The sequence below is a fragment of the Eubalaena glacialis genome, chromosome 17, assembly GCF_028564815.1.
Source record: "Eubalaena glacialis isolate mEubGla1 chromosome 17, mEubGla1.1.hap2.+ XY, whole genome shotgun sequence".
Lineage (NCBI taxonomy): Eukaryota > Metazoa > Chordata > Mammalia > Artiodactyla > Balaenidae > Eubalaena > Eubalaena glacialis.
Window position 1 is genome coordinate 47,159,226 of NC_083732.1, and position 106,099 is coordinate 47,265,324.

A 106,099-nucleotide genomic window follows, 5' to 3' on the forward strand; every position below is an offset into this window, starting at 1 on the left:
ACATTTTCTTAAAAGACTTACAACAAAGCATTTCACATCAATCCCTAAAAATATCTACTGCATACTAAAGGGGTCCTCAAACTTCTAGAGGAGGCAGAAAATCATCTTGTTCTTTGAGAGTGGACTGTAAATAAAAGACCATTTGAGAAAATTTGAGGTGTTTAGGATTGGTCAAGATGAGGCAAAGGATAATGAAATGACCCTTCAAATTCTGGATGGGAAACTAGCAGCCCATGTTTTGCAGTCGTAAAATGGTCAATCAAGTTCTAATCGGAAGTTATCTTAGGACCATGTGTCCACTAGCTATGTGCATTACTATCTGGAAGCAGCTGGTCTTATTGAGTTATGGAATGACTTACTGAACGCTCAGCTATACGGCCAGCTGCAAGGCAACATCTTGAGCAGTTAGGGGTACATCTTTTTGGATAAGTTGATATTTTGAACAAAAAATGTCTTATTTTTCTCATAGCAAAATTACACTGGTTCAGGGGTAAAATGACCCATTCTCATTACTCTTATGTGGAGGTTTAGGGTTCAAGGGAAGAATGTTTCTACTAGGGAACACAATCACGATTCCACTGATTAGTATCTAAAGACTGAATAATTATCTCTCTTCTTTCATGTTTCCATTTGATTTTGAGAAGCTATTTTTTTCTCTGTCTCCACTACTGTATAGAGCATGCAGTATAATTTAAATTATACTTAAATTTACAATTAAGTCCTTGAGGTGATCATGAAGGAACTATAGGAGGAATGGTCATCACCTCAAGACCCTAGACTTGGAAAACAGTGGCCACTGTATTGTTCTCGCATGAGGTGGAGCTCTGCCTGCTTATCATCTGATAAGCTGGGCACTAAAATCTGCTGCTGTGTACGTGGGCTCTTGTGGTTTTCAAAGACCAACAGTTTTGTTCTCTCTGCTTTGACCCAGGCCTTTTCTGGGCAACTGGTATCTTCCACCCGTGTTTCTAACTCCTGGTCCAGTGCTGTTTGACAGGCAAGACATATTTACAAGCAACCAAAGGCATAAAAAGAGTTCCTGGAACTGTTTTTGCACAGCACTGGAAACTGGTAGCTTCTCCCCAAATACCCTGACTTGATAAAGGAAGGAGACTCTTGCTGCCTGCTAGGAATGGGACAACCTTAATAACCCCATGACTTCAGTGAGTTCTTGTGCCTTTTTCCTCTCGTTCTATAATCGGCATTTTGTCAGTTCCTAAATTACTTCTTAGTACTGTTGAGGGAGATAGATCCTGGTATATTTGGAGAATGCCAGATATAATAAAAGTGAAGACAAACAGTATAACAAGCTAAAACTATGTTCCATTGTTGTGGAATATCTAAACGCACCCCCTCCCCCGCACTGACCACAGTATTACTGTTTTCAAAATAATATCATGCAAATACATTTGTTTAACCAGTTTGGGTGGTTAAAAACACTAAGTTCCAAGTACAAGCTTCTTTCCTGTAGATGTCTAGCGGCTTACTAAACCAACGCGTCAACCCAGAGGGTTTTGCCTCGCTCTGAAAGCACCCGGAGGACGCAGGAGTCCTGGGTTCCAGTTCTGGCTCCGACTAGCTTTGTGACTTACACTCGCTGCACCTCAGTTTCCTCTCTGTAAAATGGGGCGGGTATGCGGGCTGGATCTGGATATTCTCTGACTACCTGAGTCCAACCACAGAAGCCCCAGAAAGCCCGCTCGGGCGCCCACCTTTACGGTGAGGATGGACGAGGGGAGGGGCTGCAGCGGGACCCCCGCACTCGCCTCTGGTGAGGGGCGGGGGAGGCGGGGGAGGCGGGGGAGGCGGGGGAGGCGGGGGAGGCGGGGGAGGCGGGGGAGGCGGGGGAGCGGGTCCGGAGCACCAGCGGTGGGCGGCGCCACTTCGCGTAGAGCCGCCTTCCTGCCCGCGCAGGACCAGGCGCGCCCGCCAAACGCTCCGGCCGCCCTCCGCTCCCGGCACTCTGGTTCCAGGGCCGCCCGGGGGGACGCGGTTAGCCGCGACACCGGAGGGGGGCGGGTCAGGAAGTGGGGGCGCGGCGGCCGGCAGCGGGCCTGGGGAGGCCGAGGGGTTCCGCAACACGGAGGGCGGGAGACTCTGGGCCGCGCGGGAGCCGGAGGGGCGCCCCGGCCTCCGTGGGGACGATGGCGGAGGAAGAAGGTGACCTCCTTGGGGTACAGCGTCTCGGGAAAGAGGAGCGGGGGCCCGAGGGCCCTGGAGGCCGGGGCTGCGGGCGGCCGCGGCGGTCCGGCGGGAAAGAGCGGGGCGGCGGGGGGAGGTGTGTGGAGAAATTCAGAAGGAGCGGAGTAAATAGCCCGGAGTTGTGTCGGCTCTAGTGGGAAGCAGAAGTGGAGCTTGAAGTTGGGAATAGTGTAGGAAGAGAGAAACCCGTGGGGGGAGTGGTGGAGAGGGAGGGCTGTGAGCAGATGATTAATGGGGTGGGGGACATACTTTGGTTTAGAAGATGTAGGTTTAGGTACTGAGTGCATTTTCGAGAGTGATAGTTGTTTAACCAAATGCCCCTCAGTCTGAGTGGCTCTTTAGAGGTCTGTGGATTCTGACAAATACAAAGTCACCACCGGTGAGAGGAGCCGCAGGCCAAGGGGACAAAAAGAGGCAAGGGTTTGGGGTAGACGTGGTAAGGTGGATTGGGAGGGGATGAGCAAGCAGAAACTGAAGAAGGTCAAGTTCAGTTACAGGTTAGGGCGAGATGGCAAAGGGAGAAGGGATGTAAGTGGTTTTGGGGGGATCCGGAAGCCAGGAGTGCTTTCAGGTGAAAGTGGGTGGGCTGGAGAAAGCTTTTCATGCCCCTTCAGGGCCAATGCCAAGAAAATTAATTCATAGAAATCGATAGGTATGAGGGAAAAATGGGGAGTTGGGAGGAACTTAGTGAGAGATGTTACAGGAAACATTCGTGTCATGATATCTTCATGATGGGCATGCTACTTTCAGGCATAGGTATAATGGTGTCTCTTGACTGAGCAGTTAGATTTTTCATCCTTTTGGAAAACATGACTTTTTACCTTACTGGGGGGGGGGTTGTGAATGTGATCTATTTAGATTGAAGCCTTACTGAACCAAGAGTGCAAGAAGGGAGTTTCAAGAATTCAGTGGAAAGCAATTTAAAAAAAATTAATTGTAAGAATTGTTTGCTGCCCTGTGACTGTGCTCCCTCTTGCTTCATATTTGCCTCCTCTTCCTTAAGTTTCCTGTGTTAAAACTGATCTAAATTTAAGACACTCTACCTAAAAACAGCTTCAAAACCAAAACTCTTTGTAGTTGGTAAGGAAGAATGTAATTCTGTTTGTTGCCTTGGTTTTATCTTTGGTTGCAGTATATGTAATACATTTTTTGATATTTTTTCCTTTTCTGACTAACTGCAAATCTCTAGGGGTAGGTTGATGAGCTAGCTTGTATGTTTCCATGAGCACTTAAGTTAAAGCATAAAAAAATTAATGCTGCAGTACTAAAAGTCTTTAATATTATATATCATGCAAATGAGAAATTGTTTTAAGAGGTTATAGTTACACCTAACCAAATAGGTATGATGTAGAACCAGTTATGGTTTCACAAACCATACAAGTTTGTGAAATTTAATTCTGTGATATAAAATGAAAAATGATTTTTGTTTGTAGAATTACAGATAATCCAAAGCAATGAAATACATCTTGGAACAATTAATGGATTGCAATTTTGTTAAAGTTTATTCAACAAATTTTTTAATTCCATAAATATTCGGCTGTCTAATGTGTTAGGTACTGGGATATAATAGTCAACAATGAGTGAGTAATTCTCATTTATTGTAATCTAGTAATGATATTTATAGTAAACATGTCTATGTCCTAGGCATTATTCTGAGTACTTTCCATTTATTAGGCACTCTATACTTTTTTTCAAAATGCATGTTATTTGTATTCACTGCATTAAAATTAGACTAAATAGTCTATTTTACTTGTATCCAGATGTTCTCTGTATCGCTTTTTACTTATTCACATTCACTTGGATCCTCTTCATTGTCCCACTTTTCTCTAAGTAAATACTCCTTGGGAAATCTCATCTTCTCTTGATGCTGTAGAGGGTCATGGTATTTATATTTATGTTTCCTGGAAGATATGTTAGAGCAAAGGAAGAAGTGATAGCCTTGAGCAGAGCAGTGTTCACAATTCACTTGGAAGTTGCTGCGTATAGTCTAGGTGGGCATTTGCAAGCCTGTTTGTAGCCCTGTTAACTATCTTATGTGAAGATCACTGGGCCAGAGACTGAAATAGCAGGTTATTTTTGTGGCTATGTTATCATTTTTATTTATTTGACTTCTTCTTTTATTCCTTATTTTTGATATGGACAGGTTCTTTTTTTTTTCCTTCCTTTATTTTGGCTGTTGGGTCTTAATTGCGGCACGTGGGGTCTTCGTTGAGGCATGCGGGATTTTTCTTTGTAGTGTGCGGGCTTCTCTCTAGTTGTGGCGTGTGGGTTTTCTCTCTCTAGTTGTCGCACGGGCTCCAGGGTGCATGGGCTCAGTAGTTGTGGCGCACGGGTTTAGTTGCCCCGTGGCATGTGGGATCCTAGTTTCCCGATCAGGGATGGAACCCGCTTCCCCTGCGTTGGAAGGTAGATTCTTTACCACTGTACCACCAGGAAAGTCCCTCTTTTTTTTTTTTTTTAATTGAAATATAGTTGATTTACTACTTTGACTTTTTCTTTACAATGCTAAAAGTATAAGATAGTGAAAAGGAAACCTGGATTCTATCCCAGAGCTTTCCTATCAGGATTAATAATCTAGTTTGTCCACTGCTTTGGCCTTTGTTACTTATCCACCTAAAGATTCTGGGCTTTGTTTATCAATTATGAAGTTAAAAGATCAATATAAAGGAAATGAGGTAAAGTTTACATCCAGTCAGTTTTGATTTATGGTCACAGGCAAAAAATTTAGGGACAAGATTGAAGAGATTGGTTGAAAAGGTTACTGTATTTCCCAAGTAGTACTTTTTGCTCCCACAATTTAATGCCACTGAAATTGCCATGTCTTAAAATCAATGAACATATTTAACATGGTAGTGCCAATTATCCCCTTGAAAAACTTATCAAATAGTATCTTAAAATATATGGCTTCTTAGAATCAAGAAAATATAGTATTGGAATTCCCTGGCAGTCCAGTGGTTAGGACTCTGCGCTTTCACTTTGGAGGGCCCGGGTTCAGTCCCTGGTCAGGGAACTAAGATCCCACAAGCAGTGCGGCACAGCCAAAAAAATAATAATAAAGAAAGTACAGTATTATAGATCCTTTACAGATTATTTATTTGTATGATAAACATTGCTAATATAGATTCCTGAGAGATGACTAAGATTTATATACTTCATAAATAACTTGGGGTTCTGTGCAAAATTTTTGTTAAATTCCCTGGGGGTCCAATGGTTAAGGCTCCATGCTTCCCCTGTAGGGGGCACAGGTTCCATCCCTGGTCAGGGGACTAAGATCCTGCATGCTGCGCGCTGTGGCCAAAAACAAAAACAAAACAAAACAAAAAAACCATTTATGTGCACAGAGAACACTTTGTTAAAATCCTTTTAAAGTGATTAGTTTTATAGAGAAATTTTTTAAAAAAGAAAAATGATAGCTTTTTGTAAAGAACACTTTTTTATGTGAATATCCCCTTCCTTCCCAAATTATCTTTATCTTAAATGTGTGCTTTTAGACTGTCTAATAAAAAAAGCCCTATCTAACCCATTGGTCACATAATTTGTTAACTTCCTCAATAGATTTGTTAACTTGATTTCTGAAATTACCCAGTTAAATTTTTTTTTAATCCAGTACTGTTAATGTGTTTAATCATGCAAGTGTATCTACTAAGTATATTTCTTGTGGTTATATTTTTTCCATGTATTCGTTTTTAGTAAAATTTAAAATAATAACTTGTATTTGAAGACTTCATTTGGCTTTACATAAATTTTCATTCTTGTTGAATGCTTCTAACTTTTGCTTTAACCCATAGCGGAGGAAAATTAAAAGGAAATCATGAAGAAGGAATATAATAATATTTATTAGTTGTCCCAGATTTGTATGCAAAAATACTCAATATCCATGGTATGGCTTTTCTAATAATGTCATTTTCTAATGTATTCACTGACTTTACTACTTAACATGATTATAAAATAAATGATAAATAGTATAGAAATGGTTAAAAATTAACTAGTCAGACAGAATCCACTAAATATACAGTATTATTTCCCTCAGTGTGTCAGTGTTTAAAGATATTTTAGCAAACATGTGAATTTGCTTTGAAGCTACTTTAAAATCCATTTTACTCATTTTCCACAGTAAAGTTAGAGAATCAGCCATCTGATCATCAGCAGCAGTAGCTGATTCATTTCTCCTTTTTTAACTCCTCTTTTTAGGCTCATTTTTCCTAGCCTTAAGCCATTACTGAGAGAAAAGAAAAAACTCTTCTCTGCTTCTCTTAGAAGGAGATAAGTTCTTGTACCACCTGAAACCTTGACAGCCCATCATAGTATCTTACATCTACATGACATAGTCTACCTCATAATTAACTCTAGGGAGGAAAAGTAGCTAAGTTGAATATCGTAAATCCCTGTTTAATTTGGAATTTAGTTTACTGATTTGGAGGTACTTTCTGCATTACATTTTTTTAATCGGGTATAGAAAGAGTAGATACTCTAATTTTGGGAAAATTTCTGAGAGTTTCCCAAATATAGGGATTTTTATCGGTTCAGCCTATTTTCCAATACCTAAATCTCTAAGACTGTTGAATGATAATGATACCACAGCACTGAAATTCTCTAGAACCTTCAGGATTATTTTTAAAAATGAAGTATAGGACTTCCCTGGTGGCGCAGTCGTTAAGAATCCGCCTGCCAATGCAGGGGACACGGGTTCGAGCCCTGGTCCGGGAAGATCCCACATGCTGCGGAGCAACTAAGCCTGTGAGCCACAACTGCTGAGCCTGCGCTCTAGAGCCCGCGAGCCACAACTACTGAGCCCATGTGCTACAACTACTGAAGCCCTCGTGCCTAGAGCCTGTGCTCTGCAACAAAAGAAGCCATCGCAATGAGAGTAGCCCCCACTCACCGCAAGTAGAGAAAACCCACGTGCAGCAGCGAAGACCCAATGCAGACAAAAATAAATAAGTAAATAAAATTTATTTTTAAAAAATGAAGTATAGTTTTATGATCAATGTATTTTATTTTATTTTTATTTAAAAAAAATTGTTAACTCATGAATGATGCATGTTATACTCTCAGGTAACTAGAATAATAAGCTAATTTATTAAATAACACTTTGTTCTCCAGTCATTCTGGAAAAGAGTTTACTTATTTTGGGATATTTTAAAAATAGCATCATTTCAGGAGAAGAGCTCAGTTTATCAGTAGGACTCTGAAAGCACGATTTGGAGGCAGAACTTATATTGTCTTTTTGTTTGTAGTAAAGGAAAGTTTTGCGGGGAGTGCTAAAATAATTATGAAGAAAGTTATCTTTGGTACAAATAGTTCTTCATGGGACTTTTGCCTAAGTATAATAAAAGTAAATCAGTTCGAGATATAGACAGAATAATGTGATACATACATTGCAATAACTTCTCAAATATTTTAAGGACCAACTATAGAACTGCGCCAAAGAAAAAAGCCAAAGTCTTCAGAAAATAAAGAATCTGCCAAAGAAGAGAAAATCAACAATACTGCAATTCCTGAAAGAGTTCCAAAACGTAAGTTAGAGAGATTTGGAGTTTTTGTGCTATTACAAAAATAGTTATGTTAGGTAATATATTTTACATTAATATTTCAAATGTATAAACATATTTTGTCTTAAGTATGTGGTGATATTGGTCAACTTTCATTAGGTTTTGCTGTAGAACAATTCCTAAGTCTCACTGGCTTACGAAAAACATTTATTTCTGATCAACATTACATGTTGCGGCTATAGGTTGGCTGATGTAGCTTCATGTCATGAAGGCATAATCCCTATTTGGGATGTGTTTTTCTTGTGGCAGAGAAAAAGAGCAGGAAAACAGGCAGAGTCATGCAGTACCTCTTAAAGTTTCTGCTGAACTGGCACACTGTCACTTGTACTCACATTCTGTTGGCCCAACCAAGTCATATAATCAATCTAGACAGTGGGATGGAGAAGTTTAGTCTGACTACAGGGAAGCATGGCAAGTCACACGGTAATAGGCAGGGATGAAAAATCTTTTTATAGGAAAGGACAAAACAGTTGGGAATAATAATAACAGTCTACCACATTCTGGCCTTTTGGTCATAAATATTTACTTGTCTCCCTCAGACAAAATATACTTGGTACCTCCCCGACCCCAAGGAGGACACTCAGTCTTATCCAGTCAGGGCATCAGTCTTGAAGCCCAAGGTCTTGTTATCTTCATCAGGGTCAGCTATGACTCATTCAATCCAGAGACCTATGAATTAAAAAGACAAGTTATCTGCTCTGTGTCAGGGGTCCCCAAGAACACCCCCATGTTCAGAGCTTAGAAGGAGTCACAGGTCTCAGAATTTAGTCATATTCACAGCTATAATTTATTACGGTGAACAATACAAAACAAAGTCAGCAAAGGGAAAGGGCCTATGGGCTGAAGACTGCAGGAAACTAGGCAGAAGCGTCCAAGTCACATAGGAAGACTAATGCATAATTCCTTCAGGATCAAATTGTGACATTTGTAGGTTTGTCTACCTGGGAAGCTTATTAGCAACTCTGCTCAGGGTTTTTACTGGTGGCTAGCCATGTAGCCTCTGCTTAATGTGTAGGAAAATTCTAGATTCCCAGAAGGAAAGCAGTATGTATGAACCACACTGTTTGCACAAATAAGTTAGGCACAGTAAACCACTCAGTAGAAAATGGTGGGAACCCTTTTGAAATCCAGGTTCCCAGATGCCTGCCAAGAGCCTACCTTGTAAGCAGGCTTTTCTTAGCAAAGCACATGCTCCGTCTCCCATTATACACTTTTGGATGGGGATAGGATATCAAAATAAATGCTTCCATTCAGAAAGAGGAAGAGCGAGAGACTCATTAACCACTGGTCCATAGCAATTTTGAAATCCTACTAGGTAAATATGAGGTCTTCCTCCTCTGGGGTAGGGAATGTTTCTTGATTAGGCCCTAGTTGTTTTCCTTGGAAGTAGTTTCCCAGTTCATTGTTCTTTGTCGTCCTTGGCTTTATCCTCTGGAGGTCCTTCCGTTTCTGTTATCCTTCTGAAGCATATCTGAAAGTGGCTTTGGAGAATATGCCTTCCTTAGGAGCTGAACAGCTTTCGTAAATAGATTCTTTCCCATAGGGAGTTCAGGGGCCATTTATATAAATTTGCTCACATAAGATAAAGGCAGTGAGTCACCTACAGATCTAGTTGAAAGGTTAGCAGCAAGAAAACTTTTTGGGAGCTGGAAAATAATAATCCATCTGTGCGTGACAAAACATTTTATAAAACTGTTTCCTGTGAATAGCTGCAATTTTAATACTAATTTTTAAATTATTTTAGGTAACAAGATCACAAACAGAATACTACTAGAGTACCTTGATTATCAGCGGCTTTTTTTTTTTTTGACATTTTTATTTTAGACTGCAAAAAACAAAAACGAGCAAACAAACAAATAGCAAAAAACTTGAAATAGGCTTGTCAAATGATGTAAATTCATCCTTTCCAGGGAAGCAGAAGGTAGACCAGTGCAGGTTATCCTCAAGGCCACATACATCCTGCTTCACTGCTGCTTGCACTCTGCTGGGTTTTGATCCTTCTTTGGGTCATAGTCTGGATTATTTTCCTCATCTCCTTCTTCACCTTCTTCATCATAATCATCATCATCATCTTCAATAGCTTCTCCAATAAAGTATGACACTGATCTTGGGATTATACGCTCACATAAAAAGTGACCAATTTCAAAGTCCACAGCAAGGATAGCTTCAGCAGCATCATCCAGATCTCCACTCTCAGGAACTTCAGGAGGGGCAAAAAAATTAAAGAAAGAGTCATTAGAAACTTTTTTGGTCACAGTACGAACTGTCCCACATTCCTTGTGTTTCTGTTTCTTCTTAATGGTTTTCAAAGTGACATTCTTCCCTTTTTTCCAATCTATCTGGCACACTGTACAACCCATAATTTCTGGTCCATCAAAAGAAAAAGGATCAGAATCATTTGGTTCTGACCTCATCCTATATGTCTTTGTCAACCCTTCATTTGTCAAATATTCATTGGGTTCAAAGTGAAGTTCTAAGACAAAACTCATAGGCTGACCAGCATCTGAGAACTTCACTTTAATATCTTTCAAGTGCTTCAGAATAGGTTCATCACGTTCCTGAACCATATCACTGAGCAAGTCAACATTCTTAAACATGGTCAGCCAAAATTCAGGAATTCCCTTGGGGTCTTCTTTTTCTTCATCCATTTTCTCATCTACAATCTTGGCCTTTTATTTTAGCTCCTCCGAAATAAATAAAAAGAAAATGCTGCTTAAAAATGCACAGGATCATAGGTATTTTAATTAAATGAGTTTTGGTACTTGACTACAACTAAGATACATAACATTTCCCTTATCCCAGAAAGTTGTTTTCTGTCCCTTTCCAGTATATTTTCCCTGTACCCCCCAAAACAACCACTCTTCTGATATTTTTCACTATTGATTAACTTTGCATGTTCTAGAATTCCTTATAAATGGAGTCATACAGCATATATGTCCTTGTGCCTGGATTCTTTCACTTAGCTCAATATGTTATCCTTTAAAAATATAATCATTTTGAGATTCATTCGTCTTGCTGTAAGTGTTCCTGCTTTTCTTGTTGGACATTTGAGTAATTTCCAGTATTCTGCTATTATTAATAAGGCTGCTGTGAATACTTGTACGAATCTTTTTGTGGACATCTATTTTTATTTCTCTTAGGTAAAAACCTAGGAGAACTGCTGGCTAAGCTTTGAGAGAGACATACTATCAAAAGAACTGCCAGCCTAGATTAAGAAGGACACAACTATTCATGTCTTAAAATGATGTATGAGTCCCTAACTTTCTACATGCAGAAAGCAGGCTGAGTAAGCTGCTCTAAGGGTATCTTTCTTTCTTTTTTTTTTTTTTAATAAATTTATTTATTTATTTGTTTATTTATGGCTGCGTTGGGTCTTCGTTGCTGCGCGCGGGCTTTCTCTAGTTGCGGCGAGCGGGGGCTACTCTTCATTGCGGTGCGCGGGCTTCTCATTGCGGTGGCTTCTCTTGTTGTGGGGCACGGGCTCTAGGCATGCGAGCTTCAGTAGTTGTGGCTCGCGGGCTCTAGAGTGCAGGCTCAGTAGTTGTGGCACACGAGCTTAGTTGCTCCGCGGCATGTGGGATCTTCCCGGACCAGGGCTCTAACCCGTGTCTCCTGCATTGGCAGGCGGATTCTTAACCACTGCGCCACCAGGGAAGTCCCAGGTATCTTTCTTGAGAAGGAGTGAGTGTGTTTTGCCTTTGGGAGGGAAGTAGACATTTGTGACTAATGGGGCAAATGCTGGTGGATCCTTCTATTGTTCCCAAATGTTTTCTCCCTGCCCTGAAAGTGGATTATACATTCCTTCCCATTACCATGTGATTTGGATTGCCTCTCTGAAGTGGAGTATACTTCCCTACCCCATTGTCAGGTTTATCCATGTGACTTTCCTGGGCCATTGGAATGTGAGTGGAAGTAGCAGTGTACTAGTTCTGACCGGAAATTGTAAGAGGCATTGTATGTTTTTGCCTGTTCTCCTGCTCTTTTCCTCTGTAATGAGAACAGCATGTCCCAAATAGGGACTGATTCCATTCTGGAATTCTGAAGATACAAGAAGAGCCACAGCTAATCTGAAGTCTGGAATTGAGTGGAGAGTGACTGCTGACCCCAAACCCACAGTAACATGAATGAGAATTAAATATTTGTTCTGTAAGCCACTGGTAATATAGGGGTCACTTTTTTTTTAAAATAAATTTATTTATTTATTTATTTATTTATGGCTGTGTTGGGTCTTCGTTTCTGTGCGAGGGCTTTCTCTAGTTGCGGCAAGCGGGGGCCACTCTTCATCGCGGTGCGCGGGCCTCTCACTATTGCGGCCTCTCTTGTTGCGGAGCACAGGCTCCAGACGCGCAGGCTCAGTAGTTGTGGCTCACGGGCCCAGTTGCTCCGCGGCATGTGGGATCTTCCCAGACCAGGGCTCGAACCCGTGTCCCCTGCATTGGCAGGCAGATTCTCAACCACTGCGCCACCAGGGAAGCCCCAGGGTCACTTTTTTACTACAGCAAAGCTGACTAATAGAGTGATCATTTAAAACGTTTTGGAAAATACAGTATAAGAAAGGTATTTAAACAATTTAGAGATAGCTCCTATAAAATAGTATTTTCCCCTGGTTACAAAAATATATTTTTAGGGTAGAAAATGTGAAAATAGAGATAAGTATAATGAAAATATATGCATAATTCCAGTAGATAATAACTATTCTTAAAATTTTGGCAAGTACTGCTTATATTTTTTTCAATGTATTTATACTTTTTTCTTTTCTTTTTTTCACTTTTTGTGAAATTGAATCCTACAATTTTTTTTTTTCTTTTGGCCGCGTGGCTTGCCAGATCTCAGTTCCCTGACCAGGGATTGAACCCTGGTTGGGCCACGGCAGTGAAAACCTGGAATCCTAACCACTAGGCCACCAGGGAATGCCCATGATAATTTTTTTTTTATAAATTTATTTATTTATTTATTTATTTTTTGGCTGCATTGGATCTTCGTTGCTACACGCAGGATTTCTCTAGTTGCGGTGAGCAGGGGCTACTCTTCGTTGTGGTGCATGGGCTTCTCATTGTGGTGGCTTCTCTTGTTGAGGAGCACGGGCTCTAGGTGCGCGGGCTTTAGTAGTTGCGGCACACGGGCTCAGTAGTCGTGGCATGCGGGCTTAGTTGCTCCGCGGCATGTGGGATCTTCCGAGACCAGGGATCGAACCTGTGTCCCCTGCATTGGCAGACGGGTTCTTAAGCACTGTGCCACCAGGGAAGTCCCCCGTGATAATTTTTTAATAAATAATTTTTAGGGCCCAGAGCTCTGTATTTTCTCTAAAATATATACACTTATACCAAACACTGATAGCTTGATTCCAGCTTTGACTCTTTACAAAATCTTTCAAAAACAAAATAGCACTAAGGTAAGGCATTTATATATAAGATTTGGTTGAATATATTTTTTGTAATAGCCCTTGATAATTAGGATTAATTTGTCATTGTCCAAGACTTAATTAAAAAAAAAACAGGAAAAGATACATATTTAGGAACTTTGTAGCACTTTTACCAAATTGCCATGGTAGGTAAGTTTTTTTATTAGTCTGTTTATAGTTTACATTGTGTCAACATTGCTTTAATTAACTGTCATATATTTTTGCAAGTATGCTTCTGTAGCCCAATTATAATACCTATTGATAGTATTTACTGATCTCTTACTATGTGCCAGGCCAAATGCTTTACACATACTATTGGAAGCAGTGATTTTATTTTATTTATTTATTTATTTAACATCTTTATTGGAGTATAATTACTTTACAATGTTGTGTTAGTTTCTGCTGTATAACAAAGTGGATCAGCTATATGTACACATATATCCCCATATCCCCTCCCTCTTCTGTCTCCCTCCCACTCTCCCTATCCCACCCTTCTAGGTGGTCACAAAGCACCGAGCTGATCTCCCTGTGCTATGCAGCTGCTTCCCACTAGCTATCTATTTTACATTTGGTAGTGTATATATGTCCATGCCACACTCTCACTTCGTCCCAGCTTACCCTTCCCCCTCCCCATGTCCTCAAGTCCATTCTCTATGTCTGCATCTTTATTCCTGTCCTGCCCCTGGGTTCTTCAGAACCATTTTTTTTTTTAGATTCCATATATATGTGTTAGCATACAGTATTTGTTTTTCTCTTTCTGACTTACTTTACTCTGTATGACAGACTCTAGGCCCATCCACCGCACTACAAATAACTCAATTTCATTTCTTTTTATGGCTGAGTAATATTCCACTGTATATATGTGCCACATCTTCTTTATCCATTCATCCGTCAATGGACACTTAGGTTGCTTCCATGTCCTGGCTATTGTAAATGGAGCTGCAATGAACATTGTGGTACATGTCTCTTTTGAATTATGGTTTTCTCAGGGTATATGCCCAGTAGTGGGATTGCTGGGTCATATGGTAGTTCTATTTTTAGTTTTTTAAGGAACCTCCATACTGTTTTCCATAGTGAGTGTATCAATTTACATTCCCACCAGCAGTGCAGGAGGGTTCCCTTTTCTCCACATCCTCTCCAGTGTTTACTGTTTGTAGATTTTTTGATGATGGCCATTCTGACCCGTGTGAGGTGATACCTCATTGTAGTTTTGATTTTCATTTCTCTAATGATTAGTGATGTTGAGCATCCTTTAATGTGTTTGTTGGCAATCTGTATATCTTCTTTGGAGAAATGTCTGTTTAGGTCTTCTGCCCATTTTTGGATTAGGTTGTTTGTTTTTTTGATATTGAGCTGCATGAGCTGCTTGTATATTTTGGAGATTAATCCTTTGTCAGTTGGAAAGCAGTAATTTTAAAGCAATTGTGTCATGCTGATTTTTTTAATTTTTATTTTGTTTATTTATTTATTTTTATTTTTTGGCTGCACCGCAAGCCTTGTGGGATCTTAGTTCCCTGACCAGGGATTGAATCCTTGCCCTTGGCAGTGAAAGCGCAGAGTCCTAACCACTGGACCTCCAGGGAATTCCCTGATTCTAATGTTTGATTTATTGGGTAGTGTCTTTCAAACACTTTGAATATAATTCTTATTAATTTAGTGATATCTAGCTAGTTATTCTATTTAATGTCTCTAGTATGCTATACAAATTAATATTTATTAAATAATGTTTTGAAAATAGCTAAGATTTTAGTTTAGCTAAGTTAATAAGTCAACAAGTTTGTTTTTACAAACCTCTCAGTCATTTAATAATGTAACACTGGGCTTTGGGCCTTTAGGCCTGGGCTTAATTTACTGAATCTTTTTTTCCCCCTATAGTTTTATTGAGATATAATTGACATACAGCACTGTATAAGCATAATGATTTGACTTGCATACATCATGAAATGATTATCACAAAAGTTTAGTGAACACCTCGTATAGATACAAAATTAAAGAAATAGAAAAAAAATTTTTTTCCTTGTGATGAGAACTCTTAAGATTTTACTTTCTTAACAATTTTCATATGTAACATACAGCAGTATTAATTATATTTATCATGTTGTACATTACATCCCTAGTACTTATTTATCTTACAGCTGGAAGTTTGTAATTTTGACTGCCTTCATTCAGTTCCCTCTCCCCCACCTCTCACCTCTGGTAACCACAAGTCTGATCTTTTTCTCTATGAGTTTGTTTGTTTTTGAAGTATAATTGACCTACAATACTATGTTAGTTCCTGTTACACAACATAGTGATTTGCTATTTCTGTAGATTTCAAAGTGATCACCACCGTAAGTCAGGTTGTCATCTGTCACTATAATTACTGACTATATTCCCCACAGTGTACATTTCATACCTGTTACTCATTTATTTTGCAACTGGAAGTTTGTACCTCTTAATCTCCCTCACCTATTTCTCTCCTCCCCCACCTCTCTGCTCTTTGGCAACCACCTGTTTGTTCTCTGTATCTATGACACTGTTTCTGTTTTGTTATGTTTGTTCATTTGTTTTGTTTTTTAGATTCCACATATAAGTGAAATCATAGTATTTGCTATTATTATACTGAATTATAGTTAATAGCTATAGCAGGACTAAATCATCCTGTGTGTAGAAAATTCAAATGTGTTTTATGTTTTCGTCAAAAAGTATTTACATAGGGGCTTCCCTGGGGGCGCAGTGGTTGGGAATCCGCCTGCCAGTGCAGGGGACACGGGTTCAAGCCCTGGTCCGGGAAGATCCCACATGCCGCAGAGCAAGTAAGCCCGTGCGCCACAACTACTGAGCCTGCGCTCTAGTAGAGCCCATGTGCCACAACTACTGAAGCCCACGCGCCTAGAGCCCATGCTCCGCAGCAAGAGAAGCCACTGCAATGAGAAGCCCGCGCACTGCAATGAAGAGTAGCCCCCGCTTGCGGCAACTAGAGAAAGCCTGCGTGCTGCAACGAAGACCCAACACAGCCAATAAATAAATAAATAAATAAATAAATAAATAAATAAATAAATAAATAAATAAAATATTTACATATATATAATGTGAATACTTTGTATATGATGTTGTATATGATGTTTTAAATACGTAATCATCAAAAGTCATTGAATTGTACAATTTAAAGAGCTGTATGTAATTTATAGTATGTAAATTATTCCTCAATAAAAAATTTCTTGATAAGGAAAGAAATAACAATAGTAATTCTGAATGAACCTTTTTTTTCCTCTAGATATTTGGTAGTACGTTCCTTTTATTCCTTTTTTAAATTAGTAGACTTTAATTTTAAATTTATAGAAGAATTGAGCAGACGGTATAGTACAGAGTTCCCATTTTACATGCCCCCCCCCCCGAATTTTCCCTATTATTAACATTTTATATTAGTATGGTACATTTGTTACAATTAATGAACTTATATTGATACATTGTTTTTAACTAAAGTCCATACTTTATTCATATTTCCTTAGTGTTTATCTAATGTCCTTTTCTGTTCCAGGATCACATCCAGGATACCACATTACATATAGTTATCATGTCTCCTTAGACTTCTCTTGGCTGTGACAGTTTCTCAGACTTTCCTTGTTTTTGATGACCTTGACAGTTTTGAGGAGTACTGGTCGAGTATATTGTAGGATGGCCCTCCCTTGGAATTTGTCTGCTGTTTTTCTAATGATTAGACTGGGATTATGGGTTTTGGGGAAGAAGACCACAGAGTTAGAATGCAATTTTTGTCACATCATATCAAGGATACATACAACCTTTGATTACTTTTTCTTTTTAATAGAAGTCCATAAATATAAATATCATCTACAACTGATTACTTTTAATATGCTTTTTCAGATATATTATTTCAGCGCTTTGCAAAGATATTCATTGGCTGTCTTGCAGCAGTTACTAGTGGTATGATGTATGCTCTCTATTTATCAGCATACCATGAACGGAAATTCTGGTTTTCCAACAGGCAGGTAAGAAGAAAGAACTTTGAGCATATGAACGTTTGTTTTAATATTTAATGTTAATTTAAATGTGTTTTCCAGGGAGCCTAAACATATGCATGATAAGTGTGACAAGTGCTTTCTTAATGTTATGGCTGTAAGCCAGTAGGAACAAAATGGTATAGAAGCTGTTTTGAGTCACAGTATCAACCTTGAAAAATTTAATAGAATGTATTTCAAGGTGGTAGAACAGAAATTATGAGGGGGCTTTCCTTCATGCAATTGATTTATCAGGACTTTTGATGACAGTGAAATGTTATGAAGTTTAGTCAGCTTTTTAGTAGTTTTGGTAGTTTACATTTAAGAAACAGTCTGTGGAAGTTTCAGCATCAAAATATTTTAATTTTTAGATTAGAATGTTTTGAGGTGCTGAAAATGATTAGCAGACATAACAGTATTTATTAAAATGTTGCCTCATATTAGTATGTTTAATGTTTGGTTTTAAATCACGTGTTAATCACGGACTCTTTACTCACTATAGTTATATTCATAATTCATTTGGCCTTTGAATAAGTTTGTTTTCAGACTTACTTTCACAATCAGGTATACCTGTAATATGCATTGGCAAAGTTCGTGGTGTTACCACTTGACTCTAAAGTTTTTTTGTTTTTGTTTTAGCCCAAACTCTTTTTTGTTGTTGTTCTTATTTTTGAGTGAGTAGTCAAGCTGACTAAATGTTTTTAAGCCATTGATTTATCTAACACCACCAAAACATTTAACTGAATAATTACTTACCTGTATTGATTTGACCAAGGCTTCTGTATATCCTGTTTCCTTGAAAATGTTATGAAGATTAAGTATTAGTTGTTCTCAACACTGGATGTACAATAGAAAAATCTGGGATGATTTAAAAAATAACTTCCCTCACAGATTCTTAGGTGGGGTGGGGGGAGTGTCTGGGGTCAATATTGCACAAAATCTTTCCATGTGATTCTGTTATGTAGGCAGAATTGAGAACAATAAGGTTTGAAAATCTAGAAGACATCCATGAAGAGCATTGTGATGAGCCAGGAGCATTGGCATCATCTGGGAGCTTTTTCAGAATTGCAGATTCTCAGGCCACACTTTAGAATCAGGATCTATGTTTGAATAAGATCTCTAGAAGTTTTATATGCACATTAACTGAGAAGCACTGATTAAGAGTTTACATCTTTGAAATTTTAGAAAGAAAAATCAGTACCCATTCATAAAAAATAATTTTGAGGAAATTTATTTAGACTAATAATATCTAAATGAGAAAAAAAAAGGGTTCACTGGTCAAATAGATCTAGGAAAGACTTTATAGAGATTCTCAGTGCATAATGAATACTGAAACTCTGAAAAGTCTTGCAATGAAAAAACTCATTTAACTTTCTCTAATCCAGCCTTGACATAGCTTATTTAACTCTTTTTAGGTAACACCCATTAATACCTTAGGAAGTTCTGTTGATCAAACTTTGGGGAAACTGCTCTGATATCTTTTGTATTAATTGATAAAATTATGCATGAAAATAAACATGTTTCATTTTAAAAGATTGTAGATTTATGAAAGCTTGATTCAGCATGAAAAGCACAGATTTCAATGTTTTTGACTACCTATATTCTTGGTTCTGTACAGCCTAATTTTAGGAATTTTAAGATTTACTTACATTTCTGGGAGTTCATTTGAAAAGAACTGGTTAGTTATCTGCTGCTCTTGAAAAGCCCTAATTAAGGGCTTGCTGTTCTGGATACCTAGGGAAGTGGAATAGCAATAGAAAAATAATACTTTCTTTTTAAACTTATATTTTTATTATAGACTTCTAACACCTCAACCATCATTTTTTATTTCCTGCTATACTATTCTTGTTCTCCTTATGGTACTACTTTGGGTTTTCCTTTCAGATTTTTCTTATATATAATAGGCAAATAACTTACGAGTTACAATCTAGTTTAAACCTTAGGTATTTCGTTAAAGTGATTGCCAGATTATTGAAAAGTTTAATCTTATTAATATGGCCACTAGTGATTAAAGGAAAATCCAAACATGTCTTTGAATAAAAGGATAAATAAATAAAATTAATTTGGAATATGAGGAGAGAAAAAGATTGCAGTTGAAATTTAAGACATTGGTATTTAAATAATCATTTCATTTTCTTTTAGGAGCTTGAACGGGAAATCACATTTCAGGGTGATAGTGCCATTTATTATTCTTATTATAAGGATATGTTAAAGGCACCTTCATTTGAAAGAGGTATGATAACTACATTTGTATATTTAGTAACAATATTTTCCTAAAATAAAACATTGTTCTTATATGTGGGAGCCCTTGAATGTGGAGATTTGTCTCAGAATGTAGGTATTGGTCTTTCTTGTAGTTAATTTAAAAATTGGAAAAATGAGGCACAGAGTATTATATTTTGAGATCCTTCTTGATAATAGTTTAAAGTATTTAATGACCTCTGAATAACATGTTCAATTCTTGTAAAAGCAGAATAAATAATCTGGAGAAAAATTTTTCTGGCTTTAGGTGTATACGAACTGACACACAATAACAAAACTGTATCTCTGAAGACTATAAATGCAGTGCAGCAAATGTCTCTATATCCAGAACTTATTGCCAGCGTTTTATATCAAGCAACTGGTAGCAATGTATGTGTCTCTTTTGACTTTAATATTTATTTTCTCACATATTTATGAATCCTCAAAATTATACATTGTCATCCTATTATCTCCTTCTCTCTCTCTTTTTTTTTTCCCCCAATTAGGAGATTATTGAGCCAGTATATTTCTATATTGGCATTGTTTTTGGATTGCAAGGAATATATGTCACTGCTTTATTTGTTACAAGTTGGCTTATGAGTGGAACTTGGCTAGCAGGAATGCTAACTGTTGCATGGTTCATTATTAACAGGTAAGAAAGGTGTTTTTAATTAAGTTTTACAATTTTTTGTGACTGTGGTAGAGTTCTAAAAATGGCTCCCCCCTCCAAACCTTCCATGCCCTGATTCCTGCCTATGAATATGATGAGATTTCATTCCTGTGATTATGTTGTGTTGTACGGCAGCGGTCCCCAACCTTTTTGGCACCAGGGACAGTTTCCTTTGAAGACAGTTTTTCCACGAAGTGGGGTGGATGAGTCAGGCAGTAATGCGAGCGGCAGGTGAAGCATCGCTCGCTCGCCCGCTGCTCACCTCTTGCTGTGCAGCCCAGTTCCTAACAGGCCGTGGACCAGTACTGGTCTGTGGCCCGGGGTTGGGGACCCCGGTTATACGGCATAGTTGACCTTAAGGTAGGAAGGTTAGCTGGTGGGCCTGATCTAATCGTATGAGCCCTTAAAAGTGAGCAGCTTTCTGCAGCTGGTACAGAAGGGAAGTCAGAGATATTTGAAGCATGAGAAGGATTTGGTGCCTTGTTGCTGGATTGAAGTGAGGAGGAAATGAATTCTGCCAACAACCAGTGAGCTTGTAAAAACTCTACAAGCCCTGGATAAGAACTACAGCCCCAGTTGATGCTTTGATTTTAGCTTAAGGGGACCCTGAACAGAGAACCCAGCCATACTGTGCTGGGTTTGTGAGCTAATGAATCTGTGTTATTTTAAGCTGCTACATTTGTGGTCATTTGTCATGCAACAGTTGAAAAATAATACACCCACCTCTATCTCTCTTTTTTCAACCATAGCAACATTGGCATACATGTCTTTCCTCATTTATTTAAAATTGATGACATAGCTTCATGAAAAGAAGGAAGAGGCATCAGATGTATCAGTTTTAAGTTAACCACTATATTAATCTATGGCAGTGTGCTTTGAATAATAAATTCATTCCTTTTGGTGATTAAAGGAGCCTCAGTTCTTTAATAGTGGGTACAAAGAGAGTAGGGGATGGGACTTCTTTGAACTGGAGAGCTAAAATTTTCTTGGCATTGGTCAGTGTCAAAAATTTATTTTTTGAATGATCCTTTTTTGGCTTTTGAAAGTGCTTCCTCTCCATAGCACTTTCCCCTCGTAACACTTAACGTGATTAAATTTTAGAAAATGAGACCCTTCTTCTGTTATACATTTTCTTTTGGCAACTGCCAAATGAAAAATATGGTACTTCAAAGACACTGAGTTTCAGATTTAGGGCTATATCTCTTACTGGGCTTTGTTTAGGGTCACATGCTGGCAACAGTTTGAAGTAAGCAATTTAAAAAATCTTCCTTAGAAGTTTTCAAGTATAGCTGTCCAGCTTTATGAGTTATCAGTATGTTTCTTCTTAACTCATAAAGGGAGTACAGGGATGAACCAAACTTTATTATTATAAAAGCAACATATGTACATCATAAAAAAATTGAAACCAGCAAAAATAAAATAATAACTTCACATTCCCACCACCTGGAAATCACTCAGCATTGTTTATATCTTGGTGCATATTCTTTTGGACCTTTTTCTATTGTGAATATGCGTGTGTATACGTGTATGTATTTGTGGTATATGTATGTATATATATGTATATATATTTTTAACCAAGATGAGATATATTGCACATACTGTTTTATATGCTGCTTTCCTTATTTAGAAGCCTCTGCCTTTCTATTTCAATAACTTTTTTTTTTTAGACACAAAGAGCTTTTTAATTATTATTTATTTATTTTTGGCTGTGTTGGGTCTTCGTTTCTGTGCGAGGGCTTTCTCCAGTTGCGGCAAGCGGGGGCCACTCTTCATTGCGGTGCGCGGGCCTCTCACTATCGCGGCCTCTCTTGTTGCGGAGCACAGGCTCCAGACGCGCAGGCTCAGTAGTTGTGGCTCACGGGCCTAGTTGCTCCGTGGCATGTGAGATCTTCCCAGACCAGGGCTCGAACCCGTGTCCCCTGCATCGGCAGGCAGATTCTCAACCACTGCGCCACCAGGGAAGCCCTCAATAACTTTTTTATCTTTTCTAATACCCAGCCCATATTAGAATTTCCTGTGTTGACCCCCAAAATACCCTCTATAGCTGGTTTATCCAAACCAGTATTTAATCCAGGACTACGTATTGCATCTGGTTGTTACGTTCCTTAACTCCCTTTAAATCTAACATAGTCCCTTTTTTTAATGACAGTTGGCTTGTTGAAGGGACCAAGTCAGTCGTCCTACAGAATGTCCCAACTTCTGGATTTCTCCTATTGCTTCCTTGTGGTGTTATTTAAGTTTTCTCTGTCTTCTGTGTTTATGTAATCTGGAAGATACCTCTAAAGGCTTGATGGATTCAAGATAAACAATTTTGGTTAGAATATATTGTCGATGATGTAGTTTTCATGTTCTGTGACTTTACAAGTTACAGGGTATTTAGTTGGCCTAACCCTAGTGAAGCTGAAATTGACTGCTGGTTTGAAGGATGACAGTCTGATCTCTCCATTGAATAATTATGTTTTCCTCTTATGACTATAACACAATCTGTGTGGTGTTCTGGGGCATCAAATGAGCGTCCTTTTCACCATTAACAATATACCCAAGGGTTATAACTCTAGTTGACAGTCTTTGCCTAATTTAGGGTTTATAAAATTAGGTTTTTCTATTTTCATTAGCTTCATTCTTCAAAAGTAGAATCTTTCTTTATTAACCAGGTTCTTTGGTTACCTTTAAATTCAGTTACTATTAGAAAGTTAGGACAAATGCTTAATTTCACTTTAATTACCAATTTCTTTGTAAGAGATTGTTTTAATAGCTGTCTCATACAGTGATAAAAAGCATTTTCTGGTGTTCTCCTTTTTAAGCATCTTTCTGTACTTAGAGATTTTCATTGATTCAATAGGGCTAAAATACATTACCATCATTGTTCTTTTTCTTGCTTAAATTTTTACAGCATTGGTCGATGGGAGTGCTTTCAGACTGGCTCCCGAGTTCTTTTGACACATCTTCAATAATCTTTGAAAGTGTCCTTTTTTTCTGGCTCAACAGGAAGAGCAGGCTCACCTTGTATATTCCAATGAAAGATTTGCAATTAGCCTTTTCTCTCTGGAGCTTTGATTCCTTTTAGTATAAAATAGTATTAGAGAATCTGGTGTGGATGCTAGGGGTATAGATGACTTCTTGTTAAGTCAGAAAGTGCCCGTTAGAGAATATTTTAAGTTGCCATGTACTCTTCTAAAATTTCATTAGGATTCATTGTTAGAAATTTAATAGCACACTCACAGAATTTATTTCAGTGCTAATAGACTAGGTCTAGAAATTTCTTGCTTTTTAGAGTGAAAGTGTGTTTCGTATACAGCATTATTTAAAATAGAGACCTTCTAAAAGGATTGCTTTCTTGACTATGTGATGCATTAGTTATTGCTGTATAACAGATCAACCCAAAACTTAACAGCTTAAAACAACAAACATTATCTCTCACAATTTCTGAGGGTCAGGAATCCAGAGTGGCTTATCTGGGTGGTTCTAGCTAAGGGTTTCTTGTGAGGTTGAGTCAGTAGTTGGTTGGGGCTACAGTCATCTGAAGGCTTGACTGGCCTGGATCATTTTTACTTAGTTCACTTCCTGTGGCTTTTGCAAGAAGCCTCAGTTCCTCGCTGGCTGTTGGCCTAGAAGGCCTTAGTTTCTCATCACATGGACCTCTGCAGAGGGCTGCTCACAGCTTGGTTGCTGGCTTCCTTTAGAGTGAATGATCCAAGAGAGACTGGAGTGAATGTGTCATAGTGGAAGCCACCTATCTTTGATAACCTAATATCAGAAATGATAGAACATCACTCTGCCATATTCTGTTGGTCATGCAGACTAATTGTGGCACAACATGGGAAGTGGCTACACAGGGTGTTAATACCAGGAGGCAGGGACTGTTATGAACCATCTTGGAGGCTGGCTGTCACCTACAATGAACTTTAATATTCATTTCATTTAATCCCTAGATCTTTCTTCATCAGAAGTTCAAAGAGAAAGACTAGGCAACTTTATCATGTAAAAATAACAGCAATTAAAGAATAATAAGACTCCCTGTCAAATAAATTATTTTAAAGAGCTTAGTGAGAATTGTAAGGAAATTGCCTTATTTAATTATAATTCAATTGCCTTATTAAATTGCCTTGTTTAATGACACAATATATCCTGGGTAGCTGGAGCAGGAGTTAGGTAGAAATATTAATCTGATATATTCTGTTAAAGTGTATCTTTTAGCAATTGAAACATCTTAGCAAGTAGCTTTTTCTTTATGTGTTTGTTATTTTTTATTGGTATATATTTTCCTTTTTTTTTTTTTTTGGTCGTGTGTTGTGCGGCATGTGGGATCTTAGTTCCCCACCAGGGATTGAACCTGTGCCCCCTGCAGTGGAAGCACTGAGTCTTAACCACTGGACCGTCAGGGAAGTCCCATATTGGTGTATATTTTATACTGCAAAATATATTTGAATGCCATGAAAGAGTATGCTGTCTTTTTTATTTATCAGCTTTGGTTTATATATGATTACCTAGAAAAGTGCAAAAAGATATTAGTCATTCCATTATATTATGATTATTAATTGTGTTCTTAATGACATTTTGTGATACTCGTTCCTTAATATTAGAAGTAGAAAGCAGGATTATAAAATAGCTCCTGTTTGTTCAAACTAAAGGATGTAGGTATACTAGAAAATTCAAGAAAATTTCAGGAAATAGCACTGTGCATATAGTAGTGGGGGGAAATCAGAGGCAGATGACTCCCTTTGATCAGACTTATCACCAAAATGGGCTAACCTGAGTCCAGTCTTCATGTATAAACAATATAGAAATTGCTCTTGGTCCCCACTGATCTTCTCATCTACAAATATATCGTTGAGAATCACTTTCAGTGGACACATGTTTATATTTGAAAAGCAAAGAAAATATATCTGATTAAAAGTCTATACTGAGTTTAATCTTTGGCCAAAAAAGGGTAACTGTGCACATCGGTGATTCATAAAAGGGTAAGCTGCAAGGAATGCACATGTCCCAGAGTTAACAAAAATAATGGTAACACATGGTGCTGGGTCTGTAATAATGATATTGGTATACTCTGGATGCTTGTGGAAGTATAAAGTTTTTCAATTTTGGATGCCAGTTTTTCCCAGGAATTTCATTGTATTCCAAGGAATAATTCAAAAAATAATTTTGAATTATTTAATTATTATTAATCATTAAATAATTCAAATAATTCAAAAAAGAAGGAAAGAGTTCACTGCTTCAACTTATTTATTATAGTATTATTTGTAATAATATGAAAAATTAGAAAACAGCCTAAATATAAGGGAATGGTTAGGTAAATTGTAATATGTCAATGCAAGGGAACATATAGCCATTAGAAGTTATACTGATATTGCATAGGTGTTTTTCAGCTTTCACACATTATACATTGGATTGACATGCCAAGCTGTTTTTCATGTCTAATCTAAATCAACGTTTCTCAAACTTCAGTTATATATATTTAAAACTTAATAATTATGGATTCCGTGTGTTGATTTAAATAATTTGAATGGTAATGCTACTTAAATATAAAGCATTAAACTATGTTTTTAAGCTCCTTATGTATTGAAACCAATTTACTAATAAAGTAACAAACCAGTAAAATATTAACTAAAAACTTTAATGTGAAAAATTATATTTTGCTAATGCCAAATTTCTACTCTCTGTGTATGACAAACCTACACAGTTAGGTACCGTGAGATGACTCATTTCTCATCATGTTGCTCTGTTCAGTCCATTATGAAATCTCTTTTTTTTTCTTTTACCACAGTGATCAGTACATCATTCTGTTTTTACTTGGCAATACATCATTTAGTATTAAGACCATCTCATTTTTTTTCTGATTAGCCCAAGCTAATTGAAGTAGTACTGTGTTACCAACTGGATTGTTAACACAAACATGGAAGTGAGTCCTGAAATCTTTTTGGCAGTAGTGAGTTACAAAGTGGTCATCCAAGTGATTCAGGTTATGTTTATACTATGATGTGTTTAAAATGAAAACACAAAAACTCAGAGTTAGCTGATCTCTGGGAATGTATCCATAGATGCAATTGATAAAAGTTATTATTTGAATTGCTGGTTTGTGCTGCTGTCTGCTAGACTCTGCCGCTGGGGAGAAAAAGTGAGTCTCGTTGGATGTTGTCACATCCCACTGTTAGCCTTCTGGTTCTCACTACCACCAGGCATGGATGGTGTGGGGAAGAGCAAGAGTAGCACAGGTGTTCAGGACTGTCCTCCGTGAGGACTGAGGCTTGTTCACGTGTAGAGAATAACTGGCAGAGACCCTACTCAGTTTTTGCTGCAATGACTAGAGAAGGTTTCCTTCATCCCTTCTCCAGACGGTGCTTCTGGTGCAGAGTTTTATAGGTTTCACTGCACTACGCTGTGCGTTGGGTAGGGGTAGTGAGTGAGTCTTTGGAATGAGGATTGCCAGGTTCACCTTCCCAATCCTAGGCTGATAGAGTGGTTGGCAGAGTCCTGACTTGAGAATAGACATCTTCTCCTTCGTACTTCCTGACTTATGACATGTGAATATCTTGTTTTGTCTTTTAAAATTATTTATTTATTTATGTATGGCTGTGCTGGGTCTTCGTTTCTGTGCGAGGGCTTTCTCTAGTTGCGGGCAAGTGGGGGCCTCTCACTATCGCGGCCTCTCTTGTTGCGGAGCACAGGCTCCAGACGCACAGGCTCAGTAATTGTGGCTCACAGGCTTAGTTGCTCCGTGGCATGTGGGATCCTCCCAGACCAGAGCTCGAACCCGTGTCCCCTGCATTGGCAGGCAGATTCTCAACCACTGCGCCACCAGGGAAGCCCTCGTTTTGTCTTTTAGAAAGTTAACTTTCACAACAATTTTTCATAAATAATATTGTATGAAAGTAGGTGGCCTTTAGAATACATGATGTTCGCTAAATGGTATGGCAGCAATCATATCTGGAAAAGAAATACTTATTGCACACATAGTAAAATAAATTCCAATTGGATTAAAGAATTAAAAGTTAACAATGAAACCAGTGATCACTATACAAAAACATTGGTTCCTGTTTTTAAAAACCGTTTTTAATAGGTAAAGTCAGAAATAATGTAAGTGTATAACAATAGGAACTGGTTAGATTATGATAAATCTGTACAGTTATGTGCCATGACTATTCAATATTCTTGAAGTATATTGACATATATACTATGGAAAGATGCTCATAATATATTGTTAAGTAAAAATAGTTCATTACAGAGTTATAAAAGAGATAAGACCTAATACTGTTTACTAGGTTCTGGACACTGTACTAAGTTTTTTCCAGCTTTTATTTCACTTGATCTTCAAGTTTTTAATTTATGTATATATATTCAATTACATATACATTCATAGAACACAGGTTATTTTCTAATACTTTTTAGAAGTTTTATTGAGATGTAATTGGCATAGAATAAACTTGTACATATTTAAAATGTAGAAGTTGATAATTTTAGACATTTAGACACACTTGTGAAACCATCAACAAAATCAGTATAATACACATTATCACACCCAAAAGTTTTGTTGTGTTTCTTGGTAATCTCTCCCTCTTTCCTCTTCTTACCCCACCTCTACTGCTGTTCCACTGTCTTCAGGAAACCAGTGATCTGCTTTCGGTCACTGTAAATTAGTTTGCATTTTCTAGAATTTTGTATAAATGGAGTCATATAGCATATACTTTTTTGGTTTTTTTTTTCTCCACTCAGCATAATTATTTTGAGATTCATGTATGTTGGGTGTATCAATAGTTCATTTCTTTTTATTGCTGAGTAGTATCCTATTGTATGGCTATACCACATTAAAAAAATTTTTTTTTAATTTATTTTATTTATTTTTTTGGCCATGCCGCGTGGCTTGTGGGATCCTAGTTCCCCAGCCAGGGATTGAACCCGCGCCCTCGGCAATGAAAGCATGGAGTCACAAACCACTGGACCACCAGGGAATTCCCTATACCACAATTTGACTGAACTAAATTACACGCAAGAATGTTTGTCTCCATTAGAAGGATTATGCAGCAATTTTCATGAAGCTTTTTAAGCAATAGCACCTTGGTTTTTTGTGTGGGAAATAGCCATTGGGTTTATGAGATCCAGATTTAATTATTGTTGGGAAGGGAGTCCACCGTGGTGTGGGGTATGCATAGGAGACAACAGGCTCTCAATGAAAACTGATAGAGGAGAAACTTAGGAGGAGCCTGCAAAGACATTGTGTTTGATTCTGGAGATTTTCAAAGCTCTCTGGATCTGTCACATAAAGGACTACTGTAATGTTAATTCTGGGTAACCTGCTGATTGAAAAAAGTATTAAACTAGATATCAGAAGATATGCATTGTAATCCTAGTTGTGTCACCTACTAGCTATATGACTTCATTAAGTCATCACCTTTCTGAACTTCATATTCCTTTTATATAAGGGTTAGTATAAGAACTGTGGCTCTGCCAAACCTGCTAGTTATGTAGTGCACATTGTGCTCTAGAGAGGGATAGCCATCTTGTTAAGGGAAAGGAGGGTGGGGGGCTGAACTCCAGTGTACTCTGCAGCAAGCTGTGTGTTGTAGCATGAGGCTGTATCTGCCCAGAGCAGGGATGCCTTTTTCAGCTTCTCACAGAGGCCCATCTATTCATCAAGCAGACACAGCAGCACTAAGTCTTCCTGGGTAGGAGGTAAGGTAAGGGTGAAACACTATTAATTTGTTCAAAGATGCTGTATAGGTAATGGTGGCTTTGTCCATGCCTACCTCACAGGATATGGAGAACAGTGTGTGAAAGTGCCTTGAAAAGTATAGTGTTACACAAATATAATGTCTTGCTATTTTGCTGTTCATCTGTGGTTCATTTTAGGGTAGATACGACAAGAATTGAATACTCCATTCCTTTAAGAGAAAACTGGGCACTACCATATTTTGCATGCCAAGTTGCTGCACTTACAGGCTATTTAAAAAGCAACTTAAATTCTTATGGAGAGGTAAGATACAAATTTATTTGTCACAATTCTGATGTATTGCAAATGTGGTACATAATTTTAAAACTATTCATATTAATAGTTAAATTATATTCAGTGAAACCTGGTTACTACACAGTAAAGGATATAGTTAGGTAGTCTTATTATAACAGTTATTCTGTAATCTGATTGACAGTAAATTATATTTATGAGAAAGGAGATGTTATATTGTTTTAGTACAGTTATTTGACAAATTTATGAAGAATATCTTATTTTGAAAATTAATGTCTTGTTATTTTACCATTTCTCTCACTTCTGGAACATTGATGGCCTTTAATCATCACAAGTTGAAGAATATTAATGAAGATATAAAGAGTGACTACAAGGGACAACAATGGTAGCACTGCATATTTTGTTTGCCCATATGTTTTCTGTGACTGAGGTGTAGGTAAGCTAGTGAGCTTCAGGAGACTGCCCTGGATAGTTTAGATTCTTACTGTTGTTGTGCCTTTGTTGTTGCCATAAGCCCTTTCAGCAGTCAAGTGAAGCTTAGAGACTCTGTCTCAGAAGAATGATTTTAAATGCATAAAATAAAATAAATGTGATTATAAAAGGCAACCAGTTACACTGAAATTGACTTAAATGTAGCAATCCTTTGACAGTCTGTCTGCCTGTCTTAGGTTAAGAATTCCTGGCTAGAAAAAGGGACTGTAGGGACCTGGTTGGCCAGGAAATTGTATTAACTTATGGTTCCTTTTTGAAATCTCTGAAAAATGTTCTTTCCTCCTTTCAGTGATGTCAGATGTCCTGAGCATAGCAAACTTTATTTCATTTTTTATAACACTAGTATTTCCTTTTTTATCTAAAATAATAAGAACACGTTTCAGATTTGTAGTTTTCCCTTTGTTGGTTTTGTATAAACAGCTTTCTGAGAAAGAGTATTTTCTATAATAGGGAGTCTTTGAGTGTTTTCCTGTTAGATTGTGCAGCCTTCTCTTAGGGAAGAATAGTTCTTCAATTTTTGAATAAAAGTGTATAATATAGCAAAATGAACTGCCTAAGCTTCTCTGTATTTACCATTATTTTGAATTAATATGAAAGTTTTGTTGCCAAAAAAAAGGTTTATCAAATATTTATTTTATTTTACTTTTGGCCCTACCGCCCAGCACGTGGGATCTTAGTTCCCCGACCAGGGATCGAACCCGTGCCTCCTGCAGTGGAAGCGTGGAGTCCTAACCACTAGACCGCCAGGGAATTCCCTTTCAAATATCTTTTTAATAAAACCATTATTCTTATTTATTTTAAAAGAAGGAGTTTTGGAAAAGGTAGAATGAAATGTAAACTTATTTTTTCCCTTCTATACTATATTTTATATTTTTCTGAATAACTTTTTTTTATTGCCATGTTATGTATTTATTCTTTCTAGTATTTTTTTAAATTCTAACTTTTTTAAATTAAAAAAGTAATACAGGGGCTTCCCTGGTGGTGCAGTGGTTAAGAATCCGCCTGCCAATGCAGGAGACATGGATTTGATCCCTGGTCTGGGAGTATCCCACATGCTGCAGAGCAACTAAGCCCATGCACCACAACTACTGAGCCCATGCACTGCAACTACTGGAGCCTGCGCACCTAGAGCCCATGCTCCACAACAAGAGAAGCCACCACAATGAGAAGCCTGCACAGCACAACAGAGAGTAGCCCCCGCTCGCTGCAACTAGACAAAAAGCCTGTGTGCAGCAACGAAGACCCAACGTAGCCAAAAATAAAATATATAAATAAATAAATTTTTTTAAAAAGTAATACATCTACATTGTACAGATGGTAAAAAAAAAATTCAGTCCGTGCAAATGGACAGATATACAGTGAAAAGTATATTTCCGTTCAGTTTACTGTTGTTTACCAAGGACCTGGTGCTTTTTGATGGGATCCAAGAATAGCTTATACTCCTATTTTAGTTTACATTTTGTTTCTCCTTTTTTATTTAACCACAATTACTTTTCTCTATTTTGAAAGTATTCCATAATATTCTCCCTTCTTCCCTCCCTTCCTCTTTCTCTTTTTTCCTCTCTTCGTATTAAGGTAAAGGAGGAAAATTGTCCTTATCAGTTATTTGATTATTTATAACTAACCACTCATCTGGTACTCAAGAGTACACAGCAAGAGCAAAATATCTATGCAAATATTAAAGGGGTAACAATATTAAGGATTCTATAAAAACATGGTAGTAAAAAGAAGCAAGTTTACTGTATTCTTAATCCTTCAGCTTAAAACTCAATTTTTTAAAAAGCAAAACTGCTCTTTCTGCCTCTGCTGCTGCCATGGTGCCCGTGAAGAAGCTTGTGGCACAGGGTGGGCAAAAAAAAGAAGTAGGTCCTAAAGTTTACTCTTGACTATACCCATTCTGTAGAAGATGAAGTCATGGATGCTGCCAATTTTGAGCAGTTTCTTCAGGGGAGAAAGTGAATGGAAAAGCTAGGAATCTTGGTGGAGGTGTTGTAACAATTGAAAGAAGCAAAAGCAAGATTACTGTAACTTCTGAGTTGCCTTTTTCCAAAAGGTATTTGAAATATCTCACCAAAAAATATTTGAAGAAGAATAATCTGTGATTGGTTATGCGTAGTTGCTAACAGCAAAGAAAGTTATGAATTGCGTTACTTCCAGATTAATCAAGATGAAGAAGAGGAGGGAGGCGAGGAATAAAGCTCAATTATCTGGTATATTTTGTATGAGTTCTTGAATAAAACTTAGGAACCAAAAAATATATCTATATAAAAAGCAAGACTGTCCAATCCTTCAATTATGTTTGCTTCCCCTTGAACTTACCCTATACACACATGCCTTTGTGTGTGTGGGGGTGTGTGTGTGTGTGTGTGTGTTAAAATCTAAAGAAGGTTTGTACCTGAATTAATAGTATTGTATCAGTGTCAATTTCCTGGTTTTGACAGTGTATAATGGTTGTGTAAGATATTGTCATTAAGGGAAGCTGGGTGAGGCAGTCCATGGGAATTCTTTTTTTTTTTTTCTTTTGTGGCTGTGTTGGGTCTTTGTTGCTGTGCACGGGCTTTCTCTAGTTGAGGCGAGAGGGGGCTACTCTTGATTGCGGTGTGCCGGCTTCTCATTGCGGTGGCTACTCTTGTTATGAAGCGCGGGCTCAAGGCGTGCGGGCTTCAGTAGTTGTGGCTTGCGGGCTCTAGAGCGCAGGCTCAGTAGTTGTGGCGCATGGGCTTAGTTGCTCCATGGCATGTGGGATCTTCCTAGACCAGGGATCGAACCTGTGTCTCCTGCACTGGCAGGCAGATTCTCAACTACCGCACCACCGGGGAAGTCCCATGGGAATTCTTTGTACTGTTTTTGCAACTTCACGTGAACTAATTCAAACTAAATATATATATGTATTTTTTATTATAACTTTTTTGCATGCAATCCTTTTCTGGGGGAAGGGTGTATAATTGTATGAATTTTTATCGTGTAGTTTCAAGTAACCATTATCATAATCAAGATGTGTATGTATATATACACACACACTATACGTCATTTATGTTACCCCTTAATAGTCATATCTTTCCCTCAACCCTAACCTCTGGCAACCATAGATTTGTTCTCTATCACTGTAATTTTGTCACTTTGAAAGGTTATGTAAATGGAATTCTGTAGTATGTTATCCTTCAAGATTGACTTTTTTCATAAAGCCTAATGCCATAAACATCTATCCAAGTTGATGCTGCATGTACCAGTAGTTTGCTCCTTTTCATTACTGAGTAGTATTATAGCAACATGGATATTTTAATCATATATTTTGTACTTTGCTTTCTACTCTTGAGACTAGATCTCATGGTCCCAGTTGCATCAGGATATCCAAACTCAGATCTTTTGTGCAGTTACCTGGAGCCATCCAGAGATATCTGTGGTTGATTACTGAAACCCATTTAATGTTACTTAAGTAATGTATATAAAAAAGCTGACAATAAAGGCATAGTTGAAAATGAAGTGAGAAAGGTAAGGGGTAGACAAGAGTGCATAGAGTTTTGAAAATGTCCAGAGAGAGGAGAAACTTAGGTCATTTTCCCGATTGTGTTTGACATGTGTTTCTATTATTATTATTATTATTTTTAATTTGGCGGCACTGCACGGCATGCGGGATCTTAGTTCCCTGACCAGGGATCCAACCTGGGCCCTGCCAGTGCAAGCGCCGAGTCCTAACCACTGGACCGCCAGGGAATTCCCTCTATCATATTTTCACTGCATGTTCTTAGAGTAGTTTGAGAATAAACCTTTGGAATTGGCAATTTGTTTCATTATACTGTAGCTTTTCCCTAGCATCCCCAAAGTAATCTCTAAGTGGCCAGTAGGTTACTTAAGCTGGATCTAGATCTGACCCTTCATTGATTTCTGGAGCTGGTTTTTCTGAGGATAATGGTTTTAGGCCTGGTTATTACAGTTCTGTTGTTCCACATTAGAAGATTTCCAGAACACTTTCCCTTACAGCTATGGTGATAGATAGAACAGAAGCTTATGTATTCTATTATTGCTGAGCCCTTCTGGGCCTTGCCCTTGATATTTGATCAACTGGTAGAATTTTTCCATCTCTTACATTTTGTTATCTTGTCTTAATCTTATTCAGGATGCTGAAAAATTCTTACATCTGCTGATGGTCTGAGGTATCTCTGACTCTGGAATTTATCATTGAGTATAGTCAGCTGAGTCTGGAAGATTTAGTTTTAGAGAACACAGTTCTTATCTTAGGTTTCTTGACTTGACTCTTACTGTCCTTTCATTGTTCTTATCAGAACCAATTCTTTTGACACTATGGCTGATGGAAGAATTAGGAATAAAAATGTAGGTCCCTAGAAGAAGTTGAGACTGTTGCTAGAAATATGCTAAGACTTGGTTTCTCACTAAGGGATCACTGGGGAGATGACATTTGGAAGGACAGAATAGATTTTAGCCAGGCATATTTCAGGCAAGGGCAGTGAAATCTTTGTGTTTAGTACTTTAGCAGATGAAAACAGCTGAGAGTTTCATATGGTTGACAGTACAAACTTTGGGAAAAGGTAAGGCCACACTGTGCTGAAAGGAAATGAAAAAAGAAATGGACTTTTTTCCTTGGGGTGTGGAATGGGCTGAGACATAAATAGACTGATCAAATGGAAACTCTTAGGAAAATATGAAGCACCAGGGAAGTGAAAATATTATAGAGTGAAAGGAGTTACTTCCACTGTAACTAAAGCCCAGCAGTCAAGTCTAGTAAAAGCCACCATTTAAAAATATTTATTCCTTAATCTCTTTTGGGGTGAAAGAAGATTGTACTGAATTTTCTTTTTTTCTTTGTCTTCCTGAAGTTCTCAGTATAATGTTGAACATTGAAGGGCAAGTGGTTGATTTCTCTCTAGAGTGCTTGATTTAAGATCTTATTGTTCATGTAAGGATTTAATAATTATGTGATTTAAAATCAAAGTTTCAAAAATTGTATAGCCTTAAAGTGGAACCAGTAACAGAGCTGCAAAATTTGAGGTAACAACCTCATAGATTTTTATAGTAATGAAGCTGTTGATATTTAGTTTCTTTCTTTGTTTTCCCTAGAGGTTTTGTTACTTGTTGATGAGTGCTTCAACTTACACATTTATGATGATGTGGGAGTACAGCCACTACCTCTTGTTTCTTCAAGCAATCTCTCTCTTCTTGCTAGATAGTTTTTCACTGGAGCAAAGTGACAAGGTATTATGGCATTTCAAAATTATGATTTTTAAATCTAGAGAATAAATGTCTTTATAGGGTTGTATAAAACCATTTAGCTTTTAAGCTTAATTTGAAATGTTTTAATAGGCTCTGATTTATACTTCTGCTCAAAAGGTTGCTAAACTCATTCTCCCCTAGTCCTTTTAGAAGCACTTTGAAATTCCCTTAAACATGGTCTGCTTAACCAAAGTCACCCCTGTGCTTCCTCTCTATTTCTAGCCATTTCTCCATCTTCCCTTTCTGTTTCTTTAAAAAACGAAAAAGGTGAAATATAGGAATGTACAAAAGAGTATATGTATGCTGTATATACGGTGTATAGAAAAAATATGAGTATTTGAACACCCAGGCCAAGATATGGAACATATGAATACTAGAAGCCCCTTTTTCTCAGTCACATCCTGCTCCCTCCCCATCAGAGGCTAACTGTCCTGAATTTTGTTAATCCTTTGCTTCTTTTTCTTTATGTTTTTCTTACCACCTATCTATGTATTCCTAAAACTATGTTGTCAAATAATGTATTGTTTACTTTTGCCTGATTTGCTTCTGAGATTCATCCCTGGTGATGTACAGAGCTATATTTCATTCATTTTTATTTATTGATGTGTTCTATTGCTGATGAACATTTCAGGTTTTTTCCAGTTTATTGTTCATATGACCAATGCTGCTATAACCATCTTTATACATGTCACCTGGCACAGAAGTGCAAGATTTTTCTAGAATATATAGTGGAATTACAAGTCAAATTCGTAGTGGAATTACAAGTCAAAGGATGTGTACATATTCAATCTAACTAAAGATATCAAGCCTTTCCCCAGAATGGTTATATCAATTTATACTTCAGTCAGCAGTAAAGGTTCCCATAAACATTTTGTTCCCTTGTTTCTTTATCTTTTTCTCTTTTGCCCTCTCATCTTTTTTTTCTTTCTTTATTAACATTTATTAAGTATTTAATATGTTGTCTAAGCCAGAAATTTGGGTACCTTCTCGCTCTTCTCTTCCTTTTCTTCAGATGGTCCAGAATTCTGATGAGTACCAACATTTAGGTTATTTCAATAGAGAGAATTTAATATAAACAATCATTAACCAAGTATAAAGTTGTTAACTTGTTAAATGAAAAGGTAATAAGTACCTGAAAGTATTATAGATTATAGAGGTAGCAACTTCAGGAAGCAGCTACCACCCCTAGAGGTGAGGGCTGAAAGGAAGAATTTGGAATTATTAAAATGTAGAAGCTTAGAGGAGGGAACCCTGTGGAGCTGAAACAGACTTCTGAGGAAGGGCCACTACTCAGCTTTGCTGGTACCTCTGAACTGGGAAGAAGGGCTCTGTGGAAATGGGACCCAGACTTCTGAGAATGGTACTCTGGCCAGCTGATTCTGCCATCTCTGGGGTAAGAAGATGTGATAAAGCTCGTTCTTCAAGTGTTAGGAAAACTGCTGCTGCATCCAGCTGCCTTAACAGGAAGGAATTACTCTGTTGGAGTGAAGAAGCATTGCTGAGGTGATCCTCCCAGGAACTGCAGGCTGCAGTAAGGAACACACCCCTGCTCTCTCCTCCAACCTTATTATCTCTCGCTAGCATGGATTGGCAGAGATTAATAGGGAGCCAAATGAAAAAGCAGAAATGTAGATTGGAGAAGCCGGCCCCAGCATTTCGAGGCCAGGATAGAGGGATGGGTTTGGAGCTAAGAGAACCAGCAGCCAAAATGAAAAAATAGAACATTACCAGCACCCAGAAGATCCCAGAATGCCCTCTCTTGTCATTGCTTCAGCCTCCCGACAGTGAGGTATCTTTTTAAAAAATGGCTCTGGCCTTTTAGGGATTTTTTTTCTTTTGGTTTTTTGGGTTTTTTTTTAACTTTTAACACTCTGCCTTTTGATTCCTCCCCCTCCCCCCAACTAGTGTCTATATTTTGTCTTAGTTCTCCCCTTTCTAAAAGGAATTTATTTTATGGTAGATTAAATTATTATACTATTGAATTTTAGAAAGAAATATAGTAAGACATAACTTTCCTGGGAGATCTTCTATTAGGAAATTGAATTTAACTTTCTTATTGTCACTGTTAAATGGACCACATGCAAAATACTTTTCTCTGGTGCTACATTTCATGGGAGTATATTTTCACTGGGTAGATTTTGGGAACTGCTGCTAACGGTTATGATTTTTGATTTATGCAGCTTGATGTTGCATAGATGGACAAGACAAACCAAGTGAAATTAAGTCAGAGCCTGGGATTAAAGAGGGTTCTTCCAGTCTGATTTAGACATCCATGGTTTCAAAGCTTTTTACTTTGTTTGCGGAGAGTTCTTTCTAAAAAGAAAGTGATAAATTAGTTACATCCCATGGCATTAAAACTACGAATTGAATGGTTGTAAATATAATACTGCCCAAAATTATAGTAGAGCATTTACTTTATAATTGTAGTCAAATCTTATCTAATGAAAAGATGTACAATAAAATTCATTTTATTCTCATTCATTTTATTTTTGTCCCAACAGGTTCATGAAGTTTATAAAATCTATATATTTTCTCTCTTTCTGGGATATTTACTGCAGTTTGAGAATTCAGCTTTATTGGTATCTCCTTTATTAAGTTTTGTAGTAGCCTTAATGCTTGCTAAGTGCCTTCAGGTAATTAGAATTGCCTTTTTATCATTCTTGGGGTGAAGTTTTAAATTGTTAATTTTTTTAAACCTCACTTCTTTGTTCATATAATTTTCCCCCCTGCATAGCTGAATGTGAAGAAAGGAACTTTCGTGGCTAAAATAATGAAAGTGATTAATTTTTACTTGGTGTGTACTCTGACAGTGATATTGAATATTATAACGAAGGTAAGTAACTCTGTGTTTGAGATTCATGTGGTAGAGCAAATTGAATAATGAAATATACTGGGCTAAATTTTAACAAGAATAATGGGATAGCAAAGTAATAGAGTTTGTACAGTAACGTTTTTAGTTGAACAATAATCATACCTAGTATATTAGGTGAGAAAATAGGATTCTGAGTCTTTCCTATAGAAATACTTTTTTAAAATTACACTTTATTTTTCATTTAATTTAAAATGTCATCATTACCCAATTAACACTAAGTAATATATGGAATAAATTCAGATGAGTAAAAGACGTTCAAAAGAGTGGGTAAGTTATTTAAGCCAGGTGGGATAAGGTTAAAATCTTCTTACTACCCCATTATAGTTCTATGCTTAACTATAAGGTAATGTGATTGACTATGCCAGTAAATCTCCTTGCTTCATAGTTACATCATGTATTTTTAATTCATATTTTTTGTTTTGTAGTCTTGCTGTGTTTTCTAGTTCTAGTATTGGACTAAAGCATATTGCTATAAACTTAGCTAATAGTTCTTTGTTGTAACTAGTGTTTTTCTCCTTCAGATGTTTGTCCCACACAAAGAAAATGGACATATGCTGAAATTCCTTGAAGTAAAATTTGGACTAAATATGACTAAGTAAGTTTTAGATTATGTAAGTTTACCTAACTCTATACCACTTAGAAGATAAAGAGCAAAAATAATCAAAGGAGGGAGTATACACCTAATCACATACCACTTAGAAAATAATTTGGGATATTACAATATCTAGAAGAAATAAGATATTAATACTTTTCTCATTTTAAAAAAAATCTCATTTAGGTCTTTTAAAATTAGATATACTTAAACCTCAATAGCATCACAGTATGTTGAGGCTACTTTCCTTGATGAGGAATGATGATACAATCTAAGGTCAGAATAAATTAAAGATTTAAAATGAATAAAGAACCAAGGAAATTTTAACCACTAACCAGCAAAATGTTATATTACAAAGAGTATGGGTGTAAATCAACTATAGTTCAATTAAAAAAAAAAAAAGTTCATGATATACTCCAAATCTATACTTTAAGAAAAACAAGGGCATAGGCATTAAAAATGGGGTGGTCAGTAAGATATTTATTTCATAGCAAAGAATCTTATCTTTGGTCATAATAGTGGATTGGACCAGAAGCTGACTTTTTAAATTCAAAAATAGTGTTGCACCTTTTGTTTGTTGGTTAAATGCATTTTTTAAATCTAAAATGAAATAAATGATTTTATGTACTGATGGAGTCCATTTGCATAACAGAAAATATATATTTACCTATACATATCTCTAGTTCATATAGTAGACCGTAGAATCTTATAATCATTTGCTGGGATTACATGGGATTTTAGATACTGTGAATGAAATTTTATGTTGTGATATATCAGTTAACCAAGTGTTTGACATGGCTTAAACACTGGAGAAGTCTTCTGAAGTGTAAATCGTATATGGCTATCTACTAAGATAAAAGAATCCTTTAAGAGGCCATGTGCTTCATAAAGGTAGGGACCATGTCTTTTTCAGGTGTATTTGTAGGCCTGACACTCAGCAGGCAACTAGTAAAAGTTGGTTGCAGACCTCCATAATTGACTGGCCTTTTCACTGACTTTCTCTTTAACCTTGGAAGACTCTAGAATGAGCCTAGCATTAAGGTCTGCTTTTGTCCAGTGTTTCTTAGTTGATGTTATATAGTGCACCTTTGTTCCTCACGTCAGGTACTAGGCTTCACAAGGTAATATACTGGGTATTTTAAGATTAAGACTTACTAATCTTGTCCTTAAGAATATTGCCGGCTCATTAGATAGTTTTTATACAATTAATGGCATGGGTGGTATAAATAATAAGTGCCTTATGCGCAAATGTGCCAATTGGATATCAGGATTTGTAATTCACCAGAATTTCAGGAAACATTTCTGTTGAGATGGACTTTTAAGAATCAGTAAAGAAGTGTTAATAAATATTTATTTAATGTGCAAGATACTGGGCCAGGTACTCTGGGGGATACAAAAATGACTAGTCTAACGCATAGCAGGTTGCATTAAGCACTATAATAAAGGGATAATTAAAATGCAATGGGAATATGGGGAAGGAAGGAATTGAGGCTGGGGTTATGGAAAGAATATCATTAAATTGGAATTTGAATTAGACCTTATAGAATTAGTTACTTTAGTAGGCAGATTTTTTTAAAAAGTGCTTTTGTCCTGGGTACAAAATATTTTGATGGCAGCCTCTTTGATACAGTTGTATAGCTGTTTGGCACATTGTGAAACTTTAACCTTTTAGTTTAAACCCAGTGATTTATGAAGCATTCTCAATCTATCCGTGAGCACTCCTGAACATCATTCCATCGCTTACCTCCTCCCCCAGGGCTAGGAATTTGAGGATTAAATGGAGGTTGAAGATGGATTGGGAGTGAGAATGCAGATAAATCTATGTATAACTAGGAGGCTTGTTGATTATATTTAGTGTGGGTTAAAAAAAAAAGTTTATCCTGACTCTTATAGCTCAAAAAACTTACATTTCAAATTTTATGATTTCTGTTTTAATAATTAGATACCTCTTTTTATTTTATTTTTTATTTTTTATTTTTTTGTTTTGTTTTCAAGCAAAGTTTATTCAGTTCATGTTATAAACCTAGTACATGAAATTGTTTTTGTTTTTTTTTTTAAACATCTTTATTGAAGTATAATTGCTTTACAATGGTGTGTTAGTTTCTGCTTTATAACAAAGTGAATCAGTTATACATATACATATGTTCCCATATCTCTTCCCTCTTGCATCTCCCTCCCTCCCACCCTCCCCATCCCACCCCTCTAGGTGGTCACAAAGCACCGAGCTGATCTCCCTGTGCTATGCGGCTGCTTCCCACTAGCTATCTATTGTACATTTGGTAGTGTATATATGTCCATGACACTCTCTCACCCTGTCACATCTCACCCCTCCCCCTCCCCATATCCTCAAGTCCATTCTCTAGTAGGTCTGTGTCTTTATTCGCGTCTTGCCACTAGGTTCTTCATGGCCTTTTTTTTTTTTTCCTTAGAGTCCATATATATGTGTTAGCATACTGTATTTCTTTTTCTCTTTCTGACTTACTTCACTCTGTATGACAGACTCTAACTCCATCCACCTCATTACAAATACCTCCATTTCATTTCTTTTTATGGCTGAGTAATAAATATTCCATTGTATATATGTGCCACATCTTCTTTATCCATTCATCCGATGATGGACACTTAGGTTGCTTCCATGTCCTGGCTATTGTAAATAGAGCTGCAATGAACATTTTGGTACATGACTCTTTTTGAACTATGGTTTTCTCAGGGTATATGCCCAGTAGTGGGATTGCTGGGTCGTATGGTAGTTCTATTTTTAGTTTTTTAAGGAACCTCCATACTGTTCTCCATGGTGGCTGTATCAATTTACATTCCCACCAACAGTGCAAGAGTGTTCCCTTTCCTCCACACCCTCTCCAGCATTTATTGTTTCTAGATTTTTTGATGATGGCCAATCTGACCGGTGTGAGATGATATCTCATTGTAGTTTCGGTTTGCATTTCTCTAATGATTAATGATGTTGAGCATTCTTTCATGTGTCTGTTGGCAATCTGTATATCTTCTTTGGAGAAATGTCTATTTAGGTCTTCTGCCCATTTTTGGATTGGGTTGTTCATTTTTTTGTTATTGAGCTGCATGAGCTGCTTGTAAATCTTGGAGATTAATCCTTTGTCAGTTGCTTCATTTGCAAATATTTTCTCCCATTCTGAGGGTTGTCTTTTGGTCTTGTTTATGGTTTCCTTTGCTGTGCAAAAGCTTTTAAGTTTCATTAGGTCCCATTTGTTTATTTGTGTTTTTATTTCCATTTCTCTAGGAGCTGGTAGATACCTCTTTTTAAAATGGGTCCTAGTCGAGTTACATTTATCAATGTAAAACAGGGCTGTCCAATAACAATATGACATTAGTTGCATACATAATTTTCTAGTAGTTGCATGAAAAAAAGTAAAAGAAACAAGTGAATTTAATTTCAATAACGTACTTTATTTAATCCAATATATTAAAAATATTATTTTAATGTGTAAACAATATAAAATTATTGAGATGTATTTTGTATTTTTTAAATTCCTTTTTTCATGCTTTTTTTATCTTTGAAGTCCAGGGTATATTTTGTGCTTAAAGACTATCTCCATTTGCACTGGCCACATTTCATGTGCTATTAGCTACATGTAGCTAGTGGCTATCATACTGGACAGTGCTGTTAGAGGTTAGACAGTTGAATTTTTTTGTTATCTTCCAGGTAAAAATAGAAAGTAAAACTCCCCTAAAACTGTATTGGGTTCTAGAGATGGTCACATTGCTGGATCATAAAAAAGTAGTAGTTTTAAATTTATTAGGGCAGTTTGTTGAGGAGGGTTACTAATGTTATTAATTTCATTTATAAAGGGTATCACCTTGCTGTTTTAAGTTAACGGATTTAGGAAATGCATTTAGTTTTGTCTTAGTTTTTACTGAGATGAAAAAAATAATTTTAAGTTCAGTACTTTAAAACATCTGTGATTTTAATATCATGCTTTTGTTTTCTGTAGGAATTTTACAATGAATTGGCTCCTATGTCAAGAATCCCTTCAGGCACCATCTCAAGAATTTTTTTTGCGATTGACACAGTCTTCTTTATTACCTTTCTATATTTTAGTGTTAATTACTTGTTTTCTTTCTATGATTCAAGTTATTTTTAGGAGAATTAAGTAAGTACCTAGGAGAACCAATCATATTACTAACTAATAAATTATGGAAATATATAAAACTTATTTTTAATATCCTTCCAATATTTGTGTGTTTTAGAGTTTCTAATTGAATTCTCTCTTTATCAGTGTGTAAAATATCATTATAAGTTAACTAGATAAAATTCAAATTTAAGCTTATACATCTAAATATGTAATATCCATATTTATTTATTTAGGCAGTGCCGGGTTTTAGTTGCGGCACATGGAATCTTTAGTTGCGGCATGCAGACTTCTTAGTTGCGGCATGCATGCAGGATCTAGTTCCCCGAGCAGGGATCGACCCAGCCCTCCAGCATTGAGAGTGTGGAGTCTTACCCACTGGACCACCAGGGAAGTCCCTGTAATGTCCATTTTTAATGCAGGAATAATATTTAAATAATCAGTTAAACTTTTACAGACTCATTCACTAATTTACTCAGATTTTTTACTTACTGTAAGCATAATTTTTTCTACTTACATGAAACTAGTAGTATAAGTGATTTTAAATTATAAAGTTTGACTATTTAAAAGTATTTTTATCAAGCTTGAAAGGAGGTTGTGTGTAGTATCTTAATTTTGAGAACTTAGTAATTCAAATTATTATTTAACTATATTGATTTAGCAATCACTAGTTTAGTGATAGTTCATCTTGGAAAAGGAACCTATGTATCTTTTTTATTATATTTCCTGAACTTTCATGTTTAGTCTTTATTGAGGCAGTTGTCTTCAAGTTTCAAAAGCCATTTTCAAAGACTTGGAGATATGTAAGTTAGGTATTTGACCAGCAGAATATACTTTCAAATTTTAAGAACTACCTATACTTTTTTTATGAAGATATTAAAGATCTTTGATTTTTCAAATAAATATTTTCAAAGTAGTAAAAAACACATTTCTTTCAGTAGTGGTAAGTCCCTGAAAGAAACTATTACGCTTGAAGATGGACAAATTGGAGAAAGGCCAGAAATAATTTATCACGTGATTCACACTATTTTATTGGGCTCTCTTGCAATGATTATAGAAGGGTAAGTGTATATTTGAGCCATTTGTTTTTACAAAGAATTGTCCTTTCTAATGGTAGTTAGTGGGTACTTTCAAGAACACATTTATAAAACACTACAAAAACTCAAAAAAACTTTCATCTAACTGGAGTTTAGAGAGGTGTTTATAGTACAATGAACCGATATTTACTTATTAATTTATTTGTTCAAAAACTATTGAATGTTTTCCAAGGGCCAGGCATTGTGCTAGGTGCTGGGGGTACAGTGGTGGACGAGAATCTCTAACCTTATGTGACTTATGGTCTAATGAAGGTGACAGATGCTAACCACACAAAAATAAAATCATAACTTTGATAAGCGAAGGAGAGGTAAATGGTGTTATGAGGGTGAGGGTTCAATATACCCTTTTCTTTGAAGTTTGACTCAGATGAGAATAAGACATAGTATAAAATGGTTCTGAGCACCCAATTTCAAAGTGGGGAGGAGGTTTCTTCATACCAACAAACAATTCTCTGGACACCAGTTGGGTATCCTACAGTTCAACTCAATTTTGACACTATCTGCCAGAAGTACCGTCAGAATCCACAGGCTTGGGTTCAGTCCAACAAGACTCCCCTGCTACCTCTTCAGACACCAGTTACAAGTCCAGGTTGTCACCTGTGTTTCTGGTGAACTGGCTATAGATCAGAGGTTCCCAAGACCCCCTCCTCAGGTTTGATTAATTTGATAGAGCAGCTCACAGAACTCAGAGAAACATTTTACTTACTAGATTACTGGTTTATTATCAAAGGATATAAATCAGGAACAGCCACATGGAAGAGGTTCATAGCGCAAGGTATGGGGAAAGGGCTGGAGCTCCCATGCTCTCTCCAGGAGAGAGAAATCCCTACATGTTCACCAACCGGGAAGCTCTCTGAACCCTGTACTTTTGGGTTTTTATGGAGGCTTCATTACATAGGCACGATTGATTAAATCATTGGCCATTGGTAATTGAACTCAGCCTCCAGCCTCTCCCCTCCCCAGAGGTCTGGGGAGTAGGACTGAAAGTTCCAACCCTCTCATCGCCTGGTTGGCTCCACTGGCAACCAGTCCCCATCCTTAGCTCCTTTCCGAAAGTCACCTCGTTAACATAATAAAAGATACATTTAAGCTCTCAGCACTTAGGAAATTCCAAGGGTTTTGGGAGTTGTGAGCCAGAAACCTGTGGTCAAAAACCAAATATATATGAGAAATATATTTTGGTCATCTGAATGATTCTGATTCTGATAAAAGTTGCATTGGAGAACTCTTTTTTATGTGTGACCAAAAGGCCTTCGAATATCTTCCACCCCAAACTGAGTGTAGTCCTTAAATTTCAGGCCTTCCCTCTTGAATGGCCAGAGCCTTGGTAAGCCTGCTGCACCTATATACACCCATGCTGCAAAAGGAAGATCCAAAATGTAAAAGCCTATAAGTGTTGGTTGAGCATGCTCAACTGTGTGTCACCTCACACTCACAGATCAGATAAATTGCTGCCACGAAGAGGAGCAGTTAAGGCTCTGAAATATAGGGAGGGGGATGAAAGCAGGGAGAGGTGAAGAGTATTGATATAGTATAAGATTTAAGTTTCCTTTAATTACGAATACAGATACAGAATCACAGTCATTTTAGCAGTACCCGTGGTGCTTTCACCAGCACAAAGCATAGTTATTTTCTCATTGTATTGGTTTTTTACAGGTATCTTGACTATTGTTTATATACATCACTACAAAATTATAGTAATTATTAGACCTGCATTTAATGTATTAATAAACAAGTACAAATATTGCTGTATTACAAATACAAATTTTATTATTTGGTATCAGTATTTCAGTATAATTGGTTTTCTTTGTAAGCCCATGTATTTTATGCATTTAGAAATGTTTTCTTCTAAAGGGTCCACGGACTTTATCAGACTGCCAAACCCATGACTAGGGGGTATCTCTATGGAAACTTGAAGTGAGAATAAGGTTCACTCTAATAGTTAGCAATCCATAGTGCCTAAATAGGATGAAGAAGTGTATTAATCCATGAATATTTTAAGTGATTCAGGGTTTGAGTCTCATCTTGTTGCCTTGTAGTACTAGAATTTTGGAGCATGGTTTACCCTTTTCCCCTCCTTCCCCTCCTTCCTCAGTTTTATTTCTCTCTGAAAAAGAACTTTTTGTTATTCCCACCATTCTTCATTGTTGGATCTGCCATTTTAAGTTCAAGATCCCTTTTTTGAACATGTAATCTGCATTATTCTATCATTGGTCCTTAATTCTCTAATTTACTCACTAGACCTCTAAGACATGATCATCTATTCATGCAGATAACTTGCATGGTCCCCTAGGAGGTGCCCGGCACTCTACCAGGTAGGCAGTAGGGATTAGAGAGATATGAAATCTAGTCTTTTTGAATCTTTTCAAAGAGTTCCTATTTTAGATAAGTAAACCAAGAGCTAGAACAAAGTAAAATACTATGAGAAAGGTATACAGAGGGTGCTTTGGTCATCCAGAGGAGAGGTACTAACTCACCTGTGGAAGGTAGGTAGGGGAAATCAGCTTAAGGGAGATTTTCTAAACAGGGCCACAGTCTTGAGAGATAGAGATTGGCCAGGCTGTCAGTTTTCTCATGTGCCTGTGTGTGTGTGTGTGTGTGTGTGTGTATAGTAATCTGGGAAAAAGAAGTATTCTTTGGGAACCAATACTATGGGATGAATGTGAGGGAAATAGCAAGATATGTCTGGAAAAATAAGCAGGGAACAGATCAAGTGTTTTAAGCAGAAATTTGACATGATCAACTTTGCTTTTTTAGGGAAAATCTCTCTGGCAGCAATGATTGAGAAAGGTTTGAGGAAAACAAGATTAGAGGAAGATAAACCAGTTAAGAAGGTATCATAGTAGAATCTAGAAGTGAGTAGCAATGGAGATGGAGTAAAGGGGCCAAAACTAAGATATTTGGGAATTGGAAACTAAATAAGGAGTAACAGGGACTGTGGTGGAGGGATCCTAGGAAGAGTTGCAATTCAGAAGCCAAAGGAAGAGTTTTTAAAGGATATGATCAGAGAGAAAAGATGGTGAGGAAAGAGAGATGAGTGTAGACTTCAAGAAGTCTGGCTATAAAGGGAATCAGAGGCTAAGGCAGCAACTAGAGAGGGGTGCAGTTTTACCAGGAGGGAGAAACTTGTGTGCATTATGGGATGGAAACACTGAGATTGTTCTGCAAACTCTGGCTGGAACTCTAATCATTTAGGGAAGTAGTAGGAGAAAAAACTGAAAAGGTATGTCAGGACCATATTTTAGAGGGCCCTGAAAACCATTTGGGTGAGTTTTCATTTATTTCTGTAGGTATTGGGAAACTAAAGATTTTTGAACAGAACATGTCTTCTCATAGTTATGTTTGAAAAGGATTCATCTGGCATTTGGTTGAATTGGAAGAGAATTTAAAAGTTGAGATGTTAATTAGCTGGCTATTGAAATAAAATGGTAAGGAAGGGTTGGATACGAAGAAATCAGTGGATTGGCACAATGGTGCAATGTCTAGAGCAGAGAGCTTGTGTTCCAAGGGATGTCATATACATGTAGTTCAATGTGAGTAGTCTCTCCTGGAGTTATAAAGCAGACTCTAGTATTGTTTCTGGCTGACTGGAAAAATAGGTTTGGTGTTTTCTGAACTGGGGAAGTTATTGGTTGGAGGAGATACTGGTTAACCAGAGGAAACGAATGCAGTTCCTCTGTCTTAGCAACATGTATTCTATATACATCCAACTACTTCTCTCAAAGCCTGATTCAGTATTCATTGTTTTAAACCTTAAGTACATTCTCAAATTGGTCCTTTTGCTTTCATATCACCCTAGACCTTATATAAATTTTTTTATACTTATTTTCTAATTGTTTCCCATGTGTTCAGTTTTATTCCATCTTAATAAAGCCCTCCTTGAGGGCTGTAGCCATGTCTTGTTTTTCTTTTTTCCTCGCTAGTACTTTGGTCACCCTGAAGTGTATGATCAATATATTTTTATTAGATGAATGTTACTTTGTTTTCCCCATTTCATAGCTCTGCTGTTTTATAAAACCAAAATAGTTCACATTTATACTCTGGCCTCATATTCTTCTAGTCTCTTTTGAGTTTGTCATCAAAGAATATATCTTATTGTTTCCTTAGTCTTAACTACAAAAGTTATCTTCTGAGCTGTTATTTTTCCTTGATAATCTGTGTGAAGCAATGACATCCACAAATTTTTATAAACTCTTCCTCTTCTGTCTTCAGCTTTTACCATCACCTAGCGTGATGGGTTTCTTTTGTTTCCTCTACAAGTTACAACTTAAAGTAAGGTACTGCCTTTTATTTGCACAAGTTCATTTTTCTGTACACCTGGATTTTTAATCTTTTTAAGTTAAGGGCCCCAATTTTTCAATCCTGTTTTTAAAAAATTAATCTCAAAAGTAATAATGCAGATTGTGTAACAAACCCAAATAATATAGATATGTATGAAGTAAAAAATGAAAATCCTTCCATCCCAGTCCTCAGAGGTCACAACTGTCAGCAATATCTTTTCAGATGTTATTTTTTGGCTATACTGCATATATGTACATTAGAAAAAAAAACACCAAAAAACTAGGGTAACAGTATACATAAAATTTTGCAGTTTGCTTTTTTGTTTTTCATAAGGATTTATTATTTAATCAGTACCTGTTGAAGGATAGTTAGGTTTCTTTTTTTTTTTCCCACATGTATATCTTTATACATTTATGCTAATATATCTGTAGGCTAGATTACTAGAAATGGGATTGTCTTGGGGTATTTAGAATTTTTATAGGTTCTGCCAAATTGCCTTCTGAAAAAGTATAACAGTTTATATTCTCTCCAACAGTACAATTTTACTACACCTCATCTATATTAATGTCTTATTTTATCCTCATTTTAGTAACCCACATGTCTCTTGATTATTTAAGAAGTGAGTAACAATATGTTGCTGAAAATTAGAGGCTAAGCTTTTTCATTCTCCTTCAACATTGTGGTATTTTCATGAGTATTAGGAATGAACTCAAAAGAGAAATCACATAATAATGATGTTTATAGGATAGCTCATGTATGACTCTTTTTGTCTTTTCCAGCTTGAAATACCTCTGGACTCCTTATGTGTGTATGTTAGCAGCATTTGGTGTATGTTCTCCTGAACTTTGGATGACACTTTTCAAGTGGCTTCGATTACGAACTGTACACCCAGTATTGTTGGTGAGTCATTGTTATTTTGTGTTAAGTTCTTGTTTCTCTTTGAATTATATAAATGGGAACCACATGAATACAATTCAAATAGCATGAGTAGGGCTTCCCTGGTGGTGCAGTGGTTAAGAATCCTCCTGCCAATGCAGGGGACACGGGTTCGAGCCCTGGTCCAGGAAGATCCCACATGCTGTGGAGCAACTAAGCCCGTGCACCACAACTACTGAGCCTGTACTCTAGAGCCCATGAGCCACAACTACTGAGCCTGCATGCCACAACTACTGAAGCACACAAGCCACAACTACTGAGCCCGCCTGCTGCAACTACTGAAGCCTGCACGCCTAGAGCCCGTGCTCCGCAACTGGAGAAGCCACAGTAATGAGAAGCCCGCGCACCACAACTAAGAGTAGCCCCCACTCACCCGCATGAAGGAGAAAGCCTGCGTGCACCAATGAAGACCCAACACAGCCAAAAATAAACAAATTAAATAAATAAATTTATGAAAAATAATAGCATGAGTAAATCGCATTATGATTTATAGGTAGAAAAAAAGATTCTATGGAAAACATTTTTTAATAATTTCTGATTGTAAAAGTAGTGTTTCAATGCAGACTACTTAAAAAATAGAAGGTAAAAATATAAGTGAATCAATGTGAGAGGCTTTCAAAAATTAATTTTGATAATATTTTTCTCAGTTTGATTTAGAACTATGGTATGTTTTCAGTGAGAATGGAACATTTACACTGTGCCCGCTATGTGTAATGTGCTTGCAATAAAAAGATAAATAAAACATAATTAGGGGAATTCCCTGGCAGTCCAGTGGTTAGGACTCTGCGCCTCCACTGCAGGGGACACAGGTTCGATCCCTGGTTGGGGAACTAAGATCCTGCATGCCCTGTGGTGCGGCCAAAAAAAAAAGAGAAAACAAAGAGATTAATTTCATCAAGTGGATTACAGTCTCCCAGTCATAAAAACAGATAAGAAGTGTTGATAGGGTGCTGTTGGAACAGAGAAGGGCTAATTAATTCAGTTTTTTTAGGGATTACCTTTTATTCCGTTTGATGTATTCAAAGGGAATAAAAACAGAGGTAAAGAAAAAGCACGATATATTTAGTTTTGTTGGCACATAAAATGTGAGGTAGGAGTGGTCAAGAAATGAGACTGGAGAAGTCTAGGAGGGTAAGGTCATCGAGGCCTTTGAGTGTCCTGTCGTGCTTGGTGTTATCCCACAGGCAGTAGGAAGACATTGACATGTTTATGCAAGGGGGGGAGAGAGTCAGCCTTACATTTTCTCTCAGCTCACCCTTATAGTTCTGTGAAGGATAGGCTTAAGGGTGAGAGACTGGAATCAGGAAGCGGGCTGTCACCCAGGTACAGGCCATGGAGGATGGAAACGATAAAAACTTCAATTGTTTTAAGAGCTCACTATGTGTCAGGTACTGTTTGAAGCATTTCACATGCTATTCAAAGCTTACAAAGACCCTGTTAGTTAAGTTTTATTATCTGTATTTTATAGACAAACTAAGGCATAAAGTGGTTAAATAACTCACCCAAGATCACATAACTTGTAAGTGTAAGAACCATGATTCACACCCGGGTTCTTCTAGCTCCAAAGCCCATTTAATTAATACTGTACTACACTGAAGTGAAAAAAATAGAAGAGTAAGAAGATTTGGTGCCTCATTAAGTATGGGAGAATGAAGAATAGGGAGGAATCATAGATGTTTCTTAGGTTTTGGGTTTGTGTGACTGGATTGTGGGGTCACCAATAGACATAGGACAATAGGAAGAGAACAGGTTTTGGTAGGAAGATGATAAATTATCTCTAATGATAGTCATGTTGTATTTTGCCAGTCTTTTTTCCAGAGGATTTTATGCATTCTTAGCGTAGTAGTATATTGATGTATATTGGCTATTTTTCCTGTGTTAATTCATTGTCTTTTTGTTGTTGTTGTTAGCTGTTTTCATAGCAGTTCAATGTTTTTTGTAAGCTCTTCATAAGTTAAATTCCTGGAAAAATTGTCAAATATTGACTTACTATTTTAAATATTGCGATGTGCATTACCCTTTTTATGTTCTGCCTTAAATTTATATTGCAAATATGTATTTCTCACTTTGTCTCCAGCTTAATATAAAATTTATTATTCTTCACCCATCTCACTCTGTGAACTAGGTTCCGTGCTGACTCCAATTTCTCTGACTGAAATTGTTATAACTGTAAGAATATTTGATTGGTCGTAGAGTCAGTGCCTCTATAGTACATTCTGAAATGTATTTATCCATAACCCTTTTTGCTTTAACATTTTAGGCTCTTATTCTGAGCATGGCTGTCCCTACTATAATAGGTCTCAGCTTATGGAAAGAGGTAAGAAAATTAGATTTTTCATAAGATGAAAATATATGTTACCTATAAGGTAGTGATAGATTTATATGTGTGTATAGGATATTTATATTGGAACAGTATTCTAACAAAATAAAGCGTGATATACTTAATAATACGTAATCTTCTACCAATAGGAACATGATAGAAGAGGTAAAACATTTTTACAATGCCATCTGATGCAATTTTCTGTAGTCTAATACTGGTATTAATTCAGTTTATAATTGACAAAGGAAATGGCTGAATAAATGGTATTTATTAGTAAATAGTAAAAAGTATTTTGGCAATCCCCCAATTTAAATATTTATAAAATAATGTAAACTCTTTGGCTTATCGTAATGTAACATGAAATTAATTGTCAGTAAACCTGTGAATTATTTGACTTGATCTGAAATTTATTTGTTTGCTTATTTATTCAGTGTGCATGTGCATGAAAGATACAACTGATGATTACTTGTTTGGTGGATAAAATTATGTATTGAGCGTAGGCAGTGAATTAACCACACAGTAGATTATTCGGGCTGAGAAGAACTAGCAAGAAACTGAAGGAAAGTAAAGCAATCCATGCCATTTTCTCTGTGAGAACAGTGTTGTAACATTGTTTGTCGTAAGTTGGCCTCTTAGTCTTTGGAAGTACTCTGAAACAGTTTTAAACTTTCTAAATACTTACAGGTTTTGGGGATTTTGTTTTGTATTTTAGTTTTTTCCAAGATTAATGACAGAATTAATGGAACTACAAGAATTTTATGACCCAGATACGGTGGAACTTATGACCTGGATAAAGTAAGAACTGAACTGCCCAAGACTGTTGTTAAGCTATTAATTAATCATTGGATGCTATTTAATGGATTCAGGGGAAATAATAAATTAATCCTTTCCCAAGTTCTCATAAATCTCAGGGATTTTACCCTGTATTTTTAGGGATATTTAGTTTTCATTTAGACATACAATTCTAATTTTCTAATTGAACTCATTTCCATCAAAATATAGTATTGATAAGTTTTAGATATGAAACTGTAGCTGTTAAACATCTAGAAATGTGGAATAAAAAGGAACCAATGTTCTTTTATTTAGATAGTCAAGAGATGCTTCTTTTAACCGGAGTTGGAGATGAATGAGCGGTGGATTTCTAGTCTTGATAACCAAGGTTAACAAGATTTTTAATTTTAATTTTAACACTCATGCAGATTTTAATACGACAGGAGATGTGCTCTTGGGACTATAGAAGCTGGGAATTTTAATTGAAACACCTCGTTCCCTCCCCTAACATACATATATAACTAAGGGACCCTCAAAGGGCTACACTATCAGTGAAAGGATGGACTATCACAAAATAGCTATCAAGTGGTAGAGAAAGATGATAAGAAAGCACGTCTTCCTTGGTTTCAGCTCTTGGTCAGAAATAAAGTGTCTCTCCTGAATTTGTAGCAATGCATCTGAATTCACATGTTTGTAGTTTGAAATTATACTTGTCTAATCCAGGAAACCCTATATCAAGAGATTAGCATAAAAAGTGGTTCTGGGATGGTCTGGAGTGCCTGATATAATCCTCAACCCAGGCTACCCAGGATTTCACAAATAAAGCTTCATGAAGATAAGCTCTAAAGTTACAAAACACATGAAGAAACAGTTCAACACAGCAAGAATCAGTTGTCGGTTGTGATAAGCAATAGAATTAGACTTCTAGCAATTTCTGATAATAAAATTTGCTTGTGTCAGTTTTTGCTGCACAGTGGACTACCACAAAACTTAGTGGTGTACAAACAATAAACATTTGTTATTTTGCACCATTTCAGTGGTCAGCTGAGTAGAAGCAATTGGTAGGATTCTTCTGGTCTGGGCCAGCTCATCTGGGACTGGATAGTCTGGCATGGCCTTTCTCACATGTCTAGACTGGGTAGGTGTCAGCTGAGGTCATGGAGTTGACTTAGCCACATGCTTCTCATTATCCAGCCCAGGTGAGACTGGGCTCATTCATAAGGTGGTGGTTGTAGAGTTCCCAAGAGCAGCAAGAGAGGACAAGTCGCAAGGTCAAGCATGTTTTAAGTCTCTGCTCAAATTATGTTTGCTGTTGTCCTATTGGCCAAAACAAGTCACATGACAAAGACCAGTGTTTCCTCCAAGAGCATACCTATAGAAAAGAATCATTGTAACCATTTTTCCAACCAGTCTACCCTATGGATAGAGACTATGAAATAGTTTGAAAATTTTTAAACACATAGAAGAAGAAACTAAAACTTGAAAAAGGAATGAAACACTCTCAGAAAAGGCCAGGATAATAGGGGAAAAAAGGCAAAAAATGTTTCTAGAAATGAGGAATAGGTTTATAGAATAGGTATATAGAAATGAGAATAATAGGTCTTATTATAAGTTCTCGTTATTATCATGACACCTCTTGTATGTATAAAAATTATTATTTTTTTAGATCATCCTTAACTACTGCCTATTAATACTTTTTAGTGAATTGTATTTACCTTTGTGGAACACTGACTATATAGCCTTGTGTTGTCATTAACAAAAGAGAAAGTCACATCTATGTGTGTGATTTACCACAATATTTTCAAAAACAGCAAAGGCCTAAACATTGGACCTTTTACATCAAATGATTGGACATTTATGTCACTGTGTTGTGATTTTTCTGTTTCATTTTTGTTTCCCCATTACTGGGGGCTCCTTGAGGACAGTGGCTCTGTGCTGTCTCTTTATTTTCAGAGCTTGACAATATCACTAGCACATAGTAGGTAGATGCTGAATGTTGAATACAGGGAGGTAATAAATAAGTCAGGACATAAGAGCAGCCCTTTGGGACCTGTCTTGTGAGTGGCATCTATCTGGGACTTTGGATTATGATTTAGAGTAGGGAAGTCCTTCATGTGTTATCCGGAGATAGACATATGGGTAAAGGTAGGGAAGGAGCAGGAGGATAGATGGATCTGGAAGGAGTTGGGTTCTGGTGGTTAATATTTGCCAAAGATGAATTTGAGAATTCACAGTATCAGCATTGAATTGTCACTCCCATTACCCTGCATTATTTTTTAATAGCATTATTACCACCTGACCTATATGTTTATCCTCTCCCCCTGGTCCCTCTTCAAAGCAGGGACTTTGTCCTCCCACCTCTCTACCTCTCTTTTTTAAATATTTATTTATCTTTAGCACTCTGAAAAGTTTCTGGCACATAATAGGTGCTCAGTTTTTTTTAATAAATCCAAAAATTAAATGAAATGAAAACTGACATTGAAACTTAAGTGTGCAATACATTTTAAGTTGCTTGGTATTTCAGAATTGATATAAATCAGTGATCTAAGTAGTATACTTACCTTTTCAGTGTGTAAATCTTTATGGTTCTTTGCAGAAGGCAAGCTCCAGTTGCAGCTGTTTTTGCAGGAAGTCCACAGTTAATGGGTGTGATTAAATTATGCACTGGATGGATGGTGACAAGCTTGCCTCTTTACAATGATGATGATCTTCTCAAGAGAAATGAAAATGTAAGGCATTTTAGATTCTACATTTGGATCATTTTTATATGACTCCTTAGTATAGTTCTGTAATGATGCATATATTCCTGGTTAGCTAGGAAAATCCAGACAATTTTAGAAGTGTTAATTAGCTTTAGTTTTAAAAAAGCTGTATAATACATTTAATCAAGAGAGGCCAACATTAGAATATGAAGTTCTTTGTTTTATGGAAAGTATGGATATGTTTCTAGGAGAAACATTTCCTTTCCCACAAGGTTTCAAGGGACTGATGTGTAATATTTTATAAAGGGAAGCATTCTTTTGAGAATATCATTGTTCTCAATCAAATTATTGAAGGAAGGCTTTCAGTTAATGTCTTTATACACTTTGTATTTCCAAGTCAAAATTCTATTATTGCTTATAAAACACTGATTTATTTTTCATTATGGGCTATTATTAATAACTTAGTATAACATTAGTATGGTATGTAATTGCTTCTTGTTCAGAGAATGTATTATTTTGAATGTTTGGTATGGATTTAAATGGTAACTTCATATCTGAAGGTAATGACCAACTGAACCTGAGTTCTAAATATTCTGTTTTTCAGTTGGAGAGAATTTCATATAGTTTTTAAGTATACTCTAAGCTAAGGAGGAAGTATAGCAGTATAGAAGTTAGACTCTAATACAAAGATTAGACTCTAAGCTTTATGACCTTGAGCAAGTTTCTGAATCTGGAAGTAATAATAGTTCTTACCTCCTAGTTGTGAGAATTAAATAAGATAATGCATTATGCCTGAAACAGTAAAATTTAAATGTTAGCTAGTATTAATATGTACTATTAAATTATAATTGTATGTGTGCACACACATTCACATATAACCACAGAAAGTAGAGAGTTCAAAAGCAGAAGCAATCAGTTCTGCCTGCAAAAATCCAAGTCTTCATAAAGGGCATTTGCTTGATCTGGGCTTTGAAGGATGACTAGAAACTTGTTTGGAAGAAGAATACAGTGATTCCAGGTTAAAAAAGTCACATGAGCCTTGAAATTTGTTTGGCCATGAAACTGGAAAATAAAATAAGGCCAAATTCTGGAGGACCTGGAAGGTCATGCTTAAGAATTTAGACTTGCCCTGGAGGCATTTGGCAGTCATCAAAGACCTTTCAGAAGCCCAGGAGTAGAACCTTAGATCTGTTTTAGAGTTAATTAAGGTCAGGGAACAGTTGAAGCAAGGGAGAGGTCAGAGATGGGGAGATCTACCTCGAAGTGATTTACCTGAGAGACAACAGCTGCCTCTGATTAGTATTTGCTGCAGTTGAAAAGGTAGTGTTGCTTAGAAGATACACTACTGCATATTCCTAAACTTTACTTTTTGTGGATTTAAACCAACAGACTCTGACATGGCTTTGTTTTCTTTGTTGTCTTTTGATTGGTCTTTGTCCTAATATAGAATTTCAGAATCACTTATAATTAGGTCAGAGTTCTAATTAGGTTCTAATTAAATTTAAACATTTTAGAGTTTTTAGTTTTATGTGACTTGGCTGTGAGAATAGGAACCATTTTTTTTTTCAAATCTTGGTCTTTCTATATGGTGTCTAGTACATAGCAAGTACTGAATAAATTTGTTGTTAAAATAAAATTCAAATTGAACTCCATAAGTGAGACCATCCCATTTGAATTAGACACTGTCTGTAATTCATAACATGTGACTAATCTTTATAATCAGTGATTATAGGCCAGTGATTCTAAAACCTGGGAAGATGGTGCTCCCAGGGGACATTTGGCAATGTCTGGAGACACTTTTGGTTGTCACAGCTAGGGGAGGGGTTCTACAGACACGTAGTGGGTAGAGACCAGGGCTACTCTTAAACATCCTCCAGTGTACAGAACAGCCTCCATTCTGTCCTGACAAAGAATTACCTGGCCCAGAGTGTTGATAGCGTTGAGGTTGAGAAACCTCGTACTCTAGTCTAACAGTAATGTTATTGTCATTGCATAGAGGTGTTTTTTATATGCCCCAGTAGTATGTTACAGTTTCCCCAAACTTAAAAATAAGTAAAAATATATATAAAAAACTATAAATAAGTATAAGGTGGATAAGATAGAATCATTCACATGAACTTATTTAACAAAGTGAAATGAGTGAGAAACTTCCTCTTGATTTATTAACGTTCTGTGTTCCACAGAATGAGTATCTCTGGCACCTCAATGGACATTGGACCTAGACTTGCTGGATAGCCAGCAACCGTAACATGCAGTAAACAGCTGCTGAATATTCTGCAGATAGACTGGAATCTTGTCCAATCTAGGTTGCAAGTCTCAGTATTTTCATAACAAACAGTATATGATACTTTTGGCCTAACTTTTGTGGTTATCCAAGGTTAACATTTCGGAAAACCTGAAAAACGTATTATCTGATAAGACCCAAAGTTTATTATCTAATAAGGTCAGCAAAATTGTGATGAAAAACACCACGTAATCAAGACATGAGTTTTAAGCATGCATCCCTGTTCTTTCAGTATTTGTGACAAGGGTCAAATTATTTTTAACCTCACTGACTTTATCTCATGTATAAAATGAGTATAAAATACTATGATACATGGTAATAAAAAAAAGTAATGGAACGATTACAACTCAATAATAAAAAGACAACCCAATTAAAAAAATGGACAAAGGCCATTTGCAACAATGTGGATGAACCTTGAGGGCATTATGCTAAGTGAAGTAAGTCAGATAGAAAAAGACAAATACTCTATGATATCACTTATATATGGAATCTAAAAAAGCTGAACTCATAGAAACAGAAGAGTTGTGGTTGCCAGGGGTTGGGAGGGTTGGAGAAATGAGATGTTGGTGAAAGAGTACAAACTTCTAGTTATAAGATGAATAAACTCTAGGGATCTAATGTACAGCATGGTGATTATAGTTAATAACACCGTATTGTATATTCGAAAGTTGCTAAGAGTAGATCTTAGATGTTTTCCCCACAAAAAAGAAATGGCGATTATGTAACATGATGCAGGTGTTAGCTAAAGCTATGGTGCTAATCATTTTGCAACATATGAGCATATCAAATAAACATGTTGTACACCTTAAACTTACACAATGTTATATGTCAATTATATCTCAATAAAACTGGGGGAAAATGGGCAAAGGACTTGAATGGACATTTCTCAAAAGAAGATACACAAGTGGCCAATAGCAGATGAATATAAGCTTCCTGAGGGAAGGAATCAAGTCTTAGTGAATATCTTTATTTTCCACAGATAGTACTAAGAATGTAGTAGATGCTTAATGTATAATTTTGATAAACAGAAGTTTTAAATGTCTTTTAAAGTTGTTGTTTTAATTATATTCTTTCAGATCTATCAAATCTATTCAAAGCGATCTGCTGAGGATATTTATAAAATACTGACATCCTACAAGGCTAATTACCTAATTGTAGAAGATGCTATCTGCAATGAGGTGGGAACCGTGAGAGGCTGTAGGGTTAAAGATTTATTAGACATTGCAAATGGCCATGTAAGTAACCATTTGGAAAATGAAATTTTTTTGAGAAAAATGACTATTTAAACTTATAAAAGTATCTTCAAGCTTTATTTTTGGAACTTAACTAAGAATATAATTAAAAGTTATATAACAGTGGGGGGAGCTTATTAAAAGTAGTTTGAACTATTTTTTCAATGTACAAAAGAAAAGTTGGGCAATTTTGCAAAAAAAAAAAGTTTACCAATATCTCGATTCCTTATTTGTTGCCTGTACTTGTGCATGTTCAACATTTATAAACAAAAAATAGTTTGTTTTGAATGATGATTTTATTTTAACATAAAGAGCAGCCGTTTGTTTTGTTATATTCTTATGTTGAGAAATTTCTTGTAATTTGATACATATCTAGAAAAATTGCTTACTAAATTGACACAGTCCTGTACATTGAGTCCCTATTATCCACAAACATTAGTGTATTCAGAGCTACTTTAGTTGTTAGGATTTAACTGTATCTTAAGTTTTCATTGATTTTAGCTATTTTACCAAGCTTTCTTACTTCTCAGCCTACAGTGTATACTGTATACCTGGCAACTAAGACTGACAGGGGAGTTTGCATATCTGGTAATTACTGTTTGTATATCTGATAATTAGGCACTGGAAAGGGTGCCTTTACTCCTGGGAAAGTTGGGGGTGAAGGATCTTAGGCAAAGTTCAGTAGGTCATTCTTGTTTGGAGTGCATATTCTCTTCAGGTTGCAGCCAAGACTTTTTCTGTCCCTTCCTAATTAATTAGCTCTTTGTCATAATCATCCCAGACCAGTTTGGAGGTGAGAAATTAGTTTGTTGGTTTTTTTTGGGGGGGCCACGCTCTGCGGCATGTGGGATCTTAGTTCCCTGACTAGGGATCGAACCCATGCCCCCTGCAGTGGAAGCGCAGAGTCTTAACCACTGGACCTCCAGGGAAGTCCCGAGAAATTAGTTTTTATGATTTCCACCTTTCCCTCTCTTCATGACCCCTTAATCTTATAATATAAACGTATTCTGTTTTCTGCTGCATGTATTTTGACTTTTCTCTGTTGGCACTTGATACCTGTGGTCTTGGGCTTAATTGGTGACAAAGTGGAATTCTAGCAAGCATCAGGTGTTCAGTAATGACTGCTGTGTTGCCGTCTGCTGCCTAGAGCCGTATCCTTCTGCTCTTGGCTGCCCTCTTGCTCCATTTTGGAGATCAGGTTACTTCTTTCGTGTAGTGCCTGGCATGGACTTAAAGCGGATCCATCCTTTTATTCTTAAAGTTGACTCTCTGACATCTTTCCTAGGCATTAGAATAATATTTAGTATTTTAGTATAGAAAACTCTTCAGCCTAGCTAAGCTATCTTAGTGAACCTCATTAAGGTGAAAATGTAAAGGATTGTACTGGATAAGTCACAGAAACTTGCTTACTAATGTGAGTCAGTCCTGCACAAGGAGAAGAGTATGAATATACATTAAGAGTATATGTCCATTTCTCAGCCTTGGTAGGCTCCATGATAAGGTTCTTCAGAGGAATGATAGTAGACTATGGAGACATAGGCTTTTAATTTTAGGATTAAATCTTTTAAAGATTGGAGAACACTTTATACTGATTTCTCAGTCTCAATGGGAAGCTCAAGAATTTAGTGGACATGGTAACTCTTATGAAGAGGCTTTTATTTGCTGAACAATATGAGATGTTTGCTAACTAATGTGAGATAGTCCATGTTTAGCAATAATATCTTTTTTCATATAAATATCATCACTTGTACATTGATTGCATTTCTCCTGTAAGCTTAATAAGCTTTTTAATATTTTGTTTCATATCGTTTGATAGGTGGTTTGTGAAGAAGGTGACAAGATAACCTACTCAAAACATGGAAGATTTTGTCATGAGGTCAAAATTAACTATTCTCCTTATGTGAATTATTTCACTAGAGTATACTGGAACAGATCCTACTTTGTATATAAAATCAACACTGTGATATCCTTTCAGTCTTGAAAAATAGCAGAGCCTTCATTTCAAAGACTTATACCACCTGAAGTAAAATGCAATTTTCTTCTACCTACGTGGTGTCTTTTGGAAATCAGAGTATGGACGTTTGAAATGTTGCTGCTGCTTTTCCCCTCCTGCTGTTAACTGGATCTAGAATTCTGTGGGGGGAAGAAGATCAAACATTACTGTACTTTGGTAAAATGTCAAATCTGCCACTCTGCATCATTCCAGCCAGGTGTTTTCCTTATTGCTACATGGTCTTTAAAGATTTTACCTTCTAAACTATTGTAAAATTTTCCTCATAAATCTTCATTCCATCATAACATTAGTCTTGAATTTGAATATGTTCAAGGTCAGAGTATATATCTCAAATATAACATTTAATAAATACTTAATGTGATATAGAATAGAAGGAAAGAATTATTCTTTCCCTCAAGGCAGTTTCTGAAGGTATTTCATGGTGTATAATAGAACTGAAATATTACAATAAAAAACTAATTTAAATGTTCACTGAAAATTCGTGGCATTTAAATTAAAATGGAAATTATATAAAGGAAAGTGATTTTTAAGGATATACGTAAAGATATATCCAGATTTTCCATGATACTGCTCTCCTCATCTGCTGCTTATGTAAATGAGCATTTTCTTAGTAATATACAGTGTATGATATTGCATTTCATCACTTTATGACTATTAAATGGTTAGTTTTTTCACTTATGCCCATAAATTTGATACCAATTGAATCATGATAAAACAGTAACTCTTGTTACCTATGTATTTTTTAAAACAGACATTTAAAAGAATGTTCAAAATTTAAAAATAAGAAAAAAATAAAAGAATGTTGTTTAGGTTTTTAAAAAATATGGATATGGAGTATATAATCTATTCACATGTTTCCTATTGAAGTATTAAGTAAAAAATTACATCTTTATCAGAATGAGAATATGAGCAACTAAAATGAGCAACAATTTCTGGAGATACGTGCAGATGCTGTTCAACATACCTCTGCATAGAGGTGTATTTATGATAAAACACAAGTGCTATTATTTATGAAACGATGATACAATCTTCAACATTAAGAATAAAATGACAATTATAATAAAATTCAGAGCACAGTTCCACAATCTGTTATGTTCCTTTAAGTTAAATGTTTTCATATTTTTAATTATTAATTAAAAGAAATTCTGAATGATTAATTTGGCCTTATAAAGAGATTCAGGATGGACGTATCATTTTAATAAGATGGGATACATGTTTAGTTTTACCTTATACAACTGTTAAGTTAACAGATTTAAAAATTTTTCACTTGTTAGAGTGCTGTAAAAATTGAAATTTCATTACCCTAAATTACTACATTAGAAAGGAACATCTTTCCATTTTCTTTATTTTCTGTAATATATATTTTAAATGTACAAAAGCACATGCATTCTTAGATTAGCTCTAAGATGTTTTGTTCTTTTGGAGCTTAAGAATTGTTTGATGGCAGTGTCATATGTCTGGTGCATTAGTTTTATTGGTTCTCATTTCACGTTTTTATATAACTTTTAACAATTATATTAAGATAGCTACAGGCAGGTTATTTCAGGTTCTCTGTACATCTTAATAGTGAGTCACTAGTATTTAGCTTCAAGACTTACGAAAATATTACCATAGTTACCTAAGTACACAGTGAATAGTCACATGGTAGTACTTACAATTAGAGGGAGCATGTAAAACAATGTAATTTAAAAGTCAGCTTGCATATTTTGAAAGGGAAATAGAACAACCTACTTTCTACATAGCACGAAATATTTAATTGAATTTTTATTGATTTACTTTATGATCAAATATGCTGAATTAGTTTTGATTGTTGTATGTTTTTTGTTTTTGTTTTTGACATATTAGTAAGTTGCTTTTGCTTCTGTCAACTTATTTCTTAAATAGGTTTGGATCAGTTTTTAATTGAATATTTTAAATGATGAATTTTTCACTCAGCATCAGTTGAAAAGAAAAATGTGAACTTTATTATAGAAATAATAATACTGGGTATGAAAGATAAGCTTATTTGCTTCTATTTTAGCTGTAGTTAAAACAATAGTGCTAGAAAACTTTGAGGAGCATTTAATTAATTTCCTTATTTGTAGAGTAACAAATGATTAAGAATTCTGCAAGTAATTCCATTTGGGTAACTTACAGTTGTTAGGTATGACAATAAAGATCTACTGTGAAAGGGGCAAAGTTTATGGCTTTGGGGTAGAAGGAATTTCTCAAAGAAATACAAAACATAGATACTTTGCCCTTGATGTTGCAAAGCTATTGAAATAAGTGCCTTAATAAGGAGGTTAAAACAAGAAGGTTAAAAGTAAATAAAAGTTTACTTTTTATTTTCAAAAACAATTATCCATTTCTTACTTTTTCATAAGAAAAGCTTGGTAACTTTTTCCTCATCATTAAGCACAGAGAAAGAATCCTCACTATGATATTTTCACTATTAACTTTAATTCATTGGTAAGCAAATCTTTGTTAAGGGTAGTGATGGGATTTCTAGCCTGCTAAATTAATTTATTTAGCTTCTCAAATGTCAAACAATCGAACAAGTAAAACTTACTTGATAAGGTGTATGATATTGACTCTGCTGATTTATATTTTCTCTAACTTTGGCATCTGTGTCTTGGTGCTTTTTGTTAGACTGGTAGGGTTTTACAGCCTATGGAGTATGCATTGCACGTCTAAATTTTTTTCTTCATTACTTTCTGAATATATAAACAGCATGTTTTTTCAGGACATTAACCCAAATTGGTAAAAGCCTAATGTTATGACACTCTTCCATACAGTCTAGATTGATTCAAGGAAAAGTAGAAATGGAGGTCAAAGTGTGTTACAAGTTGGGGCTGAAAAATATGCTTTAAAAAAATAGGCTGTTAATTTCTTGAAAGGAACAGTGAATAGCCATCTTATTAAACTTTGTTGTTTTGGGGAACTCAATTGTTTTTTGGCCCTTTCTATTTTTGAACTGTTAAAACATTTTGTTGCCTTTTGTGGGTAAAAGTAGTGTCTCTCTTTATAAAATTGTTGGGGTTTCTAAAAGTTGTATGTAAATCAATTTCTTGGTAAATTTATTTTAAATGCATGAATATTTAAAAGGCAAATATTATGAACTATTCTGTGTATTTAAGAACCTATTGTAAAGCAAATAACTACTTCCTGATTTACATCTCAATATATTATCTCATTTGTCCAGTTTTTAAAATATACATTCTCTATTGTTGCTATTTGCTAATAGTTTTAGATCCCAATATGTATTAAAATTACAGCTCTGAAAAGTTGCAAGTAAAATTGAACAATTTCTTCTTGAAATAATAGCTCAGTATTTAGTTTTTGAATGTGCAAAATTAATACTTTAAATAAAGTTAGTTGTGAAAATTGCAAAGGAATGTATTTGATTCAGCCATTTTCCATCCATTAAGGTTTCTAAGCATTATATTTGTTTTCCATAATAAAAAAAAAGGGGAGCATTTTAGAACCATATTTGCTGAATTTAACATAAAAGCATCTCTGAATCATTTCTGTTTAGAAGTCTCTTAGAATTTGCAACATTCTAATTTTGGTATATATAATCTTATGTGCAGTTTTTTTTTTTTTTTTTGGCTGCCTTGGGTCTTTGTTGCTGTGCGCGGGCTTTTCTCTAGTTGCGGCGAGCGGGGGCTACTCTTCGTTGCGGTGTGCGGGCTTCTTATTGAAGTGGCTTCTCCTGCTGCAGAGCACAGGCTCTAGGTGCGTGGGCTTCAGTAGTTGTGGCACGCAGGCTCAGTAGTTGTGGCTCACGGGCTCTAGAGCGCAGGCTCAGTAGTTGTGGCGCACAGGCTTAGTTGCTTTGCGGCATGTGGGATCTTCCTGGACCAGGGATCAAACCCGTGCCCCCTGCTTTAGCCGGCAAACTCTTAACCACTGCGCCACCAGGGAAGCCCCTTATGTGCAGTTTTATAAGAGGTACACTGAACATCTGATCACTGTATTTAGTGAGATAATAGTATCAAAAAGAAATATGCATTCCATACTTATAGGGTAAGATATCTCATAAACAACCCTTTCATATTTTAAATTAATAGCTTTGTACAGCTATTTAATAAAGATGAGTACAACTGATTTTATGTATGTTGACTTTTGAATCACATCTACAGCAATGTATATTTAGATTGTGTTCTTCCTGTAACTAAGGCTACATCTTTGCAAAAGAATAAAAGTTAATTTCAGTAAACATAAATCCTTTGAAAGAGTTGGGTTATGAACTAGTTTACTTTGTAACATTAAATGTACTTCTATCAAGAATGAAATTATTTCATGCTTAATTACACTCCTTGTTTTGTTTCTATAATAGAATTCTTCTTAGAATTTTAAGTTGTCTTGTATTTATATATGAACCTTTTTTGGTTGAAGCTTTATTGAGATATAATTTATATACCATACAGTTCACCTATTTAAAGTGTGCCATTGAACAGTTTTTAGTATAATCACAGAGTGTGCAACTATCATCACAATCAATTTTAGAATATTTTCATCACCCCCAAAGAGAAACCCCACACCTTTTGGCTGTCACCCACAACCACTCCGTCCTCAAGCAAATTCTACTAATATGCTTTCTGTCTCTGGACAGAAAGTTCTACTTTGGACATTGCACATAAATAGAATCATATAATATGTGGTCTTTTGTGACTAGCTTCTTTCATTTAGCATAATGTTTTCAAAGTTCATTCATGTTGTTGCATGTATCCCTTTTCATTGCCAAATAATATTCCATTGTATGGATATACCACATTTTATTTATCCATTCATCAGTTGACGGACATTTGGGTTGTCTCCACTTTTTTGGCTGTTATGAATTATGCTGCTATGAATATTCGTGTACAAGTTTTTATGGTTTTTAAAAATATTTATTTATTTATTTATTTATTTTTGTCTGCACTGGGTCTTCATTGCTGTGAACAGGGTTTTCTCTAGTTGCTGCAAGCAGGGGCTACTCTTTGTTGCAGTGGCGGGCTTCTCATTGCAGTGGCTTCTCTCTTGTGGAGCACGGGCCCTAGGCGCGTGGGCTTCAGTAGTTGCAGCAGCAGGCTCAGTAGTTGTGGCACACGGGCCCTAGAGCGTAGGCTCAGTAGTTGTGGTGCAGGGGCTTAGTTGCTCCGTGGCATGTGGGATCTTCCCAGACCAGGGATCGAACCCGTGTCCCGTGCATTGACAGGCCTATTCTCAACCACTGCGCCACCAGGGAAGTCCCTGTGTACAGGTTTTTGGGTGGACATATGTGTTCATTTTTCTTGGATTTATGTCTAAGAGTAGAATTTCTGGGTCATGTGATAACTGTAGTAACTGAGGAACTGCCAGACTGGTTTTCAATCCTTCCAACAATGTATGAAGTTTCCAATTTCTCCACATCCTCACCAACACTTGCTATTATCTTTCTTCTTCATTATTGGCATTGTAGTAAGGTGTGAAGTGGTATATCATTGTAGTTTTAATCTACATTTCCATTATGTCTAATGATTTTGAACATCTTTTTGTGTGTTAAGTGGCCATTTGTATATCTTCTTTGGAGTAATGTTCATTTATAAATTACCCATTTCTAAACTGGGTTGTCTTTTTATTATTGAATTGTAAAGGTCTTTATAATTCTAGATTATAAATCCCTTACCAGATATGTAATTTGGAAATACAGTTGTCCCTTGGTATCCATGAGGGTTTGGTGCCAGGATCCTGCCCCGCCATGCCCCGTGTATACCAGAACCTGTGGATACTCAAGGCCCATAGAGGGTCTCCGTATCTTCAGATTCGGCATCTGTGGATTCAACCAACTGCAGAACATAAACATAGTATTATATTTATTGAAAAAAATCTGCACATAAGTGGACCTGTATAGTTCAAATCCATGTTTTCAAGGGTCAACCGTACAGTTGTCCCTTGGTATATGCTGGGGAATTGGTTCCAGGAACCCTGCAGATACCCAAATCCCTTGTATAAAATGGCATAAAACAGTCAGTTTTCTGTATCTGGGGGTCTGGCATCTGCATATTAAACCAGTCAATCTAAATCATGGCATGGTTGAATCCTGGGATGAGGAACCTGTGGATATGGAGGGACAATTGTATTTCCTTCTAGTCAGTGGGTTCACTTCATTTCCTGGGTAGTGCCCTTTGAAGCACAAATGCTTTTCATTTTGATTGCATTGTTATTCACATTAGGTGTTATTGATAACAGCGTTTTTACTTTGATGTGTTTGAAGTAGATCTCCTTGTATGCATCCTATTTGGAGTTTGTTCAGCTTCTTGGTTATATACATTAAGAGTTTTTTAAAAAATCAGTGCTTCCCTGGTGGCACAGTGGTTAAGAATCCACCTGCCAACGCAGGGGACACGGGTTCAAGCCCTGGTCTGGGAAGATCCCACATGCCGTGGAGCAACTAAGCCCGTGCACCACAACTACTGAGCCTGCGCTCTAGAGCCCTCGAGCCACAGCTACTGAGCCCGCGTGCCACAACTACTGAAGCCTGTGCACCTAGAGCCCGTGCTCCGCAACGAGAAGCCACCGCAATGAGAAGCTTGTGCACTGCAACGAAGAGTAGCCCCAGCTCGCCACAACTAGAGAAAGCCCACACGCAGCAACGAAGACCCAACGCAGCCAAAAATAAATAAATAAAATAAATAAAAATTTTTAAAATGTGTTAAAAAAAAGAGTTTTTTAAAAATCAAAGTTGGAACTTCTTGTGTTCCCATTACACATATGTTGGTGTGCTTAATGGTGACCCACATTTCTCTGAGGCGCTGTTCATTTTCTTCAATCTTTTTTCTCTTTGTTCTTGGGATTGCATAATCTCTATCAAGTTTGCTAATTCTTCTGTCAGTTAAAATCTACTGTTGAGCCCCTCTGCTGTGTTTTTCATTTCAGTTATTGTATTTTTCAACTTCAGAATTTCCATTTGGTTCTTTTAAAAAATAATTTCTTTCTCTTTGATATTCTTTGTTTATAGCAACTCTGGATATTGACATCCCCCTGTCCCCTGGAGCTTGTTAATTATAGATGGCTTATTTCCTTAGTGCTGGATGGACTGTTTTAGTGATGTCTATTTCCTCCACATTGTGGAGCCTCTGTTATTGGTCCTCAGATGTCACTGCCTTGATCATGAACACATACACTCTAGCATGACAGTGATTTTAGTAGGGCTCCTTACCATCTCTTTCCTTGACCCTATCCAGCTGTTAAGCTCCACTAGTCATCAGCTGATTGCTCTATTTAGTTTTCAACAATCCCCTGGGGCATAAATTGCACCACACTCTGATCCAATTAAATCCTGGCTCCTTTGAAGTGTAGTATTAGGGAACAATGTTTGTGGTTTGTTCTAAAGCTAGGAGGGCTCTTAGCTGTCTGTTTCCCTGGTTCTGTCTGGTAAGCTAGGTGGCCTATGGTTTAGCTGGTATCTCTTAAAAAGCTACCAGCTTCCTCTTAGTTGCTTTCCATCAAAATATCCATTGTTTGGAGTCCGCTTAGACTTGATCCTTCCTACACTGTGTTTCAAATAAAGTCAGTTCCTTTGGGGATAGCTTTGGAGCTCTGTTTTACATCCTGGTTCTGTCCCTAGGCAAAATCACTGAGCCACAGCTGTGGAGCTGGGAGTGGAGACAGAGTTATGTGTCTGAGTGACACTCTTACTTTAGGAGCAGGCTTCTGGGTGGGGATGGTCTGGTCTTCTTGACATGCCTCTCCCAATTTGGAAACTCTGTCTTACAAATTAGCTGGGGGGAGAGTGATCAGGGGCCCACTATTCTCAGTGTGCCATGCCTGAGGTAGAGCCTCTATTCTAAAAGTGAGGACTAAGTGAAAGAAGGTAGCCCCTCATTTCTTGGTTTCACTTGCTTGGAATTTAGCCTCTACAACACGTGGCTGGGGGAGATGAGAAATTCTGGTGGCCTACTCCTCTCAGGAAGATACTGTAGCCCTTGGCTGGGTACTGAGGGGCTGTACACACCTGGAGTGGAGTTTCCATCATGCTGAGCTGGAGGGAAAAGGGAGGATTCCAATACCACATGGGGTCAAATGCTACAGGTACTGGCTGTTCTTACAGAGTTTTAGTAGATTTCTTGGAATAAATATCTCTTCATTTGCTATATGTCCTTAGATCAATTTCCAGAGATTTTTAAGTGGTTGTTTTTCTAAAAACTCATTGTCACCAGTTAGGTTTTTTCAAGGGGGCTCCTCACACTGCCATTCCAACTGTGGGAGTGTATATGTACACTTTAAGGCTATTAAGGACTGGAGAAAAATTTAGCAGGTCATTTACAGTAGCTACTAATCAACTTTCTCTCTTGATAGTATCATTGTTAAAGAAATAGAATTAATGGAATTATTGCTTAGCTGAAAACTTGGGGCTAGAGCTATTGAATGAGGGAATGGCTATTTGTCAGTCTGATAAATGTCCTATAGAAATGAAAAAATAGGCTCAAGTAATTGATGCAAGTATTCAGTTATAATACTATTTAGTGGATTTCATAACCACAGTGACAAAGTACAATGAAATGAGGATAATGTTTACCCTGTAGGGTAAGTGGTGAGAAATAAAAATCAGATTTTAAGTAAAGCATTTTAAGTTCTTGCTACATAGCTAGTGTTTTGTAAATGTAACCTGTTATTTTCTCACATTAAGTTTTTGTCCAGTTCCTAACACAAAGCAATGTAAGCACTTGCACAGCTCCTATACAGTATTGTCTTTTAAAAAGCATTAAGTGTTGCATTAGAAATTAATTATTCAAGAGTTAGCCCTAAGGGGGAGAAAAAAACAGCCCTAAGGATGAGCTTATTAAATAAAATATAAGTATATTGGACCAAGTAACTAGCAATATATATTTACATGATTCTAAGGACTTATAATTTGTATAAGCAAAAAAAGTGATACACACATACACACATATATAATTTTTTTTAAAATTTGAGATCCTTTTTTACTTCCTACTCAGCATTAATATAAACAAATCTCAGCCATTCTATTATTACCTTATATGATTGGATTTGAATTTTGAGTCACCTTTAATGGTGAAATGCAAAGAATTTTCATGGTCATACTTTATTTATAGGACCAGCTCTGAAATTAATCCTGCTTTAGTCACATGAAACATGTATGTATGCGACCAGAGTTAGGATCTGGTTTCTTTTCATCACTACCTGCTTTCCTGGAGCAGAGAACCAGCTGGAAACTCTTGTTTTATAGTTGCTAACTTAATCCAGATGGAAGCAGAGAAACAAAGTGATGTCATGTCATTTTGTTCCAATCACAACTGGGGAATCCTCTAGTTAAACGCTTCCACTTGCAAAGAGCAGAAGTTAACGTACCTTAATAAAAGTTAAGGAGGGAGGAGTTTCATCGTGGAAATAAATATCAGGAGCCAAGACCTCTTAAGTAACCAGTGTCTCTCATTTGCTGCATGGTCCCTCACCAGACATCTGCATCTCGCTGCATCTCCTCTGTTCTCTTAACAGTTAGTTACCTATGCTTACTCATTTCCTGCTTTTTTATTCCTTTGGCTTGGCCTATTCCTAAACCTGGGTCATGGCATCATTTCAGCTTCAACTCCAATTTTTTAATTGCCTTGATCTATTATACTCATTTTAAGTTTCTGAGAGAGGGAATCTGGCCCAGCTTGAATTTTTGGACTAGGCCACTGGCCATATTTAGTAACAATAAACACTTATTGAGCATTTACTTTGTACTAGTCACTATACTATATGCTTTGACATAATTCCTTCATTTAATTCTTTAACAACTCTATAGAATAATTAGTATTATTATGTCCATTTTACAGATAATGTTCATACAGCAAGTAAATGTTGTAACTGGGATTTAAAGCTAGATTTGCTCTCTTGGCTGGCTTCTGGCATTCATCTCAGATTTATGGAAATGGGAGATCTAGGAGATGGGGACCTCTTTGGCAGAAAGAACTGAGCAGCAACCTCCGCCAAAGAGGTTGAGACAGGCTGGGACCTGGGACCCTTTGCTGCACTGCTGCAATGCCTGTACCTGGACAAACGTCTCCTCCAGCTACAAAATATTGATACAAAGAAACTATAAGGGACTAAAAATAACTATGTGCATGCACAATTGGGACGAATTATGGACAAAAAATACAAAAAGACCAAAAAAGAACCCCCAAAACCCCAAAACTAACTGCCACCTATGAAGACCCGGAGCAAAAGCAGGGTACTACTGCACATGACCCCTGCACACACCACCACCAAAGGGGTGGGCAAAACACTTGAGTCATCGCTCTGGCCCGACCCCTGGACACACCCCTACCATCATCCCATATAAGGAACCAGCTCACCGCCCTCAGGGAGTGAGCAAGGGAACCTTACTTGTTATTGCTCCTCCCTGCTGTAGCAGGGGCCCCAATAAAGCCTTGTCTGAATTTCTTGACTGGCCTCTGATCAATTTCTATTGACTGGGGAAGGCCAAGAACCCTGTTCAATATCAGTTCCAGATTATTCTTAGGTGCGTAAGCTTTATTCAAGGAAACAGAAGCCAAGAGACCATGTGATAGAGGTAACGTGAGGTCTCAGTGTAGCAGTTCTAGAGCCGTCTGAGTGCAGCTGCACAGTGCACAGAGGGCCCTCTGCCTGGAATCTAGGCAACTGCAGCAAGGATGGGCACCCCGGGAAGCGCCCCTGGTGGGTGGTCTGTGTTGAGACCAAGTCTCTCGAGTTGGCTAACGCTGCGAGGCATCCTGAAATCGACGAGTATTTAGAGAATACTGCTTGGCACTAATTAATGGAAACCGAGTTGACAAAGTGGAGGGAAGCCTAAACCTCCCGCAGCAAACAACTGCAAAGGCTCGGTGGCTAATTGCCCAGGAAGCGAATGGAGAGGGGGCGGGGCCCGTCGCCAATCGAGGGGAGCGGATTGGCTGCTGAGTATGGGGGAGCGGAGTCACATCCTAGTCTGGGATCTCCGGCATCCCCGTCGGAGACCGCCGCTTTCCTGCCTGCAACCCCCAGCGTCTGGGTCTCGGGTTTCCGGGGCTGGCGTTGCTTCTTCCTTTCCTCCTGGGCTTCAGAGAGCCCCGCGCTCCCCCAGACGGCTTCACAGGGTCGCGGGCCCCGCCCCTCTTTGTCACCTCCGCGGGACTCCTGGAGGGCGTCACACCTCGTGCGGGTGGCCTCGGGAGCACAGCCTGGCGACCAGCTGTTCGCCGTGCCCCAGGTCCGCGCTTGTCCGGGGCGCGGCCGGTTTGAACTGCTCGGAGGCGGCCAGCGGCTGCCCGGCGGGGGCGTGCCCAGGTGCGCGTCGAGGTGCAGCTGCCCAGTAGACACTGTAATCCCGCCGGCGGGCGGAGCAGCGGGTGCGCCGCTCCCCGCGTGGATACCGGCGGGCGCCGGGCGGCGAGGCGCCGTCCGAGCTCCGCGGCCCCCGGGTCCATTCCCCAGGCTGCGCCTGCATCGCCGCCGCCGGGGGAGTGGAGGTGGCCGACTGCCGCGCGACGTCGGGGCACCGGGGAAGCGGAGAGGGAGAGCTCGGGACCTCGGGGTCCGCGGCCAGTCGGGGGCCCGAGAGTTCTGGAGTCCTGTGGGTGATGCGCCCTTTCTTCGATCCTCCCAGAGGCACTAATGTTCGCAAGCGTTTTTGATTTTATGGGGCGTATGCAAGTAGCCAGCAGTTTGGGGCACAGCTGCAAACACAAATGGAGCGAAGCGCCGCCGGAGCGGTGGGGGACTCTGGCTCTTGGGTGCGCTCACTTGTTGCTACCCTCTCCCGGACGCTCCTGGTAGAGTTGACCTTTTCTGAGACTAATTCCACTACAGCTACTTAGAACTGCAGGTGGGGGGCGGGGTGGTCGGGAAGTGATGAGGCTTTGATTCCCTTATTGTTCCTGAAGTTTTCGAAGTGTGGTCATGGGAAAGACTTGGCGCCTACTTGGGAGCTGGGAACGACCTGGTGAAGAGTTCAAGGCACCTTGATGGGAAGAAGGAGCAAACCTAGTCAAAGCAAAGTGCAGCAGTCGAGTGTGGACGGAGGGCGCCCCTGCTCCGGGAAGGCCTGGGGCCTCTGCCTGGGCCGCTCTCTCCCTGCGGCCCAGGCAGTGGGTGTCTCTGGTGGTAAGGGTGTCCTTTTACCTCCAGAGGCAGGGAGGAAACCTTTCACATGGGAGACTCAGTTCCTGCTCCCAGGAGGGTCAGTGTCCCTCTTGTATCAGCTATTTCTTAAGTAACTTTAATTCAAAATAATATGCCACTTAGGCATATTTGGGGGCAGCCTGCCCTGAGCCCCAATACTCCTTGAGATGATTAGTTTATTATGAAAGGATATAACTGAGGAACAGCCAGATGGAAGAGATGCACAGGTCAAGGCGCAATTAAACAGTGCAGAGCTTCCGTGTCCTCTCTGAGCTCGCAGCTCTCCCTGAATCTCCACTTGGTCACCAGCCTTGAAGCTCTCAAGAAGGAATGACTTTTTTGTAAAGGTGTTGAGGCATAAACCAGATAAAGGGCTTTTATATATATATACACATATATATATATATACACACACACATATATATATATATACACACATATATATATATTTCCCCTGCTTATTCCAAAAGGTTTTTAAATAGTTTACATCAATATAGTAGCACAAGATAAACAAATGGAAAATAATTGGGGGAGTTCAGAATAGGGAAATAAGGGCGAGTTAGGTTATGTAAGTGGTTGGTTTGGCTCGTAGAATGGAAAAGGGAAGAGTAGTGAGGAGAGGTGAGAGAGCGTGTATGACACCAAAAGGGGTCACTTAACACACACACACATGAATGAATGCAGTTTTTTTTTTTTTAATGCTGAAAATGTATAGAAGGCCTATAGTTAACAATAATGGACTAACGTCCATTTCCTGTCTTGATATTGTACTACAGCTATATGAGATGCCACCATTGGGAGAAGCTGGGTGAAGGATATAGGGGAATCTTTGTGTTATTTTTGCAACTTCCTGTAAGTTATTTCAACATAAATAGTTTTATTTAGAAAAACTATAGGGCTTATGGAATAAGTAGGGTTGGGACACTATCCTGAAAAACTTCATCAGTGACACTTCTTTAAAGAAAGAGATAAAACCAGTAACACAGCTTTACACATGTTAAGTGATTGCAAAATTTATAAGTTCTGCAATAAATCTGACTACCTTGAAATAAAAATTGATATAGTTTTACTTACCTCCAGCTCTACCAGTTGGTCCTGTTAGCTTAAGTATAATATGCACTGTTCAATTATCGTGTATGCCATTCAAAGATGGCTCTTTTATTCCAGAACGCCTCTTTCCCTACCCCCTCTGCTCTTACTGCACCCCCCCCCCTTCTGTTTTCTCAGCTTCTGTTTTTCCATTAACTCTTTTGAGAACTCACATGGTGCCTATTGACTAATGCCCTTTGGACCTGAGACCATTATTCAAGATGTGCCCCGAGTCCCTGTCTGGGTGTGTGAAGAGAATCGTGCCTACAGCTGTTACTTTACTCCCCAGGCATACAGTTAGTAAGCTGCCAGTTGGTGTAAACCAAAAAGTGAAGAGATCAGCAAGTCGCATTTCATTGAAGCAGTTGTACTTGTTTTTATAGCTGTTGCTATTTCAACTGTTATTTTAAACATTCGAGACTTGCCTGACTTTAACAGAATTACACTCAGCCTGTCATTTTGGCTGTACTTGAGAGCTATTGTGGCATAGTGTGACACCGTGAGCCAAGTATCAGTTTTCAAGTGTAGCTTTCTTGATAGTTTGGTTCTTTAGGAAGCTTAATTTCAACACTTTCATATCAGATCTTTTTCCTACTGATAAGATAAGGAGGTGGAAAGGGGATGCAACTCAACATATTTGGAGGGAGTCATACGATTAGGAAGAAGAGAGAATAAAATATAAGTATTGTGGCAAAAAAAAAAAAAAAAAGAAAGCTTAATTTCTCAGTTGCCCATTTGGGGAAGGCACAGGGTAGGGTTGTGTTTCTTTCTGGAGAGGAGGCATGCTAGTCTGACTTTCTTTCTTTTTTTTTTTTTTGGCCATGCCCCGTGGCTTGTGGGATCTTAGTTCCCCACCAGGGATTGAATGCGGGCCCTCGGCAGTGAAAGCGCCGAGTCCTAACCACTGGACCGCCCCTAGTCTGACTTTCACTGTTTGGTTTTTTTCAGATTTTTAGTTTCCAAATGGTAAATATGCATGAGATTTATAGCTGCACGTCTAACCTTAATGCACGGCCCTTCCTCTCCACATGGACTGTGGCCTGAAGAAATGGTTTTGTGGCTTAGGGAGCTCTGGGTCCAGTGCTGTCAGCCCCCGAATTTGAGGTCACAACTGGGATTATCCACTGTGTTGAAGGGAGGAAGTCAAATGATGTGCCCTTCGCTCTGGCCTTTGGGGTCAGATTGTGGGTTTAGGTGTTCCTTTAAAAATCTCAGGAAAGGGCTTTTTAAAATTTTGGCAAAAATGGTCAGGCTGCTTCTAAATCTGTGTGCATTTACAGTGAAAGAAAAATTGTGTTAGGTGTTGATGGTTTCTAGTTGCCTTCCACAGGCAGTAATAACAACAACATTAACATACACAAGATTTATCAAGTTCTGTGCAGCCTGAACGGTCTGTTTTATGCTCTTACTCTCCTTGAACCCTCCCAACAGTCCTATGAGGCGGATGGTTTTAGGAGAGGGGAAATGGTTTCCCAGGCTCACAGACGCCTCCCTCTCCAGCACAAACACTTTTATTTCGACGTTTTCCCTTTCTCTTTAGCTTCTCTTGTAATAAAATGGTTTCCAAGGAGTTTAACTTGTCAACCCTTGATTAATAAAAGACAAAAAAAAACAAACCTTTTTTGAAGGGAGCAACAACCAATATTTTTATTAGAATATTAAAGGTGGTTAAGTGTGAATTAGAGGATCTCACTTCCTGGTATTCTCATGCTTCTATCTGGGTAAGTTTTAGGAAAAACTTTGTGGGGGAAAGACTGATTCTTGGGAAATTTGTTTTTCACGCCTTATTTTCCCCTTTATAGTCTCCCATTCAAGCACGTGGTGGGATGCGGGACGCATTCTTTGGTGGGGAAGGAAGGGCACTGGCAGATTCTTCCAGTCGGGGAGACCCCGGCTTGTGCCAGGTGTGGAGGAGGGCAGAGCCCCTCAGGGCCTGGCTGAGTGGAGCACTGGTGGGGACACCATGCTTGGCATGGAAGCCACAGACCCAAGAGCTCATGTGGGCTGGAATGAGAGAAACTTTGGCATCGTGTTAAGACCCAAAGCTTGATACTCCCCTAGGAAGGTGAGTGAGACCCCCTGGAATGACCTGGGTTACATTTTCTGCCAGCCTGGTGGGATGGAGTCTGGAGTCAGCTGTAACACTGAATGAGATTCATACCAGTTATGTGGGTAGACTTTTGTATAATAGGTGGATGATATCAAACTTCTTTTAGAAGTCCTACTCTACTCGCTGTGAAATAGCCAAAGCTGAACCATCCAGCCTGAAGCAAAAGGAGAGGTGTTTGTTCTTGAAAGGAAGGTTGGGTTCAATTCATTAGATTACAGGCATACCTCGAAGATATTCAGTTCCAGACCACCGCAGTAAAATGAGTCACATGAGTTTTTTGGTTTCCTAGTGCAAATAAAATTATGTTTATGTGGTACTGTAGTCTATTAAGTTCGTATGCAATAGCATGTCTTAAAAAATCAATATACATACCTTAATTTAAAAATACTTTAATGCTAAAAAATGTTAACCATCATCTGAGCCTTCAGAGGGTTGTTATCTTTTTGCAGGTGGAGGGTCTTGCCTGGATGTTGACGGCAGCTGACTGGTCAAGGTGGTGGTTGCTGAAGGCTGGGTTGGCTGTGGCGATTTCTTAAAATAAGACAGTAATGAAGTGTGCTGCATCGATTGACTGTTCCTTTCACAAATGATTTCTCTGTGGCGTGCAATGCTGTTTGATAGTATTTTACCAACGGCAGGACTGCTTTCAAAATTGGAGTCAGTCCTTTCAAACCCTGGTGCTGCTTTATCAACTAAGTTTATGTAATATCCTGAATCCTTTGTTATTTCAGCTATCTTCTAGCATCTTCACCAAGAGTAGATTCCATCTCAAGAAACCACTTTCTTTGCTCATCCATAAGAAGGAACTCCTCATCCGTGAAGGTTTTATCATGAGATTGCAGCAATTCAGTTGCATCTTCAGACTCCACTTCTTTTTTTAAAAATATATTTATTTAATTTATTTATTTTATTTCTTGGCTGTGTCAGGTCTTAGCTGCAGCACGTGGGCTCTTCGTAGCGGTGCACGGGCTTCTCTCTAGTTGTGGTGCGTGGGCTCTAGAGCGTGTGGGCTCTGTAGTTGTGGCATGAGGGCTCTCTAGTTGTGGCTCATGTGCTCAGTAGTTATGGCACGCAGGCTTAGTTGCCCTGAGTCATGTGGGATCTTAGTTCCCTGACCAGGGATGGAACCGGTGTCCCCTGCATTGCAGACGGATTCTTAACCACTGGACCACCAGGGAAGTCCCCCCCCAGACTCCACTTCTAATACTAGTTCTCCTGCTGTTTCCACCACATCTGCAGTTAAGTCTTCAACCCCTCAAAGTCATCCATGAGGGTTGGAATCAACTTCTTCCAAACTCCTGTTAATGTTGATGTTTTGACCTCTTCCCATGAATCATGAATGTTCTTAATGACATCTAGAATGGTGAATCCTTTCCAAAAGATTTTCAATTTACTTTTCCCATATCAATCAGAGGAATCACTCTCTATGGCAGCTATAGCCTTACAAAATGTGTTTCTTAAATAATAAGACTGGAAAGTAAAAATGACTCCTTGATCAAATGATCCTTGATGGGCTACAGAATGGATGTTGTGTTTGCAGGCATGAAAACAACTTGAATCTCACTGTACATCTCCATCAGACCTCTTGGGTGACAAGGTGCATTAATGAGCAGTAATATTTGGAAGAGAATCTTTTTTCCTAAGCTGTAATTCTCAACAGTGGGCTTAAAATATTCAGTAAACCTTGTTGTAAACAGATGTGCTGTCATCCAGGCTTTGTTATTCCATTTATAGAGCACAGGCAGAATAGATTTAGCATAATTATTAAGGGCCCTAGGACTTCCCAGTGGTAAATGAGCATTGGCTTGAACTTCAAGTCACCAGCTGTATTTGCCCCTAATAAGAGAGTCAGCCTGTCATTTGAAGTTTTAAGCGAGGCATTGACTTCTCCTCTGTAGCTATGCAAGTCCTAGATGGCATCTTCTTCCAACAGAAGGCTGTTTCATCTACATTGAAAATCTGTTGTTTAGTGTAGCCGCCTTCATGAATTATCTTGGTTAGATCTTCTGGATAACTTGCTGCAGCTTCTACATCAGCACTTGCCACTTCACCTTGCACTTTTATGTTTTGGAGCTGGCATCTTTCCTTGAACCTCATGAACCAACCAGCTTCAGACTTTCCTTCTGCAGCTTCTTCACGTCTCTTGGCCTTCATAGAATTGAAGAGAGTTAGGGCCTTGCTCTGAATTAGGTTTTGGCTTAAGGAAATGTTGTGGCTGGTTTGATCTTTTATTCATACCAGTAAAACTTTCTCCATGTCAGCAATAAGGCTGTTTACTTTCTTATCATGTGAGTGTTCACTGAAGCATCACTTTTAATTTCCTTCAAGAACTTTTCCTTTACATTCACAAGTTGGCTAACTGGTTGGTGCGAGAAGCCTAGTTTTTTTAATTAAGTTCACTGTCTTATTATGGCCACGCTTCGTGGTACCCCAAAACAACAACGATAGTAACGTCAAAGGTAACTGATCCCCAATAACAAATATAATAATGGAAAAGTTTGAAATACTGTGAGAATTACCAAAATGTGAGAGACACAAAGTGAGCAAATGCTGTGGAAAATGGTGCCAATAGACTTGCTCAACGCACGGTTGTCTCAAACTAATTTGTATAAAGAAAGCATTATTTGTGAAGCACAATGAAGTGAAGCTCAGTAAAAGAAGGCATGCTTGTATTCTCCAAGGATGTTCAAAATCTGGTACAGTGAGCCATGCGAAGAGCATTGAGGGAGTTGTGCGGGGGGGTGGCAGGGGATGGGAGGAAGGAGGTAGGACTTCATTCTTCTGGGGGCTTATTTGTGCCAAACACTTATCCTTCCACATTGTGAGGTAGGTAGTGATACTTGTACTTTACAGATGAGGAAACAGGAGACTCAGGAGAGCCTGTGTCTGAAGAACTGGCGTGAGGGTAGTGGAATTTGCCACACAGGCCTGTGCTTCCTGCCCTCTCTCAATTTCCCGGCAACTCTTGGGTTGCACATTTACCTATCAAAACAGTCAACGATTTTGAAGCGCCTCAGGTAAAGGCCCTGGCCAGTCTCTCCTGCTCTCCATTACCTCCTCTCTGAGGCCTGCCTTCACCCTCAGAGAGGAGTCCATTCTTTGATGCAGGTTATAGGTTGAGTTATGTCCCCCAAAAGACATGTTGAAGTCCTCACCTGTGAATGTGACCTTATTTGGACATAGTCTTTGCCGATGTAATCAATTTAAGATGAAGACATTAGCGTGGGCCCTCATCCAATGTGACTGGTGTCCTTGTAAGAGGAGAATGCCATGTGAAGACACAGGCACACAGGGAGAAGTCATGTAGAGACAGAGATTGGAGTGACGCGTCTACAGGCCCAGGAAACCCAAGGAAGCTAGGTGAGGCATGGGACAGACACTCCCTCTGAGCCCTCAGGAAGAATCAGCCCTGCCCACACTTTGATTCTGAACGTCTAGCCTCTAGAAATCCGAGAGAATAAATTTCTGTTGCTTTAGTCACCCAGTTTGTGGTACTTTGTTACAGCAGCCCTGGGAAACAAATACACTGCACTGCATAACAGTTTGTAACATGAGGCCCTTCACAGGTTTTCTTGTAACTGGTGGCTCATCCATCTCTCTCCCGGCTCACCTGTGAGCTGGGTTGGTCTTCTCTCAGCCCTGTAATCATAGACTTTGAGCCTCCTTTCACATGTGGCCCTAATTTAGTGTGTCTTAAAAGGCCAAAAGCTAAGGCTTCTCTCAAGGCTAATGCTTCCCAAGGGCTCTGGGGGGATGAGACCAAGGAGCAGGAGGTGTAGTGAGTGAGTCCAGCAGTGGATGCCAACAGCCCCTCTGTGGCTTCTTTGGCCCTGAGGTGGGCAGAGCATGGCTGTGGCCAATGCTGGGTTGGTGGGCATCATGGGGGCGCCTGCAGGGCCACTGTTGCCAGCTGCATTTGAGGTGCCCGTGGAATGCGCCTTGGATACGTGTACACATTTAAACTCTTCCAGAGGAACAGTACCATGAAATGGTGTGGGTCCTGCCCTCTTCAAGCTCTTGACCCAACCTGTGGGTTTCAGTGTTGGACACCATGTTTTTAAACTTTCTATGTGACTTGAAAAGACATTTTGGGAGCTAAGAACTGGTTTGTAAAAGAACTATCACTGCTCAAGTGAAACAAAAGTTCTCCTTTTCCATTAAAAAATAATGTCTCATTTTAAAAGGCAAGCAACACAGTTTAAAGAGGCACAGCAAGCATCAGAACCAGACATAGCAGGGTTGTTAGAATTATCCAACTAGGCATTTAAGATATGGTTAACATGCCAAGGGCTCCAATGTACAAAGTAGACAGCATGCAAGAACAGATGGGAAATATAGGCAGGAAGATGAAAATCCTAAAAAAGAATCAAAGAGAAATGCTGGAGATAAAAAAAATAGTGGAACAGAAATGAACAATGTCTTTGATGGACTTATTAGTAGACTGGACATGGCTAAGGAAAGGATCTCTGGGCTTGAGAATATATCAATAGAAACCCCAAAATATACAAAGAGCTCTTAAAACTCAACAATAAGAAAACAACCAGATGGGCCAAAGACCTTAACAGATACCTCACCAAGAAAGTATACAGATGGCAAATAATGCTCCATGTCATATGTCATCAGGGAAATGCAAATGAAAATAATGAGATACCACTACACACCTATCAGAATGACCAAAATGTGGAACACAAACAACACGAAATGTTGGTGAGGATGTGGAGCAATAGGAACTCTCATTCATCGCTGGTGGGAATGCAAAGGAGGACAGTCACTTTGGAAGACAGTTTGGTAGTTTCTTATAAAACAAAATCTACTTTTACCATGCAACCCAGCAATTGTGACCCTTGGCATTTACCCAAGGGGTTGAAAACTTATATCTACACAAAAACCTGCACATGGATGTTTATAGCAGCTTGATTCATAGTTGCCAAAACTTGGAAGCAACCAAGCTGTCCTTCAGTAAGTGAGTGGATAAATAAACTGTGGTGCACCCACATGATGGAATATTATTCAGTGTTATAAAGAAATGAGCTGTCAAGCTATAAAGAGACATGGAGGAATCCTAAGTGCATATTACTAAGTGCAACAAGCCCATTTGAAAAGGCTACATACTGTATGATTCCAACTATATGACATCCTGGAAAAATTAAAACTATGGAGAAAGTGAAAAGACCAGTGGTTGCCAGGAGTTGAGGGGAAGGATGAATGGGCAGAGCACAGAGGATTTGGGGGCAGTGAAACTCCTCTATATTATGCTGTAATGATGGATACATGTCATTATATGTTTGTCCAAACTCCTAGAATGTACAACACAAAGATTGAACCCTAATGTAAACTACGGACTTCAGGTCATAATGATGTGTCACAGCAGGTTCATTGGTTGTAACAAATGTACCACTCTGGTGGGGGATGCTAATAATAGGGGAGGCTACGTATTTTGGGGCAGGGAGTATAAGAGAAATCGTTACCTTCTTCTCCATTTTGCTGCAATCCTAAAAACTGTTCTAAAATTTTTTTCTCTAAAAGAATACTGATGGCTCCATTCCACAGGCTGGGATTTTGACTAAGTTGGTCTGAGTATTAGGATTGGTTAAATCTCCCTAGGTGATTCTAATGTGCATCAAAGTTTGAGACCCATGGCTATAATGCATGCATCAGAATCACCTGGTGAGTTTGTGATTGCACAGCTCTTTGGGCTCCATGCCCAGACTTCCTGATTCAGTAGGTCTGTGGTGGGGTCTGAAAATTTGCATTTCTAGCAAGTAATCTGATGATGGTAATGATGCTGGTCCAGGAAGAACACTTTGAGAACCACTGTATGAGAGTGATGTCAGTTAACATTTTCTTTTCTACCCACTTGCTCCTCCCTCCCATACCAACCCCTGACAACTAGTAGATGACTCTCTTAGTTTAGTTATATCTACCCAGGCAGAGTACATTCAGTTTAGGAAAGCTATGTCATGAATAGGGTTCTGCTACAAAGCAGGGAGAAAAATTAGAGAAAGATATTGAGAAATTCTTTTTCTCATTTATTTCTCATCACTTGAGTGGAAGTGATGAGACACTGGGACAAGTGGGAGGGTGAGGCTGAAGGAGAGCTCTCCTCCTTTAAGATGGTCAGTCTGGGAGCCAACTCCATCACCCACTGCTTTACTAAACATTTCTCTTAAATTGCATTCTTCAAGGAACAGAGACTGATTTCTGCCCTACTTAACACATTCTGTAATTTCAACATTCCATGGCTGTAAGAGTGGGAGATACTGCAGTGGTGCTCCCCAACACTGTGACACGCCTGGGATTCCATGGTGCTCCATTTCAGTATCCTCTGAAACATTTCAGTGGTGCTGAGAGAGACTCATTTCTTTACATCTAAAATCACTTTATTGCTAGAGAATGAAGTTGTGGAGTTAAGGTGTGTTTTATTAGTTTGCTCATTTGTTTCTCATCAGGTCTTCAAAATGCTAGGGGGTCAAAACTCAAAGACCAGTGTTATGTTTTAGGCCAACAGGAAGTGTAAAGCCAGTTTTCTGGTTGACTACAAATAATGCTGAGAAACATTCTGTGTGTAGTTTTAATTTAACACAAATTTATTTCATTAAGTTTTCATTTTCTTCTCCTGGAAAACTAGAAATCAAATGAACATGACAGTATTTATTATCAATGTTTATGTAATGAATTACCCCCAAATTAGTGACTTACAAAAATTAACATTATCTCATAGTTTCTGTGGATTGGGGATTTGATAGTGGCTTGGCTGGGTGTTTCTGGCTCAGGGTGTCTCATGAAGTTTCCATCAGTATGTTGGCAGGGACTATAGTCATCTAAGGCATGACTGGGGCTGGAGAATCTTCTTCCCAAATGGCTCACACACTTGGCTATTGGAAGGAGGCCTCAGTTCCTCACCATGTGAGACTTTTCCAAAGACTTCTTGAGTGTCCTCCACTAGTACATGCCCAGCTCTGAATCTGGGGGTGAAGTCTGAGTCCCTGGTTCTCCAGAGGAGAGTTGGGGTGCAATGATGAAAGAAAGTTCAGTGTATTCTGGACATGAAGAACAGCAAATGCTTATGCCAGTCTTTATCTTTGTGCTGCAGGCTGCTTATTTAGCATAGCAGATAACATGCAGTAGACATCCAGGAAAACTTTCTTGAACTAAATATAAGTCCTGCTTTTAGGGAGACAAAATTTGGCGATGACAAGTAAACATACATTTTAAGTACAGTGTGGTAAATGTTCTGATGGGGGCCATGGAAGCACAGGATGGGGCACTGACAGGCCAGTGGTGGGGAGAGGACCAGAAGAGGCCATGTCTGAGCAGAGTCTCTAAGTCAGCCTTGCGTTAGGCTACATGAGCTCCAGCAGAGAGACTGTGAGGAGAAGAGTATGTGGCACCATTGGGAAGCTGTAGATCAGTCTGTGTGACTGAATCAAGGTGTAAGGAGTTGAGACCATGGCAAGACCAGAGATCAAAGAGATGGACGAGGTCTGGCAGGCCTTGCATGCCCTGCTGGGGACTTTGGGTTTTATCCTTAGGGAGAATCAAAATGATCTGATTAATGTCAGAGAAAGATCCTATGGCAGCAGAATGCTGGCTGGATTTAAGGAGAGCAGGGGATGTGTGTAAATGAAGGCAGAGGGACCAGTGAGCTGGTCACTGGAGCAATTAGGTCACATACGATAAGGGCTTTAACTGAGGCAGAGATAGCAGCAAAGAGGATGGAGACAAAGGACGAGGGTAGAGAAAGAGTAGAGAAGAAACTCTTTCCAGTTTGATGTGGCAGATACTGCTAATTGTCTCCCAACACCCATTCCCCCCTTCTTCCTTTAGAGTAGGATACTACTATACCTCCAAGTACTTTAGCTGGGCACATGGTTACCCAGAACCATGACTACATTTCCCAGCCTCCCTTGCAGCTAGGCACAGCAGCCATGTGACTAAGTGCTGGCCAATGGGATGTGAGCAGAAGTGGTGTGTGCAACTTCTTAGTGTGTCCTTAAATGAAGTGGAGTGTCCTCTGCTATGTCCCATCCCCCACCCCTTTCTGCCAGCTAGAATGTGAACAGGATGGTTGGACGTGGAGCAGCCATCCCGCACCACGAGGTGAATACCTCACTTTGAGGATAGCAGAGCTACAAAGACAAAAGGAGCCTGGCTTCTGACATATTACCGCTGGGTCTCTTTCCTACAAGAGCTAAATGAACTTTGTCTTTTTATTTTTTTTTAAACCTCTTATTTCTATTTTTAATTTTTTAATTTTTATTTTTTGGCCATGCCTCGTGGCTTGTGGGATCCTAGTTCCCCAACCAGAGATCGAACCAGGGCACCAGCAGTGAAAGTGCTGAGCCCTAACCACTAGACTACCAGCGAATTCCCTGAACTTCTGCCTTGATTGATTCTTGTTGTTTTGGATTTTCTGTTACTCACAGCTGAACTTACTCCTAATGAATAAACTTGGGAAGGACTCATGTCATTTATCCATTCTGACTTCCTGTCTTTAGACAAAACTTCAAACCATTCTAAATAGAGGCAAACTTGCTGTTTTAAAATATTTGAAAGGGGTTTTCTTATGAAACCTTTTTTGCTTTTCGTTGTTGATTTTTAACAAGTGGTTGATGTAAAATGCTTAATATAGTGCCCAGCACATGTCCAGTATAGCTAATGTGAAAGAAATCGCTATCTGGAAGAGATATCTGCACCCCTACGTTCACTGCAGCCTTATTCACAAAAGCCAAGACATGTAAACAACCTAAGTGTCCATCACGTGGTATATATATATACAATAGAATACTATTCAACCATAAAAAGAAGGAAATCCTGCCATTTTTGACAACATGGATCAACCTTGAGGGCATGAGGCTGAATGAAATAAGACAGGCAGAGAAAGACAAATACTGCATGATCTCACTTATATGTGGAATCTAAAAAAGTCACTCATAGAAACAGAGTAGAATTGTGGTTGCCAAGGGTAGGGGTTGAAAGAAATGAGGAAATGTTGGTCAAAGGTTACAAACTTTCAGTCAGAAGATAAATGAGTTCTGAGGATCTAATGTACCGCATGGTGACTGTAGCTAACAATGCTGAATTATATACGTCCTTGAAATTTGCTGAGAGTAAGTCTTAAAACCCCACACACAGAAAAGGTAACTATGTGAGTTAATGGATGTGTTAACTAACTTTATTGTGGTAATCATTTCACAAATATGTGTATCAAATCATCATATACACTTTAAATTTATACAATTTTATTTGTCAATTATATCTCAAAGCTGGAGGAAAAAAATCAGCATGATGTAACTGAGAAGAACCCACAGAAAATGAACATATATGTATTTTGCATTCCTGAGACTCTTCTGTTGCACTGTCTCTAAATATTAATTAAATGTTTTTGTCTTTAAAAAAACTCTGTGAAAACTGCTGAAGAATAGGAAAGTTATAATTAACAGCTATGATTCCACAACTAAACTCATCCTTGTTAAGTCTGTGGAGATAGTTTATCCCAGGATCTGACTTCCTCTTGAGGGGGCAAAGTATGATTTAAAGTGATTATTGTCATAACTGGCTGGCTGCTGCTTTCCTGGAAACTGGATTGTGTGGTCGGTGTCCAGGCCACTGACAAGAATGGCTGCAGAGGCCTAATTGCATCCATTTCCATCTTGGTGGGTTCCAGGCCTCCCCAATTTATGAATGTGATTCACAGTGTTCTTATTCCAGAAAATACACCAGCAAAGGAGCCATAAGTGTAGCAGTCAAGATCCCAGCAGGAAACAGATGAGCAGCACACTCAAACAGTTAATTGAAGAGAGGTACGGGCGGCCATAAGGGGCCCACAAAGGATGGAAAATTACCCAGGGCTGCCACTGTTAGCCCTAAAGAGGCAAAGGGGGCAGGGGTGTTACTGGAATCAGGGGAGGACTGTAGCTTTGAAGAGGGGCCACCGGAAAGGAGCCACTGCTCAAAGTGAGGTACCACAGCGAGGGAGGGCAGTGGGGGTGGGCAGGAAGTGCATACCTGACCTCTCCCCCCTCCTTCTCTCCTCTCCTGCCAGTGCTTCCCATTGGGTGAATCCAACTGGAAGCCAAAGACAAGGGGACCCAGGTCTATAGTCCATAGAAATCAGCCCCTTTGCACTTAGTTTGTTGTCTTAACGATGGACAAGGGGCACCCCGCACAGATGGGTACCACCTCCACCCAGTTCTGTGAGGCCAGTGTGGATGACGAAGTGCCACGTTTTCTCAGGCAGTGTGAGTTCCCAACAGTGTGCTGTTGCTAGGCAACCTGCTAACTTCCCTAAGAAAATCCACTCTGTTCCTATGAGAAGTCAATGAAATTTACAGCACCACTTTGAAAAGGGATATTGGCCTGGGAAATGCCAGCAATGAGCTCAATATTGTTGATTATCTCTCAGACCCTGGTTGTCAGTGCCCCTTGAACACAAGGGGTCCTCAAGGTGGTATCATGGTGGTGGTCATGGGATGGGGGATTCCTGTGTGGGCACAGGCAGCTCTGGAGCCACCGAGGGGCTGGCAGAGTCAACGAGAGGCAGGTAAGTTGTGTTTATCTATGGTGCCCCATTTCAGTCTTTTTTCTGCAACCTGATTCAAATTTTCTGCCCTTGTCATGTTCTCTCTCCCATTTTTAGACATGTTTGCATTGTGCATAATTCTATTATCTAATATTTATTTAATGTTCTGTAGTCACTGAGCACTGGTGATTTTATTTTTCAGTTTTGTTTTTGTTTTTTTGCTGCGAATGAAATGCTAATCAACTTCTGCCATGTGTTACCAGGAGAGCCCTGACAGCTGGTGTAAATGATTCTCTGACCAGCTCATGATGGTTATTGTTGAGTTTGGTGGGTTGAATTACTTGACGTTCTCTTAAACCTAACCCAGGTCACTGAGAATACTGTTGGAATAATTGCACTTGCAACGAAGTGTAATGAAATCTTTTATCTTCTATATATATTTAAATGATAGTTTTATTTATTCTAACGAATACTTGACAGTGTGTAGTTCAACAAATTGTGCCAATGAAGTGCTCCAAGATGCTATGTCTCTCCTTCATAAATAGTTGAAAATTAGGAGACTTTTATACTGTGTGCTTTATACAAGGTTCACTTTATGGGAGAAGCAGGAAAATATTGATGAGAAGCAAGAACAGGTTGATTATTTCACATTTTCTTGTTAGGCTAGAATGCCCTGGTTGAAGTCTGAAGTCTGTGGCTTAGCAACACGCTGGCCTTTGGGAGGCCCTGGATGATTACCTACATCACCTAATGGCAGAGCTGCCTCTGTCTTCTAGTTCTCTTTGTAATTAGATAGTATAGACTGAAAGCAATCCATGTTCAGTGTAAAAAAAATCAGGAAAATTGAGAAACCCATGAAGAAAAGGTGCAAAAATTTAAGTGGATTGGGGATTTTGGAGAAGAAATCAACATTCTGTGGGTTTGGACAATTGTATAATGTCATGTATCCATCATTATAGTATCATACAGAGTAGTTTCACTGCCCTAAAAATCCTCTGTACTCTGCCTATTCATCCATCTCCCTTCCTTACCCCAAAGACATGGCAACCACTTATTTTTTTACTGTCTCCATAATTGTGCCTTTTCCAGGATGTCATATAGTTGGAATCATTCAGTATGTAGGCTTTTCAGATGGGCTTGTTGCACTTAGTAATATGCACTTAAGGTTCCTCCATGTCTTTTCATGGCTTGACAGCTCATTTCTTTATAACACTGAATAATATTCCGTCATGTGGGTGCACCACAGTTTATTTATCCACTCACTTACTGAAGGACAGCTTGGTTGCTTCCAAGTTTTGACAATTATGAATCAAGCTGCTGTAAACATCCATGTGCAGGTTTTTGTAAGTTTTCAACTCCTTGGGTAAATGCCAAAGAGCACAACTGTTGGATTGCCTGGTAAAAATAGATTTTGTTTTGTAAGAAACTGCCAAACTGTCTTCCAAAGTGGCTGTCCTAGTTTGCATTCCCACCAGCGATGAATAAGAGTTCTTATTGCTCCATTTCCTCCCAAAATTTGGTGTTGTCTGTGTTTCAGATTTTGGCCTTTCTGATAGGTATGTAGTGGTATGTCATTGTTTTCATTTGCACTTCCCCGATGACATATGATATGGAGCATATATTTGCCATCTGTATATCTTCTTGGTGAAATATCTGTTAGGGTCTTTGGCCCATTTCGTAAGAACAACGAGGTTGTTTTCTTTCTGCTGAGTTTTAAGAGTTCTTTGTATATTTTGGGGTTTTCTATTAATAGATTCTCAAGCTCAGAGATTCTTTCCTTAGCCACGTCCAGTCCACTAATAAGCACTCAAAGACACCCTTCATTTCTTTTTTTAATTTTATTTTATTATTTATTTATGGCTGTGTTGGGTCTTCGTTTCTGTGCGAGGGCTTTCTCTAGTTGCGGCAAGCGGGGGCCACTCTTCATCGCGGTGCGCGGGCCTCTCACTACCGCGGACTCTCTTGTTGCGGAGCACAAGCTCCAGACGCGCAGGCTCAGTAGTTGTGGCTCACGGGCCTAGTTGCTCCGCGGCATGTGGGATCTTCCCAGACCAGGGCTCGAACCCGTGTCCCCTGCATTGGCAGGCAGATTCTCAACCACTGCGCCACCAGGGAAGCCCCACCCTTCATTTCTATTACAGCATTTTTGATCTCTAGCATTCTTTTTGGTTCTTTCGTAGGATTTTCACCTCTCAGCTTACATTTTCCATCTGTTGTTGCTTGCTGTCTACTTTATTCATTAGAGCCCTTAGCATATTCATCATAGTTGTTTTAAATTCCTGGTCAGATAATTCCAACATCCCTGCTATGTCTGGTTCTGATGCTTGCTATGTCTCTTCAAGCTATGCTGCTTGCCTTTTAGTGTCTCTTGTAATTTTTTCTTGATAAGTAGGCATAATCTACTGAAGTGCTGTACTTACGCCTTTAGCATATGTGGGGGAAGGTGTGGAGGAAGGCGAAGCATTCTCTAGTCCTATGATTAAGTCTTGGCCTTTTAGTGAGTCTGTGCCTCTGGAATGTGAACTTCACAAGTGCTTCTCACTTTCCCCCACTTAGGTGGGAAAGGATGGCTAGAGTGGTCTGGGGTTGGGTATTTCCCTTCTCCCAGGACACTTAGGCTCTGATAAAGCCCCAGCTGTTAAGCTGTGGTTAAATAGTTTTTCCTGAGGGCAAAGTTCTTTGTATAATTTTGGATAACAGTCCTTTATCAGGTATATCTTTTGCAAATATTTTCTCCCAGTTTGTGGCTTGTCTTCTCTATCTCTTGACATTGCCTTACACAGAGCCGAAGTTTTTAATTTTAATAGTCTAGCTTATCAACTATTTCTTTCATGGATCATGCCTTTGGTATTTTATCTAAAAAGTCATCACCATACCCAAAGTCATGTAGATATTCTCTGTGTTATCTTCTAGACATTTTATAATTTTTCATTTTAGGCCTATGATCCATTTTGGGCTAATTTTTATGAAGAATGTAAAGCTTGTGTCTAGATTTTTTTTTTTGCATGTGGATGTCCAATTGTTCCAGCACCATTTGTTGAAGAGACTGCCTTTGTTTCACTGAATTGTATTTGCTCCTTTGTAGAAGACCAGTTGACTCTATTTATGTGGGTCTCTATTCTATCCCATTGACCTATTTGTCTATTATTTCATCAACACCAAACCGTCTTGATTACTGTAGCTTTATAGCCTTAATTCAGATCACATGCAGAGCTCTGGATGGGATTCTGGGAAATGTTGATTTTTAGCTTTCCTTACAGAAAAGAAGCAACTAGAGGGTCATTGGGATGAGTGATGCTGAGCCAATTTATCATATATACCACAAGGATGATCCAATTTTTAAAAAGAATTTTGCATACAGATGAATAGGAAAAGGACTGGGAAGGGTAAATGGGCTTTCCTTGCTTTGCATGGTTCCAGTATACACTGATGTCATTTACCTTGGTTTAATTAAATAACACCAGTCCCTCCACAATACAGTTCAAATTTCAGTTACCATGGTCTATTAACTGTAAGGAATTAAATAAAGTATAAACTTCGCTGCCAGGCCTTCAATCTATGAGTCACTATGGAAATAACAGATACATGATGAGTCATGACCAATGACCCATTAGGTCACTTCTTTCAAAGTCTGTGATTGGTAACTGCACATCTGTTAGTCAGTTCACACACAGACAGCAAAGCATGTTGATTCCTTGACTCCCAGGGAGAACCCCAAGTGACATTTTACAGAAATGGATCATTGAAAGAGGGAGTTGACCAACCAAAATAAAACTACAGGAAAGAAAGAAAGAACAAGTGATAATGTTTGAATGAAATTGGAACCAAATGTAAATGGAGTTGTGGAATAAATACCTGACCATGGGTATATCAATGTTGTCACTGTTCAGAGACTAGATATGTGACCAGAGGAATTTTGTGAATGTATTGCTATAAATGAAGAAAGACGAAGATGTCCCAGAGGAAGTCACATCAGCAAAAAAAAACTTAACATTAAAGGACCTCTCAGAGATATTTCATGACATTGAAAGTACAAAAGATAAAATTTTGGAAGCTGATCCAAATTTAGAAAAAAGTATGGGAATTTACCAAGGTGTGGAAAAGATGATCGCTCCATCTCATGAGTTATATTATGAGAAGAAGGCAAGCTCTGCTGAAACTACTAATAAATTTTTTATGAGGAAATAAAATATTTTAATTTCCAATATTTCTAATGTTTAAATTACAATGTACTACATAAATATTAGTTTTTCTATTTTTTCAATTCCCTGTTCATTTATAACCATCAGAGAGCTTTTAATGTTCTGACAAAAATTTTTAAAGGTTATGAAACAATAGTAATGTTTTCCATTGATTATTGAGATCATTTTTGCATCATTTCAGCTTGCATGGTCATTTTTATGGTTCAGCACTACTATGCAAAGCAAGGACTGCCTATATATCAAAATGTTGATAATGGTAAGGTGATAGGATTATTGGCAATTTTTAATTTCTTCCTTTTGCTTATGTGTATTTTCTAGTTTTAATTCCATAAACATGTATTGATCTTGTAACTTAAAAAGTGGCAAAAAATTATAAAAATTTTAGAAGAATAAAAACGATACAGTTTTGTGCAGATATAACTATTTGAAAGTGTCCATTAAGTCTTTTTTTGGCAGGGGGTTGGGGGAAGCTCTGAGGAACTAACACAGATCTCTTGTGGTTAAATATTATCAGTAATAATGAAAACATTTCATGATTGATTAAATCTCATTCTCTAAGAAAAGTAGAATCAGCAACCTAATATTTTAATTGGAAAATCAATGAGAACTGATTATGCAGTTTAGTTACTACCTAAAGTGGTCTAACAGCAGCAGCAGTAACTATTGGATTCACCATAATTTAATTAGACCAACAGTGTTAATATTTTAGAATAGATTTAGGTATAAAGAGTAATACATTTTGTAATTGTTTTAGGTTTTGACTGCTTTTTAAAGTATTTGAATCAGAATCAGCCACACTAAATTTGTTCATTGTAGTTCACATTGTTTGAGAGATTAAATTAGAATTAATATTTAAATATTTAAGAAACATTGGTTCTCAAAAATGTGTTTTTTGGATTTAACTATGTGAGCAATAAACAAAGTCCAGGTAGTAGTGAATGCTCCTCTCCAAGCACAAGAAATCCTTGGATGGTATAGAATCTTACCCACAAACACATGGAAAGGATTAGCACTCTGAGTAACCCATGAATGAGAGGATACTTAATGAGCAGCCCTTATGTGACATACATTGGAGAATAAGGCCACCTGAAATCCTTTTAAGAACAAGTGGAGGAAAGAATGAATGGACATTGGAAAGTGTATGCATCTGTAATCAAACAAGATGATAACGTGTTTTTTTTTGTTTTTTTAATTTATTTTTTATTTTATTTATTTATTTATTTTGGCTATGTTGGGTCTTCGTTGCTGCGCACGGGCTTTCACTAGTTGCGGTGAGTGGGGGCTACTGTTCGTTGCGGTGTGCGGGCTTCTCATTGCGGTGGCTTCTCTTGTTGCGGAGCATGGGCTCTAGGCACGCGGGCTTCAGTAGTTGTGGCATGCGGGTTCAGTAGTTGTGGCACATGGGCTAAATTGATCCGTGGCATGTGGGATCTTCCCAGACCAGGGCTTGAACCCGTGTCCCATGCATTGGCAGGCGGGTTCTTAACCACTGCGCCACCAGGGAAGCCCGATGATAACGTTTTTATAAAATTGTAAAATTCCAGCCAGAATAATTTTTCCAAAAATCACAAAGGCCCAAAGGAATCTACCCTTAACAAATAGTAAGTTAGCTTGTTTCATTGTTAACACTGAATGATTCCTGTCCTCGTAACAAAACTCATGATGGTATTCAAACATTTTTCTGTACTTTGGTTTAAAATATTTCTCTCAGAAGATGCTTGTCCTAATACCTTAGTAGCTACTGTCCATGCTATGGATCTTGACAGCAGTGGCATGTTACATAAAATTGCAGGAGGAAACAAAAAGGGGAACTTTGACCTGGAGAGGCAGAAAAGTAGACATAAGGGCTTAAGAATGAGGGCAGGACACAGTCATATCCATCATTTTATTTGAGCCTGATGACAACGCTATAAAAGTCATTGTTATCCTCATTTTAGAAGAGACAAAACAGGTTCAGAGGGATTGATTTGCCCAAGTTCCCACAGCTGTGCCAGAACTGAATCCAGAATTGAATTTCTGGCTTCTGTCTAATGTTCTCTACTCTATACCATTCCATGTGGAAATCTCAGGATTTAGCGTGAGTCTAGACAAATGTTTCTCAATTTCTTCTTTTTTCTTATGGCCTCCTAGGGAGCCTTTTCAGGTATTCATTTTGCAATGGTTTCCCCCATGAAAATTTAATACCACAGACATACTGTATACATCTGTTTATGTACCTGAATGTATGTTGTGCTTTATCCATAAAAAGAGAATTTTTCACTCCTCCAAAAACGAGTTTTCTCCTCTTTGGGCCCAATATCACTCCCTTAGAGAATGCGTGGTCTAGAGAGCCAGTCTTTTTCACCTTGTGGATTTGGGGGAGAAGGTGATCGCTGCTGGTATACTGGTGAGACTCAAGCACCCACTGGGCAATCCCACTGGATCATACTGCACACCCTAGGTAACACAGTTTAAAATCCCGTAATTTCTTTTGAGAGACAGATTATGAGACACATCTCATATGAGACACACATCATCCTTGGCCATGGACACCTTCACTGACCAACAAGGAAAGACATCTTTCTCTATCTATGGTAGAATTACAAATTCTACTGTGAATTTATCTTGGTCCAAAGTTAAGCACTCTAGTACTTTGTTCTAGGACATTTCTAGGGGAATTTCATTGTTGGAGTTGTTAACACCAGCTCGTTGCGTTCATTGTATCAGCATTTAGAAGCTGAAATCATGTTGTGGCAATGAGTCTTACCTTCAGTAAGAAAGCAGACTCTTAAAAGCGAGTGCTTAGAGGCAATGCCATTCTATTGGTCGAGACACCTTGTCCAGGGGTGCGCTGTGAAATGCAGCATCGTACAACGGTTGCCTCGTGGCAATGGATCATTAAGATATTGCAGGGACAAATCATTCACGTGCTGCAGTGTCCCAAACTGGGAACTGGCAACGACGAGGTATACTGAGATTTTAGGGATTACAAAGAACAGACACCATCGTGGTCATGGAAAGAAACAAATCTCAAGGAATCTGAGGACAGGAAACTCAGGGAAAACACAGTACTGCTTAAAGTCTCTTTAATTCTCTCTGCAGCAACTGGCCTGAAATGGATACTAAAAAAAATCTTTAGGCGTTTAGTTACTCTCTCTCTCCTTGGAGCTAAACCTGGTTTCGTATCTCTGCTTCTCCTTGTATGTCTGCTCCATTCTCATCTCTTCGTAGACCCGCTTGCTCTGCTTACCAAGGACTGCTTCCAGCTCCTAGGCCTCATGATCGTCCAGGTCCAGTGCCTGCCACAGGCAGCGTTAGTCTCTGGGCCCTTTAGTTCATCCGTCGAAGGCATGTGGCAGAAGTCACAGACTGCTGACCAGCCAGGGGGCTGCCTGCCTTTGGCTAAGTGACTGTCCCTGGCTCTCCCAGGAGCTCATGGGAGGCAGCACCACCTGAACTGTCAGAGTAGAGGGTATCAGAAGGTATCAGAAGTGACCTGCTTCTATTATCAGCACAGCTGAAGTCACCAAAAGCGCAAGTGCTTTGCAGCTAGTTAGAGCCGAGAGCTGAGTTCCCCACACATTTGCAAAAGGAATGTGGCTCTTGGTGACAGTCAGTGCTGCTGGGTCAGAGTCGTTCCAGCATCTAGGTTTCTCGTTGCCCGTGACAGTCCTGCGGCTCTTCATCTCGAGTCCTGTGTTGTTCTCTCACAATGTAGTTTGGATACGTGACAGGCGGCTGAACGGAAGACCTTTACCTCTGGACAGTACAAGTGTGGGGTCTGCTGTGGCCATGGGCGGATCAGGCATTGTGCCGGGCGCTGCTCCTCAAGCTGCCACACCAAGCCCTGGCAGACCTCGCTGCGGGGACTTCTGGGGAAAGCGTGAGTGCGCGTGCGCAGAGCATCCTCCTTTCCTGTCTCGCTGCTGACCTTGCCTCCAGACCAAGGGGGTGTGGCTCCCGGAGAAGCACGTGAAGGAATTGGGTCAGGTCTGATTTGGCTTAAATGACAGACTGAATTATTTTTCGTTCATAAAGGTCCTTCCGGGGTTTTGTTGTTTGTTGTGTACAGTGAACTTCGGGCTTCTGAAACGTGGCTGAGAATTCCTTTCATGTATGTGCTAGAACAGTGCTTCTCGAACCACCCATGGTGAAGAACGAGTTTTTTGTTTTGTGTTTTAGTTTCAATCTGTTACAGACTGACGTGTGGTTTTCCAGTTCACACTGCATGTTGAGCTGCCACGCAGGTCCCCAGCCTCCAAACTCTGCTGAATGCGCCCGCAGGCCAGGATGATGTCCACTTTCTGTGAACATTTCCAAACTCATACTTTCAATCCCAGTACTTAGCTCGACGCAGACCAGTAACAAGCAGTTTGTGGGCTGACACCAGTCTGTGGACCCCACTTTAAGCATTGCTGTTCTCTGACTTTGTGTGTATGGGGTCTGAAATCAGGTGATTTGAAGCAGTCACATCGTTGGCCACCATATTCTCATCTGTCCTGATTCTGAGCTTGTCTGGATAACACTTTGGAAACTCATCTTATGCCATGAGATTGAATGAAGTCAAGTGCTTGCTAAGAGCTGAGTATCTGCCTTGGTCACTTATGATTCTTCCACAGCATGAGGAAATTGAGAGTAAATATGGCCTGTGGTGCCCAGGTTGATATGTTAATGTAACAAAATTCTTCTAGCTACTGAGAATGTCAGTAAAGTTCTGGGGTCCAATTCTGAAAGCACACCTTGAATTTTTGTCCTATCTGTATGCAGAGAAATGTTTATGTTTTCAAGCCTTTAGTGTAGAGGTATATAGTACTTGGAAGTAAAACAAAAAGAGAGATTAAAATGAAAGTTCCCATGACATCTTGTCTCCAGATGCCCTGCTGATAGACGGGACGTGACAGACTACCAACTAGTCAGAAGGGCTGTGCCTTTTTCTGTGAAAACTGGAAATGCAGAAATGGAGGCACCTGTATGGCCCAGACCCTGACTAATGTTGTCTGCCACTGTAGACAGGGTTATACAGGAAGGTGGGGTGAGGCTGCCAGGTCAGAGCAGAAAGATCTCGAGGATGCAGCTTTGACTCCATCGTGGCGATCAGCATGTGCCTGTTCCTTGTGTTAGGTAAAGAAGATCTATGTTCAGTTACCCATTCAGCTGGGAATTATTTATGGGTAATACAAAGACAGATGTTTGCAATGTGAATGCTGCCTTGTAAGAGCTTTAAATACGTTGCTTGGTTGTAAAACCTAGAACATAGCAGTGAATCACAAGTCTTAGGAGCAGTTTAGTAATGCTATAGGTCAGAGAAAGGAGATAAAGGTTTGCAGCTCTGGTTTATAGGGACGCATTTGCTTGTATGTGAAATGAAGGTGCTACATGTTCAATAAAATGTCTTATTTAGTTGGCAAATATTTATTGGGTACCTGTTATGTACCAGGGACTGTACTAGGTAAACAATGCAACCACTAACCTGCTCCTTCCCACTCTACCCTTGAGAGCTTAGAGTCTAGCAGGGACATTAGACTGTGAAGTAACTGCAAGGAGGTGAGATGAATGCCAGGATGTGGATGTGCAGTGCTATGGCAGCACGGAACAGGATTCAGAGAAGGCTGCAGAGAAAGTTAATGTAAGAGTAAGGAATTTATGTTTGATAGCTATAGGACTCACTTATTATATCTCTCCAAAGATCTATTTTTGGAAGTCTCTATGAAGATGTGATTCAGTTAGGTGTAGCAGGATAGCTAGATTACCTCTGGGACTTCCCTGGTGGTACAGTGGTTAAGAATCCACCTGCCAATGCAGGGGGCACGGGTTTGAGCCCTGGTCCAGGAAGATCCCACATGCCGCAGAGCAGCTAAGCCCGTGCGCCACAACTACTGAGCCTGTGTGCCACAACTACTGATCCCGCGCACCACAACTACTGAAGCCCGCGCACCTAGAGCCCATGCTCTGCGACAAGAGAAGCCACCGCAATGAGAAGCCCGTGCGCTGCAACGAAGAGTAGCCCCCGCTCTCCACAACTAGAGAAAGCCTGCGTGCACCAAAGAAGACCCAACACAGCCAAAAATAAAAAAATTTATTAAAAAAAAAAGACTAGATTACCTCCAATCACTAGCCTCATGTTATATTCCTTCTTCCACACGGTGAAGTATCAGAGGTGATCTAGGTATGAATACCACTCCCAAAAGGCCACAAGATGGCAGTGTAACTATTAGCAAAATACTTGAATAGTTTAAATTACACATTCATAATTGAATTGTATTGCATTGGCTTTTTAAAAAAATTTCAAATAAATGAACTGCATTTAAATTTATTTATATTTATGTGATTCTCAGAGGCTCTTTATGAAAAAAATCTTTAGGGTGCACAATAGTAATAATATCTCTATTCATTTTTTTTTTCATTATAACTCTATTTTCCTATAGTAGTCAGTGGGGGAGGCCAGATTTCAGAAGGCAAGAGTTTATGACTTACTGGAAGAACAAGAATGCTGGGAGGATATAAGAGAAAATATTTTAAACTCTCACGAAGTCTTCTTATAACATGAAGGCTTCATGAGGAGACCTATGACCAGCTACTGCTGTTTATTATCAGCATAAAACAGAAACTCCTACTTGAATAATTGTTGAGCACATACAGCATATGGACCTTGCAAGATACTCTGTGACACATAACCAACATTGTAAAAGTGTTTGCTAGAATTCCACTTATTCTTATGATATTACTAAATCTTGTACCATCTCTTTTGTGAATTTTTCCTTGACCTAAAGTTACACACTCCAGTGCCTTTCAGGTCCTGTGTCAGCCTTCAGGCCATTTGATTAATTAATAATTACAACAAGCTTCCCTTCCCATCTTCCTTTTCCTTCTTGTATTCCTCCTCCAAGGGAAGATGTCAGCACCCAGCATCCAAGCAGTTGGGGGCAAAGTGAGGAGTTGTTGCACGGCGACTTGCCTAGCGTTAGGGCTTGTCCCGAAGGCAGCCGGGGTCACTGGGTTGTAGGACTTTCACTTTTAAAGCTGGGACAGTCCTGGCCAAACCAGGATGAGCTGGTCACCCTACTGGTGTCCAAGGAAGCAGGATGGTCCGAGAAGATGTTGTGGACAGAGGATGATGGAGGAAGTGTAGTAAAATATTAACAATTGAGACATCTGGGTGAAAGGGTTGTGAGAGTTCTTGCAACTTTTCTGCAGGTTTACAACTATTTAAAAAACAAACAAACAAACAGCAAAGTATCTTCTTTTTGGCCGCGCTGTATGGCTGTGGGATCTTAGTTCCCTGACCAGGGACTGAACCCTGAGTTCAGTGAAAACAGTGAAAGCGCCAAGGAGTGAAACAACTGGACCACCAGGGAATTCCCACAAGGTATCTTCTTGATGAAATAGAATGGTAAGTTTGGCTTCTGGGATCCAATAAAATGGAGACTCAAATCCCTATTTTACTACCAACTAGGTGTGTGATACCGGGTAAGTCACGTAATTCCTTTGAGACTCAGTTTCCGCATCTATAAAATGGGCACACTTAATAGTACCTACCTATTGTAGGACTGTTATGAGGCTTAAATGAGATGGTATATGTAAAATACTTGGCACAGTGCCTTGTTCATAAATGATAAATACTATATTAGCTATTATTTTTTATTATATGTTTCAGGTGTACAGAATTATTATTCATCATCTGTATATACTACAGAGTGATCACCACCACAAGTCTAGCTACCATCCATCACCATACAGTTGACCCCCTTCACCCATTTTTTTTTTGGGAGGGGCTGTGTTGGGTCTTCGTTGCTGCATGCGGGCTTTCTCTAGTTGCTGCAAGTGGGGGCTACTCTTCGTTGCAGTGCGCGGGCTTCTCATTGCGGTGGCTTCTCTTGTTGCGGAGCATGGGCTTTAGGCACGCAGGCTTCCGTAGTTGCAGCGCACAGGCCCTAGAGCGCACGGGCTTCAGTAGTTGTGGCACGCAGGCTTAGTAGTTGTGGCTCATGGGCTTGGTTGCTCCACGGCATGTGGGATCTTCCCCGACCAGGGATCGAACCAGTGTGCCCTGCATTGGCAGGCGGATTCTTAACCACTGTGCCACCAGGAAAGTCCCCCCCTTCACCCATTTTGCCCACCCCTCAACCACCTTCCCCTTTGGTAGCCACTAATCTGTTCTCAGTACCTATGTTTTTGTTTAATTTTGTTTGTTCATTTGTTTCATTTTGTCTTAGATTTCACATTCAAGTGTATGGCATTTGTCCATCTCTGTCTGACTTATTTCATTTAGCATAATATCCTCCAAGTCCATCCGTGTTGTTGCAAATGGTAGGATTTCATTCTTTTTTATGGATGAGTAGTATTCCATTATATATATAATCTTCTTCATCCATTCATTTATCAATGGACACTTGCAGGTTGTTTCCATGTCTTGGCTATTGTAAATAATGCTGCAATGAACATAAGGGTGCATATATCTTTTTGAGTTAGTATTTTCATGTTCTTTGGATAAATACCCAGAAGTAGAGTAGCTGGACCATATAGTAGTTCTACTCTCTCTTTTTTTTTTTTGGTCCACGCTGCGTGACATGCAGGATCTTAGTTCCTCAACCAGGGATCGAACCCGTGCCCCCTGCATTGGGAGCTCAGAGTCTTAACCACTGGACCACCAGGGAAGTCCTTGGTAGTTCTATTCTTAATTTTTTGAGAAATCTCCATACTGTTTTCCGCAGTGGCTGCACCCAATTTTCAGTCTCACCAACAGTGTACAAGTGTATATGAACTATTATTTTTAATGCAGAAATGGGTTATATTTCCTTCTGTCACATTTAGGAGCAGCAAATGATTCTACATGGGTAGAATTGTCAAAGCTTAAAGGAGCAGGTTAGTTAAACAGATGTTAAGAAAGAAAATAGAAATAGCCCATGAAGATGAACTAGTAGAACATTACTTAGCCCTCTTTAAAATTATCATTAGTGCTTATGAATTGCAGTGAAGGAATTTATGCTTAAGTATAATTCCTCTGGCATGTAATTTTATTTGTGAGGAATAAGATTCTAATGTAAACTAGCTCATCTTTAGAAACAAAAAACTCAGCACATATAGATACTGAAAATGTCATCAGGCAGCAGGCCATGACAGAAAGACTGTCATTTTTTGGTACTTGCAGAAAATTGCTTCTCTTTCTGTTTTTTAACATGGTGAAGTATTTCCAAGAAAAGTTTCAGTTGGAACATTTAAATCAATTTAAATACAGCATACGGTCTAATACGGTCTTATCATTCAGAGTTATCAGGTAGAAGGTGGTCCATTATACTGAAGCCCAAATAAGGACTCAAATTCTGGTTTCACCAGGATTGTTTGCTGGGAGACTTTGGGAAAGTTACTTAACTTCTCTGATCCTCACTTTCTTCAGCTGTAAGATGGGGTCATAATACCTACCTTGTAGGATGTTGTAAGGATTGAATGAGAAAATGAGGGTAGAGTACCTGGTATGAGTCATGGTATATAAGCAATGTTCCATAATAGTTTGTTTCTATAAGACCATCACAGTTTTCATGGGTTTTGAGGAGATATTGGGGACTGTAAAAACATGAATACATTTTTATACTTCTTAAGAATAATATGTTTTATTTAAATTTTTATTTTGAGAATTTAAAAATGTTTACAGAAGTACAAAAAATAATATACTAGACATATGTTTTCACCATCCACCCAGAATTGACAAATGTTAATTATAAAATATAAATATTAAATATATAAATATTACAGATAAAGCTGCAGTACCTGTGACCCTTCCGCCACCCCACCTGTCCCTTCCTACCCTACTCCTGTCCTAGCCCCTTTCCCCTCTCTCTCAGAGCCAAACAGTGGAAAGACTTTGCTGTGCAAGCCTCAATAAAGTAGTTTTTCAAACTTTTTAGTCTCAGGACCCCATTACATTCTTAAAAATTATTAAGCACTCCTACGAGCCTTTGTTTATGTCAGTTATATCTATTGGTATTTACCATATTAAAAATTAAAACTGAGAAAAATTTAAATATGTAATTCATTTAAAAATAAAAATAACAGGCCTATTATGTGTTAACATATAATTTTTATGCAAAAAACCTTTATTTTCATTTAAAAATGTAGTGAGAAGAACAGCATTGTTTTATATTTTTGCAAATCTTTTTCATGTATGACTAGTAGAAGACAATGGATTCTCATATCTGCTTCAGCATTCAAACTGTTACAATATGTTCTTTTGGTAGAAATATCAAAATTTATTTTCAGTGAAAAGCCAGCCTCATATAGCTATGTAGTTGAAAAAGGAGAATGTTATGAGCATTTTCAGATAGTTGTGGATTCTCTTCTTTGATACTATACCAAAACTCGAGAAAGTGGTGGGTGTTTTTGTTTGTTTTGTTTTGTTTTATTGGAGTATAATTGCTTTACAATGTTGTGTTAGTTTCTGCTGCACAGCGAAGTGAATCAGCCATATGAATACACATATCCCCTCCCTCTTGGACCTCCCTCCCCCCCATCCCACCCGACTAGGCCATCACAGAGCACCGAGCTGAGCTCCCTGTGCTATACAGCAGGTTCCCACTAGCTATCTATTTTACACATGGTAGTGTATTTATGTCAATCCTAATCTCCCAGTTCATCCCACCCTCCCCTTTCCCCCCGTGTCCACACATCCGTTCTCTACGTCTGCCTTTCTATTCCTGCCCTGCAGATAGGTTCATCTGTACCATTTTTCTAGATTCCACATATATGCGTTAATATACGATATTTGTTTTTCTCTTTCTGACTTACTTCACTCTGTATGACAGACTCTAGATCCATCCACATCTCTACAAATGACCCAATTTCATTTCTTTTTATGGCTGAATAATATTCCATTATATATATGTACCACATCTTCTTTATCCATTCATCTGTCAATGGACATTTAGGTTGTTTCCATGTCCTGGCTATTGTAAATAGTGCTGCAATGAACATTGGGGTACATGTGTCTTTTTGAATTATGGTTTTCTCAGGGTATATGCCCAGTAGTGGGATTGCTGGGTCATATGGTAGTTCTATTTTTAGTTTTTTAAGGAACCTCCATACTGTTCTCCATAGTGGCTGTATTAATTTACATTCCCACCAACAGTGCAAGAGGGTTCCCTTTTCTCTGCACCCTCTCCAGCATTTATTGTTTATAGATTTTCTGATGATGGCCATTTTGACTGGTGTGAGGTGGTACTTTATTGTAGTTTTGATTTGCATTTCTCTAATAATTAGTGATGTTGAACATCTTTTCATGTGCCTCTTGGCCATCTGTATGTCTTCTTTGGAGAAATGTCTATTTAGGTCTTCTGCCCATTTTTGGATTGGGTTGTTTGTTATTTATTTATTTTTTAAAATTATTTATTTATTTATTTATTTATGGCTGTGCTGGGTCTTCGTTTCTGTGCGAGGGCTTTCTCTAGTTGTGGCAAGTGGGGGCCACTCTTCATTGCGGTGCGCGGGCCTCTCACTATCGCGGCCTCTCTTGTTGCGGAGCACAGGCTTCAGACGCGCAGGCTCAGTAATTGTGGCTCACGGGCCTAGTTGCTCCGCGGCATGTGGGATCTTCCCAGACCAGGGCTTGAACCCGTGTCCTCTGCATTGGCAGGCAGATTCTCAACCACTGCGCCACCAGGGAAGCCCCTGTTTGTTATTTTGATATTGAGCTGCATGAGCTGCTTGTATATTTTGGAGATTAATCCTTTGTTTGTTGCTTCATTTGCAAATATTTTGTCCAATTCTGTGGGTTGTCTTTTCGTCTTTTTTATGGTTTCCTTTGCTGTGCAAAAGCTTTTAAGTTTAATTAGGCCCCATTCGCTTATTTTTGTTTTTATTTTCATTATTCTAGGAGGTGGGTCATAAAAGATCTTGCTTTGATTTATGTCAGAGTGTTTTTCCTATGTTTTCCTCTAAGAGTTTTATAGTGTCCAGTCTTACATTTAGGTCTTTAATCCATTTTGAGTTTATTTTTGTGTATGGTGTTAGGGAGTGTTCTACTTTCATTCTTTTACATGTAGCTGTCCAGTTTTCCCAGCACCATTTATTGAAGAGGCTGTCTTGTCTCCACTGTATTCTTGCCTTCTTTGTCATAGATTAGGTGACCATAGGTGCGTGGGTTTATCTCTGGGCTTTCTATCCTGTACCATTGATCTATATTGCTGTTTTTGTGCCAGTACCATAGTGTCTGGATTACTGTAGCTTTGTAGTATAGTCTGAAGTCAGGGAGCCTGATTCCTCCAGCTCTGTTTTTCTTTCTCAAGATTGCTTTGGCTTTTCAGGGTCTTTTGTGTTTCCATACAAATTGTACAATTTTTTGTTCTAATTCTGTGAAAAATGCCATTGGTAATTTGATAGGGGTTGCATTGAACCTGTAGATTGCTTTGGGTAGTATAGTCATTTTCACAATATTGATTCTTCCAATCCAGGAGCATGGTATGTCTCTCCATCTGTTTATGTCATCTTTGATTTCTTTCATCAGTATTTTATAGTTTTCTGAGTACAGGTCTTTTGCCTCCTTAGGTAGGTTTATTCCTAGGTATTTTATTCTCTTTTTTTGTGATGGTAAATGGGGTTGTTTCCTTAATTTCTCTTCCTGATCTTTCATTGTTAGTGTATAGGAATGCAAGCGATTTCTGTGCATTAATTTTGTATCCTGCAACCTTACCAAATTCATTGATTAGTTCTAGTAGTTTTCTGGTGGCATCTTTAGGATTTTCCGCGTGTAGCATCATGTCATCTGCAAACAGTGACAGTTTTACTTCTTCTTTTCCAATTTGTGTTTCTTTTATTTCTTTTTCTTCTCTGATTGTCGTGGCTAGGACTTCCAATAGTATATTGAGTAATAGTGGTGAGAGTGGACATCCTTGTTTTATTCCTGATCTTGAGGAAATGCTTTCAGTTTTTCACCATTAAGAATGATGTTTGCTGTGGATTTGTCATATATGGCTTTTATTATGTTGAGGAAGCTTCCCTCTATGCCCACTTTCTGGAGAGTTTTTATCATAAATGGGTGTTGAATTTTGTCAAAAGCTTTTTGTGCATCTATTGAGATTATCATATAGCTATGTAGTTGAAAAAGGAGAATTTTATGAGCCTTTTCAGATAATTGGGGATTTTCTTCTTCGAGAAAGTGGTAGTTTTTTATTTTTTTATATATATATGAATTTAGTTGTTTATTGGCTGCGTTGGGTCTTCGTTGCTGCATGCGGGCTTTCTCTAGCTGTGGCAAGTGGGGACTACTTTTCGTTGTGGTGCACGGGCTCCTCATTGAAGTGGCTTCTCTTGTTGCGGAGCATGGGCTTCTCTTGTTGCGGAGCATCCTCTGGGGATGGCAGACTATACTTTGACAATGCCACTTCAGTCAAATTATGTGTACATATTTGTATGTATACGTACATACATATCTATGGACAGTATATGGCATTCTGGGGGTTTTATAATTCACACATATCATATTGTACTTATTTTTTCCATAACTTGCTTCTTTTGACTCAGCAGTATGTTTTTGAGATCTATTCATATTCTATATACTAGTAACAATTGGAATTTGAAATGTAAAAAATTATCTGTAATAAAATTTAAATAAATTGTAAAGGAATTTAAATAAATTTAAAGGAAGATGTGAAAGATCTCTATACTGAAAAACTACAAGTTATTGCTGAGAGATACTAAAGAAGATTTAAATAAATGGAAAGATATGACGTATTTATGGATTGAAAGACTCAAGATGTCAATTCTTCTCAAATCTTTCTATAAATTCAGTGCATTTTATAAATTTGTTTATTTATCTTTTTATTTTTGGCTGCGTTGGGTCTTCATTGCCGTGCATGGGCTTTCTTTAGTTGCGGCAAGCGGGGGCTACTCTTCGTTGCAGTGCATGGCCTTCTAATTGCAGTGGCTTCTCTTGTTGCGGAGCACGGGCTCTAGGCGCAAGGGCTTCAGTAGTTGTGGTTCGCAGGCTCTAGAGCGCAGGCTCAGTAGTTGTGGCGCATGGGCTTAGTTGCTCCGTGGCATGTGGGATCTTCCCGGACCAGGGCTTGAACCCATGTTCCCCTGTATTGGCAGGCAGATTCTTAACCACTGCACCACCAGGGAAGTCCCTACCACATCTTCCTTATCCATTCATCTGTTAATGGACATTTAGGTTGTTTCCATGTCTTGGCTATCGTAAATAGTGCTGCTATGAAAACATGGGTGCATGCATCTATTCAAATTAGAGTTTTATCTGGGTATATGCCCAGGAGTGGAATTGCTGGGTCATAGTTCAACTCTATTGCTAGCTTTTTGAGGAACCTCCATACTGTTTTCCATAGTGGCTGCACCAATTTACATTCCTGCCAAGAGTGTAAGAGGGTTCCCTTTTCTTTACACTCTCTCCAGCATTTATTATTTGTAGACTTTTTAATGATGGCCATTCTGACTGGTGTGAGGTGGTACCTTATTGTAGTTTTGATTTGCATTTCTCTGATAATTAGCGAAGACGAGCATCTTTTCATGTGCCTATTGGCCATCTGTATGTCTTCTTTGGAGAAATGTCTACTTAGGTCTTCTGTCCATTTTTCAACTGGGTTGTTTGTTTTTTTGTTATTGAATTGTATTAGCTATTTGTGTATTTTGGAAATTAAGCCTTTGTTGGTCACATCATTTGCAAATATTTTCTCCCAGTCTGTAGGTTATCTTTTCATTTTGTTTATGGTTTCCTTTGCTGTGCAAAAGCTTATAAGTTTGATTAGGTCCCATTTGTTTATTTTTGCTTTTATTTCTATTGCCTTGGGAGACTGACCTAAGAAAATATTGGTACGATATATGTCAGAGAATGTTTTGCCTATGTTCTCTTCTAGGAGTTTTATGGCGTCTTGTCTTATATTTAAGTCTTTATGCCATTTTGAGTTTACTTTTGTGTATGGTGTGAGGGTCTGTTCAAACTTCATTGATTTATATGCAGCTGGCCAACTTTTCCAACACCACTTGCTGAAGAGACTGTCTTCCTATTGATATTTTATTAATTTAGGTCCTCATGATTTTATTACTCTAATACATGATTTCCAAGCTGTGTTCTTTAGAGCCTAGGATAGAGTTTCAGGAGTGGGGGGAGTGATGCAGGGATGGTTTTTACAGTGAGAAGAGGACTAAGACCAGGACCCCAGGAAGCACCAGAATGAAAGAGTGGAAGAGAGGCAGGGCAGAATCCAGAAAGAGGATTGCACAGGAAGAGAACAAGGCAATGGTTGCCACTGAAGCACTGATTTACTTTCATGTATGGAGGAGCTACTTCCATTTATTTTTCCTAAAACTTTTCAAAGCTCTACCATTTCATTCTGGAAAAGGCCATAAGCCATCAGTCTTATCCTCTCTATCGAATGTTGGAAGCAGCCTGAGTACAGTGGAAAGATCACCAAAGCTCTGGCTCCACCCCTCGTTTGTTGGGAAACCTTGGGCAAATGATAACTCTGGAACTTCAGTGTTTTCATTGGTTAAAACGTGTAACAGGGTCGTTTATAGGAGAAAACTATAATCATGTATATGAAGAAAGCACTATATGGTATTTGCTAACATTTGCCCATGTTTCTAGATGTCAGGCCTTGTTTAAAAAGCTTACCTGTATTATCAAGTTCTGCCTTTAATTCTCTTATCAACCCTAAGATTAGGCACTATTATAATTCCTGATTTACGAATATGAAAACTAAGGTTCAGAGAGGTTAGTTTGCACTCAATATAGAGCGTGTGCACGATCTATGAATACACTTTTTTCAACTTCGTTAATAAAAAACACAAGAACATTACAGAATGAAGGTAAATGTAAAATGGGCTTAATAACTCTAGCCGGGATATCAAGAGAGTTAATTAGGCGCTAAACACTGAGAGCTAGTCCTGAGAAGCAGCAGAAAAGCTAGATCTCACGTGGGCCGTCAGTTGTCTCGGAAAGGGGCGGGGACGCTGGCACCCAAGACACAAGGGCACATCCGCCGGGAGGACCTAGGTAGTAGGAAATCTCAGAAATGGAAGTGGGAAAATTGAAAGCACCGAAAACAAACTTTGCCTAGATCACAGTTTGAACCTGTAGTGTTCACTGCCTTTTACGAAGACAATGAGGCCTATTGATGAGGCTGTTTCATTTGCTCGCTGAGAAACTCCCAGGGAA

General features: G+C 38.5%; 2 protein-coding genes and 1 pseudogene across 3 annotated transcripts; 2 read left to right on the plus strand and 1 right to left on the minus strand.

The window, feature by feature from the left end:
* Window positions 1-2,049: 2,049 nt before the first annotated feature.
* Window positions 2,050-60,364, plus strand: DPY19L4 (dpy-19 like 4). 2 transcript variants are annotated; one of them, XM_061171570.1, is made up of 19 exons: window positions 2,050-2,160; window positions 7,608-7,718; window positions 17,020-17,144; window positions 19,296-19,386; window positions 19,663-19,784; window positions 19,901-20,046; window positions 28,912-29,035; window positions 34,592-34,726; window positions 37,246-37,377; window positions 37,479-37,577; window positions 38,138-38,211; window positions 42,177-42,335; window positions 43,253-43,375; window positions 48,472-48,592; window positions 50,889-50,945; window positions 51,661-51,743; window positions 54,316-54,448; window positions 57,782-57,940; window positions 59,754-60,364. In XM_061171570.1, exons 1-19 carry the CDS (start codon window positions 2,145-2,147, stop codon window positions 59,916-59,918), a joined length of 2,175 nt encoding a protein of 724 aa, XP_061027553.1. In that variant the 5' UTR covers window positions 2,050-2,144; the 3' UTR covers window positions 59,919-60,364. The 2 variants fall into 2 exon arrangements, with proteins under 2 accessions (XP_061027553.1, XP_061027554.1); XM_061171571.1 differs by lacking the exon at window positions 28,912-29,035 and having other exon boundaries at window positions 34,594-34,726.
* On the minus strand, window positions 9,638-10,441 carry LOC133077125 (nucleosome assembly protein 1-like 1). The gene has a single exon (XM_061171810.1). The coding sequence runs from the start codon at window positions 10,400-10,402 to the stop codon at window positions 9,719-9,721; it is 684 nt and encodes a 227-aa protein (XP_061027793.1). The 5' UTR covers window positions 10,403-10,441; the 3' UTR covers window positions 9,638-9,718.
* Window positions 31,330-31,711, plus strand: LOC133077219 (large ribosomal subunit protein eL22-like; annotated as a pseudogene).
* Window positions 60,365-106,099: the final 45,735 nt, after the last annotated feature.

Excerpts from the sequence above, each read along its gene's own strand:
- LOC133077125 (XM_061171810.1), bottom strand. The coding sequence starts at position 10,402 with ATGGATGAAGAAAAAGAAGACCCCAAGGGAATTCCTGAATTTTGGCTG.
- DPY19L4 (XM_061171570.1), top strand. Across the intron at positions 19,785-19,900 it reads ATCAAGCAACTGGTAGCAAT|GAGATTATTGAGCCAGTATA; the intron begins GTATGTGTCTCT and ends TCCCCCAATTAG. Across the intron at positions 57,941-59,753 it reads TAGACATTGCAAATGGCCAT|GTGGTTTGTGAAGAAGGTGA; the intron begins GTAAGTAACCAT and ends ATCGTTTGATAG.